This window comes from Copadichromis virginalis, linkage group LG23, assembly GCF_057382275.1.
Source record: "Copadichromis virginalis isolate Kocher_CV1m ecotype Utaka linkage group LG23, C_Virginalis_male_GT1.1, whole genome shotgun sequence".
In the NCBI taxonomy this organism is placed as follows: domain Eukaryota; kingdom Metazoa; phylum Chordata; class Actinopteri; order Cichliformes; family Cichlidae; genus Copadichromis; species Copadichromis virginalis.
The window spans coordinates 12277645-12416541 of NC_140639.1; the positions used below are offsets into that span (position 1 = coordinate 12277645).

Below are 138897 nucleotides of genomic sequence, written 5' to 3' on the forward strand. Positions count from 1 at the left end.
GATCACACACCCTCAGCAGGGGGATTGGCAAGGGAGGGAGGTGTGGATGAGGTATGGAAGAGGAGACATTTTCACTTGTTGGTAACGTAAACCAGTTTGGGATACATTCCATAACTTCATACTGTGATTCCCACTTTTTAGCAAGGTCGTGCGTCTGAGGAGGGACAAGGAAGTGTTAGACATTCTGCGGATGGCTGTTTCTGTCCGTCTGTCTAGCCTCTTTATCCCACTACTATGTGACAGACAGACATGTAGACAGATAGTTTAAAAGGCCCCGGTGTAGCACTATCAAGCTGCCTTTTATCAGCTTCTGCGATTGTAACAAAAGCACTTTGCGAAAGGCCATCCTGAAATTGTGTGCTTTTATTTCATCCTTATCAATATTGTTTTGGTTATTTTGTCCCTGTCTTTTTGTTTTCTCAATGCAACTGATTATTTAAATGCAAAAACTATATAAGAAAAAAAAAAAACAAGAAAAACTTGAATATTTGGTATCTACAATGAAGATGGCTGTCGCCTCATCACAAACAAACACATCTCTGTTATATGTACCTGTTTTGCAGCTTGTTGCATAGTCACGCATTGGTGATGGTGGCGGGGGTACGGGACAAACCCCCCCCCCCACCTGCTCTCTGTTCGCTGTCTGGGATCTTTTGGGGAGAAAGGTGATTTGATTTAATTTCTGGAGACTCTTTATTGAAACAGAAACCTGTATAACAGTTGCAAAGCTTTCTGAGAAGGCTCGCTGTGCTGAATGTTAAACATGCATTGTCGTATCTACTGCAGAATCTCTTTGTCTGTTGGTAAAGGTTGGATCTGGTATCCATATTAAGCGTAAATGATTATGAAAAACAGGACGAAATGGTCAAATAACCGTCATTTCCATTCTCAGATCCGTACAGACGTACGTTTTGGCCTTAACATCTACGACGAATCAAGATTACTGCAGTAGAGCGGAAAGAATACTATCGATCATAATAAGCATTCATTAAATTTATAGTTCAGTAAATGGTTTAACGTGGGAGAGAAGACAAATAGGCTACTATTTATAGATTGAGTTTAACTGTGATTACTATAATTCTTTATAGAGTTGGTTTTTTTTTTGGTTTTTTTCTGATGTACATTTTAAAGTGACCCAGTTCTCAAATCTGGACATTTCAGTGAAAATCTACACAGAATCACACGAAGCAGAAAACAGCTGCTCCACATGTGTCTGTGTGTGTGTGTGTGTGTGCGCTGTTTTTTTTTTTTCTTTCATTCCTGTTGCTGGGCACATGCATCGCTCTGTGTATCACAAATTTATCCCAGAGGTGGAATACCTGCTCACTTCTACCATTAACTCCAGTGACAGCGACGAGAAAATATAAATAGACATATTCAGAGTGCAGCAGATGTTTTTCTCTACATGATTCAGTGTGGATTTTTATTCCATAACCTCTTTTGTTTTTCTGCTCATTGCTAAGAAATCTGTCAGTGTGTATCTGTTGGAAGCTGCAGGGTGAACTATAGGTGATTTTTTTTTCTTCTTCAGAGAATTTGCACTTTTTGGCAACACAAAGAAATTGTACATGAGACCACTAAATCCACAGTCTAAACCATATAATTCCATTTTGTGTCTTTTATTTGTTCTGTTCTTCTTCCTTTTTTTTTTTTTTTTTTTTTTTAATATATCCAAAAATGTCTGGCATCTGGTTGTCTGGTTTAAAGAATATAAAATCTTTCTATTAAAAATGATGGTTGCAAAGCTTTGTGTGGATAATTGTGTGTGTGTGTGTGTGCGCGCGCGTGTGTGCGCGTGTGTGTGTGTGTGTGTGCGCGTGTGTGCGTGTGTGTGTGTGTGTTTTGACACAAGTTTGTGTAAACAGTGCTCTTAAGTGGAAGTGTTATAAAACAAAGGCCTGTTAATTATACAGCGTGTACAGTGTTATAGTACTCGCTATCAAATAACTTTTTAAATTCTACAGTTGTAACAGGAAGGTGTTAGAGCAACACCTGCCTGTCAACACAAAGCTAACACAATTACCTTTAGAAAGATGTGTAATCATAGCATTCTTATTCTATGTGATCTTCTTAAATTATGTGTTTATGTTTTACGGCCTTCCTCATAAACGGCTGCCACCTATGAAATCAGTTCTCTAAACTGACCAGAAGGTGGCAGTATTGTCGCTGCTATTGTCTTTTTAAGGCTGAGTGAGCCTCATTTTGCTGCCATACATCTCTTAGGCTCATTCATCCTCTTCACCAGACATGACAACACAGTGTGTACATTATGACTGAAGAATAAAGACCTCCCCAGTTATTAAATAAATAACAGATTACTGTGCACACCATAATGCTTCTTATATTTCAGTTATAAATGTAGTATAAGAGAACTGTAATTAGCTAGTTTGGTTCCAAAGGAAAAGGCTAAGATGCTATTTAAGCATATGAATTAAGGTGAGGCCATCTCTACTATTTTTAAGACTAATTCTAACAAGAAGTCCTGAGGCAGACTGCAACCACAGGCTTGTTGTCACCCTGTCTTCCTGTTTGTCTCAGCCTGTCTCCCCAAGGCAATCCCGCGGGGTGACAGGGGTCACAGAATAGCTCATTAACCCCACCCCAATAGCCCACACATTGCTGCAGTCCTCAGGCCCTGACTGCACGTGCACACACACATTTTATAATGCCCCACTAATAGCAGTTAAGTCGACTTAAGCCCACTCTGTGAGCAGTATGCATTCAGGGATGTGCCATGCAAACTACATGTGTCATGCATGTTGCATGTACTAACACTACACTGAAGCATGGTCTTTTTGCTGACATTTTTATTTTAAGTGCCAAAAATGCTCACTTTCCATATTTCCAACAACGGGATCCAGCTTCAGCATGAACAGTAAGACAAATGCACGCTGGGTAACGTGTGAGAGTATGAGATGTTTCATTCAGTCATGCTGAATCTCCTGGCCAGATGTCTCGGGGCTCCAAGTCATTAATTGTTATGTTTGTAAGGTATCTAAAATCACAGCGGGGTGTGATGTTATTTTCCATGTTCAGGCATTATTGTTGCAGTCAAAACATATTGGATAAGAGGAAAAGCAACACTTCGGGGGCCAGGAGATGCCTGGGAGCTGTTGTCTACTAGCGGTGTTATTCCCTCAGTCTGCGCATGTGAACGTGCACACAAGTGTCTGCAACTCTTTCTGTTTACATGTTTGTCTGCAACGCTGGAGCGCTAAGGTGGGGTTTCTAAATCTTGCTCGCGCCATCGTCATTAGGGCTCGCTGAGTAAGCCGCCGACTGTCCTTCCAGTGAGCATTTAGAGAGGGGCTGCATTGTAAAAGGAAACGGCAACACACACACACGCACACACACACACACTCTAGCCTCATTTTCACCACTACACACCTTTCTCCTGGGATATAAAATGCCCCTGCCTCTGCACACTGTGGGACATGAGTTTCATCCCAACTAGCTGCCGTCCTCAATAAAAGCCACGTGAGGGATCTCTGCAGTATAGATTTCCAGTTTCTCTCAGGGTATATTTTGTTCAGATCAGGTGTTTAAACTGCTCAATATGACAACAATTAGGCGGTGCAGAAGACATGTGTTCTTTCTTATGCTGATAAGGGACATTGACCTTTAACCTGTGCACCCCAGTAGTTTCTTCCCCCCCAAATCACCACACCCCACCCGTCCCATATGCCTCCGGCCATCCACCCGCCCCCCCGTTTTCTCATCTACTTGCTCCGTCCAGCTCCCATCAGGGAGGATAGAGGGGGGACTGGACAGGCTTGGAGCCTTGCCTCTGGACATCTCTGCTCTTCCCCAGAGAACAGAGGACTGAGGTGCCTTTAAACCACTGCGGCAAAAACCGTACCAAAACCCTGCAGTCATTAATATGCAAAAATGCAAATGAGTAGGTAATTAAGAGCTGAGGCTCTCTGGAGGCTCTTTGATTGCTAATGAATTCTAATCTGCAAAGAAAGGGGGAGGGGAGGAGAAAAAGAGATGAAAGAAATCGAGAAAACAACGAAAAAGAGAAGGCTCAACCTAAATATTTTTTATACCCACAAGTTTTCATATCAGATTTTTTTTTTTTACCTAAGAGCTTAATCTAAAGTATTTACTCTATTATTTTAACCACTTACTCAGTAATACATCTAATGATCAAGAGTATTTAGGGAATATAAATGTGCAACAAACAGCCTTCGAAACACATCTGCAGCACGCTGGATTTTCAGCTTTTTTCCCCCCCCTCAGTGAACACCCCTGAAAATAAGATTACACTGATTATGTGAGTATCTATAGGCAGGAATCTGGCTGCAATGGACACAGTGCGGTCATTGTGCAGCTATATCTAATTAGAGGTGAGCATGACAGGCAGGCAGACACTTCTGACCAGCGGCTACCCGAGAAAATAGAAGGTCAGATATCTCGACATTGTGTTCTTTGCTGCAATAGCAGCTGTGTGCTGAAGTAAAGGAGATGTCATTTCATCACTTTTGTGAGCCATAACACATCCTCACTTCCACTCTAACTCATTCACTCTGTCGCTCACACACACACACACATGCACACACTGCTGTTATTGTTGTTGCAGTGCTCCCACGACACCAACAATCTCTGCTTCCCTCCCCCACACGGGCTCACATCTATCTCCCTTTCACTCCCTCTCTTCCCCCTCGTGTCCCGGGCAGCCCTGACATGCCTACTTCAATTGATTTAGAGTCAATTCAGCTTTTGATCTGATTGTTATCATGTGACTTTTCGCACACCTCCCTCTCGATATGTGACTACTGTATTATTTTCAGAGTGGGGCTTGAGGTTTTTTTCTTGGACCGAGGTAGGAATACTCCTGCCTAGTTTGCACTTGCTCAGTTTGCTCGGTCTGCCTCTCTTTCTTTATTTTTCTCACCTTCCTATTCATCCCTCGCCCCCCGCCCACCCTCCACTCCCCACAATATCAACCACCACTGCAGAGTCCTATCTGCTTTTTCTTTTTTTTTCCACTCCCCTCAGCTGCACAGTCTGGTGGTGGGTCTCTCAATTGCCCGGCTTTGTAAACAGGAAGCCTGTGCTCTGTTCGCTGTACCTGAAGCGTGGGTAGCAGAACAGGGGCACCCATACAACTGCACAATAATGGGAATCCAAGATGGCAGGGAGGGGTCCCATAAAATCAGCAGAGACAACAGAGGAAAGCGGCATCCAGGAAAGCCATTGTCAAATGAGAGTAGACAGAAGCCAAAAAGATTGTTGATTTAGTTTTTCCTTTGGTAAATAGATTGTTGATTTGATTTTGTGTTTGTCTGTCTGTATTGGATCCTGCCTAGCACTGTAGTGTTTGTGAGGATTAATGTCATGGACAATCCCTCAAACTCATTTTCTTTCTAACTGTGGAGCTCTGTGGGAATTACAGTTTGCGGATAAGGAAGGAAGACATTGTATTTGCTGCTGACAATGGTCCCAATTGTGAAGCACAGAAATCTGGGTTCACTGTGTTCCCTTAAATTTGGCTGTTTTGAATACTTGTTCGAATTCGGGCTGGCGTGTGGTTCTCACTTTTTCCAAAACAACTGCTCTGTTTTACATATGCCGTCCAGCTACTGGCTGACAACTGATAGCATAACCTTGTGGATTATTGCCCTTTTTAACCCCCCCCCCCCCCCCCCCCCCAACACTTTATTGTTGCTTAACGTGTTGGAAGTCAGGGTGAGTTTGGGTGTTTTTCTGCCAGGCGAGCTGTAATAGGGGGGAAGAAGCTTGACGGGAGTCAGTTTATCATGAGCACAGAGAGCACAACAGATAGATTCCCCCCCCGTCTCCTCCCCTTCAGCACAGATAGACTCGGAGCACGGGCACTCAGCCAACGCTATCAATCTATCCGTTCCTACCCCCAGCCTCTAACTCTTATTGGAGGACAGCTTCCAAAGGGGCAAGAAAGCATGAATCATAGGCCGGCTATGAGAAGTGGTTATGCCTCTAAATACACATGCTGTGGCTAAAAATCACTCTGTTGCTTTTCCATTAATGACAGCCTTGTAAGTGATTGCCAGAGCCGTGTAACAAAGTTGTATCTTTCAGGAGGGGCCGCGGCTGTTCGGGGAGAGAGAGGGATTGTTGGTCTTGGCCTAGTTTTCTTGTCTGATCAGAAACCTGTGCACCTCTGCCCTTCCCCCCATCCAAACCTAAGCTTCTACTATTACAGGCTGCGAGGGGCTCAGTATGGAGTGAGGTGAGCAGCTTGCCTCACCACGGAGCTCTGTTTGCGTTATGCACGCTGCCTATACTGTATGTTTACGAGCTTATCCTCGCGTGTGATATAACCTAGTGATGTGTTTCGGCCTGCGCGCCTGGCTCCTATGCGAGCTATATCAGAGGTGACATATGCAGGACGGCCCTGTAAGTTAGCGTTCTGCAAAGCATTGTTGATTCAGTCCAAGAGGATTAAGTGCACATTATTGTACGCCGTAATTTCCTGTGTGAATTTACGCAATTCAAAATACATGTACACAGATAGAGTGTTTCATTAATATGCACAAATATATGACCGATTAGCACCAATGTGGCAAACATATGCTAATTTTCCACGTGCATCTGTCGTTAATTACAGATATGAAGCTGGGAATGGCTCGAAGGAATCAAAGAGGGCATGTGTGACAGCATCCATCCCATTGTGCCGTTAACCGTCCATTGTCCTGTGAATGTATTTTCAGATTATAGATAACATATTTTTGTTTTTGTTTAGTCCTTCCTGTATAATGACGCCGTGGGCTTTTAGGTTACCATGTGGTAGATTACCCACAGTTAGTGTGGATAACCAAACATCGTTTCAGCGTGAAAAGTGGGCTTTAAGAAGTCACTATGTGTTCTTTTATGTCTGCGTGAGTGGTATAACATTCGCATATTCCAACCTGGACTAATTATTCTGTTACAGCTGAATATAAAATTAGATTTCTCAGTATCAGGAAAAACATATTAAGTAAGCTTTTTTTGTCCTTAGCTCTATGATGTTAATTTGGTCCATGAGAAGACAATTCTTGAAAGAGCGTTTCCAGTCATCAGCTGCCCGTTATACAACACATTTCCACTGGACGCTCTGTGTGTTCATTAAGATGAAGATCCTCAGCATATATATGTTTTTTTAAAGTCTTTTTTACCACCCCCCTCCCCTCCTTCTCTTCAGCCTGGCTGCCCTTGTACACGCTCTCCATGTCAGACCCAGCTGTTACTACAAACTACTTGGAGGGCTTACAAGCCTCATTGCTAATACTGACAACAGCACTATTCTTACTCAAGGCCTAACGTCTCCTGGAAAAAGCAAGAATACGAGAGATTTTTCTCTGACTCCACTAGAAATTCATTTCCCCAAACAGATGTTTCCATCTGCTCGTGTCTAATCTTTTGATTAATACGTTCCTCAATGAAGGGATTCGAAATTGGTGTTAGACAAATAACTCGGCGTGCCCTTTCGCTGATAGCTGCGCGATTATTCTGTGATGCTAAAGCTGCCTTTATATTTTGCTGTCTGTATGTGTGTGAGTACCTGTATGTGCCAACGAATGTGAATGGGTGCACGGTATGTTTGTGAAGGTATTTATGGCCCATATGTGCGCTTCTTCCGAGCTGTAACCCCATTACATTCCTAAGATGGTCCACGAGACTAATTAATGTTCTGTGCAAGGCTTTTCTTATACCCAGGGGACACCCACCCGATGGATTATTTACCTATATGTCCTATTGACAGCGAATTCCCACTCCCTGCTGGTAACCTCTGTGTAAACAGACAGTTTGGGGCCTCAGGGTGGATAATAACACTATGCTGAATTTGTATTTTCAATGTCTTTTTGTTGTTATAGCTCACACCCAAAGAATGGGCATCCTGCCCACACAGTAACTCAAATGATAGCCTTCTTGTAGTAGCTGATAGTGATAACTCTGATAGCAAAGAGATGCTTCTGTGGATTTCACTCTTTTATCGGTCCCAAATGTATATAAAATAATAACTAGTTTATAGGCAGAAGACAAAGGACAGCCCTCTTAACTTCCCTCTTCTTTGACATGGTATGCCCTCAGGTTAAAAACAACAGCTGTCTAACACCTACATACACCTTTGAAAAGAGAGGTTATTGTGTGTTTTCATCTGAGCACAATCACACTGGCAGGTTGCGTGCATATTGAATAAAGGCAGTGGCATTAGAGTCGGTAACGGCATTATCTAAACTTATTGCATTTCATTATGAACATGACAATTTTGCTGATCTAGCGTCTACGTCTACATTTTGGTGTGGTTACCTTATAAAAGCGACATTTTAGCGTCACTGTTTAATTTCAGTTGATCATTCCGTGTGCCCTCCTTGTTTGAACTGTTTTTTTTTCCTGAAGTATTTCTCCCTCTCACCCCCACTTCTCTGTGATCCTATACTCTGCTCTCCCTCCTCTCCGCTCTGCTCTGGAGCAGGCAGTTACTAGGGCCATGTTGATCTTATGGTTGTCAGCTCATTCACAAGAAGCGGACCGGATCTAAAAACTAGTAGCCTGCAGAAACACTTGGCTGAGTGTGTGGAGACAGAAGATTTATTTTGATAACATGTGTGTAAGTTTTTAATTTAAGTTTTTGAATATAGTATTGTTTTGGTGTTTTAGACTTTTGGTTAGAAAACCCCCCAGCTATTAGAAAGGGTCTTGAAAGTACACCACACATTATATAAGCATCAGATTTATTAATGCCATGAGTGCAACTGAGCTGATGTTTTAATATTTAAACACTCTAGAGAAAGTGGACATTGTCTGGAAATGTCCACATTAAATACTGCTTACATGTGCTGGGTTAATACAAATGAAGGTAAGCAACCACCACATAAATAATCTATACACATGTACCCTATATGTAAAAGATAACATGCATATGTCAGTGTAACAACTAGCTAGAGAAATTAAGCTAGTTTTATATACAGTATTGTATAACTATTGCGAAATCTTAAAGTAGCAGTAGTAGTACACAATTACAGAAATAATCGATATAATGTAAAGCCGCCGTTTAGAAATGTTGATTTTTAAATAAATGGAAAAGCGTGCACACCAACCGCATAAATAAAATGATGTCAGCGGGCACGGAGCCCCCTCAGCCAGCCTCCCTGAGCATACAGGGAAAGTGAGCGTCAAGAAGAAGGCGGCCCCTAACGGCCTTTCCGGCCGCGCACTCGATTCCCTTGCTGTCAATCATGAACACACGCGCTCCCATTGGCTGAGCTCTTTCGCATTTATCGTGCCATCTCGTCGAGCTGCTGCTGTGTAATCGCAGGTAACTTTCTTACGATAGCCTTCCGCTGGGTACGCTAGTGCTCGTAGCGCTCCCGTATTTTGAGGCTTACAGATACCGGAGCCCAAACCAAGCGTCGCGGGTACAGGTTTCCCGTGTTTCGAGTACCGGAAAACGTTGAGTGTGTATTTTCCCCCTCTGAAAAACAGCCCATCTCCGAAAGGCGTTTGAAATCGGACACCGCTGGCGTTGAGGCCGTCACGTTTGTGCGGAGGGATACGTTGTTGCGTCTGACAATGTGGACGGAGGTGGTGAAGATGTCTACGAGAAGAATGAAATCATCTCAGTTGTAACAACAAAAAAGGAAGACGTGAGATTAGTTACTATAATAGATTTGTTTGCACACAGACTTGTTACAGAGAGGCAAACACGTGGGCGTTGTGTGGAAAAAACAGGCTTCCCGGGACAAAAGGAAGACATCTACTGTGCTCCAATGCGTTTCATGCACTGAGGTCGAAATACTCTTGAAGTTTTATGTTTTTCTCCTTGCGAGTCTCCGCTTTTCTTTTTACTCTTGGATACCAGACACACGGGGAGGAGAGGTAAAAAAAACACACTCTGTACACTTCGTGTTTCGGGGGAAGTTGCACGAATTCGACGGCTTTCATTGACGCGTATTTTGACGCCTGCAAATTGTCGAAAAGTTTTCGGGAATGTGTGGTTAAAGCGGGGGGATGTAAGTTTTTGTCTGGTTTGAGGTGGCGAGCCAAGTGTGTGATGGTCTCCGCATCGACCACAGAGAGAAGGAAATTACTCCTTTGTTCTGCAAAAAGAGCCCGTTAACGTTAAATGTTCGAGCTGCCCGACGAGCCTCGGTTTGTTTTTTTTTTTTGTTTTTTTCCACCGTGTGCCTTAGCCGCTTTAGCTCCGAGCCACCGAGGGAAAATATAAAATCTTTACGTTGTCCAGCATTTTGGCTGAACTTTGTGATGCGTACCGACGTGTGTTTTCCAAACAGGCCGGGAAAAACTTTCCATAAAATCCCTTTGGTAGCCCTTTAAACATTCCTTTATGGAAGTGTCTGGCCACCAGCTAGACTTATTTTATTGCACATTTGGCAGGAAATTCCTCATGCTCCCACCCCCACCGTCTCTTCCACTCTGCTCCCTCATAATGCACGATTGGACCCTAATAACATGCGAAAGAAAGAGCTTTAGTATCTGTTGCATGAAGTTTGGAGCCTCGCTCCTGTTCTGGGCGGTCAGGGCCGTGGTACTTGTTTTACACACTGATTAGACGTGTAGTTTGTTGGTCTTGTGGACGATGTCACCGCGGATCAGAATAAGCCGTGAGTGGGTTTAGCTGACAGTAAAAAAAAAAAAAAAAAAAGAAAGAAAGGAAAAAAAGAGAGGGGGGGGGGAGGTTGGTCCCTGGATATGGCCTAGCGGATCTGATCAAATAATGTGCAGCCTGCATCCTGTGGTGCACATGTTCTCTGGCATTGTTGTAAAACTATTCCTATTAACGTGTTTATGGCGTGAGGCCCCAACATCCGTTACTTTCATGCAGTGTTTGAATCAACAGTAGAACATGCTCATTGTGTTCTTGTAGTAATAGCATTGTTATAAACATGTTATAGCCTTCCCCCCTTTATTTTTGTTTTTTTGTTTTTTAACAGCAGGCTGGATTGGACACAACCTCAAATGCTTGTTTCTTGGCTAAGTAACAGGGACCTAATTTGGCCTATCATTGTGTTTGAAAGCCAAAAACTCGGGAAGCTATCTAAACCCAACTCGTTAGGGTTTATTATAAAGTTTAAATGGTGATTTGTTTTCGGTTTGGCTCAGTGTTTTGTGATAACTGGAAGTGCAGTGTCCTTTTGTGGAGAGTGACCTGCCTTCTCTGCCTTGTGTGGGTGACAAAGACCCCCAATGTGCTTTCTTCAAATATTGATCCAGCACTAGCTGAAGATGCCATTTTGTTAACATTAAGCCCCTCCATGTGCTCTGCTCCATTTAACTCTGTGCTAAAGTCATTTTTTTTAGCAGCGTGTGTGTGTGTGTGTGTGTGTGTGTGTGTGTGTGTGTGTGTGTGTGTGTGTGTGTGTGTGTGTGTGTGTGTGTGTGTGTGTGTGTGTGTGTGTGTGTGTGTGTGTGTGTGTGTGTGTGTGCATGGCAGATTTTCCTTTTGTAGGGCGTCTTATTCTAAAAGTTTGGGATGGCAATGACAGCCATATTTCTAGCCTATTTACACTTGGGGCAGTGTTTTGTGTATGCTCACTTCCTTTCCTCGTCCCAAGGTTAAATTAGTCTCACTTGTTCTGCCTTCTCTGTACTGGGACAGCAGTGTTTGGCTACCTTTGAAATAACTTTTCTCGTGTATGCAGACAAAGGATTTAGTTAGACTTTTTATTTCTTAAGAAAACTCCAAATTTGCCCCGTGTTTACATCACACACTTGCATTTCTCCAGGATGTGCATCTTTCTTGTTTTTGTTTTGTTTGTTTTGTTTGGGTTTTTTTGTTATTATTTATAACATCTGTTTATGCTAGTGCTGAATTGGAAAAGAGGCTGTAAAAGTACACCACCTGTTGGTGTCCGAGTGCTTCTGTTCTTCCAGTTGGTTCCCTTACCCCCAGTTTCCCTGTGAGGCGTAGAGAAACACCGCTCGGCATCAGAGAGCGGCCCTCAGGCTTGCGTTGGAATGCAAAACACTGGGTAAATCCAGTCTTCATGCTCACTGTGTCATTTGACAAGGTCCTTTCTGAGTTGACATATGGTAATTTGGTAATGACGTGTTTGCATACAGTCATTAGCTCTGCTTTTCACCCCTATTTCCTTGGGCTAACAATAGTCCCAATTATGTCTGTAATTGTAAATTCTTTTATGTAGCAATGATCGACATATGGCTGTGTTATTTGCCAGGGTTGCGTAAAATGAAAGACTTTTTTTTTTTTTTTTAAAGTCATTACTTAGAAGTGATTTGACTGAAGGCAGAGTATTCATCACTTCATGGCGGTGTCTCCTCCACTGCCTGGATGGGAAGGCAATGTCTGAGGGGAAATTTGCATTTTTAAGTAGACCTGCCTATGGTGTGTAGTGGTCAGTAGGTTTGTGTTGTCCTTTTTGCTGTAGCTAGCCCATGTTTCATTGAGTTATTTCCCAAATATGCAACATTTAAATAAGACCTGCATATAATTTTCATATTTGGGGAACTTTTTGAATTAAAAAAAAAAAAAAAGGTCATGAGAAAATTACTTTTAGCCAAATTGCTGACATACTGCACCCCTGCACTGGTGTCTAATGAGACAGAAAAAACCCGCCAATAAAAAAGCGTAAGCGAAGGGGGTGTGAGCTAGACAAAGTAGGATAGTTTAACTCATCCTTTGCCATCATCTCTGTTTAAGAGGAACATGTAACTTCTTTTTGTGTTTGCTAGCGCCATTAAAATCCTGTATCTGCAAATTTCTCTCGTAGGGTTTATTAGAAACTGAAGGGTATGAACGAACAGCAGCAAAGAATGGCTGCAGTGGAAACTGACAAGGAACTCAGCGACCTCCTGGATTTCAGCGCGGTAAGAGAGCGGGCTCTGGGTGGCAGTGGTAGGTGGGTGGCTATGGGAGGAGGAAAGTGCGATACAGGTCTGGGCATAGGCGGAGGTCAGAGGGATGTGGGATAAAGACCAAGGGGGGGGGAAAAAAAGCTTAACGTTACAAATAGAAATGTTAAAATCTCTGTATAACGGCCTCTCTGTCAGATCAAGATATTTCATTCTTGGCATCAGAGTAGTGCAGGTAAAAGTCATGCTGTACTCCAGGTGATGGGTGAGAATAAAGTCACACTTTAGGCTACCCAATTACTGAGGTGATGAGATATAGGTTACGAGGAAGTTGATCGTCCTGCCGTCAAACAGAATCCACTTTAAAATGTAAATATTGAGTCAGGAGCAGCTACAGGAAACGGTACAAATAATCTCACTGCTGTTTGTGTTGTGAGGAGGTTCTTAGGGGGAAATATTGTGATAGAAGACCGTGGCTGAGCAGACAGCTTCCACCTTTCTTATTGTCACATTTTTAGTCTTTAAGATGACATTTTCACAAAGATGCTGTGAGAGCTATGCTCCAGACATTATCTACAAAGTGGATAGAGGAATTCTGTTGAGCTTTATTTACCCGCGTTTCAGTTTATTGTGAAGCTTTTTTTCAGCTGACATAAACATCATGGAGCCCCGGTGGAGCTGTGTTAGATTTTTCTTTTCTCCTCAATAACCCAAATAGCTGGCGAGGCTAAGTTGCAAGCCCTGGATAATTATTATATGCAAAGAATAATCGGTAATTCCAAACTCCGACTCTCAGTGAGCTGTCGTTAGCAGACGTAATGTCCTATGAGATTTTTTTCTTTTTTCTTTTTTTCCCCCAAAGTTGAATTGATGTTGTTTTGCTACGGCAGAGAACAACAGAAATGTATTTTGTGTGCATATGTTATTAGTAAAGCACCATTATAATGCTGTTTGTTGCAGTTAGCTGCTTTGTTTGTGCTAGAGTTCAAAGAAACTTAGCCTATGTTCTGAGCAGGGCTTTGTTGCAGGTTTCATTGTTAGTCACTTGGGTTTGTTAGGAAAGCCCAGATTGATCAGCTGCCAATTTGTATCAGCAGATGTTTTGTTTAAATATGACATTGATAATTGGGTGAGAAACTGTTGAACGTTACACAAACGAATTTCCTCCTCTTTGTTTATTTGTTGTCTGCTCATAGGAAAGCAAGTGAGATTGGCCGTGTCATAAAGAAAACTAAATGTGTATTAGGCAGTTAAACGTAATGGAAGAAAAGATGGTCTTTTAATCAGAATCTTTGGCTATGTCATACATTTAAAAAGGAAAAAAAAATCACGTGCGGCAATGGAAGATTGTGTTATTCTGTCCTAGTTACAGGCATGTTTGGTTTGTACAGCAGACTTTGGCCGTGTCACTGAAAGATGGTCCTGTGGTAAAACCTAGAGTGGCTTGCTGACATTATTAACACACGTCAGTTACGTCATTATAGTTTCATTTCAAAGGGCAGTATTTTGTATTGTTTGGGGTCTAACTTAATTAGACTGTTTTATGCGTTGTTTGCCATAGAATAAAACTTCACTTATGTTTAAAATCAATATTTATAACTTGATAGATTTTTAGGTTTTTCTGTTGATGCTGAAAGTTATAGATGGTTAAATCGAGTTTTTTGTTTTGTTTTTTAAAATCCCCTTTATATCTCACTTTAGACTCATCCAAATCTGAAATGCCTGTAAGGTGGAGGGGGTGGGGAGGGGTACTCACAACTGAACGATGTGTTTGTGTGTGTGATGTGATGTTAGCCATTAGTGAAAATAGGATGTGTGAAGTGTGCCATCATTTTCCTTGTTACTTATGGTATCTCACTGCTTTTGTCTTGTAGATGTTCGCGCCTCCAGTAGCCAATGGGAAAAACAGAACGATGACACTCGCCAGCTCTCAGTTTGGTGGATCAGGTAAGCTTTTCGGCTTGATCTCACTGCATTTTTCTTAAACTGTATTAGTTTTGATTCGTGCACCGTTCTTAATCTTACCACTCGTTTTTTTTAATTGACATTACGGTGGCTGAATGTGGGATTTGACACGGCAACATTAAGCAAATTTGCTGTTAAATCGGTGCTCTTTAACGGTATTATAAATGTAAAACTGGAGTAACGGGAAAAAGAGTTTTTCTTTGTAATTTACAGATGACATAATGGAGCACACACATTAAAGGTCAACCCTCTGAGGTGACGAAAATTTCTAACCTAACCTTTGTGGTATTTATCGTGCAGACAGTTTCAGTTTTATTTACCGATGTTTTGAGATCTTTTCCACTTCCTTCGTATAGGTAAATTTTATTTGTGGTGCATGCTGCTCTACAGAATTTCATTTGAGACTGTAGCTATATTTTCAGAACTGACGTCCCCCCCCCCCCCCCCCCCCCCTCTCTAATCCACAGACTGAATAGTTTTCATTGGATCAGCCTTCTGCCAAAGAAAAATGTATAGCAAAGTGTTTGTGGTTATATCTGTTTACACGTATTACACTGAGTAATGTAATGGAAGCAGTCCCAGGAAAAAAAAAAAGATGCTCACTGAAACCCTGCAGCCTGTTCTATGTCTGTTTATCCATTTTCGTATTTGTTTCAGTTTTAAAGGTGAAACTATCCGCAATTAAACCACTCAAGCACCTGAAGGCTTTGAGTAAGCTTTTTTCTCTTCCTGAAGGTTATTAGTAAGTCATGTTACTTTCATTCCTCTGTCACCCTGCCAACCTGGTGTGTGAAATCGAGTCACACTCCCCAGTGTTCCCCAGAGTGAGAACTTGGCCACTGAGGAACAAAGGCAAAGAAGGGGGCTTATGGACTTGAAACGACTCCCCCACCCTGAAGTGTAAAACACTCCTCCCCCAACACAGCACAGGGCTCTTACCCCCACTGATCTGCAGGAAATGGCTTGAATCTGAGACAATGTCCCTCACCCCCAGCTTGCAGCCTCTTAAACTGGCCCAGCATGCAGAGAGTGGCCAGAGTGGGAGAGAGAGCTTGTTGAATAGAGGGATCAGCCTGTGGAAGGCAGGATTCTGTTTGTTTCTATTACAGCAGGCAATTACTAAGCAGTGAGGAGTTAATTCCTCACCCCTCCCCACGTCCCAAAGTGTGACCCTCGGTCATTGAAACCCATTTTAATGTGATACTTAAAGCTGCCACCTTTAACATTTTGGAGATCGGCAGGTACCCTCTAATGGCACTAGAAAGCCAAAAAGCTAATGTGCAAATTCCAGCCTAAGAGGTTCTCGTAGATCTGTGTCGTGTTATAACACGCACAGTGCACCGACTACAACGCGACTATACGAGGAAACATGTTATTAAAACTACAGCATTAAATGAATGTGCGTTATTTGTAGGTGGAATGGGTACATGTGGCGTTTAGTTGTCTCTTTTTGTTTTGTTTTTGAAGCTTAGCCACTGTAAGGGAAACAGTACTGCATGGCTGTGGGCCAGGAAACAGACTTATTTTCTAAATGATGTCCATTAAACCACAACGCCTATCTATGACGTCACCTCGGCGGCTTGTCTATTCAGGGATCCAGCAGCGCGGGAACGGCCGCAAGTAGCCCAGTGGCCCACCAGACCACCTCTATTCATCAGCACAAAAGTGCTCAGAGGGGTGCTAATTGCATTAGGCGTCCTCCCTTCCTCAGTGGCCTGTGTGGGTGGCTGGGTGTGGGTGTGTCGAGGAGAGTAGAGTGGATGTTAGAGGAAAGAGGAGAGGATTGGCAAGAAGTGTGGGATGTTTAAGAAGTAGGGGAGGCAGAGTGTGACTGTGTGGTGGGAGCTGGCCAAGCCCACAAGCCTTCAGGCAGGCGTCCCCTCTGTCACCTCTGCAGCTGCTGGCAACGTCTCCAACCCCCTTCACACACACACACAAACACAAATACAGGGGACGTGACAAGCTCGCTTTCCTCAGATCACAACAAACAATTGTCACATGTAGCCTCTCTAGGCGGCTAACTGGCTAGCTTTGCATTTACCTTTTGCACCTCAACTTGTCCGCCTGCACACAGCTGCAGGACTGTCGCGTACTGTAGTTTTCTGTACTTTACTTTGTCGCAGCAGGAAAATCGAAGCCCTCAGAAAGGGGAAATCTCAAAGGCGAGTGGCTTCCTCCTTCAGCTAAATTAAATGTTTTCAGAGCTCGCAGCTCTTAGAAAGTTTGTGGCTCAGTGAATAAATATTTTTCTGGGCTCTGCTTGTGAGTCAGTATTTGCCTTGCTATGTTGAGTACATTTGCACTGGTCATGCCAAAATCTAGATGGACGTGATAGAAATCCAGAGAACCTGTCGTTTTCATGCTAAACCTTCGACTTATTAATGATAATCCAGACTAATTGTGTGTTTAGTGGTAGTATTATTTGCTTACTGAAAGAAATTGAAGTAAGTAAGTGCAAGTTTAAATAATTTTGATGGCTTATTTTTTCAAAAGTAAAGTAGTAATGGTCACATTGCCTTTCTAGACTGAAAATGGTTGAAGTTTGATTAGAGATTAGATGCATTAATTGGCATGAGCTTCATTTCTTAAGTACTCTGTTGCTGTCCTTGTGTAACGTTGGAAGGCCTTGTCAGTGTAAACGCTGAGAGGAGACGCCAATGTAAGGGTTTAGTCAGAACTGTTTTCATCGTCATTTTCTTTCAATTAGAAATTTTATTTGTTTTTAAAAAGGTGAATAATTAAATAATATATTACTGATGTACTTCAGTGGGACTTTTTGTCATTATTAGTGATTACAAATACCACTATAGAAACACTGAAAAGTATTCTTCTGGCAAAATGATAAAATGCAGCACAAACAAACGGCGTGCTGTCAAAGAACGTAAGGAAATGTGTGAGCACTGCTACCCAGTAGCATTATCATGACTACGTGATGTCATGATGATCAATTACAGCAACAGCTGATAACAGTTGATAGCTACTATGTTCACTGTTTGTTTTTGTGCTGGATGTAAAAATATTTATGGCAGCATGTGGAGCAGCACAATAGCACCTATAATGTAATACACGGTTTATTCTAATTCTAATTTAGTACCACTGAAATTTTGTTTGACATGAAACGTGACAGGAGATTAACAACAATAGGAAGATCTCTCTTCTGGCGTTGCTGGGCTCTCCTAGGCGTCAGTGTCACCTCGGCAGCTCTCCACCTTTGTTTAATTGCCTCCGAGTTAATTACTCCACTAAGTGTGAAACAACGTTGTCAGACTTCTCCTGCACAGCCGTGCTTTCGCTTCATCCTCTGCACCCCCGTTGTCCAAATGGAGGCTTCACAGGCGGATGAGTGGGGTATTGAAAATAGCTGCGAAGATGAAGTTACTCTCTCAACTCTGTGCAGAGTGCAGGTTATTGTCGACAGCGGCGATGCGTAAATGTGTGTCACCAGTTACTTTTCTGTATTTGTGAAAATACTCATGGTCTAACAGCAGTTTTGGATGACGCTAGAGTGTCTTGAAGTGGAAAAGAGAAGTTGTTTGAATGAAAATTTGCAAGGCTAAAAGCAGACATTGTTGAGTCCTCTCATCTAGACTAGATTTTTGTCTCACTAATTTGGTACTACTTCTGCTGGCATGGAGCTTTGGCTTAAGTGTCTCCATTCAAAGTCTGTCATCTTTATTTAGCGGTGAGCTCATTGCTGACGTCCTGTGCCATCGGACATGGTTGACGGTGGAGCTGCGCTTTAGTAGTGCCATGGCCTTTCGGCACAGCCGATCTTTTCGGATGCCCTCTCCTAGCGGCTCGCCTGATTCTCCATGCCACTGGCATCAGCTCCATAGATCACGGCTGTCGCAGCGTGTGTAGGTGCTTGCACCGCTCTGTTAGTCTCATCACTCATTCTCGCTCGTCAGCCGGGCTGCTGATCTCACCCAGACCCCTCTCACTCTTGTCTCTCCCCCCCCCCTCGTCCCCTTGCTTTCTCCTTCCACTCACTCGCTCTCTTTTGCTTTCTCACACACATTTTTTTAATTAGGCAAAAAAAAAAAATCAAAGACGAAATATGAATATTCATAAGGAAACCGCATTAATATGCACAATTATGCAAATCAGCATGCAATTAAGCCTTGTGTCTCCAGAGAGCCTGGATAGCATTAGTGCATAAGACAGGGAGAAGGGGATGATGGGGGTATTTTGGAGTTTTCTGCTCCACCAGTCTTTTGGCTGTGTTTTCTTTGTGCTCCGCATCGGCTTTTTCTTTACCTAAAAAATAGCATTTCAATTTTTGGCACCACACATTGTTTGTCAAATTGACTGGGTGGAATTTAAATGTGGTTTAGATGACATGTTACTCTCTCAACAATTGGATTACATTAGAATGCTAATGGTAAACGTCCTGTTATTTAGTGAGCATAAAAAACAGCATGTATCCTACGTGTATCTTTGGAAAACGTTTAACATAACAGAGAATTTGCTTTGATCAGTGTGAATTCTTTGGCTTCCTTATGAAATGCCGATTGTGGCCACTTATAGTCATAGTCAAAACCGTTCATGTCTGTAATAATGCACATTAAAGTGGTTTAAGGTTCTTCCCTTGGACTGCTCACTTCTTCTAGTATCTAGTTTGTTTGGACTAATGCCGTTCCTCCCTACCTTTCATTGTGTGTCTCTGCAGCAATAGACGAGCGTAGCGGCTCTGGGTCTTGGGGCTCCGCGGAACAGAACAGCCCCTCGTTCAGCCAAGGACGGGTAAGCTCCAAATGCATACACTCGGCCTCTTCAGTCGCTCATGACTTTAAGTTTGCAAAGCTTTAACACCAGATGCCACGACACTGTCACTCACTCACATTCAGTTAACCGCTGCGCCATAGATGAAAACACAAACGTCCTATCCCCCAACCACAACTACAGCTTAGTACTTTTCTCATCTGTGTGCCATATGCAATTTGAAGCTGTAGTTTTACGTTCTACCTAATAACTTTGGCCCAGGATCCTGCATTGGCAAGCTCTCTGGTAGCCCAAACCTCTGTCGAAGCCCACCGGTAATTGCAAGCTTCACATCTACCATAACTGTCTTGGCACAACTCTGTGTAAATACAAGGAACAGGGGGGTGAAATGGATGCAGCAAGCTTTGATTACCACAAGTTGATAATTAAGAAAGTTGGTTTGATTCCCTCGAGCTGATGCAGATTTGTTTGGCATGGATCCTGTTAGACAGAAAAGCAGAGGGAGGGTAAGCGCTAAGCCACGCAGGGGTGCTAAAAAGATGTAGCTGGCCATGTAAGCGTGTTAGTCTATATGCCTGAGGTTAGTGTCTGCCATCCTTGGCCTTTTATGGTTAGTCGTCTTATGTGTGCCATTGTTCCCACAGGGTTATGGAGAAGGATCCCACTACAGTGAGCACGAAGCCTTGTCCTCTCCATTCATCAGTTCAGGGATTGCTGGTATGTTCTGCTTCCTTTAAGTAAACTTTGATACATGTGACTTTTATCTGTTTAAGTTTTAGCACTTGAGTCGTATCAGTTTACAAAATATAAAAACGTCATCCTTGGTACCAGATGAATGTTGCCTTGTCAAACGCCAGCTTTAAGAAACTGATGGAGACCGATTGGACGGTCGTGCATATATTTATGACCATAGAGCTGTCTTCTGGATGGCAGAATGTGTATGTATATGCATATGTTTATATCTGTGTGTGAGTGCGTGTGTGTGTGTGCTCATTCGTTGAGTGTTGGGGATGTTGGGGTATTGAAGCAGAAACCTTCCCTAGGGTTTTGTCTGGCGGGCGGCTTTATGCAGCTGAGCGTACTGAGGGGAAAAAAAGGGAGGGCATCTCTGGACTTTTTGTACTTTAGAAAAACCTACTTTTCATTTGTATTAGCACAGTCCATTGCGTCTTAATCTGCGTATACAGCTCAGGGTTTCACTTGAATTAATGTTTAAATGTCCATCATGTTCACCTCACAGGTAAAAATGAGAGACCACCGTATTCTTCGTTTGGAAACCAGGTATGTTTAACTGCGAGGATACATGTGTGACCTAATTTCATGTAGTTTGCCTGTGTGTAAGACGCCCCGTATTTTCAGTTCTCTTTTCATGTCGGGCACTTTGAATTGACAACGGTCTTGGTTTCTTAGAAAAGAAACCATGCTTTCCCACGCTTCTGTGTGTCTTATTAGTAAATCTTATCTCTCTGTCCTCCCCTAGCCTGGTTTTCTTCCTAGCGACATTGCGATGCCCAGCCCAGATGCCATGTCACCCTCTGGTCTGAAGTCTGGCTCTCAGTTTTATCCTTCATATCCTAACAACCCCAGGAGAAGGCCGCCTGAAGGAGCCATAGGTACGTCATGGGGCATGCAGTGTGGCTACTAAGTACTTATTTTTTGTATGTGTGTCGTTCAGGATTAATTCATTTGCTGATTATTTATTGACCATTTAACTGCGTTATGTTCGGTAGCTCCAAAAATGGTGAAAACTGTCCGTTACAATGACCCGTAGCCCAAAGTGACGTTTAAAATGTGTCGTCAGATCATTGGGACCAAAACGGTTTTCTCTTTGTCGTTCTGTTGAACATAAATCTAAATACAAAGCTACAGTGTATGCACACGAATGCACTTTGGCATTTCATTCAAACTGATGCGCGTACAGAGCGGCAAGCACTTGCTGCATCTTGTTTTTTTTTTTTTTGTTTTTTTAATTATTTTTATTTTCTGGTCTAGCTTTAAAAATACAAACATGCTAACATGACATGTACCCTCACTTAGTCCGTATTTGTGTTCCTGCCTCTTAAACATTTTCTGTATGTCTCTGCTGCCTGTATGTAGAAACCCAGCCAAAGAAGATTCGGAAACCCCCTGGCCTGCCGTCCTCGGTAAGAGCTTATTTCTGCTCGTCTACACCGCTCGCAGCCAGTCCCTTCTCTCGCCGTCTCTCTCTCTCTCTCTCTCTGCACACACACACTGCTGTCCTCGCTCTGCTTGAACAGTTCTGTGACAGACAGGGGTAAAGACCCTCTGCTCAGTCAGACTCTTAGCGAGCTGACAGTTAGGCAACTCAGGCCCCAGTAAACATCATCACTGTGGTTGTCTGTATAGTCAAGTGGTTTCAAGTGGTTTTCTGGGTTGATTGTCATGTAGTCAAGTAATTTTGCAGGCTTTTAGGTGCTTTGTTGATGTCTACATACCTTTTTCTGTAGCCTAGATTGAATGATACACTTTGATAGAACACGTGGTTCGCGGTTTGCTGACGCACAAATTGCACAAGGTTTGGGTCTCAAGTCTTGTTTTCTGATGTAGTTCAAGGTTTCATTGGTTTTATCGAGCTCAAAGTCAAACAAATATCCGTAAAATATTGTGAATTTGTCTTTTTTTTTTTTTTTTTTTTGCACCTTTATAGTGTGCAAACAGGTAGATGTATAGCTAATTATGTAATTATAATAATTCTGTCCAAAGTTTGAATTCTTTACATGACAGTGTCTATGTTTTAGTTCCTCAATGCTGGGCTACTTGTAACGTTTGAGCCTGGGAAAACAAAACAAAAAGGATGAAGTTGTGTTTACATTTCTTGTTTGAACATATTTAAAACTGAGAAATTGTTGCTCGAAGGTAAAGAAGTGTCTCGCAGGGCCCAGACTGTACTGTCACATTATAAGAGTTGGCAGCTGCTGATGCAGCTGATGTGAGGATGATGGCAGCCAACCATAGCTGGAGATACTAGTCATTGTTACATGTTTGAATATACAGTCAGTGAATGCTGACAAAGAATTTTCTCAGCATGTGCTGCTGTTACTCAGACTAGGAATCTTTTTCATTATGTGTCTTGTGCAGTGATTGCAGGTTATTTAAACTTAGAAACCTGGTCGTGTGTGGCTTGCCTGTGTTGCTGTTGACTCTGTCTTGATGTCTAAGCTGCTGGTGGATCATCAATATAAAATGTTGCCACTGCACAAGCGTCTTCTGACTTCGAAGATGAACATATCCTATGCTATGAACACAAGCAGAAGAAAAGATTAAAATCAATTTCTCAAACATTTTTAGCCATCTTTGCCCTATTTTGTTTGTTTTTAAAATAATCTTATTGTATGTTGCGTAGATTTTTATTCAGGCGTTCACTCAGACCAAGGCTGATAGCGTTACACGCATAAAGAAGGCACATTCAAAGGCTTGCATGTCTGACAGGGTCCATACAAGACGTCTTGAAGTGTAGTCTGACAGGAAATTCAGGGAGACTTGAACAGAGCTGCGTTTTGACTCTTAAGTTGACTTACAGTCTGTGCATTGATTAGATTGGTGTTTATCAGATTGACTCTGAGTGTAACTATGGGAACAGATCAAAGTTGAACTCGGCGAACTCTGTGCTTAGCCAGATTTTTTTTGATTTCTTGTTTGTTTATGAAATTTGCTTCTGCTGCCATCTCCCACCTGTGGGTGTTGTCGCGTTGAAGTGGCTGCCGAAACCTCTACGTGCAGACAGGCTTCGCCAAAGTGACTACATCACAGAGATGGAGTGTCAACGCTCTGTCTGGTCGAGGCCCTCTCTCTCTCTCTTCCCACTCTCTCACTGTCTGAACCTCAGTCAGTCCCCGCAGCGTGAACGATGGCTGCGTGGTTTTAGTGCGAATGATGAGACTTCTGTGTGTGAACCCCCCTCCCCCACCTCACCCAGCCCTCTGCCTACGCCTCACCACATGATGGCCTGGGTGGGCCTCCCCCTGTGAGTGACCCAGTTGTGAGGCGCAGTGCTTGTGAGGCCTCTTAGCCCCGTGTCTGAGCCCAGATTAATGATAGCTGGTGATGATCCTGTGGTCTTTCCTTCTTCCCACACTCCTCTCTTGCCGCTGTTTTATTTATTTGTTTGTTTTTAAACCACCTCATCAGCATATTCTACTTTTCTTTATCCACTTGAGTTTCAGAAATCGTTTTGCTTTGTAAACGCCATATCTCAATTGCCCTCGAGCTAGCTGACTTCAGTTTCCCAGCGTTACCTGCGCACAAGATCCTCTAACCGTGCAAATCGTACGCCTCTTTTCATGTGCAACAAACAAAAAACATGGAGGAGCCTCTCTTCTGCCCCCTAGTTGTCCAGTATACTAACCACAAACCCCTGTGGTTGAATAAAGCGCTCTGAGGTTAGTTTGATGTTAATCTTCATCTACTCCCCACCCCTTGCCACAAGCCGCTTTTTTTTTATATATATATCTCTGTGTGTGTGTTTTTTGTTTTTGCTTTTTTTTTTCTCTCTCTCCTCCTGGTGTAGAGACCTTTACACGGTCATAACCTGAATTACATTAAACCCCTATTAGTTGAGGATTTTACCCTAGCAATCCCTTTCTTCCTGAGAATACAATTATCCAGCAGCACTAGTCATTGTGTAGTCCTGTGTTCCCATCTAGAGCGGCAGGATTCACTCGACATTGTTCCCCGTGAAAGAACAACTCAAAGCCTATTGTTAAATGAAGCCATCTCCATCATGTTTTCCCCTGAATTAACCGTGATCATTTTAAATCCCCTGTTTCCTTCACACTCCCCTGGCCATATCAAGCTTTGTTTAAGTCATTTAGATTACCTTCTCCTGTCCCCCTCAACACCCCTTATCTCTCTACCCATTTCATAAATCATCAGGGCCTTCATTTTTTCCCCCCTCAGTCCTCCCCCTTGCCCCTTAACCACCCCCTACCCACTGCAATCTCTCCCTCTTTCTCTCTCCCTCTCTCTCTGTCTTGCTGACTGGATCCCAGCCCCCATCTCTCTCCCTCTCTTCTCTCCCTCTCCTCAGCCCAGCTGCCTGTGGAGTTGGATGTGGTCCAGGAACAGGCAGATGGCTCTGTAATTAGAAGTGCATCTCTCCATTCCCTTTCCACTTCTCCCTGTTAAATCAAATTACAGAAAAAATCCCTTCTCTGGATTAGCATTCTTTGCAGCATAGCCTCCATTCTCTTTCTCTCTCCCTCTGTCTGCATGTAGTACAGAGGAGGAGAGGAAAAGGAGGACTCAGTGGTGGCTGATAGTCTGGAAACTGAAGGCGTCTCATGTCCGTCTTCTGTTGCTGTGTTCGGAGGCCTAGCATCAGTGGTCGTTTGCAATATTTAGGAACAATGTGCAGTTGAATTCTTTAAGGTGCAAGTATTTAAAATGTCTACAATATTAACCAGAGCTGTTCTTTGTCATTTTCAATCCTCTGACGCTCTAGTGCGAGTTTGAGGACATAGCTTTTGGATTGTGCATGGATGGGTGTGTTGGCTCACTGAATGCATGGTATGTGTGCGAGCTGATACCGAGTGTGTTATAGGGAGGGGCTGCAGGCCAGGCAGTGCGATGTCACTGGGGTCCTAGGAGCTAGAGAGGAAGTGCTCACTGTGCACTGGGATCTAAGCCGTCGCTGTGCCCAGCATGCCATGGCCACTGTGTTCTCCTCCACGGGCGAGGAGCCGGCCTTCCTCCTCCACCGTTGGCAGACTCCCTCTTGCCATCTTGTGGTCACTTGGCGCTAGTGTAATTAAATGGTTATCCATAGCAAAGACGAGATGGATCAATGCCACAGTACTTCATCTTTCGTGATGGCTCAGGATTCATAGTAAACCGCTAACACACATGAACGCTGGTGTGTATTGTAGTGTTGTATAACCGTAGTCCAACTGTTTGTCACGTCTCTTTGTTTAGGTGTATGCTTCCACATCTGGTGACGAGTATACCAGAGAAAATGGGGGATATCCTGGTGCTAAGCCTGGAGTCTACCCTACCTCTTTTTACTTGCAAGGTAACCTTTCATAAAATATTACTATTGCCCTGTAATCTTCTTTGAACTGTTTTCATATTAATTCCAAACATTTTTTTTCTTAGATGACCCCTGGTCATCTTCTGGCTACTCTGCCATGCTGGGTAATTCCCCTCACATTGGACAACCAGGCTCCTTTTCTGCAATCAATCCACAGGACAGGATGGTGAGTAGAAATGGCCTCAATCCCATGCTGATGGTTGATGTTGTGGTAACATCCACATAACAACATGTAACAACAGTATAAGTCATCGTGGTTTATTTTAAACGTGCTGTTAATTGTTTGGGTACGGCATGTTGAACATCCATTCTCAAGGCGCCAAGTACACGATGCAGATTGGGTTATTTTTTTTCTGTGAACGGCTTTTGTGCTTTATGACGCTACCTGTATCCCAGAAACATCACCCCTGCCTCTGTCCCCACAGAACTATCCTCTGCACAGCAGCGAGGTCAACGGCTTCCACTCGGCCCCGACCACCTACAACCACACGCCCACCATCAACGGAGAAGGCATAATGGGTAAAGAACCTTTGAAAAGAGCGCGTCGCAAACTTCTCCGTCACTGGTTTGACGGCTACGTGGTCAGACTGAGTTGTTTTTTCAGATTAACAAGTCATCTGACTCGCATTTATTTTATCTCTGCAGCCAACCGAGGCACCACAGCTGGCAGTTCAGGAGATGAAATTGGAAAGGCTCTTGCCTCAGTGAGTTCTTTTCTCTCTGTTTGTTGCTTTAAATTAGTGCTGGGCAATAAAACACTTTAAATAATTTTCCCGAGAGTTTTATATCCTCTAACGAAGTGAAAATCAGCAGTGATGGTAAATTCTGTTGGAGACATGAGTGGAAATTCAGCTCGGGGAGTGTCTGAAAATGGCAAAAATGTTAGTTAGCTGGTGTAGGATTATTTTGGATATAAAGAGTTTTATCCTAAACAGATTGATTGTTTTAAAAAAAAAAAATATCCTGAAGGGGGAGTGAAAAACCAAAACAGCTGTTTTTTGGCTTCAAGTGGCATAGTTAAATTTTTATAAACCCTTCTTGAATCAGTTGTTTTGCTGTTCTGCTTACAATAACCTGGGTCCTTAAGCATTTCCAAGGTCATGACAATAAGAAATATCTAACCATTAGATATTTAATGTTATTTATTTTTGTTTACTTTTATTTTTTAGAAGAAGGTTTAGACATTAAAAGATGTATGGACATGTTTACCTATGAGTATTTTTACCTTTTGAACCCAGGAGATTGAATTTGAAGTTTTTATCTGCTCATACTTTCAGATTTACCCATCGGACCACAACAGTAATAATTTCTCCTCAGCTCCATCTACTCCTGGATCTCCTCAGGCCATCGCAGGTACATTCTCTCATACGGTGTTAGTACTTCAAAAAACTCACAATAAAAGATAATCTAATTAAAATGACAGATGTTTAAGTTTATCCTTTTTTGAAATATGTGGAAAATTTGTATCAGTTCCGCATTGTGCTGATGAACCTCAAGGCTGTGTAGATTTAGCAAATCAAAAGGTTGGTAAACTGAGTTAAGGTGGTTTTATCTCTGCCGTGCAACCACAGATTTGGTTAATGAATCAGCGTGAACTGGACAGTACCTTAATGAGTACAGTTCATTTCACTTGTTCAGTCTGACCCGATTGCATTTTTGTCATCGAAGAATGAGTGTGTTGAACTTGAGTGAATGTTTTCTTGTGCGTTTTTAATGTTATTCAGCAGAAAAACGTGTCTGCAGTGCCACCTGGTGAAAAGTTGAGAAATGCTACTTAACCGACACCCAATATTTCTCCCTGCAGGACCTCAGTCTCAGTGGCAAAGACCAACCACACCCAACTATGAAGGGCCACCACATGCACTGGTATGCCAAAATATTTCTCTGCTTCATCAATCGTAATTAAAAACCTAACGTTGCCGGTATGGGTGTGTTCTTCTAGCCTTTGTATGCCGTTACTTGTTTTAATAGTTGATGTCCCACCTTCATCTTGACAGCTTAGCACATCTTTCATGTATTTATACAGCAGAGTAAAATGGAGGATCGCTTGGAAGAGGCCATCCACGTGCTCCGTAGCCACGCTGTGGGCCAGGGCCCCGGCTTAGAGGGCGCCCACTCTGACATGCACAGCCTGCTGTCTTCAGTACACAACGGGGGCCTCGGAGGCCTCTCTCCGGCTTTCCCCAATGCAAGTCTTGCCCTCAGCAACAGACATCCCGCAATGGTGAGTCACCTGCTCTGTTCAACATGTTTTCTTTTGTTTTTAAGAGAGGTGTGGGCTCGTGATGCTGCTTTTAAACACAAAGCAGACAAAAGTCCTCGTCTAAGCATTGGCGCGGTCTACGTTTTCATTCATAGAGATTCAAATTGGGTACGCTCCTGAAGAGGCTTGTCAGTGTCGAGGTTTAAACGAACATGCTCCGGTTTTTAAAACATGTTAGAAAACTGAGACGTGGGAAATGATTTACAATTAGGGGAAAGTTTGTTGTGTGTTTAATTTTATGATGCACAACAAATTGTCCTTTTGAACAGATAAATATTTTCTATTTTCCAAGAAAGGATTTGGATTAAATGGGGGGGAAAAATCAGTCAGAAAAATTAGTCTGGGTTTTATCTCCACCAGAAACAAAAAACCATCACAGTGGTGATGCTTTGTGCCATCTGCTGGCCAAACGGTGTACAGCAAGAGTTCATTTTATATACTTTGTCTCCGAGTTATGTCAAACCAGTTCCAAAAAATATTAGCAAATAAGTTTGTTTTTTATTATTAATGTCAAAAAGTATTCAGTTATTTTCAATATATGTCATGTCAGTTTTGGGTTTTTTTTTTTTTGTTTTTTTTTCCTGGATTTCGGTTGGGGGGGGGGCTTTGTAGTCTGTGTATCAGCTTTGCTCGATCTGTCCTCGTGAGTCTATCGTGACCGTTCTCCACCTTTACCAGCAGGGTGGGAAACATGAGGAGCCCACAGGTCTTCCTCCCAGCAGCACTCTCCTGCACGGTCATCACGCATCTGGACCCACACCAGCAGTAAGCCAGCCAGAAGGCTTTACCAGTAAGTTTGATTAATGATTATTAATTATAAAAATGTCTATTTTACATGTACACAGATTTCTTTTGGACTTCATCAGCTTCCCCGGTGCTGTATGCACTCCTGAAACTGAAAATATTAAAGCTTCGCGCACTGTGTTTGTCCGTAGGTCTCCCGGGTGGTTTGGCTCGTTCCTCACACTCCTCCAGCAGCTCAGATATCAAAAGAGAAGACAAGGAGGACGATGAAAATTCATCTGTTGCAGACAAGTCAGAGGAGGAAAAGAAAGACACCAAAGCGGCACGCAGTCGAACAAGGTAAGGTCCTTGCACGTTTAGTCTTTTCACCTCAAACTTTAAAAACTTTGAGCCTGATTTTTACAGAATTAAACTATTACTTTGTCAAACAAAGGTGAGGATCGTTTTGTCACTAAAAGAATATAAAGGGAGTCAGCTGTCACTTTTATACAAGTTTAATTCATCTCAGGCATTTCTTCTTTCCTGTGTTTCCCAGTGATTGCCTAGGCTCTGTTAGGTTTTTAACGATGTCAAACTCCCCCCTCGCCCTTCATGTCACATTTTCAGAAAGGAGGCGTTGACCCTCCAGATGCTCTCTGGCCTTTCAGACCAGAAAGATGATGAGTAAGTTTCTCCAATAGAGAATCAATTTCTAATGCTTTGTGGGCTCTTGCCAGGCACCACTGAGCAAACAAATGCCGCTGGGGCTGATGTCTAAACGATCTCTGCTCGACAGAGTCGTCACAGTATTTCTCATTCTGAACTTTGCTACTCATTAGTCACCATTTCTGCACAGTTACCACCTGGAAGTTTTGAAATTTGAACCCAAAATGCTTTTTAGACTACAAACAAATGCAAGGATGAAACAATAGACATTTATCCCAAGTCCAGCATCACAGTAATGAACAACGCTGCACAAAATCCTAAGAAGTTCGGGGTTGTAAAGGTGAAGGCTAAAGCTGCTTACCATGCTTAGCTTCTTACAAGACATAGATTTTAAATCTGCTAACACTTCACACACAGCAGATAATGTTTTTCTAATTGAACTTGTGTGGGATAAGCATTTTAATTAAATGATCATATGAACTGCTTCTTCAGCAGTGTTGGGAATTGTTTCTTTTAAAATGAACTTTTGTATTATGAGGTTAGAGCCCTTTACTAAGGTGCATTTGCAGGATCAAAAAGAAAAAAGGCCTTGTGATTCTTTGCGCCTGTTGGTTATGTTGTCCAGAGGCCGTTAGTCTGTACACAGTTTGCATTTTGCATTTGTTTGTTTTTTTGCCCCTTTTTTTCCCTCCACAAATTCAAAGTGATGCAAATAATTCCACAATGTAAATAGTGTTCTTCCTCATTCACATATAAACTGCTGGCTTATAATGCAACTCAAGTGTTGCATTACAAGACACATGTTGCCCCCAGCACTTTTCTTCAGTAATGTTTTCCCAGCACAAGTCTGCTTAACCCTCTGGAGGCAGGCGTTGCCGATTTGCAACAGTTAAAAACTAACAACCCGATTACCCCACATACATATTTTATGAGTTTTTTTTACTCAGAAGTACCACTGCAGGACTTGGATGTGCATTAGCAACAGAAAGTTTAATTTGAGCCTGAGAGGGTTAAAACTGTGAACTGGTAGAATGAGCACTTTTGTTTTGTAGTTTCATCCTTTCATTTTTGCTTGAAACCAGTCAGGAAGACGATGAGGACCTTCCCCCCGAGGTGAAGATGGAGCGCGAGAGGGAACGACGAGTGGCTAACAATGCCCGTGAGCGCCTTAGGGTACGGGACATCAACGAGGCATTTAAGGAGCTTGGGAGGATGTGCCAGCTGCACCTCAGCCACGACAAACCTCAGACCAAACTTCTCATCCTTCACCAAGCTGTTAATGTCATCCTCAATTTAGAACAACAAGTCAGAGGTCAGTTTGCATGTACTCTTATGGATGAAAATCCCAGCTTTGTGGACCTCTGTCGAGGACTAAGAAGGCTCATTTCTGTGTTCATCTTTCTCAGAGCGTAACCTAAACCCAAAGGCAGCGTGTTTAAAACGCCGCGAGGAAGAGAAGGTGTCTGGGGTGGTGGGTGAAGCACCCATGCAGCTCTCAGGAGGCCATCCTAGCATGGGTGGAGATGGCCACAATCCAGTTGGCCACATGTAACACCAGGTAGGCCCAAAAGACTCGTGTTAGAATTTAACCTACTTGCAAGTATACAATACCCGCAGTCATATTCTATCATTTGTGTGTTTTGCAGGAATGTCGTTGCATTATGTCATTGTGCTCCTTCCTTTTTCCAGATCTGGTGGTGTTTTTCTGGCTGTCAGAGGATGTGGCCTTAACAGATTTCTTCCACCCGTTATTCTCAAGAGTGTATGTGTGTGTGTGTGTGTGTGTGTGTGTGTGTGTGTGTGTGTGAGAGCGTGTGTATGTGGACATGTCTGTGTATTGTCCGTTCAAATTTCAAGATGCACACTCGTACACACATGCATACTGCCAAAACTGACACAGCCTGTTTGTCGCACTCCCAACCATGACTACAAGCTCAAATGTGAAGAACTGCCTTTTTTTTTTTCTTTTCTTTTTTTTTTTTTTTAAATTACATGTAAACTTTTTTTCTTTTCTTTTTTTCCTGGTTTCCACATGATGATGATGAGGATGATGATGATGGAACACAGGAGTACTATTTTTATTTTTTTGTCCTGCCACACATTGGGGCTTCACACACTGCCGAGAGGTGCTCTGGTGGGAGTGGGGGGGAGAAGAGAGAGAGAGACCTAAACAAATGATTTGAATCAAGGATTTGTGCCTAATTGTTACATGTTTTCTATTTGACATTTAAGCAAATTGCTTTACATGTGAGGAACATTTATTGTGAGGGATTGCTTATGTGTATGAGCAATTATTTTTAATGTATGTCATTCCCAGCGTGATGGTACAGTCTTACATATGTTATGTAACCAAGCCCATAGTTGAAGTTGAACTGTCAAAATTATTTTCTTCGTGCGTGCGTGCGTGCGTGTGTGTGCGCGTGTGTGTGTGTGTGTGTGTGTGTGTGTGTGTGGAGGTTGGGGAAAAGGTCACAAGGCAAAGGTCACAGTTTTGACAGTTGAAACGCAGCTTGAAGCATGAAAGACGGAACTCTGACTTAGAGACAGTCTCTGGCCGGAGCCCGGTCACATCACACGAGGCATCTGGAGACTTGGAATTGAAGACTTCTCCCTTGAAGACGATAATCTATCCAAGTGGGAGAATCTGTCAACAAAACAAAACTGTTCTTCCTGTTTGTTGACCACAAATTCAAGTGTTACTCCAGTAGTTGCTTGTTATCGATCCAGGTTTTTGTACCGCTTTATGTACTAAAGCATCCACAGACGAAAGCACAGTCATGTAGTTTTAGGCTGGACTTTGAGTGTTGACCTGTTTCACGTTTCAGTCCCTGTGAAAGTCTGTATGAAAGCCATTTGAATTACTCGCTGAGTGAACAGCGCCCTTTAGTGCTGTATCTTTGAAGTGGTTTTGATGGTGCCAACAGACTTAACGGCTCGAATATTTCCCCTTAATTGAAGTTCAGCAAAAGGAGAAAAACAAAAATTACAAAAAAAAAAATTTAAAAAGAAAATCTGGGTTTCTACAACGGAGGGATCTCATCAGTCCACGGGCGTTAAAGCAGACGAGCTTCTGTGTAACCGAAGCTTTGTTTCCTAAATGAGCATTCCCACTGAACTGCAGCCCTTCACCTTTCTCCTGAGTAAGTGTGTTTTCACGTTTCTTACCGAGAGAAGTGTGATGTGTAAATTCACTTCATACATTATTCTGTTTCATTTTTCAAAATTAAATATATATAAAAATATATATTTTTTGTTAGTCTATACATTGTAGATTTTTTACATAAATGGCAATATTAGTTTGAAGTTTAGAGTGTATTGTAGATGAGCTGTATAAGGGGATATTTGACATTTAATTCAAAATTGAACTGGGATGGCGGTGGAAAAGGGTTGACGGGATGACAAATGGAAAATGTTAAAAGCGTTTGGTGTGTCCTTTTATTCCAGTTTTAGTTGTGAAGCGTCTCATCAGCTACCCAAGAGAATTCTTTCTGTCCATTTGGGAGCGCGTGGGCAGAATCGGTGCCACGGACCTGCTGAGGCATTCTGACCCCAGCAGGGGGCGCTGGAGAAAAATGGGGGAGGGGATTTTTGTCTCTAACAGTAATTATGCAACTGGTTTTTGAATGTAGCTACCATACAAATGTGGATCGCCTTCATTTTCAAAGTTGTGTTCCTGGGTTTTGTCAGTACCATGTAATAGTTTTCACTTCACTCTTCTTTGTTTCTGATGTCTGTCCTCAATCGAGCAGCGCTTGGCGTGCAGCTCGCTGTTCAACTTCCTGCTCGTTTATTTTGGAGGCAGATGCCCGTGTTTGGGTGTAAGGTTAAGGGCAATATGGAGAACAAAAACAGTGTTATTGTGATGTTATTCCCATGTCATGTCATGTTGTGAATGGCTTCTTTTTACCAACATGTAATCACAAATGGGAGGTGGAGCATTTTGTGTGTTTAATTTCTACAAAAAGAGATGAAGAAAAAGACCTATACAAATCAATAGTGTGGCCTTTTCATTCTCAAGACTTAAGATGTCATGATGGGAGAGTGATGCCTTATCAGTGCCTGAACTTGTATTTTATTTTATTTTTTTCATTTAAGACAGTTTTTATTTTGTGAACCATATCATTTCATTTATCATGGAGATTAAAGAGGTACTTGTTCATTCCCCCACCCTCCCTTCTCCTAATGCTTTTTTCAGTTTTCAGGAAGAAGTTTAAATGGTATAAAGAGATTTTTCTTTCAGTGTATCTAGTTAAAATAAATAAATGTTACATAGATCTTGTTTAGTTTTTATTCCTCTTTTTTTTCCCCTGAAATATTCAACTGGATTGTCCAATCTGCTGTGTTAGTGAAGGTCACGGGTCCAGGTCCTGAGTTTTCTGTCTGTCCTGTATTGCTAAAGCGTGGCAGGGTTCAAGAGGTGCTGCTTCTGACTCTGCTTGTCTGCCTTTGATGCACAGAAACCTGTTTCGGTATGTGCTGCATGGTGTCGGCGTGGACAGTTTATTTTCAGGTGTAAAGACTTTCTGCATTGTGGCGTCCAAGCCCTTTGCTGCAGTGACTTTCAGTATGTGTCGTCACTAGTGACAATTTTAAACCCCAACCTTTCACTCTTCCAGCTCTTTGATGGTGTTGATGGAGACTCTTGGGACATCCTTGATCACTTAAGTCAAAAAGTTGTGTTTTGAAGTTTTGTCTATTGTCACATGATCAATCTGTGTACTGGATACTGCGATGGCAATTCCAAGAGAAGAATCGGATTAGATGTAAATTAGTATTCCCTGGGCTGGACTTCTGTGGCGGGGGGAGCTTTTTCTTTCTTGTTTGAAGTCTTGATATAGACACAGTTTGAAATCTGACAAACAAACAGCCACCCCAGTCACTGCAGGAGCTTGTAAATGTTTCAGCTGATGGGCTTGGACTTGTTTTGTTCACACGAGAGCATAATTAAAAACTTTCTTTCGACAGTTTTGTCACATCTTTGTTGAAATAAAAGGGGGTTGGACCATTGAGTGTTAACGACATTCACAGGCACAGAGCTTGACATCTTGGAGCGAGGACACTGTTGACTGCTGGTCCTCAGAGCGCCTGACTCAGCCTGTCTCTCTCTTACATATATATATATTTACATATATAAATATATATAGTTGAGAACTGTCCTGTAAATAACAGTAATGTAGCAATAAATGTGCCATTTTAATAACAGATTATACCTTTTCCAATGTCTGGGTTTTGAATATTGTATACATTTAAAAAAAAAAAAAAAAAAAAAAAAAAAAAAAGGAAAATAAAGGAAACCATTGTAATAAAGGGTTAAATTAATTTGTCCATATTTTCTATTGCCAATATTCGGACAGGGTAAAAACTCACTCGAGCGCCATCAGAATGCAACAAAGGCGCCACGTTAAAGAGCAGATGTGAGCCGTTACTGGAGCTCTGAAGCCAACATGTTTAAACAGCCCTCTTTTGTAAACGCAGGTCTTTAAAATGGTGGCCTGAAACGACCCTGCACTGCTGCACGCAACCGCGGATGTGGTAGTTATTTTTAAACAGGCAGAAGAAGAGACAGCCCGGGGTCCTTCGCGACAAGAGCAATTACGAGAAGGTCACAATGGTTCAGAAAATATTAAATAAAATCATCGGAGCCAAGTACATAGGTATTGCGAGGACGTGGTAAGTTAAGAGGTGGAGCGGGTTTACGGGGGGTTGGTCCTGCTTTTTTTTCTTTTTCCTTTGTGTGTCCTGCGTCACCCCTTTTAGCCTAGCTGGCTAGCTGTTTGTTACCATAGAGATGGTTTTTTTTTTTTTTTTTTTTGTAATGGCGAACTAAATGGCTGAGTGTTACAGCTGGGTTGGTTTACAGCTCAGTTAGTGATATGGGAGTCAAGGTTTATGTCTGTTATGCTATGATACATCCAGATCCTCCCAGTAAGAACAGAACCGCTCATACTGGCCTGATGGAAAATAGTGTACATGAGAATTATTATTATTATTATATTTTGTTATTTTTGCATCAAATGTAAGGATTTCCCAGTTTTTCATACTCTTAATTAAACCGGAATGTTTACAGTTACTGCTCGTTAACCATTTACAACATTAATATTATCCAGTTTGGATAACTAATAACAGGAAATCCTCACTCATTGTTTAGTAAAACTAGAGTCAAACTGATGTTTGTGTACCTGTATTAGAGGTAAAAGACTGATTATAGGCCATTAAGAGATTGTGTTTTCCAAAATATTGTTAGAAATGGTGTAACACAAGGTTTGGCCAGCAGGGCGGCGCCGCCTCCGTTGTTTCCAGCGTGCTTAGAGCTGCCTGCAGCACCTGCAGCAGAATGGCATTAGTAAGCTGCCAGCCCCCATCATTTTGCCTATTTGATATAATCTTAGTATATTGTATTTTTATTCATATATAAAACTTGGGAATGTTTTACTCCCTAACAAACTGTATCGCTCCAAATCATTAACACCTCTTTTTTTCTGTTAGTAAATCATTCCCTTTTATTCAGACAGGAGTTCCTCTTTCTTTGTCAGTGTGTCAGGTAGTCAGACTCGAACATCATGGAAGGTGGTAGAGAAGCAGACTCAGCAGACATTTCGAGTTTCCAGAGGTGAGCAATTTATTTATAGTGAACTCCATCCTACGTGAAACTTAACAAAACTTCCCCCCAAAGTAACCCAATTAACAAAACTGAAAAGTACATGGATTTCGTAACACAGCTCACCTCTCCTTCATCATCTGAGTCTGGCAGAGACTGACTATATAGGGCCATCAATTTCCCTTCATTTAGTCCAGCCAGTACCACTCACTTGAGCTGAGTGATCTAAAACTCTACATAGTTGACTAAAAATGACAAAAAAAACTCCTCACACTTCTAATTAGCACCTTTACACAACTAAACGGCTCTATTTAGGGAAAAAAAAGATTCAGCAAATCCCTTCAGACCTTGAAACAAACAAAAGGAAGCATTTCTATGGTAAAAGAAACCCCTCCTTTTGGTTCAACCTGCTGATGTCATGAGTGGCATCATCAGCACTTTAAAATAAGGAAATGCTAGGTGGGCCTTTCCCCACACCTGACCTACATGAAGACTGAAAAGAAAGGACAAAGTAAGTATGAACAAATGACTTAACCTGTAACATAATAAAACATAAAGAAACATGTAACTGAGTATTTGCCTTAATTTGCAGAATGTGTGTTTTGCCAGCAACAGAATGCTTACACAAACAAACCCGGGATAGTTAGTGCAGCAATGTTACTTTGACAAATAGCAAATAAATACAGAGACAGAATAATGTGCAAAAAAAGTCAGCACATCTGGGACAATTGCTCATCCACTTTGTCACACTGTGCATATCTTTTTGCAAGCAAATTTATTTTTATGGTCATCCAAATAAAAAATAAATAAATAATGATATATATATATAATAGTATCTATAAAAACGGCATCCAGTACAAAATAAATAACAGACTATTACTACCATGTCGTATGGTGACTGAGGGGTGTAATCTAAGCTGGCATTGAGGGTGTGGTTACATTTCTGTCTTATTCAGGAGTCCTGTTTTCTTCCTTCCAGGGTCCCAAACATGGTTGCCTGGGGAACAGTGGGCGGCGTGGCACTCATTCACTTCACAGATTGGCGATTAATCCTAGACTATGTGCCGTACGTTAGAGGGAAGTTCAAGACAGACGAGTAAACTCTTAACATGTGAGTGTGTTACAGGTGTATAAAGGCTGTGCAGATCATTCTGCTCTTCTTTTCCTGTTCACTGAAGTAATATGCAAGAATAAAGGCTCCATGCTTCTGTATGATTAATTTTTGAAAATGATTTAGTTTTTCTTTTTTTATTATTATGAATTATGTGGCAATGTTTGGGTGTACTACAGATATTGTAGATAATATCTTTGATATCCATTCTGTCATTTTTGTACATGTGTTACTGGTTAAAACAGACCCTATTTAATAGTTGCAGACCTTTGGAACCCTCGCCCTATCCCAACCTCTTTATCATGTCAGAAATCCTTCACTTGTTGCATCAGGCAGAAGGTTTCCTAAGAGAAAAACAGGAGTTAGCCATTCAGCCTGACGTGTTCATGTACACTTTTCTAATAAACGGGCCGTGTGTCTGCCTGCAGGACCACAACGTTGGGATGGGCACTTGGGTGGATTGCTTTCACACCTTGAGCTTTTGTGGGATGCCCTGTCTCAACAGTCAGTCACTGAGGGCTTGTTAGGAGTTTGGACTTCAAGATGCACTCTCTTTATAAACTGCTGTTTTTGATTCAGTGTTATTAAATGTGAATAAATGTAATTTACTCCCAGTATGTCTCCTTGTTCTCTAAATGTACAACTATTAAAATGCTTTGTTCAAACTTGTATGGTGAGAAATTTTCGTTTATTTACTTAAAATCAACTGGATGTTTTTATTTATTTATTTTATTTCATTTAGTAGCTGTCACAGCATGCTTTTCTCGTGCTGTAAAAATAATTTAAAATTGCATATTAATTCAGCCTAACGAGCCCAGCAGCTCAACCAGAAGAGGCCAGTTTGAGCCAGACATTATGCTCTTTTTATCAGGCAGACTGCGAAATTTGCGTGGATAATGTCTTTCATTTCTAACATCGAAGGGGGAGGGGACTGAAAGAAGAGAGGGGAGAAGGGATTTAACATAGCGAGAGGGAGAAAACCAGATAGTGTCTTCAAGATGGATAAAAACGAGTAAGTACACGTAAAGGACAATAAAACCGCGAGCTGTGGGTGTAATTATGACTAGCGTTTGATGCGTTATTCGGAATATGTTCGGAAACTATGTTTGCCATCGATCAGGCAAATCCCACCGTCTAGTCTCCTCGCATTCTGCAAACATCCATGCACCGGCTTGAAGCCAGGCTGTCCGCGTCCCTGGAGCCTCGCAGCATGCTTTAATATCTCTGAGATTCACAGATAATACGGTTTAAGCACGGAGGCAGGACTGCGTCGACACGGTGCTGTTTCGGCGCAGATTTTTAGCCGTGCAAAGTAGAAATAATGTTTCTTTTTCCTGCATTGTTCTTATAGAAACTAAGCGTGACGTGTAGTTGAAATGCTGTGCGGTACATCGGTGACATCTACTTTGTTCATTGATAAAAGCCGGCTCCGAGCCTGAATGACAACGGTCGGCATTGTCGTGGTGAAACGGCTCTCCACTTTCACGCAGTTCACACAGAAACCTGCGCATTTTGGTGAAGAAACCACAAATAAATGTGTTTATTTTGCGTATTTTGCTGGATTTAATTATTTAGCACCGGTCGTGGTTGTTGTCAGCGCCGCTTCGTGCTTATTGTTTACGGTCTATTTGTAGCTGCAGCCTAATTTATGTTTCCCATAGATTAACGTTGCTCTGGTGTTATGACACTGACGTCAAGCTACGGGGACGTAGAACGCACAACTTCCTGTAAGATCTGTCAAAATAAAAGCGTATACAGGGTCGCTTCAGTTCAAGAATTTGTAGGATTTAGCTGCATAACCCAAACTCTGGTATAACTAAGCACAGCAAGGGGGAGGCAGTCATACTATACTCAATCATAATATTATAATTATATATTTAATCGCATAACTGCATTCACATATTTGATAAAACATTGTTTTAATTCAACATGAACAATCACTCAAAAACTGAAAAACGCTAAGTAGATCTCAATTTTATTTATTTATTATTAAACCTTACATTTCAAAGTCAAGAATTTAACTACTCAAATGCATTCAAATAACAATTTTCAGTATTAGCTGTTTTTAATAGAATCAATAGAATATCTTTATTTGTCATTGTCCGGGTGTACGAGAATGTTTGGATCATCTCCCTGAGTAATGCATGCAATTAAGACACATCAATTTCTATAAAGTCTTGATTTATAAAACTAAAAAAAATGAATGTGAATATTTAAATTAGAGGAAAAAGAACAAGAATAAATTAAAACACATGAACGTATCCATTTTACGGTCTTTGGTGATATCACACACAAGTTTTGGGTTTAAACGTGTGTAAGTTTGTTCTGTTTATATTCAAATATGAATATGAAAATATTCATGTAATAAATAGTTTGAAAAGACTCATTATTCAACTGTTACGCAAATATTTAAGGAAATCTTTAAGATTAAGTGGTTTGTCACCCAAGTTTCAGATTTTAACATTAAAATTTTGAGAGACAACCGAGTATAAAACATTAGGAAAATTAATGTGAATGTGAGAGCCCAAACTTAATACCAGTTCAGATAATTGAACTTCATATGTTCAGCTAAGATATTACAGACAGGCAAAATACAACCTGAAGGCAACTCACTTTGCTATTTAAATGAAATCAATGGTGCCAGCTTTATAGCCTGCACAACAAATCCAAGCATAAACAGCTTATCTGAAACCATATCATGAACCATTATGAATAATAACCATAAACACACAGAACACTCATTTGTAAATAAGCCTGTGAGTTAAAGACAGCCTGGTGAGCTGATGATGACTTCCATTGAAACAAGTATGGTGGTAATCCAGTGTCCTCCTCAGTCATGCCGCCACATTTGATGCAGATGCTCTAAGTTATTATTGAACAAGTATTTAACACAGGCTGGTTGTTACTACAATAAATTGAAATTGTTTAATATTTTCATTACCAAATCATAAGACTTAATTTACTTACAGCAGTAAAAATTTTACCTTTTTGGATGGAAGGTTACTATAAGGCTATTATAGTTAATGAAATCTAACTAAAATAACAAAAAATCCCTCTGGCAGCTAACTTTACTAGAAATAAATGTGTAAAACTAAATACAAATAAAAAATGAGTATAATAACTCTTGCGTGTACTGCCATGTAACTACGTTACAATGCATGTTTTAACACTGACCTCTTCAGGGGTCAGTATAGAGCACGGTTACTTAACATTGTGGACCACATGGATCTCACTTTGATCTTAAGTGGGCCGGACCGGTGAAACTGCCCTTTTCGTCAGTGTAAATAAATGTAACCACTTATTGGAGAAATATGATAATGTAAGAAAAAGAAACGTCTCAGTTTATCCACGTGTTACTTTGTTAAACGTGTTAATCTTTTAGCGTGACTGTGTAAAATTAATGTGTAAAATTACAGGCAGCTCATTAGCCAGAATGTCCTGCAATAACAAAACAGAAAGTTACTATAATTCACAGAAAATGTCCTTTTTTGGACTGATTGTTAAAAAAAGGAAATTTTATGTTTTGAATTATTTATCTATCACTTAATTGCTTGTAGTATGTATGGCCTCAAGGAGTGCTTCATCAGCAAAAAAAAACCAAACTGCAAATCTTGCATAAAAAAACTTTCAAAAGTCCAAAGATTTATGTCTTCCTGCACATTTTCCAAAGCCGTCAAGTGGGCCGGATTGGAGTCTTTGCTGGGCTGAATCTGGCCCCCGGGCCTTACATTTGACCCTCCAGGTTTAGGAGGATTATTTTCCCCTTTTTAAACATCAGTAATATCTTCCTTTCCCCCGGTCGCTTGCTCTACTTTACCCAAGAATCAGCTCACGCTTCGATAAGGACGTGCTTTTCTACCGAAATCCGAACGCACTAGCTTCCTGTTTGTGTCGCGACGCTTTGACGTATCTGTCCTGTTTTCCTTGCGGATGTAGCCCTCGTGCCCCGGAGAGACAGTCAGGTAGTGATGTGGCTGAGGTCCGCGGCGGAGCGATCTGCGCTACGACAAAGAGCCGAGATGTTCGGGCAGAGATCTACTCCAGAGGACGCGCGTAGTAACATGGTCGAAACAAAAGCGTGAGACGCCATAGGCCTGCCGTCCCAACAACATTATATACAAATATACATCGGCACATTTCCTAAAAGCCACTGTGGTCATCTGGAGTAAGTTTGAGTGGATTTAGAGATTACTCGCGTGGGAAATGGAGAAGAAAAGGTGGGATTGCACTGCTCTCCCCAAAGGCTGGAAAATGGAAGAAGTGACCAGAAAGTCCGGTTTGTCAGCTGGAAAGAGCGATGTCTATTATTTTAGGTACTGCACGAGCTAAGGGCTTGTAACAAAAACAAAACTTAGAAGTTGCACGAGACACCGAGTGTGCGGACGGAAGCGGGGCAGGAGTGTGTTCGGTGTCGATGTAAAGTTTGGGAATGGGAGGGAAGGAGGGGGGCTCTGTTTGCTGCACGACAACAACAAGGCCAGCCGGGCCAAGTCCTCAACAACTGTTGGGACTGCAAGGAGTGTGTGCAGGCTAGCAGCAGCTCCTCATACCTGACAAGGTGTTGAGATAAATAAAGATCCGTGTAATCTCCGCTAATGACCTTTTATTTCCCAGTGAAGTGAATCAACAAACCTCAGATTTGTTCTCATTTAGCAGAGGAGAAGAGCAAGATGAGGAACAGAGGCAAGAGAGGGGGGAGGCGGGTCGGTTGTATAGTTTGTGGTAGGCTAAATGTACAATCCTACTGGTGTTCACTGGTGTGTGATGTTAGATGCATTTGCATGAGTTACTCTAGCACGTATCCACCCACAGTTGTTCCTTTGTTTGGTCATCTCTCAGGCTCAAGATGATGCTGTTGCTGCTCCCAGCAGCAGAGCTCTAATGTTTCCACCCTGAAACATTTGACTAGTTTTAGTTTTGCCATGTTCACATTGTGATCACTGATGGAGGAGGGTGGGGTGTAGTTACACATGTTCAGTATATATTTTCATATGTGCCCATTTTTCCTGAGACGTGTGCAGCTTGTTGGTAGGTGACAGAGCCAAGGTGGAGTCTGCATCCATTTCACAAAGTGCTCATCCGCTCATTTGGATGTCTCCTGCTTCTCTTTGTTGCTGTTGACTTGTTGCATGTTGTCGTCTGTGTGTTACACTTTTCTGTGTCGTCTCTGTTTGTTTTTTGTCTTTCGTGTTTTCAGTCTCGGTGTGACCTTTGTTTTTGCTGAGAGGCAGTGCTAACCCTTTTTTTTTTTTTTTCTTCCCCCGCCTCATCTCTGCGTCTTCCTCGTTAGTCCATCTGGGAAGAAGTTTCGGAGCAAGCCTCAGCTGGCCCGTTACCTTGGTAACCAGATGGACCTCAGCTCTTTTGATTTCCGCACGGGGAAGATGCTGATGAGCAAGCTGAACAAGAATCGCCAGAGACTGCGATACGATAACAACAGCCAGAACAAGGTGACACAGTTGGCCTCGTGAAAATCAGCCGCTTGACCTCAGTGCTAAAGCGGGCTCCAGATTTGTGTTCTATTTACTGTCTGCGCTTTTATCTGCATGCCAGAATCCTGAGTGTGAAGTCTGTGATCTAAGTGGAGGAAGGACGCATGCAGCCACTGCTTTGTAAAGTTAATCTCTTTTGCGGATTATATGTTGCTCGTCTCGATAAACAGATTGGATCAGTAGCTCTAAGGAGTGTACAAGCAAGATTAACAGTGTAGCTGTGTAGACTGAGCTTAAAGCAAGACTCAGAGATGTTTCTGTTAACCTGCATCGATCACTGTGGTAACAGGTTAGCTGTGCGGCCCACACTTTCTGTGGGTCGCACAGCTAACCGCTCCAGATAAGGTGATGGCGAGGAGTTTCTCGAAATATTCTCCTGACAGTTCGGTCTGGAGTGATGCAGAACGAATGCATTATAATCAAACCTGCGGAAAAGTCACATTTTAGTAATGTACCCAACAAAACTGTGCAGTTAGAGTGGACAAACTGTTCAATGATGGTGAGATTACATGATTACATTTTTATGATCTGAGCTAGAGTCTGACGTCCACTGCTCGCAACACAGCTCAGGAAACTGATTAGTGCTTCTTTGGTGGATACAACATGTAAGATTAAATCAGAAATGAGGGATGTGCTGAGTGCAGATACAGATCGGAGAGAATGAGATGAAACATAGTTTGTGGTACAAGTTCAAATTTAATTACAGCTCAGAGAGTAAAATGGTGTTTGCAGGCAAGTCATTCAAGCTATGGGCGACCGTGACGAGCTACATGCGATCACAACCATCAGTTGGAGGTTTTTGGTTCAGCACGCTCTTCTTCATGACTGATTTCCCCCAGCGACCGTTTGCCATCACCAAGCAGCGGCTGGTGCCTATGAAGCAGAGGCTTTAGCTCTCTAGTTGAATGAGACGGATCCTGTTTCTCTTGTCCTTCTCATCCTCTCTTGATATTTTTGTTAAGGGTAAACCTGACCTGAACACATCACTCCCAGTCAGACAGACGGCCTCCATCTTTAAGCAGCCCGTTACCAAGGTTACCAACCATCCCAACAACAAAGTGAAGACGGACCCTCAGAAAGCCGTTGACCAGCCCAGACAGGTGAATAAACTGTTACTGTGACAATAAGCCAGAGAAATCAGGAGGCCTGTAATCTGATACTGTAATTTAAAGGATCAGATAATGAAGAGTGTGTGTAGCTAGGAAACTGGACAGACCAGTATTGCTTGAATACTGGTGGATTGGGGGGGGGGTTACTGCATTCGTAGGAACAATGTATTTCTGTTGAGAACTGCCTGCAGCTGAAACATTCTTCCTTATTTTGTTCACAGTTATTCTGGGAGAAGAAACTCAGTGGTCTGAATGCTTATGACATTGCAGAGGAGCTGGTGAAAACAATGGAACTGCCTAAAGGCCTGCAAGGTAAAACTTCATCAGCCTCACCAAGCACTTTATGTCCTAAAATGACATTTTGGTATTTCCTCTAAGAGCAGTTTTCGACTGAGCTCAGTAACTGCTAAACTTTGATAAAATATAAATAAACATGGGTGTAGTTAACAGTTTCTGGAAAGTGTTTGGTAACCACATGCTGGTCCCACAGGTGTCGGTCCAGGTTGCACAGATAAAACTCTCCTGTCGGCGATTGCCAGCGCTCTGCACACGAGCGCTGCTCCAATCACCGGGCAGCTGTCCGCCGCTGTGGAGAAGAACCCGGGAGTCTGGCTCAACACTGCGCAGCCACTGTGCAAGGCCTTCATAGTCACTGATGAAGACATCCGGTGGGTTTCTTAAAACAGTCTACACGTGTTTTGGGTTTTCAGAAAAAAAATCTACTCATGTTTACCTGAGCCTGTGATTTTCAGTTCCAGGAAGTAAGACCTCCAGTAGTGGAGTAAAATTGAACTGAATTCAATTTTATTTATACAGCACCAAATGGCAACAACTGTCGCCTCAAAGCACTTTGTATTGTAAGGTAGACCCTACAATAATATATACAGAGAAAACCCAATAATCATATGACCCCCTATGAGCAAGCACTTTGGTAACAGTGGGAAGGAAAAACTCCCTTTTAACAGGAAGAAACCTTCGGCAGAAAAAGGCTCAGGGAGGGGCGGAGCCATCTGCTGCGACCAGTTGGGGTGAGAGAAGGAAGACGGGATTAAAAAACATGCTGTGGAAGAGAGACAGAGATTAATAAAAAGTATGATTCAGTGCAGAGAGGTCTATTAACACATAGTGAGTGAAGAAGAAACACTCAATGCATCATGGGAATCCCCCAGCAGCCTATGCCTACAGCAACATAACTAAGGGAGGATTCAGCGTCACCTGATCCAGCCCTAACTATATGCTTTAGCAAAAAGGAAAGTTTGAAGCCTGTCTGTTTCCTGAATCCAAACTGGAAGCTGGTTCCATAGAAGAGGGAACTGAAAACTGAAGGCTGTTTCCCATTGTACTTTTAAATACTCTAGGAACAACAAGTAAGCCTGCAGTGCGAGAGCGAAGTGCTCTAATGCTGTGATATGGTACTATAAGGTCATTAAGCTAAAGAGAGATGCAACAGGTATCGATTCTTTCTATCCCAAATTTAAATGCATTAGAAAAATGGGGCTATTTGCCAAATGCAAAGTAAGCTTGCCTTTTTTCTGTTATCTCTGATTAGCCCAATTCCAGTATTCTTCTGGTCAGTGTTCCTCAACCCATAGCAAGTGACCAGTGATCTCTGTAAAGACACCATCTGCTCTTTGTTGGTTTAATGGCTGTTATGGCCAGATGTAACTGCCAACTGTAACAGCTTCCTGTTGTGTTTACGTGTAGGAAGCAGGAGGAGCTGGTGTACAGCGTGAGGAAGCGGCTGGAAGAGGCACTCATGGCCGATATGTTGGCCCACGTCGAGGAGGCTGCCAATGAAGGAGAGGCTTTAAAGGAAGAGGGCAATGGCAGTGAAGACATGGAGAGTGTATAGCACAGGTTGGTGGAAACACTGAAATGACAGTTTACTCAAAGATTAGATTTATGTGTTTAAACTCTGTATCACTGTTTATCTGTCCAGGCTTATTTTGTCCAATTGTGTGAATATTGGTTGTAGATAGATACATCACACTTCTCTTTTATAATAAAGGTAGATAACACTAATCTGCAGAATGAAAATAGTTCCTGGATGAATCCGGTCACAACAACTTTTTTGAGTCGTGACATATGCGGTGTACTTTGTGCACCAGACATTTAGTGCTAAGTAGACACAACACTGTTCAAGATGGGGAAGAGAGACGGATCCCCGGGAGGGTCACATCAGGGCAGGTATCCGGTGTAAAAAATCAATCAAATATATCAAATATACGCATTAATGGGGGTGACCCCTGGATGAATAAGTGAGCGCCTGGAAAAAAGCTTGAATTCAGTTACCAGTCTTAGTTGATTTAGTGGATAATGTGAGGAATTTGTATTCATTATTGGATTAGTTCCTACAGTTTGTGTACTCTGCATGTCTGTGTCTGTCATGGCTGACCACAGTAAAGTGTTGAGCTCAAATCTGCTGCACACACCTGGTAGTTAAGCAGATAACGGTCAGATCATGCTGTCACCATAAACAAACCATTCTGGAATTCATTTGGATCAGAGACCCTCCAAAGGGTCCATGCCTGGTTGCTTCGGTTCTCACCGGAGTGTTTGCATCTTTACAAAAAAATAAAAGAGGTTTGATTTAAACGGACACAAGTGTGGAAATGTGTTAGCGCCAGCATCTCCAGAACAGGGCAGCTTGCAACAGGACATTCTAGCTCACAGTGTGTCAGCAATAAGTTGAAATCACGTCTGCTTAATATTAATTTTATGTCTTTTTAAGGTTATCGGGGGGGCTCGCCGCAACAGTCCCAGTTTCTATTTTAGCCCATTGGGAAAATTAATTACTCACCACTGTTCTAGGTGGATGAGCAGCATTAAAGCCAGAGGTGGGAAAAACGTGTATAAATGTAATATACTGGGGTTACCTGTCTCTTTTATAGGCCTGTAAGATAAATGTGGGGGAGAAAATCCACAAAAAACGACTGGAACAAAAGCTTTGACGCGTTCTGCAGTTTGTTTTTTTTGTTGCAAACCCAGAACCGTTTCTCAGTGATGATCCAAATCATTCCTGTTCTGTAACTTAGTGCAGTCATTACACTACACTGTATAAAATATCACCTGTGCAGTAAATCGATTTGCTAATATTTTTTTCTTTTGTAGGTTTTTGCAAAGTCCAGATGGAGTCTCTCCACGCCTACATCTACGACCATGAACAGTAGGATTCCCCATTCCAGTCCAGCTCTGAAGAACCTAAACCTAAGCCCGACTTATTCCAGTACGACCTAAAGAGCCCTTTTCCCTTCGCCTGACCCCAGAAACAAGTCTCAAATGCATCCGTTCATCAATAACTCCACTGGATGGACTCCTCGGCCGTATTTTAGAGCCCACGTGATTGTTATTGAGGAAATGAAAATAAATAAATAAATAAATGAAATCAAATGAACTTTCGAATACTAAAATAATAACTTATCTAAATCGTGGCAAATTCAGTGTTCGGTGATAAGTGTGTTTTCTACTAAAAAGCTTTGAATGAGTTGAATGATTTTTTGTGACAATCACGTCAAATCTGAACAAAACTCGATTTGTTCCGGGCAGATTGGAAGTGAATGTTTTTGTACGTTTGCCATCTCTCTTTCTTGAATTTGTACGATACACTCCTGACGCAGCACACGCACAGCTCGTCCTTACGGTTTAGTTTGTGTCCGTTGGAACGGGCAGAGTCCAGTTTTTGTTGTCATTTTGAGAAAACATCTGCGCCAGCTGCATTGTGCTGAGTCCCGTTCAGTATTGACCAAAGAGGAGGCAGTCGTTCTGAAAGGCGTTTTAGGTTTTTGGCTTTGAGGTGAAAAGAGCGCACGACGGGACTGTGGGCGAGAAATGACGCGAGACCTCTTTCCGTTGTACACTTATTACTGTTTTAACTCTCATCATCGTTATAGGTGCTTACTGATGTTGTGAGACGCTGCTTATTCAAAGCTTTGTTACGATCACGGCTTCAGTTCGTGTATTTTCTTTTTAAAAATAATTCTAATGTGTCAGTGTTACCACACAATACGCTGCCTCCTCTGAAACACACGCACAGAATTGGGTAGAAAGCAAATTAGCTGAATTTTAGACTCACTGTCTTTTCATTGTATCACGCGAGCGGTAATATTTTGTATTTTTTAATCCCCAGTGAATAATGCGTCCCGCTGAAATCATGAAATTCCCTATAAAACATCAGCAGGCTGTTTGCTGAGATGAATTTGATTGTATTGCTTATTAAAATGAGTCAGTATGTCACAAAATGTGCTGAGTGTTTTTTTTTTTTTTTTTTTTTATGCCTTCAATGATCACCTCTGGACAAATGTTTCACACTCGGCACATCCAATCACTGCATCTCCTCGCAGATTAACAGTTAACTTGCCAGTCCTCGTGTCTTTATGTGGACAAAGTGCAAGCTACTGTCAGCTGGATGTGACGCGGCTTTGCAAGGAGAGGGAGGATACCGGCTGTTTGCTCAGAGGGACCTGCAGATGTTACCTTGTCTCTTGTGTTAAGTGATGTTTGTCCTCGTGCTTTGAATCATTAAAGATGGCAACACTGGAATTGTACAGCAAGGTAAGATTAGGATTAACTTGAGGGCTTTGCAATGATTTATTATTATTTATGGAATCTGCAATTTCGAGGTGCTTGGAATAAGAAACATCCTTTAGTGTATAAAAACAGCTTTGCTACTTATGTTTGAGCACTAAGTAGATGCATCCTATGAGTTTGTCAGGTAAGCAAGTCTGTTTCATTGTCCTAGTTAGGACTATTCCTGATCTTTGATCTGGTAGCAGTGTGTTAGTCTGAGGTATTAAAGTGTTTACTGAATATATGAAAAATGTGTGAGACTGGAAGCTTATTTTTAAAATCTGTGCATTAATAAGTGAATTAGCGAATTAGATTTCTCAGCTTTAAACAATGCCTAATCCTCGCGGGTAGTTTGGAGGGAGGATGACTGCGGTTAATTTTTAACACAGTTTAGGAGCTTTTTATGCTGATGGGTACCAAATAGCTTCACTGGGTGAGTCCAGGAAGTGTGACATCTACCTTAACAGTGTTCAACAAAAGTAAAATGGCAAATAAAATCAGCTTTCAGATTTTTCAGCACATCCAGATTAATCCTGCACTTTTCTTCTTTTTTCACTCAGTCTGTGTTTTGCACACCAGTGACAGTCTGTTCCTTTTTTAGGGGGCAAATGTGTGGGTTCCTGATCCAGATGCTGTCTGGGTTTCAGCCCAGCTTCTCCAGGACTACAGGTCTGGAGAGAAGCACCTGCTGCTACAGCTCTCAAATGGAAATGTGAGATGCAGTACTGTTTTACGCTCTATAGATTAAACCAAATGCTCAATTTTGATATAATTGCATCTGTCTAAAACCCCTTTCTCAGCGATGTCTTACATCCGAGACTTCTAACTTCCGCTTTCAATGACAGGAGGTCCATTACCCAGTGGGCTCTCCCTCTGATCTCCCACCTTTGGGGAATCCCGACATACTGGAGGGCGAGAATGATCTAACAGCTCTCAGCTTTCTCCACGAGCCCGCTGTGCTGCATAACCTCCGGGTTCGATTCCTGGACTATAGCAGCATCTACACATACTGTGGTGAGCACTGCACTGGAGAGATGGCAGGGAACTTTAGAAAAACAGGGATGATTACTCAGCCAACAATAGACTGGCGAGAGTGAGAGAGGATCTTTAAATTCCTGCTGGAAAAAAGCCAGAAACAGCTCCTGTGTGCTTCTGTCTGCATGATTATACTGCAGCTCATAATGCTGTCTATAATATAGGAGGTCAAAGGCTCAAACTACACCCTCACTGCTACACTGTAAAAGGAAAGAAAAAAACTCTTATGTATGTAGTTGCACATTATCTTTGAATTAGATGACTCATCTTACTAAATCTTCATTTTTATATATAAATGTTTGACCTTTTTCATGACCAGACATCTCAATATATATTACACTGAGATGGCAAAGATCCTATATCCAATAATCCAATGATCCCACATGAGCAGCATTTGGCCATGGTGTGAAAGAAGAACTCACTTTGAAGGGCAAAGACCTCTGACAGATCCAGGCTCAGGGAGGGGCAGCTACAGCCATGTGAAAAAGAAAGCTTGCAGGACTCTGTTCAGCCCCGTGAAAATTAAGCCCACCTTTACTGCTTCCAATTAAAAGGAGAAGTACGAGCGAGGTGCTGCTAATCGAATGCACTTGATTAACTTTAGTTTATACGGTTTAAGGTTTTGGTAATTTGCTGGTCTCTGGCAATCTGGTGCTTAACAAAATCTTCCAGCAAATTCCCTCCAAAGTCCCCTGAGAGTCTACAGGCCTCAGTTAGCACATTAAATGTAAAGGTTTATGATGGTAAAGTTAGAAAAAGTCTGAAAGGTTCCAGGAAAAAGCCTCTGCTCTCTGAATAGACCATGGCAGCACAGCTTAGATTTGCAACGTTGCGTCCGAACAAACAGATGAGACCAAAATGGAGATGTGTGATCATAAAGCACAGCCTCAGTGTTTGGGAGGAAACCAAAAACGGCATATCAGGACAAACACCTCACACCAGCTGTCCAGCATTGTTTCGGGCTTGTTCTGCAGCCACAGGGCCAGCGCACCTTGCAAACCTCAGTGAACTGAAGCAATACTTTCAAGCAAAATTCCTCCACAGCGATGTGAGAGCCTGATAAAGTCATGCAGAAAACAATTACTTCAAGTTATTGCCCACTAAAAGTGGTTCTACAACCTACTGAATCATGGTGTTTACTTAGTTTTTTGCAGGATTATATAAAGTCCTTCTTCTTCACATGATTGTATCTGCTATGATTGAGAGAAGCAACCAACAACAAGCAGGAAATGACCTGCTCCAGAAAGAGTGAACAAAAGTTAATGAAACGTAGCAGTGTCACATTATTATATAGTAAATAAAAGCATTTATTCATGTCCTCATTATATTAGAATTTCAAGTTTTATTCTAAAATCTGTTTTTAAATAACAGCCATGTTTATATATTCAGGTATATATTAATATTCAGGTTCTCGTGGTGAGATTGCGTTTCCTTCCCGTGTCTCCAGGTATTGTGTTAGTGGCCATAAATCCATATGACCAACTTCCAATATACGGAGAGGAGGTGATAGACGCTTACAGCGGTCAGGACATGGCTGACATGGAACCACACATCTTTTCTGTGGCTGAGGAGGCCTACCGCACTATGATCAGGTCAGGGGTCCTGGGTGTTTGGTGGTCTTATGCTTAATTAACTTTTTGAATATTCTGAGCATTAACTACACTGTGTGGGATGTCATGGTCACTGTGTCTTTGTGCAAAGGGAGGAGAAGAACCAGTCTATCATCATCAGTGGGGAATCTGGCTCAGGGAAAACTGTCTCTGCAAAGTTCACCATGAGATATTTCGCTGTGGTTGGAGGAGCAGCACAGCAGACCAGTGTGGAGGAGAGAGTTTTGGCTTCCAACCCAATCATGGAGGTAAAGGACCCAAATATTTCCCTCTTTTTGTATGTTCGTTATGGTTAAAAGTTTTAATATCAAATTTAGGAAGCGCTGCACACCTGAATCAGTGACAAAAAATCTTAGTAAAGAGACAAAGAATAACCTCTGCTCACCATTATTTTTATTAGTATGCAACATTTCGGTCTGTGCAACTTTGTAAGGTACAGAGTATAAAAAATTCTACTAATATAAAAACTTCTATATTTTGGTCTTCAGTCCATTGGTAATGCTAAAACTACCCGAAATGACAACAGCAGTCGTTTTGGGAAGTACATCGAGATTGGCTTTGGCAGAAAGGGGGACATCATTGGGGCCAATATGAGGACCTATCTGCTGGAGAAGTCACGGGTGGTCTTCCAGGTAAACTAACTTGCTACAATATAGTTAGGCCAGAGCAAAAAGCCACACAAAACCACAAATGTCTTGTAGAAATGATGCATCATCCGTGCTTTCTTCCTATTTGTTTGTTTTAAGGCATCAACAGAGAGGAATTACCATATCTTCTATCAGCTGTGTGCATCCAGAGAGCTGCCTGAAATGAGGTCCCTCAAACTGGGTGAGAGGCAACCCCCTCAGTTTGTTCTCAGAAGAATACCGTGTCCACGTTAATAGGTTCACAGTGCACTGAGTGTGAGTGTGTTTTATTGAGTCCAGATGCTCCTGAGAATTTCCGCTACACTAACCAGGGAGGAGAGATGCAGATACCTGGTACTGATGATTTGTCAGACCTGGAGCGCACTCGCAATGCTTTCACCATTCTGGGTAGAATGTTTACATCAAATCATGCACGTACGATATATCTTTGACGATAAAACAGGAAATCCTTCACGTTATATATGTTGAAATTGCAGGTGTGCAGCCTGACCAACAGATGGAACTCTTCAGGATCCTGTCAGCTGTGCTCCACCTGGGAAATGTCAACATTCAAGCCAGTGGGCGAAGCTCTGACCGGGGTTACATTGATGTAATGATCTACATGAATACTTTTGCATTCACTCGTCTTTTGTTCATATTCCTTCATAATAGTTGCTTTGCTTCTCAGGCAGAGGACCGCTCTCTGGCTGTCTTCTCCAAGCTGCTTGGAGTTGAGGGATCTCAGATGGCTCACTGGCTGTGCCATCGCAGATTTGCTGTAGGAGGAGAGATGCTGGTTAAACCTATGACTGGCCAGCAGGCCGTAGAAGCCAGAGACGCACTTGCTAAACACATCTATGGTCAGCTGTTTGCGTGGACTGTCCAGAGGCTCAACTCAGCTCTGCGGGCCCAGCAAGGACGGACCAAATCCTTTGTAGGGGTTTTAGATATCTATGGGTGAGTGAATGAACTCTGTGACTGTGCAGTGTGTGATTAAAGTTTTTGTATGCCTTTGACGTGGACTGACAGGTGTCTCCCTTGGAGCAGGTTTGAGACCTTTGAAAGGAACAGTTTTGAGCAGTTCTGCATAAATTATGCAAATGAAAAACTGCAGCAACAGTTCAACAGAGTAAGCTGTCGTCCTTTCCCTCTGTGATTTGTGCCCTTCCTGTTTGTGTCGTGTTTGTCAGAGTTAGTTTATGCTGCTTTTGAACTGTTATATCAAAGAAATCAGTCCTTTCACCTGCGCTCACATCACTGTCTTTTCAGTCTTTTGTTGGTTTCCATCATGGGTATGGTCTTTCTCTAATTCTGTCTCATTATTACTTGTTTGGTGGTGTTTGCAGCATGTGTTCCACTTGGAGCAGGAGGAGTACGTCCGTGAGGAGCTGGCATGGAGCCGGATTGAGTTCAGTGACAATCAGCAGTGCATCGATCTAATAGAGGGACAGCTGGGCATGTTTGATCTCTTGGATGAGGAGTGCAGGGTCGGTCATCCAATCCTCTAGTTCTGTTCGTTCTCGTATCTTTTTTTTCCTGTGTGGATAAAAGCATTTGCATGTTAACTAATTTAGACATTTGTGACAACTGTGTTAGTATGTGTAATAACTGTCCATCTGTGCATTATCCAGATGCCTAAAGGTTCTGATGAAAGCTGGGTGCGCAAGCTGTACGACCAGCACCTGAACAGCAAGCCTCACCCTCACTTCAGGAAGCCTCGCATGTCAAACAGCGCCTTCATCGTCCTGCACTTTGCTGACACAGTAAGTGACATAATGCTGGATTCGTCAGGTCTCAGGTGAATATCTGAGCTCTCTCTGAGGGCCTTTTGTAATTCTCTTCAGTGTGTCTGTGTTTGCAGTGATGGTTTCTTTTCTTTTCGTCAGGTCCAATATGAATGCGATGGCTTTTTAGATAAAAATCGAGACACGGTCTTTGAAGAGCTCATTAACATTTTGAAAGCAAGTCAGGTAGATATGTTCTAAATATATATGAATTTATAATTTCTAAGCAACATTAGTTTCACCAGCGCTGTATGTGTGTGTGCGCGCTTCAGTCTGAGCTGGTCGCTGAGTTGTTCCAGCAGCAGAGAAATGCGTCTCCTGTGGCCAATGGAAGCATTCGCTCAGGTAAACGAGCCACCAGAGAACACAAGCTGACAGTAGGCTTTCAGGTTAGATGTTTTTCTTTCTTTTTTCATTTATCTTTTCATTTTTTTGCACATCCATTCATCCTAAACATAATTTTCCTGCTCATTGTTCTTTTTTTTGGGCCTCTCAGTTCCGTCAGTCCTTACAGATGTTAATGGAAACTCTCAACAGCACCACCCCTCACTACGTCCGCTGTATTAAACCCAATGACCTCAAAGAGCCTTTTCTGTGAGTCCTTATTTTGCTTACTTCCACAGCTAAGGTTTTTGGTGTGATTTAATGGGTACTGCTTTTATAACATTATATACATGTTAGGTTTGACCCTAAGAGGACAGTCCAGCAGCTAAGAGCTTGTGGGGTGCTGGAGACCATCCGCATCAGTGCAGCAGGTTATCCGTCCAGGTACTGAGTAATTCTAAGACTTTAGTCTTTATAATACGAGCACAGTGTCGTGACAGTGTGGCTCTGAGACATGTGCGAAGATTGTCACATAAATCAGAAAACCTAATCAAAACAGTGACTTAAATGCTATCACGAAGTAGCAAAAGAATCAATTTGTATAACTGTTCATTGAGATTAAATAATTATCTTATTGTAAATGGTTGATTGATCGATTTTTATGTTATAAAAACAGAAATATCAACTGTTTTTCTCTGAGATTTACTCTATTTGATCTGTGAATCCAGATGGACGTATGAGGAGTTCTTCAGCAGGTATCGAATTCTTCTTCGGGGACCTCAGAGCCAGGACCAGGCCCAGGCCTCGTGCAGACAGGCCCTGCCTCAGCTCATCCCAGATCCGGACCAGTACTGCTTTGGAAAGACAAAAGTATTTTTCCGGGCTGGTCAGGTGGCTCTTTTGGAGAGGTTGAGAGCTGAGAGACTGAGAGTGGCTGCTGTGATCATCCAGAGTCAGGTTAGAGGATGGCTGGCACGGATCAGATACACCAGGATCCTCTGGGCTACTCTCACCATACAGAGATACAGCAGAGGGGCGCTGGCCAGACGGTGAGGACAGCAAGAGTGTTTGTGTCTCTTTACTATGATGTATGGCTATGTCAGGCTAAGCCACTTCATTTCTTTTAAAAGAACAATTGGAATGTTCTAGAATTCTTGTTAATGTTTGAAACACTAGATATGATGACCCAGATTTAGAAGATGATTGTAGTGAGAGTAGGTAGCAGGTGAAGGAAAGCTTTTGGAGGTATGCTCTGAGAAAAGAATGAAAGTAAAAGCAAGAGAGGGAGATGGGTGTAACAATGAAGCTGCAGGGAGCAGAGGAAATGAAGGTGGATGAGTGAAAATACCTGGAGTCAGCTATCAAAAGCAGAGAGAGAGGTGAAGCAGTGGGTGGAGTGGGTGGAGATGAGTGTCAGCGGTGATTTGTGACAGAAATATAGCAGCAAGAATGGGAGTAAAGGTTTAAAAAATGGCAGCGTGACCTGTTATGATGTCTGGCTTGGAGACGGTGGCACTGACGAAAAGACAGAGAGCTGAGATTGAGGCGTAAAGCTCCTCACTGGACATGATTAAGAATGAGTCCATTGCAGGGACAACTCAGAGTCAGACAGCTGAGATGGTTTGCACATGTGCAGAGGAGGGCGAGAGGATGTTGAAGATGGAGCCGCCGTGAAGGAGGAAAAGAGAAGGTGCAGGGATGTAGTGAAGGAGGACATGCAGAGGGTTGGTGTGACAGAGGAGGATGCTGGGATAGGTTGAGATGGAGGCAGATGAACCACGGTGGAGATTCTTAAAGGGAGCAGCTGAAAGAAGACAAAATGACAAAAGTCTAAACTTAATAAAATATTCCATATATGAAACTCTTCTTTGTTGCATGGCTGCAGACTGGCTTTGATCCTGCGCTACACCAGGGCTGCCTTGGTGATCCAGAAGACTTATCGTATGATGGTGGTCAGGCAGCTATTTTTCATGATCCGACACGCCACTGTCACAATCCAGGCATTCACCAGGGGGATGCTGGAGCGCCGCAGATACAGACTGGTCAGCATTTAGTGTCTCCCTCATTACAGGGCACAGCAGATGTTTAAAAAATGGCATCAACCTTTATACTCGGGTTTGATTTATTTTCCTGTGTAAATATGTTTTATCCATGTTTGCTCTAATCTTAAAAGAGGCTATTTACACGCAATTACAAGTTATAAACACTTGACCTGAATGCATTTAAAAACCTGTTGGTTCCTCAGCTGGTGGCAGAGAGGGCGGCCGTGCTGCTCCAGGCCATGGTGCGTGGGTGGTTGGCGAGGCAGGCGTACAGGCGCGTACGTGCGGCGGTCGTGTTCATGCAGTGCTGCATTCGCCGCAAGGCTGCCAGGAGACAGCTGCTGAAACTGAAGTCTGAGGCCCGCTCTGTGGAGAGATACAGAGAGCTCAACAAAGGCATGGAGGTCAAACTGATGCAGCTGCAGTTGAAAGCAGACCAGGAGGTGGGTGAGAGTTGTGCAGGGATTTGACCATCTCATGTGATTTTGATAAGCATTAATTAATTGTATGAGTCAAGAGGTCGTTTCACTTTACATTCACATGGCAAAGTTGCTTTTGTGTGCATCCAGGCCAGGGAGAGCGCTGCTTTGAGAGAAACCCTAATGGCAGAGCGAGAGGCTTCCAGCACCGAGCTGGCGGCTCTGAGGGCAACGATACAAAAACTAGAGAGCCAGTTACAGGAGAAGCCTCCGCCTGGGCCTGTTATCAGCGAAAAGGAGGCAGAGGAGAGAAGAAGAGCTGAAGAGAAAGCTGCCCAGGAGATCCTCCAGCTTAAAGAAGTAGGTCTCCAAACAATAAACACACTTTCCTCCTTTTATCTAGTAGGGAATGCTTCTGATTTGGTCTGTTTATTGACTTTGATTCTTTAAGGAGCTGCAAGCACTACAGAAAGAAAGGGATAGTTTTTGCAAAGAGAGAGACGATCTCTCGGCTTCCCTGCTGGAACAAGAAGAAAAACAAGAAGGTGGGCCTTCCCTTTACTAGCATTGTACAGTCACAGCTGTTTTTCTTCTGTCTGTGTCTGTCAAACATTTCCTTCTCTCTCTATGTGCAGAGTGTGTGCATCAGGCTGTGTCTCAGGTGACCTCGGCTCTTCGGGCAGAGGTGGACGAGGAGAGGAGAAAGTATCAGGGTCTTCTGAGAGAGTTCACCAGACTGGAGCAGAGATATGACAACCTCAGGGAGATGAGTCTGCTCACAGAGGTCATTAGCTAGCTGCAAAGGGAGACAGCCTTAAATGCAATTTGTTCGTTTGAAAATTAATCTTGAGTGCTTCCTGTAATTTCTTCCTCCTCATGTCGCAGCGCACCAAAGGCCACAGAAGAACCGACTCCACCCAGAGTCTGGAACCTCTCTCTCCCTCGACGCCGCTGTCCCCCCAGTCTCTCACCCCACTCTCCATATCACCATTCCCATCTGCTGTTCCATCCCCAGAGGAGGTCCGAAGGATCAGCGTGACGTCCCCCTCTGCAGAGAAGAGAGTCTCAATGTGGAGCTCTGAAGCCTCAATGGTAATGAAATAAAGAGGACCACACGACTGAAGTCCTAACTTTCACATCGTCACTGCAGCATCACCAGCACAGGCAGTGTCCTTTACTATCTCACTGTGTTCATGTTTGTAATGACAGGAGCAGCTGATGGAGAAGATGGACGTGGCCAAAGACCCATCGGTGAAGATGAAGGGAGAAGATCTGGCTCATGCTTATGATGCTGTACGAGTGGCAAACAAGTCAGTCTCTCAACACCAACTCATTCCTTCATTTTGGCAGAGCACTAGCTTTCAGTTTTGTGCAGTGATTTATATTTGGTGGATGAGCTCATTATTAGTTATTCTGTCCTTAATCTACATGTCTGTGTGTGTGTGTGTGTGTGTGTGTGTGTGTGTGTGTGTGTGTGTGTGTGTGTGTGTGTGTGTGTGTGTGTGTGTGTGTTTCAGGTTTCTGGAGAGCCAGCTACGTAACCAGTGCAGTCAGTGGGAGAAGGAACTGGAAACTCTGAGGAGTCAGCTTGCCCAAGCGGTGTCTGTTTCTTCCTCTGCTGCACAGAGACAGGTATAAATTTATTAAAGCCCCACATGAGAGGGTTTTTTAAAAAAAAAGTACTTTAATGATCTTTAATGAAAGCCTAACACTAGGAGAAGGGCTGGAAAAATCAATAAAAGGAGAGGTAAAAAAAGAGAAGAAGTTAAAACAGAAAACATTGCCTAAAGCAGGGGTGGGGGAACTCCAGGTCTCAAGGGCCAGTGTCCTGCAGGTTTTACATGAGTCCTTAATCCAACACAGCTGATTGAAATGCCTAAATGACCTCCTTAACATGTCTTGAAGTTCTCCAGAGGCCTGGTAATGAACTAATCATTTGATTCAGGTGTGTTGACCCAGGGTGAGATCTAAAACCTGGAGTTTCCCAGCCCCGGTCCCCTTCGTATATTTTATTTATATTGTCTCTGTATTTATATATATGTGTGTGTGTGTGTGTGTGTGTGTGTGTGTGTATATATATATATATATATATAATATTCTGTAACTCTGTAACTTCTGTCGGTGCTGTGCTTTTTTGGAAATCGAATTTCCCAGAGGAACCCACCCGAGGGATTAATAAAGTTCTATCTAATCTAATCTAATCTAAATAGTCACGGCAGGACATTTCACTGGTATCATTACTCAGGTCATAATAAAACTGTAAGAGTTCTCTGGATCTGATGGTTGTCACTTATTAAAGCTGTCCATCTGTAACGTTTATCATTTATTCATTCGTCTATTCATTTATTCTGTTTGCGTGTCACTTTGTTTCAGATCATCGTTTATAATTTTTATATATTCACATTGAGGCTGAAGTCACAAATTTAAATGTGTTTTTTAAAGGATGTTCAGGAGCTGCTGGAAGCCCGAGAGCGTGAATGTGTGAGGCTGAGGAGAGAGCTGAAGGAACTGAGAAACACAGTCTCACTGAGGCGACTCCTGACACAAGGTGAGACTTTACCTGAATGAGCCCGGAAGCTGAAAGTCACTGCAGGCTGGAAAAAAATCTGCAGCCGCTGAGTCTCCTGTGGAATTTTAAAACAAAAAACATCAATGCAACAATAGCCTAACATAGGCTCCCTCACTGGGCCTATGACTGGCAGCTCTATCACTGATTTGTGTACATTTTGATCATGAGACTTTATTACCAATGGTAAATGAACACTTATTATTAGAGTAATATAATTACAATAATCTGCCTCTCAGTTTAACAATCTTCTACATTTATAGTTTTCAATGTGCTGTTCTCTGTTTCACTGCCACGGCGTGTTTCCTCTTCAGTTTTCCCATCAGCTTTGGCCACAGAGACTTCCTCTCCTGCCCAGTCGAAGCCAGCAGCAGTTACTGGTTTACTGGAATGTAGAAAAAGAGACGAAACCAAACTGATCAAGAATCTCGTCACAGGTGAGATCAACCCCCCGTCTGCCTCAATCATCTTCACCCACCTCTTTTTCTCTTCTTTCTTGAAGGTTTTGAGGAGCTGTGAAGCAGGCGTTTAAGATGAGGGATGAGATTGAAAACATGTTTTGAAAGGCAATAATCAAGCACTTTTACAATGATGGTAAAATGTGTCAAAATGTAATTTGGAGGGCAGGGTTTGAATGTGTAATAATTCAGCGGTAAGTATGATGTCACTGTAGAAATAAGTGTAGCCAGCTCTTGAAGCTGACAGCATTGGCCTGGCCTTGTCCTCTCTCTGCCACTGCTTCCCTTTCTGTTTGTGCTTCAGACATCCGTGTTGACAGCGCCCTGTCTTTGGCTCCCGGTCTGCCTGCCAGCGTGCTCTTCCTGTGTGTCCGCCAGGCCGACTGCAGCGGGGACCAAGCTCGCGCTCGCTCTCTTTGTAGCGCTGCTGTCACCGCTATGAAGGCAGCTCTGAAGGTGACCTGATCTCTGAGCCTTCTCGGTGTGCCGTATGGTTGAAGTTTAATGTTTGAGGACGGTTCACGTCGAGTCAGGCAGGCAGCCATTTACAAAATGACACTGACAGCTGACTTTGAAACTTGTCCTTGTGATTAATTTGGCCCACATGAGCATCTCATGCCAACATAACCATAGCAAAGTCTGTTTTAAACACATCTGTTCAAACAATCACAGTTTCATTTTTCATTGTTAGCAATGATTTCTAATTAAAATGTAACCATTTTCCCTTTCATCGTTTTTCTGCAGAAACATGTCAGTGACATAGACATGGCTGCTCTGTGGTTGAAGAACATCTGTCTGTTCCACGACTTGTTGACCCAGCACTCTCCAAAGCAGGCAGGCTCAGCTTTCATTTACTTTCTACGTCACTGACTAGATTATAAAAGTTTAGGATTCACTGATTACTTTCACACGTGACTGGACTGATTGCTTTTCAGACCCTCGACTCAGACACACTGGTTCCCCTGTCTGCTGATATGAATGACTTGATCCGCACCCTGAGCGACCTCTCTATCCAGGCCTATCAGCAGCTCCTTTCCATCACCGAGACCCGTCTACAAAACATCATAGGTACTGCAAAAAGTGATGATTGACGCTCTCCCCTTCTCTGCTCCTCTTATCTATTTTCTAACCCTCCCCTCCCTCAGTCCCTGCCCTGTTGGAGAGCGAAACCATCCAAGGTCTATCAGGCTCAGCGGTGAAGCTGGCAGTGAGCAGGAAGCGGGCCGGCTCAGACCCCAGGACTGTAGGAGGCGAGGCTCCCACGATGGCGTCTGTGCTGAGGGAGCTCGGAGCCCTTCACACCGCTCTGACTCAACAAGCTCTGCCCAAGACCCTGATGGAGCAAGCCTTTCACCAGCTCACCTACCTCATCTGTGCCTCTGCTTTTAACAGCCTGCTGCTGAGGAAGGACATGTGCAGCTGGAGTCGTGGCCTGCAAATACGGTAGAAACACACTTTAACCCTGCACTTAGATTTACAGTCTGACATGAGATGCAAATAAAGACGCAGACCATAAACATATTCCACATTAACTAGTATATCTTGATTTTGAAGTCCATAAATTTTAAAAATTAAATGACCTCAATTTGTTTGTATCTCAGTTGTGTGATCTAAAATGAGGTTTAGTTGTTTTCAGATTAGCATTTAGCATGTAAAGGCCAAATAAAGGAAATTTGAAAGGAGATTAGCCCACAGCAGCCTAGACCTACTGCAGAGATGAATGTCATATGTATAATACAGCATCCCCACAAACACAGCTTCAACTTTAATAATCAGCACCCTGAAAGAGTGTCAACATTAATTTCGCCTTTGTTGTATTCCAGAGCTAGATCACGTGCTGCACAACAGTCTGCATGTTGTTCTTTCCACCTGCTTTGTGTGGTCTTATAGAAATAAACACGGATTTATCTCAAATCCTTTTCTTGTCACAGCTACAATGTGAGCGTCCTGGAGGAGTGGCTGCGGGGCCGCGGTTTACTGGCAGGGGGCGCTGTGGCCACACTAGAGCCCCTCATCCAGGCAGTGCAGCTGCTGCAGGTGGGGAAAAAGACCGAGGCGGATGCTCAGGGGATCGTCCGGACTTGCAGTGCCTTGTCCAGCCAGCAGGTGGGTCTGTTTGTCTACTTGGATTCTGCTGGGAGACGAACGTGTGTGCATGATTTCATTGGCTGCTGGTCTCTTATTTTGTTTGACAGATCGTGAAGATTCTGACTCTCTACACCCCCCACAGCGATCTGGATGAAAGAGTCACTCTGAATTTCATACGTTCTGTTCAGGTACAGTCTGCAGATGTAAGGTTAAACATGTTCCTCATGTGGAAAATACACTGCATCCCATGTTCCTCTCTGTCTTTGCTGTCCTAGGGGCTTCTCAAAGGCCGCTCTAACAGTCAGCCTTCACAGCTCCTAATGGATGTGAGGAGAGTGTTTCCTGTCATATTCCTCTACTCGCCTCCCCCCGTCCTCAGCGCGGAGCAGTTAGTCATCCCAGACTCCCTCAAGATCTCCTTTCTGCGCAAAGCATAAGAAGCAGGAAGCAAATTTATTAATGCTCCAGTGAATTTAACTCCTAACTTGCTGAAGTTATTCCTTGGAAATTGAAATGACTTACTGAGAATTTCTCCTTTCAGACTTTTAAAATGTGCATTAACTTGTTTAATTAGGCTGTCATCGGTGTAGTCTGTATCTTATAGAAGGTTGCGAGTTATTTCAGAAAGGTACATCTCGGAAAAATAGCTAAAATGGCATGAAAGAGAGCACGTGTTAAAGACCTGGATAAAATTAAATCAATATAACTAAATAAAACTAAATGTGGCTATTCCTTTGAACAGTTTGACAAAGAATGACCACGAGCTTTTATTTCATATTTTATTGGAAGCAGAAACACAATGAGACTGCAGTCCCAGCAACCTCAACCCCCAATAAGAACAACCATAATAATAATAATAATAATAATAATAAAAAACAAGCCCAAAAGAAAGAATCTTTAGAAACATCTCGTGTATAAAAAAATTCTCATGCGAGTACTTTGTACCACTACACAGCATCAGTAATACATATTTATATATTCACAAACATTTGAAAAATAGAAAACGATAATTAAATATCAAAATAAAGAAGACAACAATTGGCAGTTAAACATCAAATAATTATGCGTGCTGGCACAATACACGTTTTTTTACTTTTTGTTTATTGTTCCTATCATGCACCGTATCTGGAAGTACCGGACCAGCAGCGCTGTGCAGGTATCTGTCTGTGTGGCCTGCTCAGCGAGACACTTCAGGACGGATCATGCATGTGTGTCCACTTGTGTCTGTGTGCTTTTCGTTGTGCTTCATCCACCTTTGTGTGTGCGTTCCTGTTCAACGTGCCAACCTGATAATCCAACACGCAGTCCGGGCCTCTGAAGGTGGAGGAAGGGGAAGAATTTCCTCTCCTAAAGTATCATTGTCAACAGCAATAAAGTTTTTGTTTTTTTTTCGTGGCATTTCCAGCTGCGTACCTGTTATTGATTTTGCTATTAAAAGTAGATGTGCCCTCTTAATAAAAGACCTCGTACACACACAAGATCATATTAAGGGATTGCTTAACTTTTAGCTGTGAGTAGTTTTCACTAGCAGGCAGCATGTTATATATAATGATATACGATGCATTACTTTGAATGGCTCCTGATCAGGCCCCATTAAAGTAATACAGACGCTCTGTTATTGATCTCTAGAGTGCACGCGGTCTTTCTATACCCTTCAATAGTAGCTACATTTCCAGATTGGGCACCCAGTCGCACATAAACACCAGCTGTGCAGTCACTCGCAGCAAAATTCAAGTCTACAAAAGAGCAGCGAAACTTCACTTCACATAGTATGACGTGTGTTTGTTACATCCGAGCTATTTACAACTACCCGACCGCAGCGATCGATCTCCCTCCCGATCGGTTTCCTCTGAGCTGACCAAACTTCCCGTCTCTGGTCAGCTCTACCGCAGCTGTGATGTTTGGCCCATCGAAACAGAGACGGCATTTACAACATATCAGACAAACGCTTGTGCTGATATAATTAGAATAATAATCCACAATGTAAACATTATAAGACTGATTCCAAATCACTCATCTACAGAGACTTTATAGATCAGATGCATAGAGTTCAGTTTGTAGGCCTTGTTCTAATAATGGGGACTTTGATATTATTCAGGTTTGGGAGGGGGCATCTTAGTAATGAGGCAGAAAAACATCCAACCAACCGATCATCCTGTTATTATCATCACCCCCATGATTTTTTTGTTCACGAGAAAACAACAAATATATTATTTTTTTTAAAGGGTATTTTCTTAAAAATAGATGTCGCATTGAGAGACATGTTAGACAGCGAGCAGTCGTTTTAAAACATTTAGTTTCACATGAAAGTGACCGTAGCTTCAGGTGAACTGCTGTAAAACAAGCTCAGAGTATAAATGTGTTTTTATGTGTAGCAAAGCCCCTGTGCTTCTTCTATTTTCACACTACATCTCTGTACTGTGGACAGTAGGCCCTCTTTTAAATGTCACATCCAGACCTGGCTTGGTCTGGATCTGCAGCCCTTTAGCAGAGGTCTCGTTTCTCACTCACGATTAAGGGTTACGGCATCTGCAGGTGGATCATTAGACGCGATAAGCGCTGGATCATTAGCGGTATGTGCTCTCCCCGTGTTGGGGAATGTGCTGTTGTGTAACCCACGTGGTTATTTTAGCTTCTCAGGGACTGTGTTTTTAATCATCTAATTATACATGTAGGACTTTAATTAGCACGCACTTTTTAAAGGCAGTTGACTGTCCTTACAGAGCTGCCTGGCTGAGGAATGTTTGCAGTAAACCAGATGGAAATATCCACCGCACAATATAACCTTGGTCTGTGCTAAATTAAACAAACTGAACGAAACAATAAAAATCCCCCGAATCTTATCGCACTCCCGCTACACCCGTTGTGACGTCCTTCACTTGTGATGGCTTTCAGTGATTACATCTGCAGGTGACAGACAACACGGGCGGTCACACGAGGTTGACATTAGAACGTATTACAAACACTGGATCGCACATTCACACTCATTTTCACACACATACAGTCCGATGATTTACAGCGCTTGATCATCAGGCTCCACTCTCTATCATATAGGAAACAGGACATACATAATGTGCAAGGGTTAACAAGACGGAAGGCATTAAGGGTGTCAGGCAGTGTGCTCTGTTACAGGGTAGACGGACAGAGAGACGGACGAGGACAATCTTTAGCCGACCACAGTTCCATCGAACAATCCTGTATTTATCTTTACATATGTCCTTAATAGTTTATATATATATATGTGATGATATATAGAATTATTAAAATATAGATATAATCTGGAAGAAAAAAGTAAATAAATATTAAACTCATCATAACTAAATAGTGCTTTGTTCCCTGTATGTGTTCCCCACCCAATATCTGGAATGTTTGAGGCTGCAGCCGTTGTAGTTGTTTACGGGTCAGGTGGACAGTTGGTCCGGTTGTGCTTAGGGCTGGTCTTGGCATATTTGAGCAATTCCTTGTTGGCACTTGCGGTCCCTTCTCTAAGTGGTTGCAAACTAGGGAAGGGACGAGAGGAGCTGGGGGTCGGTAAAGTTGAGGGTAAGGTTAAAAAGGCAGAGAAAGAGTGAGAAAGAACGCCAAAATATTAAAGGCTACAAGATATTTCTCACTCTGACCAGTCAAGTGAGGTGTGCGTGTGTGTGTGGGATGACATGGCTCTCCTCTGGGATTAGAGGAAAGTAGTTATATGCTCTAAGATTAAACTCTATGTATAACTGAATCAAAAACATGTTTGATGAAGTCAGTAACAATAAAGACACTGGTGCGTTTTCAGAAAACGAGTGATGCTTTGCTTCGCACTCTGTCATTTCCACTGAAATAAATGTATTTACAGTATGTGTGGCGACTCTTGTCTTATGTGTGCTTTTACAACACTGGATAATCGGGGCAGTGGGTTGCAGTGGCTCAGGAGAGCTCCTGGGCAGATTCGAGTTCCTGACGTGGCATTTTAAACTGCGATTTGGCCCCCTAGCTACGGCCCTCCTCAGCAGAGCGCTGGTCGGACTTGAGCTTGACGAACTCCTTGGCCACGTCGTCGTTGTTGCGCTGGGAGAGGATGCGCAGGACGGTCAGTCCCGTCTCATCCATGTGGATGCGTTTACCCAGCGGCAGCCAGCAGGCGGCGCTGCCCTTAGGGGCCACGTCCTTCAGCTGAAGGACAGCCATGCCCACGGTGCGGTCCTCTCGAGCAAAGCAGTAGTCCTTCACGCACACCTGCAGCTCGTAGCACTCAGGACCCACCTCATTACTCAGGGTGCTGCAGAGTGGGGCGATGGAGAATATTACAAAAATCTCTCGAAACAATCCCTCAAATCATCGATGCACATCAACCACTTACAAAGTGAAGGTCTCGTTGTATTTGGGAGCCCAGCTGTTGTTCTTTGACTTCGTGGCGTACTTCCTCTTTTTGTCACTGAGGTGAGGGCCGATGATATAGACCTCCACAAAAGGCCGGAATATTCCCTGCGTCTGCCACCTCAGGTCATTTGCAGCGACCACTGAAACAGACAGAAAGACAGAGCTAAAGGAAGGAAAGAGAGCGGGAAGGTGTGGGTGACTGTGAGATTCGTGTGGAGAAAATGTGTGAAAAAGTGGAGCGGTAAGCGAGGGCGAGTGAACAGGAAACGCAGACAATACTGGCTCTCCCTCAGGCCTCACATTCAGTTTATGGTCAAGATAATGAAAATAGAATTGGAAGAGTATTCATTACAAAATCATATTTTTCTATGGCAGATGAAAGCTAGAGCTATATTCTGGTGCCCTGTTATGGCCATACAGTCCTGCCCGCGGGGTCTAGCAATGTTTAAATGTTAAACTATGACTTGAATGTTATTTCCAGAAATACCCTCAGATTCAGTCCCAATAAATGTGAAAACAACAAAGATACAAAATATTTTTGCTCACCTTTCACTGTGACTTTGTGCTCTCCGGTGTTCGGGTGAGTGAAAATCTCCACATGGATGGACACTTCTCCTACAGCATCGTCCACCCCAGAGCCTGACGGGACAGGACAAAGAGTAAAAGTGCCATTAATACCCTCGAGTCTCCCCATCTCCACTGTGCTAATGTCGCAGCCGCTGTGCCCTCTATTTCGAATTCTCCTCCATAATTAAATTTAAAAAAAGTTACACTTCCATTTCAGTTTCACAAAAGAAACAACGAAATGGACTCAGTTATAACCTGGTGAATATAAAGCAGAGTACTGACTATTCAAATGTTTCTTTATAAAATAATAGCGTTTAAAATAAAGCACAGAGTTCTGCTTGTGCATATGTTGTGGTCTGGAAGTGGACATTCAGACAAAGCAGCTATGAGTGGGCATATGTGTTTAATACCGGTAGTGTATAATAATAACAATAAGCCTGCAATAGCTGTATTATCTCCTTTGGTAATGCATTCTACGTTATGATTAAACCTGAGCGACTGAGAGGCAATCACTGTGGTAACTGTTGCCCACTCATAGATGCAAAGTGTCTGTTAGGATGCGGGGTGGTTAGTAAGAGGCAGAGAAGAAGACAGGAGAGAAGCTGGAGAAGGTCAGCTAACGGTGTGGATCCCCCCCCCACCGACACAGATCATGTCTGGGCATGCTCAGATGGATACACCCATTCCTTGGTAAAGTCTTTTACCCAAGCATGGTCAAGAGGAGGGCCAAGAGAGGGAGTGACCACGTGGAGGGAGAAGCAGCTCGGCCTCCCCGGCCCGTCGGTATAGGATGACAGTACTGATGCCTGACTGCTTTAATAAAGCTTTCTGCAAGAAGAGCGAATAGAAGATTTTTCATATTTTCTGCTCTTTTGTCCTTTTAATGTCTATATTTCCATTCTTGAAGAGAGATTGCTCTTATTCCTCCTTGTTTAGTTTTTTCATCATTTAATGTAAGTTTATGGATCGAGAGCGACACACACCCTCATAACTGACCGCTCAGATGTTTCCTGGTTAAAATCAGTCAATTCATTGCATTTCAATCAAACATCAAAGTCATTTAACTGTTTCATCTCTACGCTACGCCAGACCTGGGCTTGTTTGGGGTCCTTGGAGTTCTACTTTTTGCCTGAGGAAGAAGATGACAAGTCTAGATGGCTTTCACCAGGCTCTAACACCTTTGTCTGGGAGGGAGGATGATGATCTTTCCTTGTGCCGCATGTGAACAAGCGGTTTATATCCACGTACAACTCCAGAAGGATACAGTGACAGATGGACATTAATTTTCAGTGTTTTAATTAGCGTCTTCGCTCTGTCAACGGTATCTTTGTGGCGACGACCAGCAGCCTGTGTGTTTGTGTTTTTAACCAGCCGCCCACTAAACAAGGTGTCTGTGGGAGTTAGACGGCAGAGTGTTCCTGGCACGCGGCTCTCTGCATCTCTCAGGGGAGCATTATGGGATTGCTGGTTTCACTGCCAACAGGACCAAAGAGAGCAGCAGTCATCCATCTGGCCTTGTCTACTCAGTAGAGGACATCCATGAGAGATGAGAAAGAAACTTTTCTGGCTGGGAGGCAGGAAGATGTTGCCAGGAAAAAGCAGCCCCTTTCTTCGTTAACAAACACGGCAATCAGAGGCACATTTTGCACCATATTGCAAAACGTCACCAAAATAGATATTAAATCTCAGAATTGTACTTTAAATGTGCCAAAGCATCGCCTGAGTTTGCCACTTATTCACAAATGAGTTGATTATTTTAACCGCAAATATCGGCGCTCACAGCCAGCAGCACGCGAGACCGACCGTCAGCGCTGATCAAAGACTCTTTCAGCTGCGAGTAAATTCCACTGAGCTTTGGTCATTCATCCTGCTCTAATCATCCACTCTAATATGGTTGGAGAAACTACTCAGTGAAATCTGTTTGACAGGGAGTTAATTTGCTTCCTTGTTACAGTCAGGGACATCCACCAGCTGGCAGGAAGGCGAAAGATACGCTTCTTTGCTGCTTGTTTATTCAATCTCAAATAGATGATTTTCCATAAAACTTGCAAAAAGGAGCATTTGAATTATTTCCAGTCATACTTCATCAGAACTAAAAAGCTGGTGTCACCATTTTGAACAGGTAAAGGATGAGAAAGTGGGATTCAGCTCAGTCAGACAATCAAACTTGAGAACACACCAGTTCAGAGCAACACTTCAAAATCTCAACTATTCCAACAAAATTCATTTGCTAGTGTTTGTTGGTAGTGGATACCTTTCACAGTTAGGCATTAATCTGCATAAAAATCTACTTTGAATGCTTTTCTTTCCTTACACATTTCCATCTTTGGTCTCTTTCCAGAGGAAAGTGACACAACTTGACGTGTAACAGACTGCAGTGTTAACAATGTCATATTGAGCCGCTCATCTGAGATGACTGTCGGGATGCTAGGGCTTGCGCAGCACCAGATCATCATCGTAGCATCAAATTAAACGGCGAAGCCAAGTGCACACACAAACAGCAGAATGCATATGTCTCTGTGTGAGCGTGTATGAACATACCGCATCTGAGAGCAAGTCAGACTCTTTTATTCTGATCTAAAGAGACGGAAATCAGACCACCTGACCCGATGGACTGTTTGTGATTGGCTAGATCTGTTAAGGGGAGACGAGCTGAGAACCCTTTCCCATCACCGCTTTGGGGAGGGTGGCGCTGCGTGTGGAAGCTGACTGGGTGTTTCCATCTCTGCCTGCTTTTGGATGCGATCGCAGGGTAGGGAAGGACAGAGAGCCCTCCCAGACAAACTAAGCCAACAGCCATCATCATCTTCATAATAATCCTACTCTTCCTCTTCAAGCATCTGCCATTTCAAACACAGTGGGAGGGACAGTGACACTGTAAAAAAAAGATTTCCTCCCAGTGTTTCTGGAAATAAATAATTGCTTCTACAACCTGAGGACAGACTCATCAGATTGCACACACACACACACACACACACACACACACACACACACACACACACACACACACACACACACACACACACACACACACTTAGCCCCCTGGCTTCTCTGGGTGACATCATGCTGCATCAGAATTCCTCCACGCTTTAATGCATTTCTATTATATTTGTCTGATGTCCGCGCATCATGCGTCGTGTCTGCTCATACATACTGTCCACGGCGTATGTATTCAGCGCAGTTCTGTACATACAGACATCAGTGTGTACGTTTCATGCATGAATGCATAAAGTTACCATTCTTGCTGTGGTGGTGGGCATGTATGTGTGTTCAAAAAGGCAGAGAGTGTGTTCAGTCTGTGCATTGCATTTGTCTGTTGGGATGAATCTGAGCAGGCAGGACAGTTTCAGGATGCACATGGGGGGGTGGGGGTGGGGGTGGGTGAAAAGGTGGAGGTTGCTGGGCTTTGTTCTGGAGGCTCTCTGGTGGTCCTTGGTGTCTCAGAGCCTCAGCCTGAGTGCCACATACCCTTTTCTGGGTAAACATCCTCACTAGTGGTGAATCTCACCCCCTTCCCGCCGAACACTGTCCCACAGACGGGGCAGGAGGTGGGAGTAGACAGAGAAAGGAGACACACGAAGAAATATGAGGTTTGCAGAGAGTTTCACAATTACAGAGTAGAAAACAGACCAACATGTAAAAAGCATTTTCCCTGATTTGTTGGGGAAATTGAGCTACTTCTACCAAATAAGCAGTGAAAAAACTGTGTCTTGCAACATCAAAAGCCACATGGCATTAGTTAAAAAATTCAATTTTAAATGATTATCCACTCAAAAGGCATTTCTACCAGTGCTCGGGGACTATGTGTGAGCGTCTGATGGCAGAAACGGGATGGCTGTTACACAGCTATGTGACAGGAGGACGGAGGCTGAGCAGCAGCATCAAAGAGAAGGAAAACAGAGTGGGTAGGTATTTATTTTTTCATTGCAAATAGCTGTCAGATCATCTACAGAATAGTGGCTGCAGTTCCAGAAGCTCGCTATCAGGAGACTCAGCATTTCAGGACAGTGAGAAATATTGTGCTGTTGCAGTTTCAATTTTACGCTCTACGAGGCACGTGAGATACTTTGAGCGTATAGAAACTTGGCATTTGGGAAAACCCTAACATCAACAGAGGGGGCAGCGAGAGGGGCTCCTCTGAGAGTGTGAGCGAAGAAGGAATACATTTCCCTTCCTCAGAGAATTATGTAAGATGCTGTAGGTAGTTAAGCTCATACTTAACAACTGAAGATACTGGAAGGTAAAGCAAATTCAAAGCCCCTCAGACACAGACAGATTTGTACGTTACCTTGAGCGTTCTGCGATTGGACAAAGGTCTTTATGAGTTTGTCTGTGGCCTGCGTGTAAAGGGACAGGGCGTAGTGGAGAGACTGAAGGTCAGGACTCTTCTCCAGGAATGTCTTCTTCAGACCCACACCACCAGCATGGAAATATTGCTGTCACATAAAAGGGCGGGGAAAAAAACATTTTACCAACATCTTCCGACCAGCAGCTGACTGAAGAAATAAAAGGGCACAAATAATTATAAACACAGCAGAGTGATCATCAGCGAATCCTGACATTCCCACAGTCACACATGAATCCAACACTAAACCAGTCAATACTGACAACTGCAGATAACAATTCAAAACGCTTCTATGATGTGCAAATTAGAGCCCCCGTAGAGCTTTAAACAATCGTTTTAACATTTGGTGCTATGTGGGTGCCTGTGTTATCTTGGGAAAATGCTTTGGGAGTGAAATTATGTGTTATTTTTCTTTTATTAATTCATCCTAAAGGGATAAAAAAAAACCCTCATTTCCTGGTCCCAAACTCTGGGTTTTAAGACTGTACATTTATGACTTCTTGTTTCCTGAAACGCTTGCACTGATAATAAAGAGAATATTCAATGTTTAATCACTGAAAATGAAAGTGAATCTCTACCTTGATGGTGTCGAGAGCCAACTCTATCACAGCACATTGCTTGGGTGTTAGCGCTTTGGCCTCCTCACGAACCATGTGCTCCTAAAGATGCCAGCGGGAGAGGCATAAAGCAAAATGACCAATATGTCCCCCTCATATGCTCTTCCGCATATTTTCTAAGCAATTAGAGACTCAGTCCGAAGCACTGGTGCCGGGCCCAGAGCGTAAGTGTAGCAGAAACATATTGTACCTTCAGCTTGGACAGCTGTCCGAGCTCCTTGGCAGCGTTAAAGATGAGCTGAGTGCCCTGGAAGAGACAGAAAGGCAGAAGGAGGAACAAGAAAGGTAGACAAGCAGAGAGAAAGAGAGAGAGAGAGGAGCGCTGTTATTATCGTGACAAAACAACGGCGGCGGTAAATGGCTTAGTGTCACACAGAGGACAGCGACGTTTCTGACACACACATTCATAAACAGTCACTCTGAACCGCTTTACAGGTGTCACGGTACATTTTCCTTCAAGTGCTGTTATCACACTTATCTGTCTTTTAATCATTCCAAAACATTACACACAAACACTACAAGGAGAAGGGAAAGTGGTTCAGCTCGTAGTAAGGGCAGGAAAATAGACATATTTGTGCACTCAAATGCACACAGATACACTCACTCTCCCTCTCTCACACACACACACATATCTAGCAGCTATAAAGCTTCACCGTGGTGTGTGCTGGTATTTATTGGTCCAGCCTAATGCAGTACTCTTGTAAGAAGATGTATCCTAAGTACTGCTGACTGTGGTTACAAATACGGTTTTGAAAGTTTACCAAAACCAACTGTAGTTTTGTATTCTTTCAAATAATGCAATAAAAAAAGAATAGCAGAAAAGTTTCAGGAAGAGCTTTATTAGCAAATAACAGAGTGCACTTCTGAAACTGTGGGGAAGCAACAGGGAAGAATAATCCAGCATCCCTCCACTGCTACTCTAAGCTAAACTGTCAGTCGTGCAGATAGATGTGCCTTTGGTTGCAGGGGCTGCTGTGATGAATATACTTTTTTACCCTGCAAGCTTGGCTTCCCTTTGATTTGGCTGTGAAGCTAAACCACACTCTGTTGTCTTTTTGTTTTTTTGCACATAGCCAGCCAGGTCTGAGTCAAATTAAGTGACTGCTGAACACACTGACTTTCTGTGTTTAAGTCACAAATGTCTACATCCAATAGAGGTATGTTTACAGCACACTATAAAAAGCACTATGTAGATAGTGAAAAAAAACAATATTTCCACTGCTTTGTTTGACTGGGAGCTGAGGGAGAGAGACATAGACATGGAGAGAAGACGTGGAGGAGAGAGACAAGACACATTGATCTAAAGGGGTTTAGTCCTTACATCGCTGTGAGAAGCACTCTTCAGCCTCCCCTGGAAAGAGAGCATGTGGTTAATACTTCAAGCAGTGGCCAGTCCCTGCTGTCTGACTTCACGCTCACTGGCTGCATAAGAGCGTGCAATCAAAAGCTCAGACGTTGCTTTAAAAATGTTAACGAATGTTGGAAAAACCCTCGTCAGTTTTTTCAGTTTATTTCTTTTTTTGATCGATTGCCAATCCAACATTATGAGAGTAAATGCTTTGACTGCACTCTGTTCACTTATGATCATTGCAGAGATATTGTTTGCATGTGGTCTGATATTTCAGCCAGGCCACTCGTAACCTGTTTGCATGCAATCCAAAGCAAAAACAGTGCCAGGAAGCATGAAAAAAGGAAAAATCTAAATGTATCTTAGCACGTAATAGTTTCCATTAAAGAAATGTAATATAACATCTTGGTCAAAGTTAAAATAAAAATTTTACCTAGGGGAAACATATGCATACTCTCTTTACTGCTCAATAAGAAATTCATTTTCTGGCTATCAATCACAGCACACGAACATTTTACCTGCATGAAAAATACAGGGTGCTCAGTCACGTGAACAAGACTAAAATTGGGCTTATCATGAAAGAAATCGTTTTACAATATTTAGATTTATGCACAAATTAAACAGGATGGTGCTAGTGAGTTTTAGGTGTGATGGCAGGCCGATAGTTTTACCAGTTTCTTAGTGGAATCACTGAAAGATAATATTTTCAACAATTATGCAGCATTAAAGCTCTGTGCAGTAACTTCCATCCAAAGAACAATTTTAGAGTCTGCATCTTTATGATGTTAAACCAGCTTCTCTTAAATAATTTATTGGAAGTTACCAGAGATCAGAATGAATAACTTGACATTAAAATAAATGTTTTCATACATCTTTAGGTTGTCAGCATCAGAAAGTGAAATATTTGGTCCTAAGACATTAAGAAAACAAACCGTGTACCTCGTTTGCACAACCTAAACCCAAGAAATAGCATCGAGACTATTTATAAAAACACAATGACAGTAATTATAGCAACAACAGAACACGAAACCAAACCAGAAGAGACCAACAGGACAGGTCCGCAGAGACATACAGTGCACTACAGTGTCGTACAGGATACTGAGAGAAGACTGCAGTGTTGAAATAGATCAGATGCAAGCAACAAACCCACAGTAGGGGGTAGGAAGGCAGGACACAGTTCAAACAGGTAGGAAAGGTGGGGACAGTGGGGTGAGAGGATTGGAAAGGGCGGAAAAGGGGTGCTGGAGTTTGGTCGGGACAGTAGATACCAAGCTACCGAGAGATCAGTCACCTCACCGGGGTCCCCATAAAAGGGCGCAATGCATGAGAAGAAACAAGCCAAACCCAGGCACAACAGAGGAGAGGAGTACCATTTCCTGTTTGAGGAGAGCGTTCATGAAGAAGAGACAGCAGAAAAGGGAGAGGGGGCTAATCGGTGAAGATTGCTGAGGGGTGGGGTGGGACCTATTAGAACTAGTTAGGAATGCACCATGCTCCTGTCTTCTCAAACGAGAGACAGACTTGGAGGAGAGAAGAGAAAAGAGGAGACATGAGACAGATCAAAGAGGTGAGGTCGTGAGAAGGCAGACGGTGTGATGTGGGGTAAAAACAGGGGAAGATCGCAGCCACATATAGCAGAGAAATTGACCACCGTGGACTGACAGACAGACAAACACACAGGAGTGCTGTACTTACAATCATCTGTGGAGGGAGAGCGGTGGGAGCAGGATGTAATAGTAATCACAACAACAACAACCAGAGAGAAGGGTCAGTCAAGCTGCAAAGAGCCCCACATCAATCAAAATCACAAGTTTGGGCCCCAGGCCTGGAGGGACGTGGAGCAACTGACACCTGTTTAGAGCCTGGACTAAGCACAGGTAGAGAACTGAGCAGGTAGCCATAACACCTAAGCTAACTCGTTACAGCATCAACTCTTTGCTCATAAAGCAAATACGAGGTTTAACTTTCAGCAGCTTCACATGAAGAGTGTCGCTGTGGGTGTGATCGTGCAGCTTTGGCGCACATTAAACTCTGCGTCCTGTGACTGAAGGTCACAGTAGCCACAGATTATCACTTTATTATCAGTGATATGAGGCTCTTTAGTTAATAACCAAACAGAAATAACACATATACCAAAAACAAACAAAAGAAGAGCGGCTGCTTTCCAAAATGTATCATTCTTTTCAGAAGTGGGTCGGATGCTTTAGGCTAACATTTTTATGCAACTCTGATGTGAGTTACTCATAAATCAGGAATCTCTCCAAACAACTGACATACTGGAGAGCAGCCATGAGCTGGTGCAGGAATGATATGGTGCAGTCCTTTTTTTTCTTTTGCTTTTTAAGGGTTTCGTCTGGATTGTTTGGATGAACGAAGGCACCTGCAGGGCAATGCTGCATATACTGCGTGTAGGGGGGGTGAGCAGAGGGTAGGATGTAGATGTGATGCAAAAACTGTTTGATCTTTTGCTTAGGCATGGGCCACACAAAATGTCTGCATTTGTTTTCCCTTCTCTCGTTCTCCACCTCCTTCTTCTTTCTTTCTGTCCTTTGATGTTGCCTTGGCAGTAACAGGTGTAAGTAGAACATACTTGTGCACGTGTAGGCCTTATATACTGCGGGGGTCACCATATGAACATGTAATATCTTCATTTATGTTGCTATAAACATCCGCAAGGACTTCAAATAATCATTAAACATTTTGTAAAGAGATGATAGCGATGGATATGTGTACATGTCTCTTTCGTCTACACAAATTAGCCAAGAAAACATCTCTAAATATGTCTATTTTGTGTGTTTGTATGTTCTTTTGTGCATTTATACTTCTATGCGCTCTTACCGTTTGGTCTGTGAGCGGTGGCAGAACGATGGTCTTCTCCATGGTGTTCATCACCAGCTTCCACAGCTCCTTCAACACACGTTTCAGCACAGTCTTTTCACAGATCTTAGCAAACAAAGTCAGGCTGGCAGGAGGAGGGAGAGACACAAGTAAGAAAGAGACGTAAGTATTAAGCAGCAGAGGGGAAAAGACACAGTCTACCTGAAGAAAAATCGGATCATCAAAAGAAAAAGAGGTAATATGAAAAAGAGAAATACCTTCATGAGGGAAAAAACGCTCAGAAAAGCAGAAAATTTGGGGAAATTTCAATATTTTTCATTCATTCACAGGCAAATAACGTTTCCAAGTCATTCCTACAAAAACAAGGGTGGTTGTGGCATCCTATTATTGCACCACAGTTAAATTCAGTGAACTCTTAAGAAACCGTTAATTCATAAATGTTTGTAAAGACAGCGTGCACGGCTAGGTGATGGATTGTACACTGTACACCTGTGGGAATGGGACTGAAAACACCCAAATTCAAAGATTAAAAGATACGGACTAATACTTTTATCCATATATCGTATAACCACAACCAACAAAGCCAAAGATTCAAACCATCACATCAGTGTATTCACTGGTAATCCCTGAAAGATGAAAGCTCAGTCTCCAGAGTGTTTTAAAGGTCAGTTTTTTTCTACTCTTTCATCTTGATTATGTTATTGTGCAGGAATTTCTCCAGCTCTAGCCACGAGCATCGTTACCCTACCCACCTACTGTTCAAATCTTCTATCTACAAGTCAATCAGGCAGTCAGTCAGAAGAAACTTGCTTCCAAATAGGGAATCATTTTAAGCTAAAGATTGGCTCACTTGCTGTCCAGGAACTCCATGATTGGCTGCAGGACATTGTCAGCATCCTGGGCCACGCTGCTGGCATTTCCCACATTTGAGGTTCCCTTAACCTGAGCCAAGATGTCTCCCATCTGCTTAACATTTTCCTCAATATGAGGCTGGAAACTACAGAGGATGAAAGGGAGAAGGTTTAAGAGACTGCATCTGTAGCGTTCATTTGGATATGAATATGTGTGAGCGTGTTCCCACCTGACAGCAAAGACCCTGCTGAGATCATCCATGACATTGTTGAGTTTGACTTGCAGGTCTTTCAGGATATCACTAGCTTCAACACACAGCTAAAATGCCACAATAAAAACACACAAACTCACTCAGCTGTTTGGGTTGACTGGCGGCTGTGTGATAGGATAATAATAACACATGGCTGATATACTAGCATTAGGAACTATGTCTGAATAATTAAACAGTCTAAGTTTTGGCTGTTTGCGAGTGGAGAAGAGTCGCTCACATCTTTTCCACCCATGGCTTCAAACATCTTCTCCAGCTGCACCCTCAGCTGCTGGATGTTGTTGATCAGGATGCAGGGCTAGAAAGAAGCGGACACATGCGCATGTTTTTATGTTTATTCCAAAAGTTGGCTTTCGGTTTTTGGCAAACAGAATAAAATGAGACCATCTGTGGAAAAACCACATTGGGTCATTATGTCTTTGGCCACTCACCACTTTCTCCATGGTGACATAGTTGGCAAACAGCTTTGATATGATGTCAGCATAGGACAGAAGCACATTGCTGATGGTCTGGAGAAGAAAACAACAAAGGAAATATTTTTTTCTGCTCTTGTGTAAAGTGTCCTTGGGTTTCTTAAAGGGCGCTATACAAATCAAAGTTCTTATTATTATTACTGTTATTATAAAAAATGTTTTAACATGTACAGAAAAAAAATTGAAGACCTCGGTCTTGCATTTTTATTTTGTAACCTGCAAATGACATTTTCACTGCACCTACCTTGGCGAAGCGCTTCATGTAGTGTCCTACAATCTGCGGATCTGGGCACTCTAACTTCCTGATGATCTCAAAGCTCTGGTTGAGCTGGGAAAAGACATCCACAACTGAACAGGAGAACAGAGCATGCTCCGATGTGACCTGGAACTGCAGGGCAGAAAAGATACGCGGGAAGATTAAAAACTGGGGAAAATTAAAGGAGAAAAAGTCACAAGAAAGGGATGAGTAAGGTTGCAGGTGAGATTGTGTGCCCGTCTAAGACCATACAGACAGACCATTAGATGCGTTATTAAACTGGACCTTTGATATATTTCACTGCCTGTACAGAGACTCTGACCTCTCAGAGCCAGCCGTACAGACAGTTAGACAGCCATCCAGTGACAGGTGGGAGCTCCTGTCTGTCTCCTTGTAATTGGCTGCTGGTTACCGCCTGGTCCTTAATTGGCTAGAGGTGAGTAGGTGCTACTCCAGGGAGTCAGGGTAATGAGTTGAGGACAGCTTTTCTGCAGTCAAACCTTTGGAATAAGGCCATTAATTTACAATGTCCTGCTGTAACAGAATCATCTTTGGCTTTAAGCATATGCAAGTCACGGGCACTCTTTTTGAAAACTTCCCAAGAATCTGCACTGCTGAGTCCATGCTTTCTATTTCAGTCTTTGAAGAATGCTGGGGAGACAGGAGAACGTGTGGGAGGCGGGGCGGGAGTGGGGAAGAAACTTTGGATGATAACTCTGAGTGTGGCAGAGGAAGTACAAAGGATGGATTACAATAATTCTGCTTGAATAACAACAGCGACTCAGCGCTTCAAGAGGGCTGAAGGAGAGATAAGGAGGAAGGGAGCTGGAAACGTTTACCCCATCTTTTTTGTCTCTTTCCAAAGCACCGTGCAGAAAGTCACGAGACACTTCTTCGTTTTCATCCAGCCACTGGATGACAAATGGCTCAAACCACCTACGGGGAGCAACAATTTAGATATTTGCAAACTAAATTCGAGCATTTCAAAAATATATTCTATAATTCTTTTTCACCGGATGCGTCTGTTTCTACAAAACAAGATGCTACTCACGCAGGATATTCAGGCACTCTGCTCTTGAAGAAGGGCAGGTCCTTGCAGTACTCGTTGTACAGCCACTTGACCTTGAAGTGCAGGTTCATGTAATCTGCACTCTTGCACAGGCGGTTTTTTTCATGCTCTGTGAAAAGGAGAAAACACGTATTTCCAGGACTGTTTAGGCGGCCAGCATTTCCTGCAGGTCTGTTATGCACAGAGAAACTGAAAAACTGACACTTTACAGATCATTTTATAGAATAAATAGTTTTAAAATACACAAACATGATTCCAGTCATGCTTGGATAGAGCCAAATCCTCTTTTTGTCTTATCAGAAACTTTATTTTTATGCATAAATACTTTTTTAAAATATCAGATAAAAAATATGCATGCTAGAAATCAGAATATGCATATCACAAGATCTACCAAAATTAATATATTTTGCTTCATTGTTTGAAAAAAAATGAGATCTTTGCTCTCAGCAGCGGTACTGGAAGATTTAAATCAGGCAGGCAGTTAGTCAGCAAGAACAGCTGCTTGTCATGGAGCACACATTCAGTGTGTGTGTGTGTGTGTGTGTGTGTGTGTGTGTGTGCGTGCGTGCGTATGTGTTTTAATGATTAAAATGGTTTTTTGTTTTTGGAGGATGTCGATAGCCACGAGTAGAATAACTGGATCATTTTATTGCTAATACAAAAACAAAACTTGCGTATAATGTTTGTATGACTGTAACATTCAAGAGAGTTTAATATAATAGGTGGCTTTTTAATATCCATTTGTATATACTGAGTGGGAGTCCAGCTATGGCCAATAACCAGTGTGCTGAACTACCAGCAGCCGATAGTTAAACAAAAGCACAGACGTTTAATTAAATTCTCTGAATATTAACTGAATTCTTTTCTTTTCTGTGTTTTTGTATGCTCGCTACTTTTAAGACTACAGCACAATACTAACTGTATTATCGGTTTTTACTCACCTTCCATTGCATACTTCATATCCTGAGCAAATAAGTTCCACATAACTTCCGCGCTGATTTTACCCACATTGAGCTCCTGAGGGAATCTGGATGCAGAAGGAGAACATGTAACCGGGAAAGCTGACGAGAGCCTCAGAGTGCAGTTTTAATGGCACTATGAGAAACTGTGGATAACTACATAACATTAAAATGTCATTAAACCCATTCTGTTTAAATTTGTACTAGGAAACAAAGCAAACACAAAGGTAGAACGGCCGTGTAGAAAACTTAGAGACATACTGATTTAGGCAAGGAGTGTAAGAGTTCTTGTCTTCCTCAATGATTGAGACGATAAGTGTGATAAACTTGGACCAGAAGTCGAGGTTTTTGATGCTGGGTCCTTGCTCCTCTGGGGGCACAGCACCCTGCTTGGCCTGGGAAAGCAACAACATGAGTGGCGTTATAATGACTCATGACAATGGCTTTCTGAGGTTTACCTGCTATTATTGCCCCTTTTGGCTGAAAAATCTGCACATAAGTGAATTTTGATCAGTGAAACGGTTTTTAAAGCCGTACAACAGGATGTCCAGAGTCGTGTAATTGTGTAATCTTAATGTGAATTTTACCAATAATATTTCTGTCGTCTGCAACGGGGAGACGTTTTTGGAGGGAAATCTCGACTGCGTTGTTAACTCAACAACTCATACATATTAAACACTTGCTGCTCAAACAGCTTTAAACAGACTGCGAATGTCAACTGTCTGGTCGACTTCTTTGAAACAGCTGAAGATGTGCTGAGAAAAAACAAAACAAAACACTGAGCTGGCTGCTGCAGGGTTTGAAGAGTGAAGAATGATCTTGCAGAGATTTCAACAAAATATAGCAAAGTCCCTCAGGACGAAATGTTTTATTCAAAGAGAAAAAAATGCTTATTTGAAATTCACGGGGAAGTCAGAATTGGGCTTGGTGCTTTAATGAGGGCTCAAAGCAAGTTCTAGAAATCGCTGTTGGAATCGGCTACAGGAGTGACGGATGGAAGAGCCTGGCTTCACCAGACTAAGACACGGACTTACCGCGCACACACACACACACACACACACACACACACACACACACACACACACACACACACACACACACACATACAAACCAACAACACACAAGTGTCTACATATGGAATGAGGACAAAACTGAAATCCTTTCTGTATTAGAAATGTAAAAATGTAAATATTATTCTCTTTGTAGTGATGACTTCTGGGTAAAACCGCTGATTTTGATCACTAAAGTTGTACTTCCACCTGTAATTCAATCAGCTGATGAGTTTCTAAAACTTTAAGCTTTTTCCCCTGGTTTGACTTTACTTTGTTTTCACATAAAGAAAACTCCAAACGAAGCAAAACGTGTCTTTTTTATACAAACCGCATGAGAAAGTTCAGTCTGCTTGTTGGCCAGATGTGCAAGAGGAACAATAGCAAAAGCAGGTAGAAGACACAGTATTCTGAGCTACAGGATAACTTTGCAATGTCACTTCTTCCAATTCTTTAAAGTTTGTGTACTCTGCAGGCTTATGGTACTCTGCTACATCCCAGGAAGCAAAGCATGCCTGGCTATCAGAAGGCAAACGCCCAGCATATATTCAGTGGTTGGGTCAGATCATATTCCCACCATAAACGAATCAGTCTGAAGTTCATTTGGAACTGGATCGAGACCGCCTCCTCGAATGCGTCTGTGGTAGATTCACTGCAAGTGCAATTACCCTGCTCGTGTCTGCAGAAGCGAACCGCACCAAGACGGAAAATGAACCAGAATTCAATTTAAGCAGACTTAATGGTGCAGGTGTGAAGGCGCTGAGATTGTGGTTGGGCTGTCATTATTCCCGGCATTTTGCTTAAGGGAAACTGAACCGGACAGAAGTTAAATGTAAGCAAAACGATCATCAGTCACTGGAAATCTACAGCAAAAATTCCAAAGGAAACCTCAATGCCTTTTGCCACTGAATGAAATATACCAAGTTTATGTGTTTTGCTTGGTAACGACCAGAAGCTCAGAACGATATCAACTAAAAACAGATCTAGTTTGTCCAAAACCAAACATGAACCAAGGAAAAAATGGACTAAACAAATAAACTAAATAAACAAATCATAATTCAGCACTTTTTTTTCTATAATTTGCCGTAAGCAAATTATAGAAGACTGTTGATGTACCTTTAAGTAAATAAAAAATGAACAAATGCAGATACCATCACCATCACACCTGAACATCTGCACTTTTCTAACTGTTTGATTCTGTATGTTCTGAAGTCCAGTACATGTACGCATGCATGGTGTGCTAACAAGGCTTTACTTTTTTGTACTTTATTATGTTTATGCCAAAAAATATCAATTCAAAGTTGATTTTTTTGACAAAGATGGAAAAAGAAAAACATTCACTGACACACACACGCAGACATTCAGCCCATCACTGCTGCTTCTTACCGGGTCTGCCTGATACTCGCGACTGTAGAGCTCATGGCAGTTATTAAAGATGTATTCATAGGTGGAGTTGAGACAGGCTTTGACACAGTCCTTCACTACCTGACTGGCTCTGGGTGGCGACTGGAGCTCTTGGACCTAAACGCAGGCACAAAAATCAGACATGCAGTGACTGGATCATTCATTTGAGCTCACATTTGAAATGATGAATTTATTACAGCTGCAGAATATAGTTAAAGTTTGGCAACAGTGCTCTCCCAAATATGCAACATAGAAGACTGGAGTAGTGAAAATAAAAATCTCCCTGGAGCCTTCATGTGGGAGGTGGGAGAGTTGAAAGATCAGGCAGTGATGCAGGGCAGCAGCACTGACACGTCAGGGGGAAAAATGGGATATTCTGCAGCTTAAATAGACAATGTGAAGAAAGCAGAGTTGGTTTGCAGAATTCTCTCCATTTCTGCTTCTGAAGAAAACCCTTAAATCCAACTCAGCACCAAGCTTTAGGATAAAAATGGAAGAGAAAGAGACTATACCTTCATTCTGAAGAAGGTTATACTGGTGAGCAGATCCACTGTGGACTTGAGGTCCTGCAGTCTCTCAGGACTGCTGGCCGGGAAGTTGTTCTGCAATCGGGCCAAAAAAAGGAAAGAAATCAGAAACGGCGAGCCACAGTACATGAATTCACATCTGTGCTTGTCCAGTTTTTTGCATCTGTGGGCACGATCCAGCATGGTCAATCTTCACTGGCAGCAAGCCCTGTTCTGACTGTGTGGGCGTACATGGTTTCCCCAACGTGTCTGTGCACGTTTCCGATGAACTATCAATCTAATTAACACATTTGCCTCCTCAAATTGCTTCTGATAAAGAGAGACGTGCAAGGACGCAGAGAATCATTAGTTATAAGCCAGAAGAAATTATAAAAGAGTAACTTACCCGGTACATGGACAGGTCGATCCTCAGAGAGTTATGAAGCTGATCGAGGAGCTTGACAAATCGCTCTTTCTGTGGGTAATAAAAGAAATGTGCTAATAGATTCTGTGATTAAACATAATGAAGATAAAGAGGACACGACAAAGGGAAATAACAGAGAAACTATGCCATTGCGATAGTTAGGGGAAAATTAGTATATAAAACTATTTAATTAATAAAAGTATGACATCTAACTTTATCGATCCAGCTAAATGTTGACTCACCCCAAAATTAGAAGCAGCAAAGCGGTCAGAGGCAGAGACATTGTTGGTTGCCTGGGTGGTGTGGGCGTAGTAGGCATTGATGTTTGCCAGCAGGGTACTCATCACTGCAGGCACACCTGGGCACATGTACTTAGATGACAAGCAGGCAAAATGGCTGGAAATGAGAGGAGGACAGGCAAATGTTAGATTTTTATCTAAACAATCTACGATGCGCCTGAACACATGGGTCTTTCTTATTAACGGTGACGTTCTGGAGTCGGGCAGTCAGCCGGGAACCTACGTCATAGCCTGGTAGATGGACTCGACTCCATAACGCATGGCAAACTCATCTACGATTTCCTGGGGAGTTTCCTCAAAGTACACTTTCCATGCATCATCCCCTTTGGCGTCAGGAATCTTCACCACACCATTATTCTGGATGTCCGTCACATAATGGAAGAGATTCTAAGGAAAAGAAAGCAGAAGGTGGCGTGAGTGAAATAAAAGAGAAAAAAGGCTTGAAAAAATTCAAACAGTTATCACTCGTTTGTAAACAGTTCAGCCATTAAGACAGAGCGCGCTATAACCTCACAAGCTGTTGTGCTGTTGGCTCTGCTGCATAAAGAGCCATAAACCCACATTATGAGGCCAACACAAGGTGCTGTCTCATCCATAAAACCTTACACCACTGTAAAATATTCTGAGTGGGTTTATGGGCACTTGAGAGGCAATAACAGTGCCCATTTGTCAGTTAAGGTCAGCTAATGTGTTGTGAGTAATGGACTGAGTAATGACTCCATACAAAGTTGGGACTGGTCTACAATCAATCAGCAGAATTTTCTGCACGAACCCAGAGCAGAAACGTGTGTGTGTGATGCCTCTATCTTTGCCTTTATCCAGAGTACTAACTCAAGTTTAATGGGTCAGTTATGAAAGTGAACATCAGTCAAGCAAATTAACTAGTTTAGCTTGGCTCATTTAAGACAGCTTCACACACACATATTCATAAACGCAGGCCGCGAAAACAACATTACACACTTATAACTAGGGCTGCCACAAACGATTATTTTGATAGTCGACTAGTCACCGATTATTTATGCAATTAGTCGACTAATCAGATCATCATCCACTGGACGTAAAACTACAGCTTATTGCACCAGCAGCATCTGCTCTTATATAACTATCATTAGCTTACAGCTTTAAGCTTTTAAGGTGCTAACTAAAAATAAAGACAAGATGATAGTTTATTCAATTTTAATGAAATTTGCAGATTGTTTTGGTAAAGTTTAATAAACTCCTTGCTATCTGAAATATAACAGGACACCGGAGTATATTCTCCAGCATCTCACACTTCTGATAATCAGCTGTCTGCTTGACGTTTATTCAGCTGTGTAAAAACTATAACTTTAATCTCAGCCAAACCGATTTACTCAGGAACAAATAAAATACTAAAAAAAAAAAAAAAAAAGCCAAACAACAACATTTTTAATTTATCTAAGTGACTCATATATATTTAACCTGAGTCGGGAAAGACGGCGGTGGGTTTGAAAACAATTTGCCGGGAGTCCGGTGTTCTCACGGCGCTAGTGACCTAGCCCCCGGCTAGCTATCGAGCTAGTGGGTAACAGACGTCTCCGAAAACGTCGGAGCGCTTTTGAAAATATGTGGTGTCCTGATAAACTGAGCCGATATTTGAGGTTTACACGGCTACATTCTCGCCTGAAAATATGTTAAACGTTTATTTTGTGACCCAGAAAGAATAATAAGAGTAATATTAAAACTAACTAGCTACCGCCATTGTTGGAAACTAAGCTGGGCCGCGCTATGAATTCTGGGACACAGCTGCTTCTTCTTCTTCGGGGTTTAACGGCAGCTGGCATCCTTGTACATGCAGTGCTGCCATCTTCTGTTTCAGTCCGTTATTACACTCTTAAATCCTGCTATTATTCCTGCGTCTTTTGCGATCTTACAAAGCTTCAAACGACACGTCGACTATTAAATCAGTCGTCGACGATTTTGATAGTCGACGTAATCGTGACTAGTCGACAAATCGTGGCAGCCCTACTTATAACAAAAGCTAATTTTGTTTGTCAAAGATTCCTGTAAACCTAGCGTAACGGTTTCAGTCAGCACATAGCAAATAAAGAGAAGCGGTTCATTTTGACTCGCATTTAAACGACTGCTGTCTCTTTACACCGCAGACACGACTATGTGCAGAAAACAGTCTTTTTCAGTGTGAACGTCATGCCTTACCTGCTAAAATTAGTTGACATTTTTAGGCAGCCCGTTATGTGAAAAAAAACGATATTTGTCTATGATGCACAAACGGCGGACGAAGGATAATCTGACAAAATGCGCCCTTCTAAAAACAAAGCGGTTGAGAAGCATTCACCCTCTTTAAATGCATGTTCACTCACAGATAAAAAGCGAGTTTACCTCGTGCAGACAGGTGTACTGAACATGATACGGAGCAACCGTTTCCTCGCCTTTGATCTCTACACTTATGTGCATGCGGATGGCCCCAGACACAGCGGATTTGTCAGTACGTTTGTCTGTGAAGAGCGCAAAACACACAGAAACACAGTCACCAGGTCTGCGTTGGAAAGAAATGATGGGTGATGAGATCCAGTATATTAAACGGGGCAGTGTACAGAGAAAAAGGAGTCGTGCCAATTCAACTGACCCAGATTATACCAGACGTCCATCTCTCCGCTCAGAGTGCGGACCTCGATGATGGTTTGACCGAGGAAGTCGTCGGACTCTCGTTTGAACTTCTGCTTCACACGAGACTTAATGTCATCATCTTCATCCCACACTCGCACCTTGATGCGGTCTGAAGAGTTGTGACATTCACTGCAAAGACCAAACCGGAGAGTGAGCCAAATATACTAGGTAAACTGGCAGTTAGACAAGAAGGGCAGATTACTAGGGTGACTCGTACGTATCATATTCTTCAAGCGTAAACAGAAATCACCAGCCTTAAAAATAGACCTTGTTTATTTAACCTCCTAGGATCTGGCATCCACATATGTGGACATCACATTTTGGGTTGTCCAGACCAAAATACTAAATTTTGCTCTACAAGAGCCTGATATTCACTTACGAGGACATTATACTGCCACTGCTCTATCGAAATTTAAAACTAATGTCTTCATATGTGGATCTCATTTTTCTCAGAACCAAAAATCAAGTAAAAAAAAAAAAAATCACAGAATTCTTTGTTTTTGCAGTTATCAGGTCCCAATCAGCCCAAACAGCAAAGAGAAATTAAAAGAGTTTGGGTCTTAGGAGGTTAATTAACAGTAACCATACAAAAAAGCCAATGACTCACAAATTAAATGTCTCCTCCCAGACGGGGTTGAGGTTGCCATAGATGGTCTTGGTCCTCTTTTTCGTCTTTCCAACCTGGACGGTTACATACGGATCACTGGAACCAGTTTTATCCTTGGCTTGTAGACCCTGGGCACACAACACTAGGAAGAAGGAAAAAAAAGCCAAGCTGGTAAGGCCAGTGGGTTTATGCAGCGGTCCCCAACCCCCGGGCCTCGGACCGGTACCGGTCCGTGAGTCGTTTGGTACCGGGCCGCGAGAGTTGAGGCTCAGGTGTGAAATGTATTGTTTTTTAATCGGTTTTCAGCGTTATTTTGTTATCATTTTTATCGTTAACTCTGTTTTCCTGGGTCTTTTCACGTGTGTTATGAATAAATCTTGTTTTTTCCGGTACCGGTACTAGTTTTATTTTGTTGTATTTATCCGTGACACCTTAAAGGTCCGTGAAAATATTGTCGGGCATAAACCGGTCCGTGGTGCAAAAAAGGTTGGGGACCGCTGGGTTTATGTATACGTGTGCGTGTGTGCGTGCGTGTGTGTGTTTGGATGGAAACAGATGCCTCTTAATTCAACTGACCTTCTGAGCTACTGCCCCACAGACGCCACCTGTGTTCACTGCATATAAACAGCAGCTTGTCTCTTTTTATAGACACAAACCTGTGATGCTGATCTTGGCCGACCATTTAGAGGTGCCATCGAGCACGCTCTGTTTGATCTGCTTCATCTGGGTGACATGTGTGGACTTGAGGACGGTGAACACTTCCTGAATGAGTTCAAAGATCTCTGGTTTGTTCCTCTCACGGATCTTCATGCGATCCTTAAGAACCATGATGATATTTTGAGTTCGGTCCTCGGCGCCGTGCTTGGAGCTCTTCTCTGCCGCTCCTGGTTGGCAAGAAAATTGAGAAGTAAAAGAATCAGATTTGTAAACAAAAACGGAAAAAGGTGCCATGTGAGATGAGAAGTGAGCTCACGCTTACTGATCCTGAAATCATGGTGGATAAATTTCTACAATTTTTCAGATGATTTCAAACGAATATCATAACACTATAATAACAACTTTGGTGTATTTCATGAAATATAAGAGGATGCTTTTGCAGGGCTATAAAATGCTGAGTGAAAAAGATGGAAAGAGAGCGAGGCGGATCACAAGAAAAGACAAATGGTTTGTAATATCCTCTCATGAAAACAACGAAAATAGGAATGTAGGAGTAAGAAGAGAAGGAGGAGGGAGGAAGGCTCTGTGCTTGGAACTGACAAATAGACAGGAGAGGAAATAAATGGACTACATTGTTTTCTATTATTAATAAATATAAATAAAAAGAACTGACACCGCAAAAAGTCTAAAACGGAAACTCAGCAAAAGGGTATTTTCTGCGATCCTTTCTCACTCTCATGTCTGTAATCATTAAAACCACATTCACACACTTCATATATCACTGACAGATGCATTTATGACAATATGGGCAATTAGTTAAGACGCTTCAGAGCCAAGGAATCAAACAGTGGCCCTCCCAGACAGTGGATTACCCACTCTACCTCTTCTAAATTTAGCTGAATATCTAACTGATCTGAGCCTTTCTGTTCACTGATAGCTGAAGTTGGCATCGGGTCTCTGATGGAAGGCCAGTGAAAAAAAGATAACCTGCCAGTATTAAAAAACTTAAAAATATAATGTTTTTAAAAAAAGTGAAACGATTAAAAATGATAATTTATAAAAGCCAGCCGGAGATACTGGTTGTATTTATCTGAATTTACACCGTCTTTTTGCGCCAGCAGTGACTGGGAGTGTTTACCCGCTGCACATATGAGCTGCTAAATTTAGATTTCATTGTCACGTTTGTAAACTAGTCACTTCACTTCATTAATGCTTTGGGGGCTGAAATGGAGTGATGCCTCCCGGCGTTCATCTTACTTTGCAGACAGTCGGCGTTGAGTAGATCCTGGCACTTCTCGTGGCATTTCACCCCACACTCAGTACAGCGCATGCCCTGGCGAGCAATACCCCAGAGGAGTCCCTCACATTCATAGCAGTACGTGGGTGTGGTGGCTGTCCACACCTCAAAGTTGTGTGGGGTGGTGCAGGAAATAGGATATATGAGGGCCTGGAGGGTCTTCTTATAGACATGACTCTTCTACAAGGTTGTAAGAAAGATAAGCCCAAGGTCAGCAGAGTTAAAGCTTATGAGCAGTATTTGAAATAATTTAATTAAAGAATATAAATGTGGACTGACCAGTTCTTCATTATGTAGGGTACTTGATGTCAGGGCTGAGGTGATGCCCGCCTTCCTGGAGTTCTGGACCAAGGACTGTGTGATGGAAGAAGGGTGGTCAGTATAATATCTTCTTTAATCGTGATAAATCTCAGAGTAGGAGATTACAGCTGCATATTTTTGTTTGGAGTGACCACTTTGGTCGGTACCAGAAAACGAGTATATCTTCATAACCAACTGCAGATATTTCATAAACAAAAGGTGCGTTACTCACCATAGCCTGTAGCAGTGAAGTGAAGTTGGGAGAAAAAAGGTAGAAATGTATTAGAAAAAGGCAACAGAGGAGAAAGAGGTTTACACAGAGAATTAAAATTGCAAGAATGGCTGAGAAATGGATGCACTTTTTATGCATATGTGGTAGTTTTGTGAAAAAGCAACAATGAAGCGATTAGGGAATCAAGGGAGACTGGGATTTTTCAGAAAATCTCTGCTGCATTTCCACCTGAATATTAGATTTCTGAATGAAATACTAGTTGCTGCTCATTCAGGCAGTGTTCCACTCTGATAAATCAATAGCAGACAGTCTGACAAGTTGTTTGTGTGTGTGCGTGTGTGTGTGCGTGTGTGTGTGTAAATGAGAGTGATGAAAGAGGTGCACCTGCCTGTCAGTGCATGGTGGGTGTTTATGAGCGTGGCACTCAGCTTTGACTGGCAGCTGATTTAAGAGTCGGCATTATTTCAGCTCCCAGTGCACAATGTGATTTGGCATCAAAGCAACAATTTGACATATCATATGCTAAATATGCTTATTGGCTTTCCTGCTGTGAGTTAGATGAGAAGACGTAACCACTCTTGTGCTGTGAAAACAAAAGCTATAGACAGCAGCTAGCATGGATCTGTCAAGAGATGACAAACCAGCATATCTACAGCTATCAATAGCATGCTATGCTTAGGATGTCAAACCAAAGTGTGAAACCACCAGTTGAAACTCCTAACAGGGTTAGTCAGGCCTTAACTTTTAGTCTTTATGACAAGCAAAGTTAAGCTGGCTTATTTAAGAACAGCAGGATCAGTTTTTCAGACACATTTCAACGTTGCTTTATGATGCTTTTATTTGGTAATATGGTATTAAGTTGTAACTATAGCGGTGCATGTATCATGTGCATTATGTAACTTATTTTGTTTATTGATGCTGAATCGCTTAAACTGATCCCAATGTCTCTGACCATGCTTATGATTGCTAACAGATTACTGCGGTCACCTGCTTACTTTTAACGTGAAAGTTGTGCCTTTTGAAATGTGACTGCAGCACTGAGGCAGAAATTTTAACCATTTTCCTCCAGTGCCAGGAAGCAACCTCCAGCAAACACTTGGTTACACGTGGTTACCAGATAGCAGTGTTGGGGAGTGTACCGGCGTTACGTATTTAAAATACAAAATACGAGTAACTGTATTCTGTTACTGTTACCATTTAAAAAGATGGTATTCAGAATACAGTTACTTTGTTGAAATAAAGGGATTACACGGCGGTCTTTTCCTGTTTCATATGTTAGGCCGGTGTCCTGCAGGTTTTAGATCTCACCCTGGATCACCACACCTGAATCAAATGATTAGTTCGTTACCAGGCCTCTGGAGAAAATCAAGACATGTTGAGGAGCTAATTTAGCCATTTAAATCAGCTGTGTTGGATCAAGGACACATCTAAAACCTGCAGGACACTGGCTCTCGAGGACTAACGTTCCCTACCCCTGTGTTAGGCTGTCCCCTCTCTATTTTTGGTAATTCCACGCCGGCGAAAACTCCAACAAAACACGCATTAAGAGGCTCTAATTCCTGGGTCTCAATCTCGCGGCCCATTTCACCTCTACTTGCGGCCCACATAATGATGTGACGAAATATTTTTAAAAATTATTGTTCAAAAAATGATTTAATATGAAGGCAACAGGTAGAGTGTTACAGGCATAGCCCTAACGAATGTAGCCTCATGGGCAGCGTAGCCCAGTTGTAAGTAAGCTATTAAGACTCGACTCTACACTGTGTTCGTGTTTTTAGCAAAGTTGACCCAGACAACAAAGTAAAGCTTGTTTTCGGCTATGAGCCCGACACGAACCCGGCGTATTAGCCAGAGGAACCTTTACTACGGTTCGGAGCTGCGGACCTGTTTTATATACGCGCGGAATAGTTTTCTATATGAGATCGCTGCAAAAAGTGCAGCTTTACCTAATATCCACCTTACTGTTACTCATTTTATATTAAGATTTAAAAATCTAGTTGGCATTGCTATGGCGAGTAACCTTCAGTAAAAGTAATAAATCACAGAGCAATAGTCATTCATGTAGTTGTAAAAAGCATGATAATATATCAAGTAATCCAAAGTATTCCATTACATTATTCTCATTGAGTAACGTAATGGAATATGTTACAAAATACATTTTGGGGAATGTATTCTGTAACCTGTAGTGGATTTAAAAGTAACCTTCCCAACACTGCCAGATAGTCACCGATTGGTCTTTACCTCTGTGTGAATTAGGATTAAGCGAGTGATAATAATTAAATGATAAAAAACCCCAAACTGTGACAACCAATGTGCTCTCAAAACCTGAATACGCTTGTGGTTTTCTTTTATTCGCACATTCCTTAGAATGACACGGAGATACAGAGTGCGTCTGTCTACATTCTAAGAAAAGTGACAATAGAAGTCTGCAAAAGATGTGTTGGTAATGAGATAGTGTCAAAAAGGCATAGGGATCATGGCATGGTGGGGTAATAAAGGTCTGTTATATGACAGCATGTAGCAGACATCAGCGTCAGTCAGAGAAAACCTCTGGCCTCTGCCGCTGGCCTCTCTGCCTTGCTTCATGCCCTGTCAGACTTTAACAGCAGGGCAATGCATTTTCTTTAACAGCATGGATGCAGTGGAGTAAAGGACAGAGAACAACAGGAGTAAAAATAGTAGAATATTAGAAAAGATCGTGAAAATAAACATAGTAGAGAATCAGACAGAAAACAGGAGTAACATTTAAGGATGAGAGCACGGACTGCTGAGCCAAGTGAGATGGATCTGGGAAATGTGAGACACTTAGTCACGGGAACATAAAGAGATTAGTGCAGAAACTCACCAGATCGCTGACCAGAGGCATTGCTTTTCTCTTCCTGAGGTCTGGCATGCTGTCAATACTATACAGAGCACCACCCATCCTGGAGAGAAAACATACTTTAAACATCGGCTATATTTTCAGCTAACAGCTAGAACCTTCACTGTGAATAAGTTACAAAATAAATGCACTGAGACACTGGTCTTTCTTTTTGGTCGATAAGTTATAGATTTTCAATAGCTGCAGTGGTGTCAGCCTCATGGTTACTTACCCTGCTGACAAAAGCAGAGAGGCAATGCCAACACTTTCTCCTCGGGCCTGTGGAGAAAGAGAAGGAAAAGATGAGATGGAAAAACCGGGAAAAGGCAGCCTTCCAGAAAACTACAACGCTGTAGTTCCAATTGTAGTTTGTAGTTCGCTCAATGACTGCAGGTGTTCTCAAAGTCATGATTTACAACAGAGTGAAAAAAACTACACTGTGTGTATTTCTTAGTGAGTGTGGGGATTATTGACATCAGCAGTGAGTTCTGTGTTTGTGGAAGAAGATTACAGCGGGATGGCTATCCGTGTAATCATTTCTCTAATTCTATCTGCTCCATTATTGAAAGACATGTTCTTTGTCCGCTTGGCTCTTCAAACAATGACATGCGGCACTGATACTAACGTCACACTATACACAGAAATAGCCCTGATTGATACAAACACCAGGCTTTGGAAAGGACGCTTAACAGACTTGCAACAGCTTCCTATGTGCGTCTTGCGCTCATCATAAATATCTGTGAGCCATACAGATACATACGATACAAATTAGATTTATTAACACACTACAGGGCACACCCACCTGAGAGCCAGCTCCTGCCATGGGTAATCAGAATGGACTACATGCATTCGCTACGAGGATGGCAAACAACTGAAAAGAAAATAATGAAATGGCAAAAACAATACAGGGGGTAAACAGAAACTATCAAACACAAGACAATATAATCCACAGCTGCGACCAAAAACTGGGAAAAATGACAGACTAGTCAACGAAAGCTGGAAAAATACAGAGTAAGAACAGGACATGCAGGGATTGATGCAACAAGGCAATCAGCAGAGCAGCAACAGAACCGACTCTAAGATCCGTTCCTGCCAATGAAGGGATTCACCTGACAGTGACTGGAAGCAAGAGGACCATACAAATAAACTGAACACACACAGACACATCCTGGCAGTACCTCTTGTAGTTGTAGTCGTACTCTGCTGAAAAGTCGAAGCCAGTTGGCTTTAGCTCTGGCAGGACCGGGCTCCATGATTTCCCTTTTTGGGAAGCTGAAATATGGTTTGAGAAAGAAGTCAGCTCACAATTGCCGCACGCTAAGTCAGTGAAATGAAGAGGTGAGCAACATCTGTTAACCACAAGCATGTTGATTGGTATATAGGCTTTAATACAAAATTATTATTATTATTATTTTGTCTGAAATAATAAAAAAGTGTGTCTGTCTAAAAATACGCTTTTCCTGGTATGTGAATACATTATTTTAAGTGATTTTATCTCCATACAGTAAGTGGTTGGTTAGTGTTAACTTTAAAATTAATTATTTTGTGCAGGTGTTGTTTAGGCTAATACTTGCTGGTAGGTAATTTTAGTGAAATTGGATGTAAAGGGAAGTGTCTTTGGAGCTGAGACCACACATACTGAGTTGGTGTCAGTAAAGAGTAGTGACCCGTCCTTGTCCCTTTACTGGTGTTTTCATGTGTAGGTCATAGCAACTTGAAGTACATCTATACATAACTACATAAGTAATTTTGAAATTTTCCCTTTATAACAATATGCAACTTCACCTTGCAACAGGAGGCTCCTCTTTCTTCTGTTCAAGAGCCAGAGGGACACTCTCTGTTGCCGGAGGAAGCTCGGGGGGCTGAGGTTCCTCCTTTGGCACTTCAGATTTGGGCTCAGGCTCCAGAGGCTTGCTGTCTGGAGCTGGAACCTGTGATGTAGTTGTGGGGGTGGGTGTAGTTGTAGTTGTGCCAAAGAGATCCTGCTGTGTGGGTGCAAAGGGAGGCTTGGTGGAATCTGCAAGAGAAGGGGCCATTGTGCTGTCCTGTGAGACCGGAGGTAGGCCAGCAGCCGTGCTGGGAGACTGAGGCCGATCCTGGGCAAGTCGCTGCTGATGCAGCGACGTCTGCTTCTCCAACGGCGGCCTGGTGGAGGAGAGACCATCAGAAGGGGGCATCAAGGTGGGGGCAGTGCTTGTGGGTGTGGGGGTATAGGGAGGCTCCTGGTCTTCACTCAGTGTGCCATCCAGTGGATACATTTCTTCATCTTCCTTATATGACATCTCCTCCTCCTCATAGTTGTAATCTCCCTCCTCCCCATACATGTCTCCCTCTTCTTCGTCATACAGAGCCCCCTCCTCCCCTCCATCTTTGAGGTAGCCTCCCTCATCGCTGTAGATGCCTTGGTGATCCTCACCATCCCAACCTGGGGAATCTTCCTTGCCGTAGCTGACCGAAGAGTGGCAGGAATGATAGGAGTCGTTCTCATCGTAGAATTCCGAACCTCTCAAGCTTTCACCGTCCTCGGGAACGAACTCCTCGCTGAGCTGCGAGCTGCCTCGACTCAGCTCTCCCGACGAAGCGTAACGACTGTCTGTGGGACTGAAGGCAGGGGAAACGAAAACACGTGTTAGATAAGCCTTTGGTTATTAAGTAAACTATATCTATTTCCACGTTTGGGTGTCACAGAGATACTAAAGGAGCTTGTGTTGGGACCGGAAAGGGAGAGAGCTAACCACCAGGAGAAGAGGAGTGACTTTAAATCACACCCAGAATGGGCTTTGGACTAGTGATGCAACTGCAAGGGGACTCATCTGTTTAGTAACAGGAATGCTTACTATGATTGTTAGTTCAAACACAAATTTGTACAGAATCACACGCATACAAAAGCACACTAGATTGCAGAAACACAACGATGCATTTTTCATAAAGTAAACGTTTAAATTATTTAATTTAAAACAAAAGAAGTTAACCTGACGAGGTTGAGGATAATTTAGCAGACTGGTGGAAAAAAGCAGATAAATTCACAATGATAAATGAAGCCATTAGACTGAATCAGCGAGAGATATGAGACACATAGAAAGATTATTTCCTTAAACACACTCTGACAGACGCACACAAACACCGGCTTTGTTGTTTTCGGCTCTATTGATTACAGTCCTGCTGGTTTAATAATGCATAGTGCACGAACAGTAAAGGACACAAAAGTATGGCTGAATGGACAAATAAATACTCAATCACACCAACCCCCAGTTTTCCTATTCATAACCTATCCTGCAATCTCTCTCTCTCTTCCGTCTCAAAGACTAACACAGACAATGACAAATGCTTGCATAATTTGTGAGTCTAAACACATGTCTGCCCTCTTTCTTCACAAAGAATGTAAAACAAAACATGATGAAATGAAGATGAAAAAGAACGCAATCTGTCTCGGCCTCTCTGCTCGGCCACATTATTGGGCTGACGGGCTCCTGCTGTCTCACAAGTGGAAATTAAATGTGTATAATTACCAAGTATGGGACACCCACAATAAGACAGGGCCCTTCTTAAAGTCTCACATACAGAGTGAAGCTGTAATAACAAGCTGTCATGAAAACAGATGGGCACGCTCACACAGACTCACACGGGCAGTTCTACAAACTCCAACCGACAATTAACCTCTCTGTCTCCGACTGTTACGAAACACCACACACACGCATCCCACCGATCGCTCACCCACACATGTAAAGACGACACAGCACAGAACTTCTAAAGATTGAGGGGACAAGCGTGATCGTTTGTGATTCTTCACAGGAACACAGTAAGGATAGATGCAGGTTCGGTAGTTTCCTCTAAAATATACAGAATATACATATACAAAGATAGGGTAAGAGCGCATGCATGCAAGCACAGCGAGCGAGGAGGACGGGACAAGTCCACCACTGACGTCACAGCGAGACGGAGTCACAGGCTGGAGCAGAAGGAAGAAGAAGAGGAAGAGGAGGAGAAGTTAGAGACGAGGTACAGAGACCCACCTATCGGACAGCGAGTGCCTACTGTCTAGAGAATACTGACGACTGGTGCGCCGGCTCGACCCTGAGCCTGAGTCGATATCACTGCGCCCGTTGGTGGCCGAGTCTAAACTATCATAGCGTCTGGTAAGAGGAGCAGGGGAGGAGGTGGGGAGGAGGGGAGAGGTGGGAGAGGAGCATCAGTAGAGCTCAGTGCAAATATTGGAAAGACAGCTATAACTCAAACTGAGCCTCTGTGCCGCCTGCTTAACGACAACTTCACAAAGTTGTCTTAAAACATCAGTCAGGCGTCCACATGAACATGAAAATATCACTTGCTGTTATTCTTCCCGCCAGCGTTTAATGATCCACAGCAGTCCTGGCTCAATCTTAATTTGGAGTTAATATGAGGCTGAGGTTATTTCAACCAAATGCAGATATTCCCGTCATTTCAGTGGGAAATTTCATCTTCTAGGGAATTTTGCACTAATAAGCGAATATCTTTTGAACACGGCCTCTTTGCTCGTCTAAATCAGATTACCGAAAACTCATATTAACTTCAGATGAATACATTTGCACGGGACAAGGAATATGGATTTCACTCATCATTTACACTGGAAGTGGATGGGGAAGGGCTCTCTTTACAGAGAGTATAAAAAGGAGAAACAATAACAGCAAGTACAACCTGCTGAAAATATGAACCTGTCCATTAAGCTTCTGCACAAAGACGTCTCACTGACGCTGAGATTTATTATATCCATCTCAGCCTTGACAAAGCAAATGGTCAAACTTTCAATTTAAGCTTTTCTGAGAAATGCATGAGTTTAGAGCCTCTCCTCCTTTCATATATACATGTCTAAAGTGACGACCATTATGTTCAGAAATCACAAGGGGTTTCTGATGCTCACACACTCGACGTGCACACACAGATGCAAGCACGCGCACACGCATTCGCACGTGAAAGATAACCACAAAGGCCCGCTTCATACAAAACCTGTATACAAGAACTCTGCACCCCAGCATGCTTGTATACACTGAGGCCAGGGTTATTCTCTAGAGAAGGAGAGCACAGTGGGACATGTTACTATGTACAACACAGTGCAACAAAACAAGGCCGCAGGGGCTCACTTGTCTCATGGCTATGAGCTAGACGGGGAGGAGTGCTCCGTTTACGAGCAGCGTGATGTTAAATTCACAACGTTAAAACATTTAGATCTTCTGTGTGACCAAAAACTCCTCTCTCTATGTTGCATTTAAACTTTATGGTGCACATAGGCAAAATAAAACCCTGTTCTTCAGTCTCAGTAGTAGTACGCCTGTTACCTCATAGCTCTGTGATCATAGTCCAGCTCATTGATGTCGTCAGTGTAGGAGTGTCTGTGGTGCTGGTTCCTCATGGGATACTGGTGCATGGAAGCATTGGGCTGGGAGGTGGTGTAGTAAGGAGGTGGGATGCTGTTACTGGTCTCACTGCGGTAGTCGCTGTCCCTGTCATCCACTGCGCTGTCTGGGTCCTCGTCTGTTCACCAAAACAGCGGGAGACAGAACGAAGTGAGGTTGGCGAGACAAAAAGATGACGACCATTGAGTACATTGAGTGTGTAATGAAAGAGCTGGGGCGTAGAGAAGGGGGGTGGTCTTGTTTCTTTTCAGATAGTTGAAGTCTCTGCTCAGAATCCAGTTTTTTTCCTTCTCATTCAATCCTAAATGAGAGCCTAAAAATCAGGGGGGAAACATCTGTAGGCCTGTGACTATGTAATTCCCCTATAATTAAATGGAATTTTAATCTATTTTAATTTAAATTACAATGTAACTGTATTGACCTACAAATACTTAAAGATTGTTAGGCTAGAATAAAAGAATAACAAGACACGTTTTTACAGGAAACAGAGAAAACTGTTTTTTACGGTGGCCCTGAGAGGTCAAACGGACTGCAACTTAAGAAAACACCAGCAATAAGAAAAACGCTGCAAAAGCACACAAAACACAATGGAAATAGGAAAATCGACAACAGAAATAGGAAAAAACAAAACAGAAATAGGAAAAGCGAAAACATAAATAGGAAAAAACAGATTTTTAAAAGCACAAGAGAAGTGTGTCTGGGGAGACAATAAACGGACGGACCAGTTGCAGGAACCCAAAACATGGTAGTTTTATCATGATTCATATAATACTGATGACGGATTTTTAGGCTAATAGTTAGGCTAGCACACTTACCTCTCATCTTTTCGTTCCTCACAAAACCAATAGATCCTCCATTTCTTTTAATTGTCTCCCAGCGCAATTCTTAGCATGTTTTGGTTCCTACAACTGGTCCGTCGGGTTATTGTCTCCCCAGAAACACTTCCCTTGTGCTTTTGGAAATCTGTTTTTTCCTATTTTTGTTTTTGTTTTTCCTATTTATGTTTTCTTTTTTCCTATTTACATTGTCGTTTTTCTATTTCCATTGTGTTTGGGCGCTTTTGCTGCGTCTTTCTTATTGCTGGTGTTTTCTTAAGTTGCCGTCCGTTTGGCCTCTCAGGGCCACCGTAGTTTTGGATCTTGATTTGTAGATTCTGTATAATTATTTTTAAATTGTGAAACTTTCCCCCCACGCAGTCTTTTATTAAATGATTCATCCTATCCACAGTATGTCTTCATGAAAGACTGACCTGCTGCTAATAAACCCATACAGCTGTGAGATGTTTGATCAGGTCGACCAGCGGGTTGAAACGATTTGCAAAAGATTCCGATTTTGTGGAAACAGAGTTTTAGACAGTTCAGTGCCTGAGATGCAAGTGGGAGTTATTCGGTTATGTGCTTCCTGTCTCATAATGAATCACTCGAAAATAACTCATCTTTATCTCATCAAATATGTATGCATCCTGAGTTTGGCTAGAGCTGCATTCAATTTCATTTTAACAGTTTGAGGTATTATTGCAAAAGCAAGGGTATGAGGTGAGAGGAAGTTCAGGGAGGATGTGTGGAGAAGAAATACTTTTTTGGCAGTTAATGGTCTCTGAGGAATACTATGCAAGGAGATCATTACATTAAGTGAGACATGGACAATAAATACAGAATTACTCCAAGTTGTTAGCAGAACTGCATGAAAGAAACTTACTTTGTTGATCTCCCCACAGACTCCAATTACCTGCGAAGAGATAAAGGAGTCGGAAAAACCAAATTAGGTTTGGGCCACAAATTAAACACACAAGCAGTCAACAAAACCAGGGTAAACAAACGAGGAGGATCGTTAGCCCTCAGAAATAATTGTTTTATGATGTAAATATGTGTGGAGAGAGTTTATAAGTGGCTGTCTATGTGTGTGTGTGTGTGTGTGTGTGTGTGTGTGTGTGTGTGTGTGTGTGTGTGTGTGTGTGTGTGTGTGTGTGTGTGTGTGTGTGTGTGTTTGAGCAGAGAAAAACACAAGGTCTTTAGAAAAAGCTGTTTTTAAGGCAGCTGGCCTCGATGCAGTTAGGTAACACACACATCTTCTTTGCACAAACACAAGCACCGTGATGCAAACCAAACCCCTCTCTCCACAGGTCCATAGTATCCACACAGTTATGCACCTGCTCCCAGTGTCACCACTGCCAGACAGGCGGACAGGCGTGGGAGTGTGTCTGACACCCCCCGTATGTCATCTCACATTCATCACGGATCTATCACCTGTAAGTCATTCTAGTGTTCAGGCAGGCATGCATTTGTGATTAATCTCATCGGCTCTCCTTCCTCTCGCCAGCTAACCTTTCCTTCATCTATTAGCTTCATTTCAACCTCCTGTCTACGCCTCTTCTCAGTAAGCTGAGGAGCCAGAGGAGAGGGAGTGGGGAGAGGAAACACAGGAGGCATAAAAAGGGCACAGCAGGACCGGGCGCAGGAGGAGGTAAATGCAGAAGAGGAGGCTGGCGGCACTCACAGCACTGTGTGGATGGTGCATGTAGTGGTCGCTCCTGCTCTTCCTGATAGGCGTACTGAGGCAAAGAAAAGCGGCAACAACAGACGAATAAGGAAACAATACAATGCAGAAAAAGTTGTGGTAATACAGTAAAGAGTATTCAGCAGAATAAAATTCTTACATCTTGATCTCTCATGGCATTAAGTTGTTCAAGTTTCTTCGCCCAGTATCTGGCCTCTTCCTCTGGGATGTCTGCAGAAACAGAAACACTTGAGATTCTCCACTTGGCACGTGAAATATTGGGCGCTACGCTGTAAGATTTTGTGCTGATACTGTTTTGCCAAAGTTTAAAGGGAATTTTCTCAAGTTATATCAAAGAGTAGGGCTGGCATTAGAGCGCTAGTTGTATTAGTAGTAGAAGTAGTAATAAAACTGTATCAGGCAACTACTAGAAAAAGTACTAATAGGAATCATGAGACAGTCTTTAGAGTTCTAAAGTAGCAGCAGTACTAATACTAGTAACATTTAAAAAAAAAAGGAATTCAAATTAATACAAAATAAATTAAGCGTTATTATTGACACAACACTGATAAACGTCAAACCTAGTGGCAGCTCAAAGCGTGTGTCGAGCAGCAGCCTATGAAAGGTCGGGTCTTTGGTTCCACAGATCTCGTTCTCAGCCATGATCGCATTGGAGTCGAGGGTCAGCCACTGACCTGGTCCCTCCTGGAAAAGACAGAAGAACAAACATGACTGCAGCAACACTTACTGTGTGATCAATATGTATTTTGGCATCTCTGCCCTGGATCTAATTTGCTGTCTTCGTACAAATGACCAGTGCCATCAATCTTCTCATCTACGGCTTAATATGTGAGTTTGAGTATGCTAAATTCAGAAATGCTAGTAAGCATTGCCAATAAAACCAAAGGTCTGAGTCAGAAAGATGAATGTGGTGAACCTCATTGGACTGCCGTATGCTGCGCAGGGGGATCCATAAGGTGCCCACCATGGTGTCCCAGATCAGCCCCTTGTTCCACACCTCCACTGTGAGGCCCAGATCAAGGCGGTTTATTTCACTGCTCAGTAGAGATGGCGGGATAAGAAAAGGACAAGCAAACAGAAAAATGAGGAGGAATAAAAAAAAGAAGTTAAATACAGAATACTGTCATGAGCTGAGTGGAGGCTTGAGCTGTTTACACAAGACTTTTAGCAAAAATACAGTTTATTCCTCGAGGAGCTGAATTTAATCTGGTGATGGATATGCACCATGATTCAATCTGCTCAGGGAAATGAGTCATTCAGCATGAAGATGGAAAAGCACAGGTGACAGTCAGCCAGGCTCCCGACAACATATAAGTGACTGCACAGACAGAAACTATCTATATTTATGTGTGATAAACAACAGTGAACTCAAAAGCTCATATACAGCTAACATTTGTAATGCAGCACGGTGGCACGGTGGTTAGCACTGTTGCCGCACAGCAAGAAGGTCCTGAGTTCAATTCCACCATCAGGCCGGGGTCTTTCTGTGTGGAGTTTGCATGTTCTCCCCGTGTTTGCGTGGGTTCTCTCCGGGTACTCCGGCTTCCTCCCACCGTCCAAAGACATGCAGCTTGTGGGGATAGGTTAATTGATTAATCCAAATTGTCACTAGGTGTGAATGTGCGAGTGAATATGAGTGTGAATGGTTGTCTGTCCCTGTGTGTTGGCCCTGTGACAGACTGGCGACCTGTCCAGGGTGTACCCCGCCTTTCGCCCTATGACAGCTGGGATAGGCTCCAGCGCCCCCCGCGACCCTGAAAAGGATAAGCGGAAGCGAATGGATGGATGGATTTGTAATGCAACTACGTATCTGGCTTGCAGGTTATCAGCTCACTATGCATCTCCCGTTACTGAACAGTGATGCTCCTAAGGTTTAAATGAAGAAAAAACCCTAATAATGAGCGTAAAGTGCTTCCTTAGGAGATGAACACATCTTCAGGTGACTTTGCTGGATGGTGTGCTGACCCCGAAAGCTGAAAAGTAGAGGAAAGCCCTTCTTTAAAGATATTCCTTACATTTAATTTAGCACCATGACTGTAGCAGAGTTTTTCTGTTGGATTGATATTCTGGAGTTTTAAGGTGTTAATAAAGCTTGAATGGGGAGAAACTTTCACGACTAGATGTGTGAAATCTGCCGGAGCAGAGCAAACAGCAGCAGAGGTGTTATTTCATCCCATCACTCATGAGTGGAAGGGAGGCAGAATGGCAGCAAAAAACAGAAACAAAAAAAACTGCGACACAAATGTTACAGCTGACTCCCACAGCACCCTGATAACATCAATTTCACTCCTCACGTGGGTGAAACTAGACATCACACAGGTTAAAGACAGCTTCATATTAGATGTCTGAATTCTCACATGCACGTGCACCAGGTAATGTCTAGGACAGTTCAGGGCTGCAGAGAAAACGGGTTTAGTTTCACTAATTAAGAATATGTTCACATTATAAATGTCTTATGGAAATAAAACAATAGAGCTGATAGTTTAATAAGGTAATGCAGCTTTGACTCTTAAAAGGTTGTCTCAATTCCAACCGGCAGTTAAAAACATCAACGCCACAATACTGTCCTCGTTTCATGCATTCTTCTCTTTTCTTAAAGCTGAAACTCGTTTTATGACAATCTTGGTTGGAGACTTGGCTGTGCTATATTGGTAGCTGCTAAAGTAACCACATGCCGGAGAGGTGTGGAAAGTTTGCCTTATTCCAACTTCATTCCCTGGATTTTTTTTTTTTTTCATTGTCAGGACGAGAAGCACTCACAACATGAAGTCCTGCTCCCAACATGGCTGACTGCCACGGACAGCGATGGTTGTGCTCTTAACATTCTGCACCTTCAGGGTCACGTATGTGTTGAATTTCTCTGCGAAAATGAACAGATTCAAACATCGGTCTCGATGACCCCAGTGTTTTACAATCAACAGCTTCATGCAGTACATCCGTGACACAACTCACCTTGTGGTCCATCAAGCTTGCCTTTTTTCACTGTGAACAAATTGAGAAAAGAAAAAGGAAATTAGCCTGTCAGGGTTTTTTTTTTGTGTATTTTTTAAGAGATCATATTCCATCATCGGATCTCAAAGGCTTCATCCTGTGCTTGCAGTGCGAGCCTCTGCCTGTAGCTCATGTGCATCAAAGTATGGTTGCTTGGTGACTGACAGTAGTCTGGCATTTTACAGAGAAAGTGTGAGGTCTACAACTAAACTTTGCTCTTTGAGCAGATGCCAGGCTCTCAATATGAAAGACTACATCCGTTCAGCAGGAGACGTCAGGGTCTCTGAGTGACTTGTTGGATGGACAGATGGCCTGAACGATACCCGTGTGTTTTCCATCATGCCTGTCAACACAGGCTGATGGATAAAACACTGAACAGTTCTGCGGTTTATTGTACACAACAGACGAATCTCTGCTGAGGTGCCACAGCCATTTTCTCCACGCAGGGTCTACTGGAGGTACCCAAATGACTTTTAAAACCACAGTGACGTCAAAAACTTATTCATTATTCATTTAGTCTTGCACCCTGCCGATTCCCATCATCCCCATGTTCAAGAGTGAAGTATTAATATTCAGCGGACTGGTATTTAATCCCTGATGATTGCTTCATTTCACTGACGTTAGGTTTAAAGAAAAAAATACAGGCTACTTAAAATCTATCTAATGGAAATTCAGCAACATGCACGCATGAACGGATGTAAAGAAGAATTTCTTTATATTGCACAGCCTACAGCCCGACTCACTAATATAGAGGAAAGTAAATAGAAAAAAAAGGCAAAAAATACAGTTTCAAATATGATGATGACAAAGAAAGACACTGAGTCATTTACTTAGTCAGTGACAGAGAGCAGGCGCGATAATCATTGTGGAAAAATTGGCTTCTAAAAATAGCATCACCCCAGGAAACCCCTGGGATCACTCTTATCACTTAAATATTATTCAGATTCAAGAAACCAGTGCCAGAGTAGGAAGTGTCGTGAAGCATGTGTGTTCTTAGCCAACATCAAAGTAAAGTCTCCTTCCTGATATTTTAGCTGCTGACAAGGCAGTCGTGCCAAAGGGGTGAGGAAGGTTCACTGCACTGAACATGCATTCGACAAAGACGAGCTCAAATGGGTACTTTGCTTTTAAGTAGGCAGTAATTGACAGATGCACCTTCGGCTGCACCCTTGCCAGCACTCTCTCTCTCTCTCTCTCTCACATATACAGTCCTCTCCTCACCAGCCATCGGTCCTCTCTCCCTCTCTCTCAGTCAATCACTCGCCCCTACAAGCTTCCCCTGCCATGTGGTGAGTGTGCACGTGTGTTCCCTTTCTATCTCTTTCTCTTGTGCTCCATTAATCTCTCTGTGGAGCCGGATGCAGGCAGAGTGAGCTGCATCCCCAACACTAAAAATAACCACTTCAGTGTGACAGGGGTGGGGGGGGGGTGCTGGAAAGTGGAGAGGTGTGTGTGTGTGTGTGTGTGTGTGTGTGTAAGAGCTGGGGGAAGAGGGGTGGGGTGGTGGAGGGGTTACTTGCTCACAGGCATGAGACTAAACCAACACTGCTGTAGCTAGTTACTGCTGCGGTGTGGGTGAAAAATAAAGAGAGTTACATATTTTGTGCAAAACCTCCACAGAAAATGTTGAGTCGGTGCCACGGTGATTACAGGATTTCATTTTCTCTTTCTTCACTCGGGGAAATTGGACAAATACTTTTACTCGTGCCCTGGTTCAGAGGAGCTAAAGGGGCTTTTTATTTCTTTTTATTTCATCAGAGCCATTATACTGAGACCAGCAACAGCAATATCAACCTGTAGTACTGAAGAGGGAGCGCACAGAAGGAAATTACAAATATTATAATTAAAAAAGAAAAGAACACTGATTGAATGGTCATTCATTAAAAAAAACAAACAGCTTGCAAGTCTAAAATAATTGGTGATTAAAGCTCATCCCTGTTTTCTAAATAATATTCAGTCACAGTGACCTCAGTGCAACTAGAAGTTGATGGTCTATTAATAATGTTAACTAGTAAATAAGGTCTAAGTAGTCACTAATGTCTACCACAGGCTTTCAAGGTGGCTATAATTGAACCAGTACTTAAAAGCTTTTACTTGAGCCAGACGTCTTAGCCTTTAGACCTACAAAAGAGTGGCTGTAAAACAGCGGGGCGATCATGTGCAGTATAATAGGATAACTGAAGAGTTTCAATCAGTTTGCAGAATTGATCTTAGCACTGAAGAAGCACTGGTGACGGTTACGAATGACCTTCTTAGGGCCGATGGCTGATAGTGGACTAATTTTTGTGTTTCTGCTGTTAGCCCTCATTTGATACAGTTGAGTGTAAGATTTTAAGAAATGTATATGTAAATGGGGAGTCTTGGAGTTCCACAGGGTTCTGTGCTGGGACCAATTCTATTTACATTATACCTGCCTCCCTTAAGCAATGCTAACAGAAAACACAGAATACATATTCATTGCTATGCAGATGATCTTCAGCTTTATTTATCTATGAAGCCAGATGACATTAAACTACATAAAGGGGTGGTTGCTCTGCAATTTTCTTCTCCCAAACCCAAAAAACTGAGGCTGCTACATTTGGTCCTGATAGCCTTAGAAACCAGAAACCAGTATCTGTCAGTATCTGGTCAGACACAATGTTTTAGGCGGAGGTATTAGTAAGTAACAATGTGATCATCAAAAATGCTGCAGTGAGACTGATGAGTGAGGGAGAGAGTGAGAGAGGGCTTATTTCTATTTTCTTTTAGAATTGAATTTAGCAGTTTTTATAGTATCTTGAAGACTTCATAGCACAATATTATCCTTTTAGAGTGATTCACTCTCAGACTGCAGAACTTGTGGTTCCTAAAGTTTCTAAAAGTAGAATGGGAGGCTGAACCTTCAGCTTTTTTCTGTCTTCTGTGGAACCAGCTCCCAGTTTGGATTCAGCAGAGACACCCTCTCTGCTTTAAAGGTTAGAATAAAACCTTGCCTTAATGTTTAAGCTGGATCAGGTGAATTAACCAACCTGTAGTTATGCTGTTATAAGTTTAGACAGCTGCAGCACTTCATGTGATACACCGAGCACTTCTTCTCCACTGACCTCTCTTTTACTCCCCGCGCGTTTATATATGCCTGCAGCATGTCATTAAATTTGTGTCTTCTCTCCTTTAGCCCATGGTTTTTCACCTGTCTCCCTCTGTTCTCTTTTTCTTTTCTCTTCCTCCTCACACCCCCCCCACCCAGTCATGCTTTTGTCTTCCCACCGCTGCAAAGTGCTAGCGCATAGGTTGTTTGATTGCTGGGGTTTTCTCCAGAATACTATAGGGTCTTTATCTTACAGTAAACCTTACAGTATAATACCTGCAACAAGAATTAGAGTGCCATTATGCTAAATGCGTTGAGAGAGCACAACTGCCAGTCAGCCGTTTAAAGATTATATATAGCATATACAGGAAAGAGTATCTACAGCCTAAGCATTGTTATCAACAGAATGTGAATGCTTCATTGTAACTGTTGCACATACTTCAATTAATAAAAAATTTACCCTTTGCTGTCATCTTTTTTTGCTATGATTGCTCCTGATCTTTATTTACAGTACAGTAACATAGCAGTGTTTTCGAGACATTAAAAGACAAATGTAGTCAAGGTTTGTATGGTGCTAAATTATACAATAATGCTAATGAGCGCATGTGCCATGGCTCACTCATTTATAAAGCTATAATGCCTGAATTTGCATCTTGCTACATAGCGTGACAGTAAGGATGGCTGCCATCTACTTACTCAGCTTTTGTAGCACAATCCATCATTTCACAGACCAGATCTAACATCATGAGACACACACACACATCTCAGCAGGCAAACTGTGTGACTGCTGCAGTCCAGCATGACAGCCCATACTGTTCATCCCATAATTCCCTATTCTTCTCCCATCCACCATGAAAGCAAGAACATAGTATCAATATTAACCTAGCTGCAGGCCTATTACAGTGTGTTTAGAAGCTAATGAGAAAATGCCAGCAGAGACCTAAAATACCAATGGGGTTGCTATGCCAACAAAGCTTCAGGACATAAAGGGACCACCAACGAGCCTGAATCTCAATCCTGACATCTGTGCAATCAGCTCCAGCACTGGTGTCAGCAGCAAAGCAGCCTCTTTGCAAACACTAAGAGCCTGTTCTAACCTCTTGTTAAATCTCAGGAAGACGCTCGAGGAATTCCCGTTTTTCATCTTTTCTTCACCAAGCCTTAAAACACAAAACTTATCAAGCCTTTCAGAATTGGAAATGCACCAAAACTCTGGAGAGATTCTCTGCATAGCACATATTTGATCCTAAGCATTAGAAGTATTAAATAGTTATAAAAAAATATTTGTAATAACAGGAAAACTCATATCAATTCAGCGAGAAGTAAAAAGAGCAGCAGTATCCAGGAAGTGGCTCACGACAGGCAGAGATGTGCACAGTTTCAGCATGCATTCAAATAGATAGATATTAGATTACATAAACTTGTGGTTCTCCCACAGCTGTAGCTGCAATTATAATGCCATCTCTAAAGAAGCCAGTTCTTTGGATATGTTGTAAAGACGTTGTTGTAAAAAACATGAGAAAGTTTTTGTTGTTGGGAGGGAGAGCAGAAAACTTTTAAAAACTCTTAGGAAAAATGTCATTTTAAGCACAAATCTCCTCACACAAGACAAACTTTTAGTTCCTTATGTAGGGGGAAAAGGAAGTGCTCACCCCCAAATTCACTCTCCAAATTTTAGCACAAGCAGACTTGGAAAACTGGAAAGCTACGTGGGTAAATTTGTATTTACGAACAAGGGATTCACATTTCATCAGTTAAAAAATAAATAATGTATTAATAAATGAAGATCTGAAGTCCTTTCCTCATACAAAATGCCTGAAATGAAGCCCCAAACCAGCCACATGTGACTTCCTGTAAATGCTGCAAAGGTTTTACAGCAAAAGCGTGACAGCTGAGGTTTTATCGACACCTCACTGACAGCCTTTACAGCTAGACACCAGATTTCTATTTTTACAAACATCATAGACAATATTTAATAACCCTTTGGGTCTTTAAATAACAGGAAACAATTGGAAAATCTCGCAATGTTTAAGGACGGATTGGGAGAAATGGAAATTTTATAGCATTGCAATGAGTCACGTGGTTAGGGGAAATCGTAATGTAAAGAAACCCAGCAGCCTAAAGGAACACGCCTTTTTGCAGAGCTTATGTGTGGAAACTGAGAGAGGGATCCATTCGACATATTTAATCAAAATGCTATCACCTTTTATAAAATAAAGAATAAAACACTCCTCACAGGGACGAGCAGAGTGGATATCATCTTGCTTTACTATGTCTGACAGTAGCTGCCAGAAGCATACGCCTACTACATAAATCGATCCGGTTGTAGCAATGCCAGCTTTTGTAAAAAATAAATAAATAAATAAATAAAAGAAAGGAAAGAAAGAAAGAAAGAAAAAAGAAAGAAAAAGAAAATCAAAGGAAAAAAAGAGGCTGGACCGTTAGCATGGACAGCAAGAGGAGTGCAAGATTTCTGTATATATTTTAGCGAAAAAATTCAAACTAACATGCAGGTGATGGGAAATATTGCCTCATAGATTGCTATTTGCATCGAATGATCATTTAACAGCCCCAGATTTTTTCCGTAATGTTATCTGCAGGAGGTGGCTATTGTAAAAGTATCACCAGCAACCCTCCAAAAGCTGTAAAGATACTACTGGAGCTATGGAAACTGCTCACATCAGCAGGTCAAGGAAACGGACAGCAAGTCAAGCCAGCGCACAGACTGTTAGTTTTTCCTCTTACCTCCAACACACAGCAATGACATCTCTTATTTGCGCCTTTAGTACAGGATCCAGCTTCCTAACTGGCAGAGCTAATCTTTGCAGTATACAGTCCGGGGATGAATGGCTGGGCGGGAGATGGAGAAGCCTGCCGTCGCCAGCGAGCAGGACCAGAGCCCGACGGGATTCGCTACAGCTGATCAAAATGAAAGTTTTCACAGTTGCAGGGTGAACGCCAGCTCCGCCGTCCTGTCGCTCTGGTTTGAATGAGCTGACTGCTTATATCTGAGACTCTTTCACCCCTTCGCTCTCAGCTCTCCGGTCCCCAACACACAGCCATCTTGTTCAGCTTCAGCACCACCGCTGCGTGGACAGCTCCTGGCAGTGACGTAAGAGCGCGTGGTGGTGGTGTGTAAAGGTGGGGGAGGGGGAGTGAAATCCCCGATTATTAACTTCTAACTTTACACTTTGGACATTTTTGGAAAAATACAGTAATGTGCAGACTACTCGAGTCACCCTTCATTTCTTTATATTGGGCTTGGGGGGGGAGGGAAGTCAATATTTGGATGTTGGCTGCTTTTGGTTCCCACACTACTTCAATAATGCTGAGGCTCTGGGGGGGAATCCATGACTGATAGTGTTCCACTGTGGATTTTAATCTAGGCGTGGATTAAAATTGCACTGGGAGTGTGTTTGGGATCCCTGTCATGCTGAAAAATGAAGCCAATCACATGTTTTCCAGATGGTATTGCATGGTGAATCAAACTATGACAATTTGGATTCATCACTCCATCACACCTGTTGGCACAAATTTATTTTCAGTCCAGTTCTTGTATATTATGGCGCACCTCAGCCTTCCCTCCCTGTTTCCTTTCCTTAAGAATGACTTCTTCCTTCCACTGAGACCGTTTCAGATGAGGCTTCAATGAACAGTAGCTGGATCGGCTAAAGGTCCAGATGCACATCTCAGATCTTGTGTCAGGTTTTTGCTGGAAGTTTTCTTAAGGACTTTTAGATTCTGTTGATCCGATGTAGATTTAAACCTGGCACTTTTTCCATGTATATACTACAACGATTTTTAAGGAGACACTGCACATCATGCTGAGATGTGCCAAGTTTTTGGCTAATAGGAGTTTGTGAATCACCTAGTTGATGAAAAAACACTTTTAAAAATATTTTTCATAGATTCAGCTGAAGAAATGAAGACTTGTTGCGTTTGCAGCAGGCAGACGGACTAAGAAAGACAAGGACTGGACTGAGAGTGAGTGAAAAAGCAGCCAATGCCCCAAAACTTTAAAACTTTCCCTCCAGAAAGGCTGGCGTTGCATTGCTCAAAGCACTTTTAAAAATGTCAAAAACATTTGTTGCCTATGAAGCAAAACATAAAGAAATGAAGGGTGACTCAAAACATTCCCAAATATATTGGTTTATATTAATTAGCATCACCTATACTATTACTAATGGCAAATAGTGAAGAAAAGGTGTAAACAGTAACACATTCATCTGACCAGATTTTTCATAAAGTTGAATTTCTTTGACAAAGTCAAGGCTCACAGCAGAAAATGGAAATCGGTGCCCTTTCCACAATCGCCTGCATTATACAATCAGCTGCAGATGCTTATAGGTTTTCTAAAACCTTCCCCTTTATGTGCACACAAATGGATTCAGTAATCCTTTGATTTGTCTGGGCACATGAAAAGCCTTGCATTGTTAAAGTCGGCTTGTAGAAGAATGTAAACACAGGTTGGCTTTGGCCTTCCTGTATTTAGGTATCATTACTGTGCTCTCCCTTTCTGGTAATGGGACTCCCCTGCTGCCGACCGGTCTGCCGTCTCTGCACTCTGGTTAAAAATCAAATCCACGTCACTTTCAAAGACCTCTCTGAGTGCTGTTCTTTTCCAGAGTACAGCCTTCCTACAAATTACGTGGTTATAACTCCATTCTCAGAAACTCCCTGCAGATTTCAAATCAAATAAAACTTTTATGGACTGCCAAATGTCTTGCTACACAGCCCGAGAGCATACAATCACTTGTTCAAACCAGCACAGACGGATTGTGTATTTCTGGACTGGAAGCAGAAGAGACTTTGTTGTGCTGGTGAGCTTAACATAGAAAAGATAAATATGCTTTATACTTCCAGCTCCACAGTAAATATACCCATCCTCATCTTTTTTTAAATCCATGTTCAATTTTGTGATTTGTACAGATGAATGTATCTAAGAGTTCACAATCGAAGCAGCGTTTTTATGAATTACTCAAATGAAAAATTGACAGATATGTGACACACACACTCACCCCTTTGTCATGACATCTATGACGTTAGTAAATATTGATCGTTTCAGGAAGAACTGGGCATTTCAGTGTCAGATGAAATGTGGGAGGAAGGCCTGGTCTTCCTAACATCACAAATTTAACGTTCAGCCAAAGTGTAGTTAGGCAGCATTTGGCCACGATGACAGCACAGGTGTCTCTCCTGTCCATCAAAACTGTCTCCAGTGCCTCCGTGTTTCTTTACTGTTCCTATCTTAAGATGGGAACAGTAAAGAAAATTCATCAAATACTTCAAGATGGGCTGGGAGATGGTTTTGACGGTGCTTGATTTTCCCCGTTCCTCTACCATTAATAGTTTGAGATTTAAAAATTTCAGAGGTGCAAAAAAAAAAAAAACATCCAGTTTAAGAAGGTAGTAATTAGGTAAGTTGATTTAGTGTGCCCGACTGGAAGCACATCAGCTGTTTGTGACCAATTTAAAAATCTAAATACCAGAAATGATGACGTTTTTAAACCTTGGCATGACACTCGCAAAATATGAAGCACGCCTCAGTGAAGCTAGTCCAGGATTCAGCTGCTGTTGCTGTAACCGTGTGTGGGCCCACATCTCCCTCTGCTGGGACGGAGCTTCCCCTGCATCATTACAGTTCCTCGTTTTACAGTCAGTGAATGTAACAAAACCACGTCTAATTAGTTACCTGCTGTGGGGTCTACCTCTGCAGGTGTGACGTGCTGTTTTGTTATTTGTTTTAAACACGAGGCTGTGCACTTTAAACAATTATGTCAGCAATAAATGTGCATAAATTCTCCACTTTCAGAATGGTTTAATGAACATCTGGAAAAATACAAATATTCAGTTTTCTGACAACATGGCAAACAAACTGTCCATTTCAGAACCTGACATTATCAATAGAAATTCCACCATGCATACTCACCCCTTTCCAGTTTTTAAAAATAACTACTTATGCATCCCTCCGCCAAACACACGCCACAAATCATTTACAGTAAACTGATCATTCGGCTTGCTGTACATGCCATGTACCTGTAGACGACTACACGATAAGGGAAAGGTGACTCCCAAAAGACTTAATTAAGGCAGCAGAAAGTAAAATGACATTTTATTTGATGACATTTATGAATTGTAAAGCCCCCTCAACCCCGCCGCACAGACTTACATTCACAAAATGTATGTGTGGGAATACACACGTCCACACATATTCATAAACTATAGGCATGCAGACATGGATTATGTGTGTTGTTCTGAAGTACCTGTTCCTATCTACATGCTCTGCTGATTGGCAATGATTTGACCTAAAAGCACCAAGCCTCTCGCGTGTCCGTGATCCAAGACTGGGTGTGTCTCTGTCTGCAGCCTCCTCATAACTTCTCACTGGCAAGGAATGAAAACATGTCGTTAGAGACAAGATATAAAGCAAAACAATAAAATGGAGACCCTGGACACGTGCAATTTTTGCACCAATATTACAGTGTGTTGCATTTGTTAACAAATAGTAATGCACATATAAAGCGTGCTTCATTTTGAAGGAAAATAATATAGTAATCAGTAAATGTGGAGCCCTACACAGTAGTTCTGGAGGCATTTCAAACACAACCACCTCTGAAGGTAAAAGTTATATTTATAATGTAGACAAATATGTTTAATAACAGCGCATGAGTGTCTAAGTAATGGTTTGAAATTTTAATAACTGGTTTGTTCACTTTCTTGATGAGAAAACTGACACCATTCATGCCTGTGCAGTAAATGCAGCCTTTAAAGAAGCATCCATGCAAGAAGCGACTATAGAAGCGGCAATTTAGTGAAGCAGGGAAAGTCAACTTCACTTCAAGAGATAAAGGGTGTGACCCGAAATGAATAAACTAAAGGTAAACATACGACAGGCAACCAGAGCCTAAAATGTTTGCTAACAACTAACAAAGTGTAAAAGCGAATGCTACAGTTACACCAGGAAAACAGTGGTTGGAGACAGCCGAATGACTACAATTAGTGCAACCGTGTCCAATGAACTTGTAATCTTGTTGGTTCGAAGTCAGGGATCAGGTCTGCATCACTTGCAATCAGTTTTTCCCTTCAAAGCAACTTTGGAGCACCTAGAAAAGTTGCTTTGAAGATGGCAACAGACTGCAAACGTTTGCAGACACGGTCAGGGATAAAACTTTTGAGACCGGGTTAGCAATTCGATCCGATCTGTGATAATAATACACTACTAAATCAAAAATCGCGAATCTGTTGCTGTTGCAGACTGGCTGAGTAGCACCGACTCAGATGATTTGAAGACAGGTTGCCTCCCACCAGGTGACCTGTTCTGCCACCTCGAGATCGAAAGTGGTCACCCAGATGTTTTATGGTGGGGAATGCTCAACATCTGGGTCAACAGTTGGTCAAATGTGAAAAAGTTCAACGCAATCACCAGGCAACCACCAGCTTTTCCTAGTTGCAAAGGAGGCTGTCTTATGTTTGCTCTTCTATAACTGAGCAATAAGGCTGACCAAGTAACAAACAACATTTTGTTTGTTTATATGTATAAAACCCAAAGCAGCTAACCAGCTTTTGGACGTAGCTTCATATTTTTGACACGAACACCTGTGTCGCCACAGGAGGGAGTGTGAGAAAAAGCTCTGGTGTGACATCTGTGACAAAAACAGGATGTGATAAGCCAAAGTGTTGAGCTGTTGTCAAATGTGTTTGGCAGCATTAAACACTAAACGCTGCATCTGAGCTGACATTAACAAAGACCAGACCACTAACTGGGAAAAAAAACTGATGGTGTTTACACCCAGTCTGAGTCCATCACATTGCATTTCAAGTGTAAAGACTTATTCAAACTCAGGTATAACCTTTTGCTTTCGCAGAGAGCCAGTGTTTGGCAAGCAAATCGATATATCTCTTGGAAGACGACACAGAGTATCCGTTCGCTCCATTACAGCTCCCAGTATTCTATTTTAAATTATCCACCCTATCAGTCTGAGTACTGTATATAATAATTAGATTACCTGTCCAGGTGAGATAGGACCTCACAAAGCTGGGTAAGCAGGGCACGGTGTTTATGAGGGTTGCCCTCGAGCACTCCGCTGAGACGACTCAGGTATGAATCCAGATTTCCAAGAGATGCTGTCTCCCCAGTACCTGTTCAGGATAAATACAGAACTGACTGCAAATGTTTAATTTTGATCATTTCAGACGAGACTCTAATATGTATAAACTAAACCTTGCTGTTGCTATAGCCACATGTTTAAAAGTCAGGAAAAAAGAGAGATTCAATAACAGCAGCATTATCTAATGTTTTGCCCTCCTACTGCATTTCCCTTCATGAGTCTGACCCAAGCAATGCTGACCTGGCAAGGGCACCGATGAGAGACTGTTGACCAGTGTGTGCTTAATGGCCATCAAGTGTTGCTGGAGAGCCTGGGTACGTTTCTCATCTTGCCCCAATTCAGCCTCCAGGCGCTCTTTAGCATTGTACATGTCCTTAATGTGCCGCTGCAGCACTGCATTCTGCTCCTCAAACTCAATGTTGGCCTTACGGAGGCGTCGCAACTCTGCCTCTCGAGCTGAACGCAGAGAATAAAAATAAAAAGAGTTTGACGGGCTTGGAAGTTTAATCGAGAATGTCCGATTACCTAACAGAGCAACGGCACAGTTCTGTCTTAACACTACTAGTCAGGCGCTGTCAGTTCCTCTGTTACCTTTGTTCTGATCGAGGAACTCTTCGGTGAAAATAGGAATGTCAAATCTGTTTGAGAGGTCAGAAGCCTAAAACAGAAAGAGTCAGCAAATGGACAACTGACGGGAAAGTGACACCGAAGAAAACAGTAATAACTGATTAGAGCGTCACCTACCTTTGTTAAGGAGGATCCTGAACTAGTGCCGATAACTGCAGATGGTGTGTCTTCTAAAAAAAATTGTATGTGCATTACATACAGCTCACATAAGACAGAGCAACTCTAAAGCAGTAAGCAGAGGGTAGTTGTTACCTTTTTTGATCCTCTTGTCTTGTATTTTAGCACTGGTGATCTGATAGGCCTCAGTCTGCTGATATTCCTTCAGTTCCTGGGCATACTGCATCTTCTCTCGTTCCGCTTCATCCAGATAACGCTATTGGTATACGAAATATGTTCAAATACAACAACACCCTGTGCAAAACATCACTAAATATCCAGCTGATGACGTTATTTTGTGTTATATTGAACAATCTGCATGTGCATGGGACACTTTTAAAAGCTACCTGTTTGTCCATCGGAGCTAATCGTGTCCACTCTGCTCCGAGTCTCTTGGTGATTTCTGGGAAAGGTAAATCAGGGTATCTGGCCCGCATATGTTCTCGCCGTTCATTCAGAAAGCGCACATATCCTGTAACAGGTGCCTTGGGACCATTTGGCAGCACCTTCTTCCTTTTCTTTCCCTTCGGCCAGCCTCTTTTCTTGGGCTGCAGATGGATGAAACAACAGTCTCAGAAAGGCAAGGACAGTCTAATCTAACTCCTCCTGATGCAGCTAGTGACTGCCTTAATAATCAGCTAAGATCCACTGGCTCTAAAAAAAAGAACATGGCAGCAGGGCTCAGGATTGCAAATATAGATCTGAACAAACCACGAGGCTTCTGGAACTATGCCATTTGGACCGATGAGACCCAGGCAGAGATGTTTGTCCATAAAACACAACAACACATTTGGTGCATATCAGCACAAACACCTCAAAACATCTGTAAAGCATGGCAGAAGAAGGGTAATGATTTGGGTTTGTTTTGCAGTCAATGAGTCAACCATTGACTCCTCTGTATATTAAACTGGGTCATGCAAAAGGTCAATGATCCCAAGCACAGCAGCAAACCTTCAACAGAATGGCTGAAAAAAAAAAGCATGGTGCTGCAATGGCCCAGTTAAAGCCCACATCTAAAGAGCATGCAAAAACAGTGATGGAAGAGACACAGAAAAGCACTCCATCAAGACCCTGCTGGCAGACTAATGAGTCACAGTGTGTCCTTAGTTTCAGGACCCTCCATGGAGTCCAAAAACTTTTTTTAAAAAACCTGAGTGTACCTGCTGAAGCAAAGTATTTAACCAAATATGAACACCCTTATTTTCCCAATTAAAAGATTTAAATGAAATTGACTGCATCAAATCCAGTCCACTTTAGTCAGCTGCAGCGGTGCTCACCTCTTCTGGGGGTTGATCCGCTGTCTGTGAAGCTTTGGGCTGATGTGATGCATCACTCTGCTCTTGTTTGATCCCTCCCATGATCTGTGTCCGTGCAGCTGACTCTCAGAATAAAAACGTGTTTATCCGTTAGAGAGTAATTCCGTGGGGAGAAATCTGTGCAGAATTAGAAGGTTTAAGTAGTGTACAAAATATATTTACTAGCATCGATTATAATTAGCTATTTCCCCACAATAACGCCGATTTTCAAGCTAACCTGACTGCTAGCAGTTCAGTGTGGCTAACGTTAACTAGTCGCAGCTCTCACACACGCACATACACAAACAACGGGCAGAAATCTACACAATAAAAGATAATCCACACCGCCACACCGCCCACCCTTCTGGTGGTAAAAATTAAAATCAGACACTCCTAAAAGTAGAAGTGTTTCTTCACCACGGAAAATTATAGATTTTTACAAATATATTTCTACTTTTTGGATTTTATTACTCACCCGATAATGAATCCCTCAGCCAAACAGGAAGAACAGCCTGCCTGTCTCCTGATTGGTCGATAGGGAGACTCGTGATTGGTTGGCTGGTCGAAGACCCCCTCTCATCCCCCCCCCCCCCCCCCCCCGTTTCCACCCAGAACCAGTATGCGCCGCACTCAGATCAGATGGAATAAATACAAAGGCAGGGTTTTAAACATGTTATGAATTTTTAAAGAGCTGTAAGGGCAGGACGAAAATAGAAGTAGTGACGTAAGACGCTTTGTCGTCGTGTAGATATGGTTGGAGTTGTGTAAGTTACGTACTTTTTTTTTTTTACAAAACAGCTTAACACAAGCAGTGTTTATCTTTATTTTCTACTCTACAGATCTCCTACATGATTACTTCTCTATTGCTGTAAGGCTGACAGTAAAAATGTTTTCCACTGTGGCTCTTAGTTCAGGGTCGCCTAAACCGAAGCATTCACCACTATGTGACACATATCAGTGAAACATGCGCACAACGTGGCCATAGGACCTTTTCGTACTTTTTTATTTTAAGTCTTCACCGGAAGTTCGTTTGCTATTCGCTTGGGCTTCTTGTCAGCTGTTGGTCGTGCTTTCCAAGTCTGCTGTAAAATCCATTACGTACTTTGGTGTCCTCTGGTGGTCATATTATGTAACTGCTGGTGTGTGCACATACAGGAAAGGTGGTTTTCAACCTCTGTTATAAAATCCTGCTTGAAGCAAGTCTGGCAACTCGACAGCCATCTTGACAAGCCTCCGGGGACCTGTTTAGGCAGTTATTTTAAAGTTTTACGTTTTTTAAGCATTCTCGTGGATACCACTGCTTGAAAACTACTTACAGAAAATACGCTGCAGCATCTGATGAAGAAAACCTAACTCGAACTTTGATGCTTTAAAGATCTTTTTTTTTGCTTGGCATCTTTGCTGTTGTGCAATTCTCTCCCAAATCTCTTTTCTAAAAAATTTCTCTCGCTTGTTGAAATATTAAGTTTACTTCTTAATAGAAATAATACTTTGGCATATAATCATAACAACCTGCCCCATATCCCTTAAGAAAAAGCAGGGAAATGTACTCGAATTGGATTAATCAACGTGAAAAGCACTCTTTCTACTTTTTGTGGTGTTGGTCAAGGAAATAGGTCAGATTTTTTATTTATTAAAATGCTGTGAAGCCGTGCATGTGAAGTGCAGGACCCTCTTCAGTCATTCGTGATTTATCTTTGTTGAGGATCATCACTAATTCAAAGATGATGTGGGACACAAATTTATTTAATAGCAACTATGTTCCAAGCAGAACTCGCAAACGGTCACCAGCTGGCATTAGAGGAGTGCTTACGTCAGATATTCCTTACTTCGGTTCAAAACATATCAAACTACTTTTTTGACAGTTTATAAAAAACATAACAGATTTTTAACATTGTTTTTCCTTTCTCTCTTTTTTACTCACTGACTGAACAGAGATTCAATGGAAGATTACTAAAACTGTGTACCATTAAATTCACCAAAATCAGTCAATGATGCAATTTTTGTTTTTTTACACTTGTGCTCTTTAAATATCAAACATCCTGACACTTAACTGGCAAAGCTCCTTCTTGTGCATCCGTATTAGATTTTATTTTAATTTCTAAAGTCTTAACCAGGAGATTTGCAGCCAAATAAGGCTTTAGGTCAGTCAGCCTGCGGTATTTGAATGACAGACCCATTCATACTTTTCTAATACTCCTTCAAAAACACAAGTCACAGGACTTAGAAAACAGATAATGTCCAGTGTTGCATCAAGCCTCACAGAGTAGTTTAAGGCAGGAAGTCTTACTAACGACAAGTTTTCGTTGTGACAACTAAGCCCCGCCCCACCGAACGCTCTGGGTGTGGCTGTTATGCAGCGCTGGAAATGCAGGAAAGCCACTTTGCTCATGCTGCAACAGATGAATACATCCATGTGACATCTGAGTTGGAGAACTCATGTCCACCAGACAATAAGCAGAGCAGGCAAATCTCTGTACAAAACGGTTATATACTATTAACTGTATGCCAATAAATATGTGTATTTTCCCCATAGGCTTGAAGAGACATTAACTAGATTTCAAAGTTCTAAACTGCAATAAAATCAAACAGTTAACAAAATGCTCATGGATGTACACACCCACCCACCAGTCTTTTTAATCTTCAGAGTATAAACTGCCATCACTTTATCCTATTAGACATGTGGAGTGCTGCACATTAAAGAATGTTGTCTCTGGCCAATAAGTTTGTTTCAGCTCCCCAGTTTGATTTTTAGATGGTAGTCAAAAGTAAATATTTGTGCCAAATGAAATTGCTTTGAGGCACTGAGTAATCACATTTATGGGAATGGGATGGACCAACAACCAGAACACTGTCTTTAGCCACAGGTGTTGCTGGCAGCAGGGGTATATAGAAAAGAAAGAAGTACAGGCCAGGCTAAACGCAAATAAAGAATAATCATTCCAAATTCAACATTTTCACCAGATTTACGAGTGGGCAAAACAAAAAAGAAAACTACCCACACAATCATCCCCAATAAAGAAAGCAGCTTGATACATAAAAGTTTTTATTTTCTTTTATTTATCGTTTACAATTTTTGTAGTCATTTCTTAATTATTGTCAATCCTTTTGGCAAACATTAGTGCTCACTTTGTTCTGTACAGTCCGGTCCCACAACGTAGACTTAAATGTGTTGAGCATGGAGGAATGAGACAAGTGCCAAGAGGGGTGTCCAAGCTTTTACAATTTGTCCAGGTAGTTGTCCAAGGCTGGGACACCTTCTTTGAGACCTTTACGTTTACGTGTCTCAAGGACAACTACACCAGGCTTGGATGTGGCATCCAGTGGGTTTCCAGGGAGGATCTGCCAATGGTCAAACACGCACTGTGGGAAGGCCTGGCCACCAGTGTTGGAACGCAGGTCAGCTGTGAAACCTGGTGACAGAAAGTATTATTTAATACCTCGTATACTCAGAGTATCACATGACTTGAAAAACACATTTTTTCCCCCCTGTTGGTCACATCTAAATATTAGGGGTGCAACGATACACAAAATTCACGGTCCGGTTCGATACTTTGATGTCACGGTTCAATATTTTTTCGATACAAAAAAAAGAAGAAAAAAAGTTCATGCTTTTTTAATTTGTCATTTATTAAAATTATAAATATATATTTTAACTCAAAAGTACAGTTTTTAAATTTAATGTTGCTGAAACAACAAAGTAATAAAAAAAATAAATCTCTGATCGAGAAATCACTCATCTTTGGAAAAGAGAGTTTATTACAGAGAAATGGCTCTTTCCAAAATAAAAGCTATACTATACGCTTCCTCTGGGCTATAGTCTCAGCAGCATATTAAACATATCAGGTCCCCATAAGGAGAATCATGTGCTAACGGCTGTCTAAATTACTCTGGTAAAGTTTGTAGCATGCGTGCTTGTTGTTTTTGTCTGCTTCCACTTGTCTTTGCACTAGGATGATGTCGGCGTAAATGTGCTGTCATATTCGTTGTGTTCCCACTAGTGCTGTCAGCGTTAATCTAGTTGAAATGATGTTAACGCCACAACACGGCAAGTCTCTGTTAACGAGCTACCGCAGATCGCCCCGTGTGTGGGGCTGGACGGCGTCAACACATTAAGGAGCTAACTGCGCTAACGCACTAGTTCCCACCAATGTAATTGAACATTGGCACATCCAACATATTGTTTTACTTTTGTCCATGACGCGCTTACCTTCAGGGTCATACGTCACATGAAAACCAAAATAGTTCCAAACGCCAGATCTGAATGAGGGTGGGGGAGGTTCAATTTGCCATGTTGCAAGCAGAGCTTAACTTCTGTCTCGCTAGCTTGCCCTGCGCTCAGTGAATCTGCGTTCGACTATTCCGCCTAGGCTGCACTGTTGAGCGCAGATCCACTGAGCGCTCAACACAGACAGCATTGTCAGAAGGAAAGTTGATAAAATAAATTAAAAATTTTGTGGTAATTTTTGAACTTGGGATTGAAACCTGAACATAAATTAAGCTTAGATGATGATGCCGTTTGACTCTTCAGAACAAAAGAGGACTTACCAAATGACTCGTTGACAGGCAGGTAGGCCTTGATGACATACATAGGTGTTCCCATGACCCTGGACTCCTCGAACACATGACCACGCCTCCTGGTCAGCACACCGTAAATCCCACCCATTGCACCTTCAGGGCACTGTGGAGCAAACAGATGGTGAGTGGTACCGACTTCAGTTTGTTTAATGCTATTAAAGTGAGCTGTGATAAAAAGACTAAAATCAGCATTACTAAACTCTGTAGTGCATTGAAAGGTGTGGTAAACTCGTTCAACAAGATTTAGAATTAAAGAGATTTACAAGGTTTAGCTGGCAGCAACCGTCAGCCCTGCAACTCAACCATTTAAACTGTATTATTAGAGACTCTGCTTTAGTCAACGTTGGGTACTTATTAAGCAATGAAATACTTCATCTCAGCTAATTTGATTCACTGAACCAGAATACCGAACTTTTTTTTTAAACCTTCTGGCTCCCTTTTAAACGTAGCAGTCTATCAAAGTGTTAACTGCACCAACACCGAAATCCAAGTATTCCGTACTTCACTTTTAATGACTTTAATAACTGTAGTATTTTTTTATTTTTCTGTCCCGTACAATCCACCTATTGACACAAGCTTTGGATATAACTTTCCCTGTGCCATTTTCCACGAGCTACGAATTGGAAACTAAAACATCACAGGGGAAAAACACTGACCTGGATCTCGACAAGGTAGACGGGCTCCATAATTCTGGGCTCAGCTGTGAGCTCACAAGCATACAGAGCTCTGCGGGCTGTGGGGATAATCTGGCCACCACCACGGTGAATAGCATCTGTATGCAGGGTCACATCATGGATGTCGAAGCGAATGGCACGCATGTTCTCTTCACAGAGGACACCCTGAAAACATTCAAACACCACTTTTAAACAAATATCCATGAATCACTGGATAGAACGTTTTTAAAATGCTTATATTACACTCACGAGTATACTCTCAAGGCCCTTACCTCCTTGGCGGCCCACTGGAAACCAGCGACAACACTGTCCTTGATCTCATTGAGGTACTGCACTCCCTTGGTAACATCCACCAGCAGGTTGGGGCCAGTTCCATCAGGACCGAAGCACCAGATTTTTCTGGCCTCGCCGACGTCCCATTCGTACTTGTCAGCAAGGTAACGGGCACGGCCCTTGAGCTCCTGACGAGAGGTAACGTCACCCTTCTCAATGTCTTCTGCCAGGCCTTCCTCGAAGGGACGGGCTTTCATGAACAGACGGTTGTGCTTGTTGGGTGACTTTGACAGACACATGATATCTGACTCTGCACTGACTGTCTCTCTGTAGGACACCACAGGATCAGATTTCTGGAAAAAAGTGTTAATGCACAAATGTTTAGAGGGACATATCAAAATAACGCCTAAATATCTCATCTGTCGTATAAACCTTAAGATTAAGTGCAGTGCTCTTTTACTTAAATTCAATATATTACCTTGATTGGAATGCAGGCATGATCCTCCTCCAGATCCTTCAGACAGATCTCCAGGTGCAGCTCTCCAGCTCCAGCAACAATGTGCTCTCCAGACTCCTCAATGATGCACTGCACCATAGGATCAGACTTGGACAGACGCTTCAAACCCTCCACCAGCTTAGGCAGGTCAGCGGGATTTTTGGCCTCCACAGCAACTCTGACAACGGGGCTGACGCTGAACTTCATCACTCTCATGTTGTGTGCCTGGTCGTAGGTGGTGATGGTGCCTGTCTTGACGAGGAACTGGTCCACTCCAACCAGACCCACAATGTTACCACAAGGCACATCTTCAATGGGCTCAACGTAACGGCCCATCATCAGAATGGTCCTGGTAGAGATCAGAGCAGGACAAATCAGTTCTGGCCTACCTACCTCACAAATTTATTGCCAATAATTAATTAAGAAGATGCTGAAACCAACCTCTGAATTGGCTTCAAGTAGAGGTCGTCCTTCTTGCCAGGGACGAAGTTTGGTCCCATGATGCGTACCTTCAGGCCAGTGGACACAGACCCAGAGAACACACGACCAAATGCATAGAAGCGACCCTTGTCACTGGTGGGGACCATCTTTGAGATGTACATCATCAGGGGAGCCTTGGAGTCGCAGTTCTTGATACCTAATGACCATTAACACGCAAAGCAATGTCAAGCTTAAAAATAATAATCCAACGACTAAAATTCTGGGTTATTTTAAGCAGGTGTTTCAAACAATGTCAACTGCTTGGTGCATGAGCAAATTTGAAATACATCAGCTGCATACCCATGGCAGCCTCGTCATCTCCAGGTCCTTCATAGAGGAGCTCACAACGGTACTTCTGGGCAGTGACAGGTGAAGGCAGGTGAATGGTGATCATTTGCAGAAGGGCTTCTCCAGCGGGCAGCCAGCGGCGCATGACAGCCTTCAGGAGAGGCTTGCCCTCCTTATCCTTGTCCTCATTATCCAACTTGATGTCCATCTTCTGGATCAGTTTGGCAGCTTCATCCTTTCTGAAGTTCATGATGGCATCAAACACCTAGAGGGAAACCATTTATATTAGTTCAGTGCAATTTATTATGAACATGCTAATAAAGCATCTGCGCCTGCTCAGGCTTAAGGTTGTCATCACTGATTAGTCAGGTCAAAGTGAAGAATGTTTGAGTCATCACATGCAGGCATACAAGGCAACTTTTATTCTGACTAAGGCAGACTAACAAGTACATAAGGTCGGACCGCCAGTGTTGCCATTTCTTCTTCCAGTTAACCCTTTTTAAATATTTAAACATTATCAAAGGTTTCATACCTTAAAGATGGGATCCAGAACAAGAGCACAGAAGGTGCGGGGGTACTTTTTGCCATCGGCTCCAATTGCAGACTTGACGAACTTTCCATTTGCTGTGTCATAGTACCTAGAAAAGAAAAAGTGTAATTAATCATTACAGATACACTAAAAACATTTATATAACAGAAGCCACTGTTAATTTACTTTATTAAATTAGAATGTATAAAAGCAAAAAAAAAAACCCCACCCTGTGCAATTTCCCATCATAACCTTATGCTCAGAATCACACTTTAAACTCTGCACAATTCCCTCTGAAATGGTCTCTTTAAGAGAGCCCCCATGCACTCAATCTGACATCTCGACAGCCCTCAACACTACAGCTGAGGTTCTATGTATTAGAAACGCACCTATCACCCCACAGCTTCTTCATCATGTCTTCCACCTTCTTGCAGCGCTCAACGGGTGTCATCTGGGCGTTGCCCTTGGCAGCAAACTTGGCTGCATACATCTCAGCAAACTGCTTGAGGGTGAAAGCCCAGCCATGGAGGCCGGAGCCAAAGCCAACGGTGCCGAGGACTGGATCAACCTTGAAAGTGAGACAACAGTATATCAGCAACTGTGCTGAGTACTCAGACAAACGGACAAATCTTTGTTCCAATTAAAACGTTCAGACTGCTACGCACCATGATGTTACCCATAGGTCCATTTTCATCCTCGCCATAGGTGGAAATGATTACGTTGACAGTCTCAACAATACGCTGGAAGGTCTGGTAAAGGTCTTCAGGTTCAAGCTGCAGCTCCAGCAAGGCACGGTCCATCTTGTTCATCATCAGGACTGGCTTAATACGCTCGCCAATAGCCTGACGGAGCACAGTCTCAGTCTGCACACAGACGCCTAGTAGGGACACATAATACGACAACTAATTGAAGAGCATGTAAAGTTATAAATCTTATTTCAGATAAGCAAAAAAAGTATCAAGGACTGTGCTGGCACAAGTCTTCCTTTGGTGTGTGAGCATATTCTTAATGCATGGAAACAATTTACTCTCAGTTCTTTAGTCATGTTGACTGTAAACTTGTCCTGAAACCCAATGCCAATACTCATCTCTCCTAACCAATCTAAACACAAACACTAAAGCAGGTCACTATTAAATAGCTGGGCTACAGCTAAAAAAATATCTTGCAGTTCTACTACACCTAGTATCTTATTTTTTGTGGTCTTGGAACTGGCAGGTGAAAATGTTAAAAGCCCACAAATATTTGGTTTGGCTCTTACCAGACACGCAGTCCACCACAACCAGGGCTCCATCAGTGACACGGAGAGCAGCAGTCACTTCAGAGGAGAAGTCAACGTGCCCTGGGGAATCGATCAAGTTGATCAAGAAACCAGAGCCATCCTTGGACTGCTTAATGAAGGCGGTGTCATTTTCACTCAGCTCGTAGTACAGGGAGATAGCTCTGCAAGTTAAGACAAAACATTTAATTTTACCACAAATTCTGTGCTCAACATAGCCCAACATACCACATAATGACCAAATACTACGATACACTGTACAGGTATTAAGAAAATTGAGCTCTATATGAAACTGATGAGATTCTTTAATCCCAGCACATTTGTTGTCTTAAATTTAAAAATCTCACATCAATTAAAATGCAAAAAAAAAAAAAAAAAAAAAATCCTTACGTTGACTTGATGGTAATGCAGCGCTCCTGCTCATCTTTGCGGGTGTCTGTGAAACGGGTCTCTCCAGCACGAGCTGAGGCAATGATGCCAGCCTTTGACACCAGGGAATCTGTCAAAGTTGACTTTCCATGGTCCACGTGCGCAATCACGGACATGTTACGGATGTTGGCCTTCTTGTCCATGATGGTACGGATCTGGTCTACGGTGAAGTTCACCTGAAGGGACAGAGTCAAGATTAGACCATTTAACACATGTCTGATTTTCTTGGCCCTAAGCTTTAAAATAAAAATAATTTAAGAAAGTGAGTTGAAAATACAATGTTGTGATTATTTTATTTTGATTCTCCTGTTAAGTGCAGATGAGGTTAAAGGCATCATTTGTGACACCAACTAATGTGGGACAAGATACTAAAGACGGGATAACGGTAAAAGTGCACCCCCTTTATGTCCGTTATTTTAAACAACAGGCTCTGTGGCTCACGCTTTGTGTAATTCTGCTTAGTATACATGGATCGTTCATTTGCTACATCTAACAATAACTGCGCCCTCAGCCCTGTAAAAATGTTGCTTACATAAGGTAAACTCAGCTGTGCTGCACTTCCACCCTGGGCGTTGGGTGTCCGCCATCATCAAAGATGACGTTACTGTTGTCTACGTTTGGCTTAAAAAAGTATCCAAGTCGTCTGCCCCGGGTTTTATCCAAATATCGATTTGAAACCATCATATTTAAAAAAGTATCACCTTACTTAAAAATACGTTGGCAAAAGGCTGTTAAAACACAAACACCCGGCATAACGTCGGCGTGAGCAGGCCACGTGTACAGACTTTGAATCCATGCTAAATGCTAACACTGACAGCGCCGACGTACCGGCAAATTATTCCTACAGATCAGAACGAGGTCAAGCTCACTTTTTAACCATTTGGCTTGACCCATTACGTTTTCAATTTTCAAAAGCCTACTCATATCTTGGTTCTGTGACATTTGTATGGCCATAAGTGACAATTTACTGGAACGACGGCTAACGATGCCGCAAAACGCAGTCGTTGTAAAGTTAGCTACATTAGCGGTTACAATTTATCATTTTAACCTTTAAAAGAGTCGGGAGAAACGTTAATCCTTCCACGGAGGCACTAACGTAGGCAAATAGATATGTATGATTTAGCAACATTTTCAAACTGCCTTTAGTCAGCCTTCGCGGGCCTTGCAGGCCACCGGCAGATAACAAAATGGTTGCCATTTTGATCAGAGCACAGACCACACACACTATTATGCAAGTAACAATACATCCTTACAATATTCACATACTCAACTTAATATTGACAGCGAGGAAAGCTTATGTGCCCAACAATTCATTACTCAGTTTAAAAAATAACATCAACTCACCATTTTGACAGATGGTTTTGGATTCTCTTGGTGGAGAAAAGAGACAAGGAATTTTACACTGCCCACCTCACGAGGGCATAGGCAGGGAAGAGGGCGCTGACGTCAGAAAATAGCGCTTTATACTGCTTGCGTCAGCCACATGCGTCATCACGTAATGGTGCATTCGATAAGTTGAAATCGGGCACTCGAACTTTCGTTCCATGCACAAAATAAAGGAAAACGTGGCTCAATTTCCAGCTGCTTCCGGGTGCTTTCATGCGATTTATATGTTATCACGATAGTTTACACTTGGCGACAAAGGAAACACAGGACTGTCCAGTGTAACCATGCTCTAAACACAAACAAAAACACATCCAGAGATTTCGTCTTGTAGTGTAGCTCGATAACGGTAAAATATTTGCCTCTTTCACTAACAAGGTCAGCAGGAAAATAAAGTGAGTACCAGTCATACAAATACTAAATTTAGATATGTTAACAGGTAAAAATAAACAAATTAGGATAATCAACAATAAAAACAACACTGTTAAAAGTAAAAGTCCACAGGTCTCCAGTGTAGTCCTTACAATATGAAATACAACAGTGATAAAAATAAAGAAATAAAACATGAAGTTAGATTAAAGAAATAAAAAAAGGGCAGCTATTGTGCAAAACAGCATCCCAAATGGCACTGGTAAAGAGTATACACTAAAGACAGAGTTTTTAGAAATTATAGCTGAAGATAATCCTCTTAAAGGCAGAACAACATTTCCCAGAAAGGAGACAGTTAATACGATGTCCTGTCTTTATCATTTTAATATAGAACATACTCTCGGTAAACTAATTTAAATGATGATTTATAATCTTTTGTCAATTATGGTTGATTGCCTTTGTGAATGGCTGGATGGTTAATTATTTCTTTTCCTCTAAAAAAAGATGGTCCATTAGATCAGCATTATTTTCTTGGCTGCCACCGAGATCCCCCCAGTTTCCCGAGTTAAAACTTAAGAACCTTCTTAAGAACTTCATTCGAAATTATGAAATCCGACTTTCCAGCTGTCTTCGAATGCAGCAAAATGTTACCCAATGTCAGTTAGAGACTGAGTAGTTTGTTTTGGGGATTCATTAAACCAGTTTTTGTTTTAAACATTTTTTTGATGCAAACATATAAAAATGATAAATGTGAAGTGGGTCACTGAGGTGTCTCAGTCTGTCAAATATTACGGTTGTTCTTAAAATGGTACATTTTCTCACTTGTTATGTTGTTTTAATATTTCTGTTATGAATACAATATAAATCATTGCATTTACTCAGAGTCACAGCTGTTTTGGGAAGGTGTTAAACAACTACCTGCTACCTTTATGCTACCTTTATGTGTTTTATCGAAGCCAGTGTCAGGTTTCAGTGTAAGCACAGTGGAGCAGCTGTATGTCTAAGGATACACATACAGTATTACTATTGTCATAAGTTTGTTTTCATTGAATATAAGAATCTTGATTACATTTGAATGGTATTTTCACACAGAATGTGTACAAACCTTGGGCTTAGAAAAGTGGCAGTGGACAGGTTATGGGGCGGCTCACCCTAAAGTACCAGCTGGATGCCCCCTGTGACCACTGCAAACTAGCCCTGAACCTAAAACTATCCCTGAGCAAAGTGTTAGAGTTTTAGTGAGAAAAAATAGGAAAGTAGGGAAAAAAAATAGTAATTAATAACAGAATTAAGACAAACCCCTAAATATAGAGAGGACAATCTCAAACAAGAGGAAATAGAAAGAGTATTATTGGTAACTAACCTGTTGTCTTTCTCTACAGTTTTTGAGTGTTCAAGTTCTAAAACAACATGAAAATTACGAATAGGTGTGACTGTGAACAGCTGAACAGTTTCCAAGCACATCCGGTGCTGAGTTTGAACATGTAAATAGGTCTATGTTGTACCAAGCATTTTATACATTTCTGAGTTATGAAATTATGTTACCTGTATCATGTAACATAATTTAATTGTTACTTTGACTGTTATTTTGACCTTGTTACTGTAAAAGAGTGGACTTGTGTAAGGACAAGAAAGACATTGTGGACAAAACAGGACACCCCCCAATAATCTTTAGTTACAATATTATAGTTAGTTAAATGGTATGATTGTTCAAATATGTATTTTCTTTGATTGTTGTAAAATAATGTGTGCCCCAGTCTCCAAAAATAACATAGTGCAGGAAGGGTAGTTATTCCTCCGTTACACCACAAGAGGGAGTATCGTTAATGTGATGTTGTTGGGTTTTTTTTTTTTATCCAGTAGATGGCACATCAGTTCCAGGTTTTAACACAGAAGCCTACTCAGATTTACTCATATCCATTATCATGATTGTCATTTCTATTGTTTTTGTATGTGCCACTCACCTGTTATACAGGCAACCCGAAGATAGAGCAACAATAGCTTTGTTCTAATTAATAAATAAATGATGGAATTGTGAATCCTTAACCCCTAATGATGATCTTCATCACTAGTTGTACCACACATTTCTCACTGGCATACATTCTGCCTATATTGTTATTATTGAATCTGTTTTTTAAACAGGTAGTCTCACTGAGATCATTGTGACACCTCGATTCTTTTGTTTTTTTCAGTCCTTGTTTTGTATTGTAAATTGTAAATTTGGTGCGTTGCATGAGATAATTGTCCTCTTGTATGACAATTACATCTTAGCAGTTTATATGAGGTGCTTGTCCTGATATGCTGTGTTTAGTTTTCACCAAATCTGTTGCTATGCAATATGACCAAACATCTCCACTTGGTGTTGTATTTTTTTTGCCAGAGCCAGAGGCCAGAAACTTCTTCTGGGCAACCCTTTCAAATGAAGCCTGCTTGTTTAGTCTTATTCTAATGAATTTTAACATTTAGCGTGTTAACTGACGGTTGTAGAATGTGGGATACAGCTCTTGGGATTTTGCATTGCATGGTCTGATTATGGGGTGATCTTGGGTGATTTTGTTCAGTAGCACCTGACTACTAACCAACCACTTTGTATGGATGCAGTAAGGATATACTCAAGGTTTAGTTAATGTAAATGCATAAAATAATAAATACATTGAAGCAGCGTTAACAGAATTATCCTCTAAAAATCAAAACAAGCATTAAAAAAGGTATGAAACTACTCTTCGAAAGGGTATTTTTTAAAATATAAAATAAGTGGAACAGTGGTTGCCTGACAGCAAGAAGGTCCAACTTCGCCATCTACCCGGGGCCTTTGTATGTGGAGTTTGCATGCTCTCCCCGTGTTTGACTGTGGGATGAAGCAGGGTACCTGGAGATGAACCACTCAAAGACATGCAATTAGTACAGTTAGGATAACTGTGACTCTAAATTGGCCATAGGTACGAATGTGAGTGTGAATGGTTACCTCTCTCTGTTTCAGCTCAGTTTTTACTTATAATCATGGGCAAATAAAGACCCTGGTGTTGTGTTGGATTATACTTGACTGATTGCTCCAACCAGTCCCCAGAAAACAAAGTATTATTCTTATTTTGTTCGTCATAATTGCAGAGCTCTTTTCAATCTTTGTGGCTTTCATGTGCGTACAGAGAGCTGCAAATAACTTTGAGGGGAAAACAGCCAGAGAAGCTGTGGCTGCTATCCTGTTTATATTCAAAGGATATGTTTGTTTAATCTCCCATGGCAATAAACTTGAATGATGAATGTTATCTTTGTCGAAATCCACAATCCACAAATCTTATTTATAATTCATCCATTTTCCAGGTTATGCCTGCAGTTCTGCCTGAACTCAGAAGCTTATGTAAATGCATTTATTGCATTCACGTCATAGTGTGCACGTTTAAAATTGACACCTTTTTACAATGATAATGTGTGAGGAAATAATTAATGAAGAATTACATGATACCCATCGATAGATTGAGCTCTGCATGAATTGTACAGACATGCTATAGCCCTAAAAAGCATTGTTTAAAGGGCTTAAAAATTCCACTATAGTGGAAGGAGATGAGCGCTGGGGGGATGACTGTTTTAATAACGGAATTAGGCTGCCCCTCTGTTGGTCTTCCATGGTCTCTTGTGTTCTGGGGGCCTCTGGATGTCTGGAGTTTTGATCTCCTCCATACCCGCTTCACACCCTGGAGGACGGGGCTGTGGCCCCCCCACACTCCCTAGCAGATCATTACATGGAGAAACTTTGGAATGCAAGCATGCTGATCCACACAGGTATGCACACATGGGTATTCACAGACGTGGACTAAAGCTTTCTTGGCTGCTGCCTCAAAGCACACTGTGCGCTGTCTATCTTGCGTGCTGCACAATATCGTTTATTATTTAGTAAATATTGATATCTATGACTAGCTAGTTTATTGTGATGGTGCTTTGTTTTCTCTATTATTATGTTGCTCTTTGTTGTTTGCTGTCTCCTCTGTTTGTTTTTTTTGTTTGGTTTTTTTTTTTTCTCCATACAGGTGACCCAGGAGTTCTTTTTTTTTTTTTTTTCTCTCTCTTCCCCCCCCTTCTCACCGTCTCTTCTCCCCTTTGGTTTTCTTTCTTTCTCTCCCCCTCTTTCTCTCATTCATTCCCCCTGTCCTATTTATTAAAAAAAAAAAAAAAAAAAATGACAAAGGATGAACTGAAGCTCTGCCATCACGTAATGTCGCATACTGCTGTTTCTGATGTCATTTGGAAAAAAAAATAAAAAAAAAATAAAAAAAATAACGGAATTAGAAAACAGTTACGCCTAACATGGACATGGACACACAGGGACAAACAAAAGCACACAGAGACACGTGCATACACATATAAAAACACACACACTCACTCACACACACACACGCTGTACCAGTCTGACAGCATTAATTACCTCTGAGGACAACAAGTAGGCTGTGTAAAATTTTCCAATTTAACATACCTGTGCTGCTTCTCAAGCCTCGTGCTGCTGCTCCCATTGGGCTGTCATATCTGTAAACAACACTCAGCTGAATGACTGGCAGGGAGAGACGACAGGCAGTTGAGCTTGAGTAACTGGACATGCATTGAAATGACCCCAGATTTTTACAGGTGTATGGTTTCCTATCACATCAGACATACCTGGCAATGGTTTTTGTTAAAATTCAAATTTTTTTTAAGGAATATTATTCCGCTAATACTTTCTGTGACACTAGTCTGAGATGCCAAATCCAGATATTTCCTTTAGTTTGACCTCAGAATAATCAGCCTCACTTTGCTCTCTTAAGCCTTAACCTTTTCTTTCATTTTCATTTCAGGGTGATTAAATCTTATTTATGATTACAGATAAGCAATCTTATAAAAAAACAAAATGCACTTGAAGTTGATGTTGAAGCTTGTTTCAAGGTAGATGGTCTTGATTGGAAGCACTGAACTTTACATGCAAGGTGAAATCCATTAGTTAGACTTCTCGTCAGCTATAGCTGAATAATACATCCATTATAAGGCAATCCAAGAACAATGTCTTTGAAACTGATTGAGTTACCGAGGGCGACTACTGCTTTTTTTTTTTAAAGAGAAAATTAACATTTAATCACTCCAAAATAAGAAAATTACACAATTATTTGAAATCTATTTGTTGCAGTGGACACATTTTCAAGATATCTAAACATTGATTGTAAAAAAAAATGCCTGTTTTTGTCTGATATGATGAATTCATAGAACGGGGGAAATGTGGATGTCATAAAATCTTGCATGCCAGTTTCCGTCCAAAACGATGAAATCAGGTGATCTTAACATGTATGTGGACACTTCAATGCTAGAGTAACTAAAGTACTGACAAGAAAGACATGAAACATAAAGTGGCTTGAGCCACAAGGTGAACAAACCCAAAGCAAAATTCAAAAAGCCAGAAATGTTCACTGACCAGAACATTTTCATTTCTGCCATCACACCTGAAAAATAAAAGTTCATAGGCCGCTTAAGGTCATCTTTGGTAATCCCAGTGTCCTTTGGGTGCTGCTTCCTCGAGCATGTAATCTACATTATTTTAGTGGGTAAGCAAAACCATCCAAGTGATCTCACTGTAAGTCTCCAGCCTCTAGTGTCAGCTGAGGTAGCCTGAAGGCTCTCTGTAATGCTGTAAAAGATGTATGTGTAGATAATGTTAGAGAAATATATCAATAGATTTTTAAGAAATATTAAATATACCAATGGATGAATAGCAATACAATAACAATAATTAATTCAGTTCAGTTTTACCAATTTCAAATGTCGTTAGCCCATGTGACTTATAGTCTGCTGGTGGCTCTGTAAAGGTAGGAAAAACAAGGTACTTTGAGCTTGTCGTAGTATTGTGAAGCAAAGATGCTAACAGCTGTAATGCTTCACTTTGCTACATGTTCTATTTTATGCTAATGTTTAGCAGGTATGATGCTCATCATTTTGACAATTTTAGTAAAGTGTGTTATTTGGAATAATGTTCTTTACTTAACAAGAAGAGAGAATAAGCAGAGGGAAAGTCTTTGGGCCTCATCTGTACTGGATTACATCTCCAAAACTACAGACAGTGTCACCACCCAGAAATGGGTCACCATGTACCCCAACCAGAAGCCTTGGATGAAGCGGGATGTTCGTCGCCTCCTGAAGGCCCGCAACACCGCCTTCAGGTCAGGAGATGCACACGCCTACAGCCAGGGCTAAGCTAAAGAGGGGTATCAAAAAAGCCAAACACCATTACAAAAAGAAGGTAGAAGAACACTTCTCCAACTCCAACCCCCGACACATGTGGCAAGGACTCCAGACCATTACAGACTACAGGACCACCAAACCCTCCCCTGCATCCTCTGATGTCTCCTTTCTCAATGAGCTCAACAACTTTTTGCTCGTTTTTGCTCCTGTCCTGTTTAGTGGCTGCACCATACCAGACTGTGATGGAGGAGCACAGGACAGACTCAATGACCGCAGTGTAGAACTGGATCAGCAGCTCCTGTGGAAGACTGTACTTCCCCAGTTGTCTCAGGAAGTACATCCTCTGCTGGGTCTTTTTGAGGATGGAGTTGATGTTGGTCTCCCACTTCAGGTCATGGGAGATGGTGGTACCCAGGAACTTGAAGATCTTCACAGTCGACACAGGGCTGTCTGATATGGCGAGGGGGAGGCAGAGTTGAGGGATGTCTCCTGAAGTCCACTGTCATCTCTACAGTTTTAAGAGTGTTCAGCTCCAGATTGTGCTAACTGCACCAGAGTACCAGCCGCTCAACTTCCTGCCGGTATGCAGGTCACCTTCCTGAATGAGGCCAATGACGGTGGTGTCATCTGCAAACTTTAGGTGTTTAACAGCCGAGTTCTTGGAGGTACAGTGATTAGTGTAGAGGGAGAACAGTAGTGGTGAGAGGACACATCCATCCATATTTATAGTTATAGCATATTCATAACATACCTATACCATGTACATTGTAACATATCCATAATAGACCCACATTTTGTACCCTCATACCTATAACAGACCCATTTCTGTAATATATCTATATATCTATATTATTGCTAATATATATTTTGTAATTCTTAGTGTATTGTCTGTCTCTGTTAATGTTTGTTTATAATGGAGCACTGTAATGAAAAATATTTTCCCTTAGGGATCAATAAAGTATTCTGATTCTGATTAATATATCTATATTATGGCAAAAGCACTTCTGGATGGATGCAAACTGCATTTCGTTGCCTTGTACTTGTGACATGTGCAAAGACAATAAAGTTGAATTCTATTCTAATTCCATTCTATTCTATTCTACATATTGACCCCCCCTTCCCTCCCCCCAAAAAACAAACAACAAAAAAAACCCATGCTGATATCAATACCCGCATGTCCTCCTTCAACATGTCTTTGACTCTTCTCTGTGGTTTTTCCTCTTCCTCCTGCTTGGCAGCTCCATCTTCAATATATCCACTGTCCCTCCTTTGCACATGCCCAAACCATGTCAACCTTCTCTACCCAACAAAACAAACAAACAACCAAAATGACAGATTTATTTGTGTCTCTTTAAGTTGCTTGAATAAAGAACCGATGTTGTCCTTTCTCTCTGGGCAGAAAAAAAATCATTACGTGCACGGCACCCAAGAGGATCCTGGTCAGTAAAATGTAAACAGAGGCTGTTTTGAGCTGTTTGAACAACACTGCTGTGATAATCGCTCTACTACAATGCCCGCTCTGCTGTGAAGTTTGTATTTAACGCTCTGTGTATGTGTCCCCTTCAAAAAGCACTTCAGTCATTTCATGTCACTGTTTAAGTTGCATTTTTGTCCCCGATGCCAACTCGTTCTGCAGTTTGAGTCAACAGGATGTTCAGGTTGTGCTTGTAGGACTGAAACAGCTGTTAGAGCACTGCAGTTTAGTGTTACCAGATTTCCAAGCAGATACTTTGCACAACTCACTTACATGGATTGAAATCACTCTGTCGGTGAAACCTTTCTCCAGGTAGCATAAAGAATGTAACATGTGTTGAGCAATGCACTCTGTTGACATTTTAAACAGATGTTCATATTTATTAATGTGTTTAAGTTGGTAAGACAACAATGTCTTTTGTCCTGTCTTCCTCCCCTGAACCCCGATCAGTCACAGCAGATTGCCACCCCTCCCTGAGCCTGGCTCTTCTGAGGTTTCTTCCTACTAAAAAGGAGTTTTTACTCTCCACCGTCACCAAGTGCTTGCTCACAGGTGGTCATCTGATTGTTGGGGTTTTCTCTGAATTAATGTTGGGTCTTTACCTTGTAGTGTAAAGCCCCTTGAGGTGACAATTTTTTAAAAACTCTAACCAGTCTGCATTAGAAGGCAGGTAGAGTCTCAGCAACAACAGCACGCCATACTTTTGATTAGGAAACTGGAGTCTGACTCTTGTCTGGGACAATTTAACATTTCTAATTACGATGCATATGTGCTGGTATTTAATCACAGAGCTTATAGACTGATGTTTAATCACAGTGGTAATATGCTGATATTTAATCACAATGCTTACATGCTGATGTTTAATTATTTTGCTTACGTGCTGATGTTTAAAGGGTGTCCAGAGACCAGAGAAATCAATAGAAAGGTGTGTGTTAGTTAGAGTCTGATATAATATCTCTATAGTTTTCCCTTATGTATATAAATGGCTGTATTTGCTTTCCGGTGGCAAATGTTTTAATGACAAACTTTTTTGTTTTGGGACTAGAAGAAAATCCACTAGTTCACAGTTAGGTTTGTCAAAACCTACACTTGGCAGGGAAATGGGGAATGAGAAATGAGATTGGGACAAAAGCAGAGGACAGGATCAGTGAAGACAGAATGGGCGGGAAGCAGAGGGAAAAGATGACAGAGAAACAATAGAGAAGAGTAGGCAGCGGAGAGTGATGGGAGGATATACCAACATTATATCATGCAGCAGGCACTGATTACAAAAGTAATGGCAGTAGTTAACAATAGCTGACAGTTTGCATTTTAACTCATCTCACATTTTGCATTTGTGGGCATTAAGTGACTGAATGCAAACAGCCTTAAAAAGGCACTTACATGAAAAAAAGCACTGTGATTTAAAAGTGACTCATGATCTAATTCTGGCAGGACACTTTTTCTCTCTTTCAGAGCGATGCCAGCAAAGAGGCTTTACTGAAACGCGGCATTAGACACATATACTGTGCATGCAAACTCCCTTTAGCAAAATGTCAGTTACACCTCTTGAGCAAGCACTGCCACAAATGGGTTTCTTGGTAATGCTTTCAGTCTACCTATTAGCATTTCTTAGCAGAATAGAAATCTTTAATTTATGCTCTAACATTCAATAATGTACTTAAGAAACTCCAGATTATATAACTACACGTCACACTCACTCTTTTCCTTATGTCCAATTAGCAAATGATGTCTTTGAATTGCCAAAGAAACTGCTGTTTAGTCAAGGTGCAAGTTTAATCTGGCACCCTTTTTTATCACTGCTGTTTATAAAGGGTGGAGAATTTTGTTGTTTTCTTCCTTGAATGAAAAGTCTAGTTGTGACAACGTTAAACTTTGAGAGCTATCCAGTGCTACTACTCTGTAGACTCAACTACAGAGAAGTTTCAGACTATTTGAAACTGCAGGGTTTAAAACATCGAGACATGGTCTCCGAGATTGAAAGACTCAGCATTCTGCTCGAGCATACACATTCATCAAAGCAGAAATCCATTTAAGTAGCTGGGATCCCAGCGTCTTTACTGACACTAGTCTCAATAGACCAAGGCAAGCTGAAGGAAATCAAAAACAACAAGAGTTATTTTTGTCACGGCTGGCGGAGTGAGCCGTGTGGTGTGGAGGAAAGGGAGGACCCAAAATGCAGCAGTGACTGATGATACGAGTGGTGTTTATTTACAAAGTGACAATGGCAGAAACAGGCAGTGAGGCATGACAAAACAACTGAAGAAACCTAAACTGGGAGAACTAAATGACAAACCTGAGACCATACAAAAGGGGTGCGGGGCAGAGAGACGCAGAGACAGGAACACCATAGAACGCAGACGAGCCGACAATGAACACAGACCGACACCCACTAAATATACACACACACACACACAAGGTAATCAGGTAATCACACACAGGAGGGAAGAACAGCTGAACCTAATACACATGAGGACCGGAGGACACAAGCTGAACACAATGACAACAGACACAGACCTTCAAAATAGAATAGGAAATCCAGAACATGAGCCTTCAAAGTAAAGCAGGAACACACAGACTGATTTACAACACAACACGGGGACATGAACAGAGCACCAAGGACAGACACAGGTAGGGCTGAATACACACACCAAACTACAGGTTCAACCCTAAACCAATACAAAATCAGAATAAACACAAAGCACAAAAATGAACTTCAAGGAAACACAAAACGCTGGGCCAAAATGACCCAGGACCATGACAATTTTGAGATCAAGTGCAGTGAACGCGGCAACAGACTGAATGCTATAACCATATGATTTATAACTGAGTACATAAAAATGTGCAGCAGCTTTCTACACGGCTAATGTATCGTCTAACCCTAAAATATCATGATTATGTAATAAACTGTATTTTAAAGCCTACATGTTGAATGCAGTCTGCTGTCTTTGGCAGCTGAGCTTTTATGTAAAAGACCTATTCAGTATAATTCCATTGTACTTGACTTTATTCAAATGATTGAGGCATTCTGATTGAAATGCTAAATCACTGGGATGACTTCATGCCAGTGATTTTACTTTTCAAATTTCAGCAGATGCTAACACAATTGTGTGACATAATGGTTTTTTCTCATAATGTTGAATTTCCAATTTTTCATAACGTGGGCTGGTTATCTAGCACGGAAAAGCCTAAGCCATCTACAGGAGCGGTGCTGTGCAAACAGAGAATGATGTTTGTTTCCAGAGGGATAAACGTATTACTGTTCCTGGCATGTAATCAGAAGTGCACAGTTGCAACGATTTTGGCGTGTCGTGGTCCTCCAGCCCTTCTTCTGTCTGTCTCTGCTCTGTGCTCTCTCACTCTCCTGTGTGTTTTGGTTGTGCTTGAATTAACCACGCCTCCGTGTCGTGCCAGTACACCCGACATTGACCATCACACCTGTGGCTCATCTGCTGATTTCCTCTGTCTCTTCTTAAGCTAAGGGAAAAACTTCATTCACCTCCTGATTGCTGAACTAGCAGTGTTAGTGCAGTTTGGCTTCAGAACTCTGTCGATTGGTTTATGATTTGTGGACCCGAATCTGCATCTAAACAAAGATTCTTGCTGCAAGAAATTGTTGCACAATTGTTTCCTGTGAATAAATTGTCTCAGGGAGTCCTGTGCTCGAGTTAGCCTGCTTTCCATCACAAGGTGTAGTCAAGGATATGAAATCTGTCCTGCGTAAACAAATGAAGGGAAAAATAAAAATACTAGGATAATGCTGCATATAACGATCCAGGATGTGCCTGAAAATCAGATTCTTGATCTCAAATATTTAATATAATTTTTGCTAAACACAAATTTAGGCAAAGTTGGACATTTTTGTCTTCTTTAGGTGTCACCACAGTGAATCATCTGCCTCCATCCAACCCTATACTTCACAACCTAAAATCTAAAACTGTAGTTGGCTGTGCTTCCTTTGTCTCGTTAAGTCATATTAGCCTCAGATGTTTCCCCATGTTTCCACTTCCTCTGATCACCTCCTGCAAGTATTTAGTCTGTGTGTTTTCATTCATTCATCGTCAGGTCATCTGTTGTTCCTCGTCATGTTTCCATGCCTCTGGGTCGCTAGGATTTCGCTTGTTCGTTTAAAAAAAAAAAATCACATTCAAGGTTTTGTTCTTTGTCTTTTGTGTTTAGCATTTAGTTTTCCCAGTTTAGTTCTAGTTACTTTCTCCCCAGTGTGTATCTGTGGTCTCTGGCCGGCTGCAGAGGAGGGGTGGCGCAGCAAGCTCCCGGGGTGGCGCAGAGGCAGGGTGAACAGGTGTGCTGGGATGTGACTGTGATTGTGACTCTTTATATGTTCACAGTAACAGTAAGAGGAGGGAGGGAGCGGACGTGACAGCGGAGCGGGAGTGTCTGTGTCCCATTACAAACCACAGTTAAAGAGTGTTTAATGAAGGAGTGCTGTCACCACGTCAGTGTCTTGTACATGTGTAAAGGGTCCAACTTCACTTACTATTTTCATCAGGCTTATCAAATAAGCCTTTTGTTAATATCAAGTTTTGTTCCATGTTCCTTCGTGTTTGCATTTTGGGTCCACTCTTCACAATTCATACAGTCTGCTTTGGCACACTGTGACAAGCAGGAGTTTATTCTTTTGTACTTTGAGCTTTAGTTCTCATCTGTAAAGCTGTTTAAGTTCATGTTTTGTCTCTGGAGTCCTGCATTTGGGTCCAACCTCTGCTTGCCACAAAGCCAGATCCTGACACTCTGTGTACTTTTTACTGTTGCACATGTCTCTCCTGGCTTTCATTCTTCTCGTCCCCAGTGCATACCTCCACGTCAGCAGGCGCTCTTCCACCTGCTACCTACTCTGTATACCAGAAGACTCCTCCCTGACCTCATCTCTCAACCTGTCAACAATGCAAATGAAAAAAGGCTCAGAAAAGATCCTGATGTAATCCCACTCCCACATTACACCCATCTGTCACTCGTACCACACCACTGTCACCGCCCTCATACATTTCCTGGACCACCCTCCAATACTTCTCCGCCGTTCCTGACTTCCTCATAG

General features: G+C 42.1%; 7 protein-coding genes, 1 long non-coding RNA gene and 1 other non-coding gene across 20 annotated transcripts; 5 read left to right on the forward strand and 4 right to left on the reverse strand.

The window, feature by feature from the left end:
• The first annotated feature begins 9177 nt into the window (after nt 1-9177).
• tcf3b (transcription factor 3b) lies at nt 9178-34145 on the forward strand. Of its 6 annotated transcripts, none has more exons than XM_085449838.1 (21): nt 9178-9283; nt 12717-12813; nt 14673-14745; nt 19433-19506; nt 20130-20202; nt 20726-20766; nt 20966-21098; nt 21583-21629; nt 25417-25513; nt 25597-25697; nt 25957-26050; nt 26177-26235; nt 26809-26884; nt 27336-27397; nt 27558-27755; nt 28473-28584; nt 28730-28877; nt 29145-29201; nt 30266-30495; nt 30590-30741; nt 30873-34145. In XM_085449838.1, the coding sequence occupies exons 2-20, from the start codon at nt 12739-12741 to the stop codon at nt 30733-30735; spliced, it is 1896 nt and encodes a 631-aa protein (XP_085305964.1). In that variant the 5' UTR covers nt 9178-9283; nt 12717-12738; the 3' UTR covers nt 30736-30741; nt 30873-34145. The 6 variants fall into 6 exon arrangements, with proteins under 6 accessions (XP_085305964.1, XP_085305962.1, XP_085305965.1 ...); XM_085449836.1 differs by lacking the exon at nt 9178-9283 and adding an exon at nt 9290-9843; XM_085449839.1 differs by lacking the exon at nt 9178-9283 and adding an exon at nt 9290-9843 and having other exon boundaries at nt 28476-28584.
• Nucleotides 34146-34550: 405 nt separating this feature from the next.
• Nucleotides 34551-37561, forward strand: LOC146680403 (cytochrome b-c1 complex subunit 10-like). Its single transcript, XM_085449843.1, has 3 exons — nt 34551-34853; nt 36761-36892; nt 37321-37561. The coding sequence occupies exons 1-2, from the start codon at nt 34792-34794 to the stop codon at nt 36879-36881; spliced, it is 183 nt and encodes a 60-aa protein (XP_085305969.1). The 5' UTR covers nt 34551-34791; the 3' UTR covers nt 36882-36892; nt 37321-37561.
• Nucleotides 37562-37791: 230 nt separating this feature from the next.
• Nucleotides 37792-46973, forward strand: mbd3b (methyl-CpG binding domain protein 3b). Of its 5 annotated transcripts, none has more exons than XM_085448170.1 (8): nt 37792-37904; nt 41546-41614; nt 42183-42342; nt 43347-43484; nt 43715-43805; nt 43984-44161; nt 45198-45350; nt 46605-46973. In XM_085448170.1, exons 1-7 carry the CDS (start codon nt 37891-37893, stop codon nt 45343-45345), a joined length of 798 nt encoding a protein of 265 aa, XP_085304296.1. In that variant the 5' UTR covers nt 37792-37890; the 3' UTR covers nt 45346-45350; nt 46605-46973. The 5 variants fall into 5 exon arrangements, with proteins under 5 accessions (XP_085304296.1, XP_085304298.1, XP_085304299.1 ...); XM_085448172.1 differs by having other exon boundaries at nt 41549-41614; XM_085448174.1 differs by lacking the exon at nt 37792-37904 and adding an exon at nt 40386-41205.
• Nucleotides 46974-48017: 1044 nt separating this feature from the next.
• LOC146680405 (unconventional myosin-Va) lies at nt 48018-61918 on the forward strand. The gene is made up of 35 exons (XM_085447492.1): nt 48018-48044; nt 48661-48771; nt 48905-49073; nt 50542-50686; nt 50796-50952; nt 51193-51336; nt 51451-51532; nt 51631-51738; nt 51828-51940; nt 52019-52287; nt 52378-52459; nt 52677-52817; nt 52962-53093; nt 53217-53300; nt 53387-53503; nt 53611-53708; nt 53796-53882; nt 54167-54487; nt 55324-55480; nt 55684-55923; nt 56050-56259; nt 56351-56444; nt 56535-56683; nt 56785-56991; nt 57109-57209; nt 57417-57531; nt 58342-58447; nt 58780-58902; nt 59228-59379; nt 59668-59757; nt 59859-59991; nt 60069-60366; nt 60855-61029; nt 61119-61199; nt 61287-61918. The coding sequence occupies exons 1-35, from the start codon at nt 48018-48020 to the stop codon at nt 61446-61448; spliced, it is 4980 nt and encodes a 1659-aa protein (XP_085303618.1). The 3' UTR covers nt 61449-61918.
• A 1337-nt stretch (nt 61919-63255) lies between these two features.
• On the reverse strand, nt 63256-108286 carry unc13a (unc-13 homolog A (C. elegans)). The gene is made up of 43 exons (XM_085448175.1): nt 107957-108286; nt 102106-102135; nt 101914-102013; nt 100070-100187; nt 99714-99837; nt 99293-99363; nt 99133-99187; nt 98335-98364; nt 96559-96754; nt 95260-95379; nt 93032-93847; nt 92425-92518; nt 91479-91525; nt 91232-91310; nt 88134-88208; nt 87815-88034; nt 86557-86784; nt 85901-86042; nt 85253-85422; nt 85006-85121; nt 82871-83034; nt 82591-82744; nt 82331-82399; nt 81931-82020; nt 81401-81535; nt 79227-79360; nt 78948-79033; nt 77989-78115; nt 77777-77873; nt 76926-77069; nt 76640-76717; nt 76429-76506; nt 76170-76258; nt 75939-76085; nt 75089-75212; nt 72224-72253; nt 71093-71149; nt 70864-70944; nt 70229-70376; nt 69409-69465; nt 65920-66012; nt 65354-65513; nt 63256-65272 (listed from the first exon to the last, which is right to left on the reverse strand). The coding sequence occupies exons 1-43, from the start codon at nt 107976-107978 to the stop codon at nt 64984-64986; spliced, it is 5484 nt and encodes a 1827-aa protein (XP_085304301.1). The 5' UTR covers nt 107979-108286; the 3' UTR covers nt 63256-64983.
• LOC146680407 (uncharacterized) lies at nt 85398-89330 on the forward strand. The gene is made up of 3 exons (XR_014917908.1): nt 85398-85461; nt 85922-86071; nt 88152-89330. It is a non-coding gene; the product is annotated as an uncharacterized LOC146680407 (long non-coding RNA).
• Nucleotides 108287-111017: 2731 nt separating the features above from the next.
• hmg20b (high mobility group 20B) lies at nt 111018-115932 on the reverse strand. Of its 3 annotated transcripts, none has more exons than XM_085449200.1 (9): nt 115873-115932; nt 115380-115477; nt 114450-114650; nt 114199-114319; nt 114064-114116; nt 113911-113977; nt 113560-113775; nt 113218-113350; nt 111018-111595 (listed from the first exon to the last, which is right to left on the reverse strand). In XM_085449200.1, the coding sequence occupies exons 2-9, from the start codon at nt 115458-115460 to the stop codon at nt 111583-111585; spliced, it is 885 nt and encodes a 294-aa protein (XP_085305326.1). In that variant the 5' UTR covers nt 115461-115477; nt 115873-115932; the 3' UTR covers nt 111018-111582. The 3 variants fall into 3 exon arrangements, with proteins under 3 accessions (XP_085305326.1, XP_085305324.1, XP_085305325.1); XM_085449198.1 differs by having other exon boundaries at nt 115380-115535; nt 115873-115930; XM_085449199.1 differs by lacking the exon at nt 111018-111595 and having other exon boundaries at nt 113214-113350; nt 115380-115535; nt 115873-115930.
• A 2494-nt stretch (nt 115933-118426) lies between these two features.
• On the reverse strand, nt 118427-125872 carry LOC146680409 (elongation factor 2b-like). Its single transcript, XM_085447678.1, has 13 exons — nt 125765-125872; nt 124382-124596; nt 123974-124155; nt 123381-123592; nt 123105-123283; nt 122719-122824; nt 122199-122451; nt 121860-122055; nt 121401-121767; nt 120922-121275; nt 120632-120814; nt 119946-120078; nt 118427-118810 (listed from the first exon to the last, which is right to left on the reverse strand). Exons 1-13 carry the CDS (start codon nt 125765-125767, stop codon nt 118617-118619), a joined length of 2577 nt encoding a protein of 858 aa, XP_085303804.1. The 5' UTR covers nt 125768-125872; the 3' UTR covers nt 118427-118616.
• Nucleotides 122521-122588, reverse strand: LOC146680410 (small nucleolar RNA SNORD37). Its single transcript, XR_014918443.1, has one exon. It is a non-coding gene; the product is annotated as a small nucleolar RNA SNORD37 (small nucleolar RNA).
• Nucleotides 125873-138897: the final 13025 nt, after the last annotated feature.

Excerpts from the sequence above, each read along its gene's own strand:
- tcf3b (XM_085449838.1), top strand. The coding sequence starts at position 12,739 with ATGAACGAACAGCAGCAAAGAATGGCTGCAGTGGAAACTGACAAGGAA. Across the intron at positions 14,746-19,432 it reads CTCTCAGTTTGGTGGATCAG|CAATAGACGAGCGTAGCGGC; the intron begins GTAAGCTTTTCG and ends GTGTCTCTGCAG. Across the intron at positions 28,585-28,729 it reads CCAGCCAGAAGGCTTTACCA|GTCTCCCGGGTGGTTTGGCT; the intron begins GTAAGTTTGATT and ends GTTTGTCCGTAG.
- LOC146680403 (XM_085449843.1), top strand. The coding sequence starts at position 34,792 with ATGGTTCAGAAAATATTAAATAAAATCATCGGAGCCAAGTACATAGGT. Across the intron at positions 34,854-36,760 it reads ATAGGTATTGCGAGGACGTG|GGTCCCAAACATGGTTGCCT; the intron begins GTAAGTTAAGAG and ends TCTTCCTTCCAG.
- mbd3b (XM_085448174.1), top strand. The coding sequence starts at position 41,096 with ATGGAGAAGAAAAGGTGGGATTGCACTGCTCTCCCCAAAGGCTGGAAA. Across the intron at positions 41,615-42,182 it reads GGTCGGTTGTATAGTTTGTG|TCCATCTGGGAAGAAGTTTC; the intron begins GTAGGCTAAATG and ends CTTCCTCGTTAG. Across the intron at positions 43,485-43,714 it reads CCGTTGACCAGCCCAGACAG|TTATTCTGGGAGAAGAAACT; the intron begins GTGAATAAACTG and ends TTTTGTTCACAG.
- LOC146680405 (XM_085447492.1), top strand. The coding sequence starts at position 48,018 with ATGGCAACACTGGAATTGTACAGCAAG. Across the intron at positions 53,301-53,386 it reads ACATTTTGAAAGCAAGTCAG|TCTGAGCTGGTCGCTGAGTT; the intron begins GTAGATATGTTC and ends TGCGCGCTTCAG. Across the intron at positions 59,758-59,858 it reads CCCAGCACTCTCCAAAGCAG|ACCCTCGACTCAGACACACT; the intron begins GCAGGCTCAGCT and ends ATTGCTTTTCAG.
- unc13a (XM_085448175.1), bottom strand. The coding sequence starts at position 107,978 with ATGTCATTGCTGTGTGTTGGAG. Across the intron at positions 93,848-95,259 it reads AGGCACTCGCTGTCCGATAG|TCCCACAGACAGTCGTTACG; the intron begins GTGGGTCTCTGT and ends CCCTGCCTTCAG. Across the intron at positions 88,209-91,231 it reads TGCCTCTGGTCAGCGATCTG|TCCTTGGTCCAGAACTCCAG; the intron begins GTGAGTTTCTGC and ends TCCATCACACAG.
- hmg20b (XM_085449200.1), bottom strand. The coding sequence starts at position 115,460 with ATGGGAGGGATCAAACAAGAGCAGAGTGATGCATCACATCAGCCCAAA. Across the intron at positions 114,117-114,198 it reads AGACAAGAGGATCAAAAAAG|AAGACACACCATCTGCAGTT; the intron begins GTAACAACTACC and ends AATTTTTTTTAG. Across the intron at positions 113,776-113,910 it reads GTTCCTCGATCAGAACAAAG|CTCGAGAGGCAGAGTTGCGA; the intron begins GTAACAGAGGAA and ends CTCTGCGTTCAG.
- LOC146680409 (XM_085447678.1), bottom strand. Across the intron at positions 123,593-123,973 it reads TGTGGTGGACTGCGTGTCTG|GCGTCTGTGTGCAGACTGAG; the intron begins GTAAGAGCCAAA and ends TGTCCCTACTAG. Across the intron at positions 121,276-121,400 it reads ATGCCTGCATTCCAATCAAG|AAATCTGATCCTGTGGTGTC; the intron begins GTAATATATTGA and ends ACTTTTTTCCAG.